The sequence below is a fragment of the Microtus oregoni genome, unplaced genomic scaffold (assembly GCF_018167655.1).
Source record: "Microtus oregoni isolate MIOR12 unplaced genomic scaffold, Mior012 000022F_ref0000154, whole genome shotgun sequence".
NCBI lineage: Eukaryota > Metazoa > Chordata > Mammalia > Rodentia > Cricetidae > Microtus > Microtus oregoni.
This window is the reverse complement of record NW_024543081.1, coordinates 15,718,095-15,862,273: the sequence shown is the minus strand read 5'-3', so window position 1 is coordinate 15,862,273 and position 144,179 is coordinate 15,718,095. Positions and strand designations below refer to the sequence as shown.

The 144,179-nt window shown below is 43.3% G+C and overlaps 3 protein-coding genes and 2 non-coding genes across 6 annotated transcripts; all 5 read right to left on the bottom strand.

The window, feature by feature from the left end:
* Window positions 1-14,190: 14,190 nt before the first annotated feature.
* Window positions 14,191-20,387, bottom strand: LOC121461249 (apolipoprotein L3-like). Of its 2 annotated transcripts, none has more exons than XM_041672229.1 (5): window positions 20,278-20,387; window positions 19,911-19,997; window positions 17,166-17,252; window positions 15,897-16,026; window positions 14,191-15,504 (listed from the first exon to the last, which is right to left on the bottom strand). In XM_041672229.1, exons 3-5 carry the CDS (start codon window positions 17,176-17,178, stop codon window positions 14,649-14,651), a joined length of 999 nt encoding a protein of 332 aa, XP_041528163.1. In that variant the 5' UTR covers window positions 17,179-17,252; window positions 19,911-19,997; window positions 20,278-20,387; the 3' UTR covers window positions 14,191-14,648. The 2 variants fall into 2 exon arrangements, with proteins under 2 accessions (XP_041528163.1, XP_041528162.1); XM_041672228.1 differs by having other exon boundaries at window positions 19,911-20,000; window positions 20,278-20,349.
* Window positions 20,388-45,691: 25,304 nt separating this feature from the next.
* Window positions 45,692-46,972, bottom strand: LOC121461466 (sperm motility kinase Z-like). Its single transcript, XM_041672549.1, has one exon. The coding sequence runs from the start codon at window positions 46,970-46,972 to the stop codon at window positions 45,692-45,694; it is 1,281 nt and encodes a 426-aa protein (XP_041528483.1).
* An 11,966-nt stretch (window positions 46,973-58,938) lies between these two features.
* Window positions 58,939-124,781, bottom strand: LOC121461086 (histone acetyltransferase p300). Its single transcript, XM_041671850.1, has 31 exons — window positions 123,440-124,781; window positions 111,608-112,245; window positions 103,663-103,842; window positions 101,647-101,908; window positions 99,358-99,471; window positions 98,206-98,451; window positions 96,153-96,246; window positions 95,520-95,657; window positions 93,532-93,649; window positions 92,198-92,372; window positions 90,619-90,696; window positions 89,476-89,585; window positions 85,635-85,772; window positions 84,615-85,046; window positions 83,291-83,470; window positions 83,028-83,172; window positions 80,926-81,044; window positions 79,936-80,175; window positions 79,002-79,090; window positions 76,898-76,978; window positions 74,510-74,566; window positions 73,595-73,672; window positions 70,974-71,041; window positions 69,114-69,264; window positions 68,855-69,001; window positions 68,447-68,560; window positions 67,298-67,463; window positions 66,304-66,468; window positions 64,317-64,478; window positions 62,613-62,894; window positions 58,939-62,221 (listed from the first exon to the last, which is right to left on the bottom strand). Exons 1-31 carry the CDS (start codon window positions 123,531-123,533, stop codon window positions 60,026-60,028), a joined length of 7,257 nt encoding a protein of 2,418 aa, XP_041527784.1. The 5' UTR covers window positions 123,534-124,781; the 3' UTR covers window positions 58,939-60,025.
* On the bottom strand, window positions 116,975-117,084 carry LOC121461583. The gene has a single exon (XR_005976198.1). It is a non-coding gene; the product is annotated as a U6 spliceosomal RNA (small nuclear RNA).
* A 3,351-nt stretch (window positions 124,782-128,132) lies between the features above and the next one.
* Window positions 128,133-128,273, bottom strand: LOC121461576. The gene has a single exon (XR_005976190.1). It is a non-coding gene; the product is annotated as a U4 spliceosomal RNA (small nuclear RNA).
* Between the last annotated feature and the right edge of the window lie 15,906 nt (window positions 128,274-144,179).

The window sequence follows — 144,179 nt, the reverse complement described above, 5'->3', positions numbered from 1 at the left end:
GGTTTCCTGGGACCACACTCTAACAACGTATACTCTAACCAAACCTCCTCCCAGCCTCTAAAACTAAAATAAGTTCTAAAAGCGCCACTGAGGGACTGCAGCAAGAGTGACCTTGATCTCCAGAGCATCGGCTTTGAAGGACCGACTTTGTACATCAGAGCCTACCCATCGTGATACCCAGCTTGGGGAGGCAAAAGGAGCAATCTTGGAGATTCAGTTCCAAAGACTAAGAGGCAGGTTCAAGAGTTCCTAGGTGTAGCTAGGTATTGCTGCCTCTGAATATCAGGGTTTGTGGACATAGCAAGGCCTCTATACACCAGCACAAGGGGCAGGGACACTGCGTCCCTAATTTGGACTGAAACTAAACAAAAGGCATTTGAAACTTTAAAAGCAGTTCTGACTTCAGCTCCAACCCTAGCACTTGCAGATGTCTCAAAACTTTTCATCTGTCCACAAAATAAAAGACATTACAAAGGGGGTTCTAACCCAAACTTTGGGGCCATGTAAATGCCCTGTGTCATACCTTTCCAAACGATCAGACCCTGCAGTCACAGGACGGCCCACCTGTCTAAGAGCTGTGGTGGCAACCATTAATGAAAAACAAAACAACAACAACAACAACAAAATACAAGCTAACTCTCGGTCGGGATCTTATACTCACAGCACCCCACACTGTTGAGGCTCTCCTCTGAGGAACACAAGAATGCTGGGATGCCTATGTGAACCAGTACCAGGTCCTACTCCTGGGCCACTTTCGACTCAAGTTGGAGAAGCTCACTGCCTTCAGTTGTGATACCATCTTTCCTGATATCAACTCACCTATGACTGTCATAAGATGAAAGATGAAACCAGGTACATGGAGGTTGGAGTCGTTACTTTCACTGAAATACTTTTAGCCCAAGTCAGGTACCTCAGTCCACACAGCAAAATTAATCTGCCTGACCCAGGTTCAGATGGGGAAGAAAAAAGTTCCTCACCATAACCACAGACTGTGGCTATAGTTTTACTACCTGCATTTCCACAGGATGATGTATAGAGAAAGATGGCCTCTCACCTCTTGGGGAAAGGACGTTAAAAACAAAGAACACCTTGGCTCTCCCAGAGTCTATTTGACTCCTCTCTCCCCCCACAAATACTTGTGGCCATGCTCTCTGGTTTACAGTGATTGTTGACTGTGTTTCTTCTGTCAAGTTTCCTTCCACTGAAATCTGTCCCCGTTTATTAATATGACTTTAGCTAGACAGCAAGATGCAAGACTGTGAGGGTCCATGCAAGCTGCAGGCTAGCAGGGATATGGGCCCTCTGCAGAGTACAGAACACACTGAAATATCTGCAGACTCTTGACAGTCTCTGGGTTGAGCATCAGGATGGAGCTACAGACTCGTGCGGTGGGGGAGTGGAGTAGGGGGTCTCTAACCTTAGGTCCATCCTACCTGGATGTCCTGGAGATCTGCTAAAGAATGGCTCGGTTGACCAGTGACATGCCAAGAAATGGTACTCAGGGTGGCTGTCATTTAAGAGTTGAGGATGATCTAGAGGTCATTTTAGCCCAATGGAATGTGACCCTGATGCAATGGGAAGCATTAGCTGAAGGATCTAGGGGGAGTTGTGTGGACCACAGCATCTCCTAGAGGAGGCGTCAGTGACCAAGATGTCTGATCACCATGGTTACCCTATCACAGTCCATACCCTGGAGAAGGCATGGCCAAGAGTAGTATTCACCTCCTGCTGGTCTCTCTTCTTCTAGCGGCTGGGATCTTCCAAATGAGCCTGTGACCTGGTGGCTTCTGAAATCATCTAATGGCCAGGACAGACAAACCTCCCATGACGGGAAAGCACAGGGATGAGCGTAAGTGTGCTCTGTTGAGAGCCCCGGGTGGCTCCCCGGGAGAGGAAGGACAGCCACTGCCCCACATGATCACAGTCTGGACACTTGGACCCCAAGAACATCTGATTTGTCTTTGTTCATTAGGGAAAAACCAGGCCCCAGATAACAAGTATCAGTTTCAAGAAGGTTCCACGTTTTCGAACCAAGTGCAAATATTGCTTCTCAGCCTCTGGACTATAAGCAATTGTCGAACTGCACATAAAGATGACAGACTCTAGGCCATGAATGTAATATTTTTGTTTGGAGCATGGATAACTTTGGCCCCAGTTGGCCACATGGGTAATTGTCAGGAGCAGCAGGGCCATTTGCTGAGTGAGCAGCTTTGGATTAAACCAGAGTGAGCTGACCCAGAATTGATCCAGAAAAGCTGGAAATCACCTGGAGACTTGCCGCTGATTATTGTGGAAGCTGCCTACAAAGTTCAGCCAGGGAGAGGACCTGGCCTCATGGTCAGTAGATTCCTGAGTGGGAGAGGGGACATGTTACGAAAGTCACATCACCAGGCAGCCGGGTAGCAAATTTTAAAGGTACCATCCGGTCTCCCCTCCTATACTCCGAGTTAGAGGACATCGGAGAGCTGGCAGGTGTCACTGTTACGTCATAGCAAAGTCTTGAAATCCACCGCACCTGGCTTCTGCAACCAGGGTGGAGGGTTGCCCCAGATACACAAATGCCACATTACCTAGCCAATCCCCTTCTGAATAAATGCATAGAAACAACAACAAAAACAGAGACATGGCCAGATGTTTGTTCTCCCACATTCCCAGCAACTTAATTGATAACAGTCAAAGGCACAGCCTGGATGTCCACCGTGAGCTGAACAGACTGAGAGTGTGGAGTGGAATCTCTCAGCGTTTAATGGGCAGGAAATTCTGTCCCACACACAACACGATGAAGCCTGCCATTATTAGCATAGACGAAATAAGCGGGACATGGAAGGACAGATGCTGATGTCTCCTTCATGAGGACAATGGGGGAGGGAGATGTCACAGGGGAGGAGCCAGTGGTGGTTCCAGAGGTTGTGGAGAGCAGTGTCAGCCCACAGATGAAGAGATCTGGATGCTGGAGATGTTGCGCTCTCTCTCTCTCTCTCTCTCTCTCTCTCTCTCTCTCTCCACACACGCACACACACACACACACACACACACACACACACACACACACACACCAGAGTGCTTATGGTGGGCCATATGTATATTTTACCACAGCTTCAAAAATCTATTTTTTCTTTTAAAACTTTATTCTTCTCTCATACAATACATCCTGATCACAGCCTCTCCTCCCTCCCCTTCTGCCAGTTCCTCACCCCAGTTTCCCTCTCCCCCAGATCTACTGCTCCTCCAGTTCCTTTCAGAAAAGCTCAAGCTTCCCAGGGATATTAACCAAACGTGGCATAACAAGATGTGGTAAGACTAGGCAGAAACCCTCATATCAATGCTGGAAACAATCCAGTAGGAAGAAAGAGTCCCAAGCAAGCAAGCAGGCAAAAGAATCAAAGACACCCCCTTCCACTGTTGGGAGCCCACAAAAACACCAAGCTAAACAACCACAACTTGTACGCTGAGGACATAGAGCAGACCCAGGCAGTCTCTGGGAGTCCCTGGGAGCCCTGGTTAGTTGATTCTGTGGACTGTGTTCTCCTGGTGTCCTTGGCCCCTCTGGCTCCTGCAGTCCTTCCTCTCCCTCTTCTGCAGGGTCCCAGGAGCTCTGTCTAATGTTTGGCTGTGGGTCTCTGCATCTGCTCCCATCAGCTGCTGGGGAAAACCTCTCTGATGACAATTGGGCTAGACTGGTCCTGTGAGTATAGAAGACTAGCATTAGACATTTTTTTCTCAGTCATGTTTTTTCTGCCCTAGGTCTGTGTGTCACATAGCCACATAGCTTCCAGTTCCTGACCTCCAGACAGCGTTGGGCACGGGCTCCCTCTTGTGACTTGGGCCCCAAGTTAGACAGGTCATTGGTTGGCCGCACCTCCAAACTCTGAGCCACCATTGCCCCAGTGCTTCTTGTCAGCATGGTCAAATGTTTTGTGGCTGGTTTGGTGTCCCAGTCCCACCACTGGGAGCCTGACTGGTTACAGATGATGGCCAGCTCAGCCTGTCCATTGCTAGGAGTCCTCACTAGAGTCGACCTGATAGCTTCTAGGAAGTTTCCACTGCACTAGGTTTCCCCTCTGCCCCTTAAATGCCCACCTAATCCAGTCATCTCTCTCTGCACACTCTCTCTCCACCCTCATCTGTTCCTCCCTGTCCCCATCCCCACCTGCCCCCAAATCTACCCACAAATCCATTCTATGTCCCCTTCTCAGGGGGATGCATGCACTGCATGCAATAATTGTAGTGGATTATCCTTTACTTAACAAATAGTATCCACTTATAAGTTATAATATCATAACTGAGTATGCTATGCCCAAATCACAGAGTCCCCCCAAAACCAACTAGGAGACTGAGTACTGTACATAAAAGCAAAGAGCCTTTGTTCTTACACAAGTTTGCAAACTTGGACTCTCCGTGTGTCCAATGTATTGGAGTGATCAGAGAGCCCTGAGCTCAGCTGGGGTTGGGTTTTCTCATAGCAGAGGTTGGATGTGAGGGATGGCTAAGGTTCAAGACCCCTGATTAGCTGACATTTGTTTAGGGGTGTCCTGGTGAAAAACGATGGATGTGTGCTGGCTGGTGATCCTATCTACAATGGTTGAAACGTTAGGAATTTCCTCTGGATGGTCTGTTCCTGGGTGGTGCCTGGGTGGTCTCAGTTTGTGGTCTTTCTTGTAACCAGGCATCGTCTCAGGGTAAACTTCTGAGACTCAGGCCTCTATTGAGCTTGTCATGGCTGGGTCCTACCTACAGAGTGCATACCCTATTCCGGGTCTGGGTTGTCTTTCTTAGAATTTTATTTCTAGTTCCATTCATTTGCCAGCAAATTTTATGTCATGTTTTCTAACATCTGAGTTATGCTCCACTGTGTAAATGCACCACATTTTCTTTATCCATTCTTGGGTTATAGACATCTATGTTGTTTCCAGCTTCTGGCTATTATAATAAGGCTAGTATGAACACAGCTGAGCAATTCTAATATTTTTCAAAATCCAAACTTCTCTGGTAAAACTGATAGCCAAAGGGATCTGGAGAGATGGCTCAGAGACGAACAAGGCTGTCATTTACCATTGCTGTTCTTGTCAACGACCAGGGTTCAATTCCCAGCACCCACACGACAGCTTACAACCATCCTTAGCTCCAATTCCAGATGATCCAGCACCCTCTTCTGGCCTCCTCGGACCAGGCATGCATGCAGGGCAGCCACAGACAGGAAGGCTAAACACCAACACACATAAAATATGAATAATAAATTAATTGATCTTTAAAAAATTAAAGGAAAGAAACAATTGCAATGCTTTGACTTAGAAAATTATAGGAGGAGAAAGCAAGGTCCTGCCCAGCGCTGTGACAGACTGAGCAGGACAGGGAGGCTCATACGCATGCCCGGGGCTGTCTGCTCTGGGCTCCTATGAGAAAACACAGGTTTGCCTGGTGTCTTACACCGCTGGGCAGTGGGGCATTATTATGGTGAGTAAATGCTATGGGACAGATATAGATAGATAGATAGATAGATAGATAGATAGATAGATAGATAGATAGATAGAATGATAATGGTTCATCTTCTCACTCCCCACAGACACGTGCACATCTGAAGAGGTGACAGTGGTGAGGAGCAAGCTGAGGTGCTGACTTCATTGCCATCCAGGGCCATGGCGATGTCTGGGCCTGGCCTGCTGCCCCAGGCCCTTGTCTGGGTTCATGGCCCTGTTATAGCCATGGTCTCTGTTGATGATCATGGCTCATGGTACCACTGAGGGCCCAAAGTATAGGGATGTACAGAGTTGGCCTTACCTTCACTGACAGCAACACTAGGGAGAACTGGTCTTGCCCCTCATTGGGTGAAACACTCAGGAGGGAGGGTCCTACACCTCAACTGGGCAACACAATAGAGCTGGCCGTGTCTTGGGGGACATAGGCGAGTGTTCTTTCCCCTGCTCCACCCCATGCCACCTGTGGCAGGTGGGAGAGCTGGCCTGAAGGTCATAAGAGTGGGCGAGCTGTTCCTGCCCCTCACCACTGCAGCACTCCAGAGAGTGGCCTCGGCACCTTACCTGTGCAACAGAGTAGAGCTGGCCCTGGTGGTGTAGGTGTGGGAGAGAGGATCTGAGGGCCCGAGAGCAGGAGAACTGGCCCTGTCCCTTGCTCCTTGCTACATATGGTGCACTAGCTGGGGCAGCACTGGAGAGCTCGCCCTGGCTGTGAGGACTGGGGAGAGCTGGCTGGCTGACCAGCCCTGCACTACCCAGACCCAGAACTGTGTGGTTCTGAGTTCACCCACTACAGCATCCACCCCATCTGTGATCTACTGGAGCACTTGAAAGGGCTGGTCGTGCAGACCCAAAGCTGCAGGATCTTCATGACACAGGGCAGCAACAGGATGTCCAAGAGGAATCCAGTGAGGGCCCAGCATCAGTAGTGTAGCAGAAACCAGAGGCCTTGAACCAGACCAAAGAATGTTTGCAATGACCACTTGTAGTAAAGATACGTGGACAAAAGGGTCACAGTGCATCTTCCATGATGAGATTTTTCTTTTCCTCTTTTTCTTTTTTTTCCCTTAAATTTTATTTTAGTTCATTTTGCGGGGAGGATGCAAGGACAGAGGGTGGATATGAAGGGGTGGGGAGATGACTGGAATTGAGATAAATGAGGTGAAAACATAAAGAATAAATAAAAGGTTAAATAAAGTAGAAAAGGATTGTGAGGTTTGGTCAGCCTGTGGGACTGCTGGCAGTGGGACCAGGATTTGCCCCTACTACTTGATCACATTCTTTTTGGATGGATACCTTGCTCAGCCTAGATATAGTGGGGAGGGCCTTGGTCTTGCCTCTAAGTGACAGACTTTGTTGACTCCCCATGGGAAGCCTTACCCTTTTTGAGTAATGGATGGGGAGAGAGGTGGAGGAAAGGGTGGAGGGGTGGAGAGGAGGGAGCTGGAATGGGGATAACTATGTAAAATGAGAAAAGATTATACTAAGAATTTTTAATAAAATAAAATAATTAGAAAAAGAAAATTATAGTTGTTTCAGAGACAGTCCTGGTCTGCAAACACTTCCTTATACGCTTAAGCGTGGTACTGCTGGGATTATATCCAGGTGTGATTCCTGTTTTCTTTTTTTTTTTTGATCTACAGCTGTCTTATTCTCCAAAAGGAGAGAATGTGGTTATGGGTTCTGAGAATCTGATTTTCATCCCTGCACTTTCCCTGGAGCCTAAGATGAGTCACGACACTTCAAACACCATAAGATCATTTCCCAGTTCCCGCCTGGCCTTGAGGACAGCGGACGTAGTGTAGATGGTCTGGCTGGGTCCCCCATGAGCAACTGCTATTCATGTCAATCATCCGCATGTTTCTGAAGCTCTTTGCTTTGTCTAATGGGGTGGTAAAGTCGCCTGAAATGCTGGCACCATGGGTTATGTGTCAGTTATCCACTCCATGCATGATGATCCAAGAATTGTTTCACCTGATCCTAGCTATCCGTGTTCTGAGAATTCTAAGTTGGCACCTGACTTTTCCTGGGAGTTATGAACAAATATCTATTTACACCAGGCCAAGAAAGGTGCTGGTGACAGACCATAAAAACGACCCTACCTGAGGCTGGCTCAGTAACTCAGTAGGTTCATTTGGGTTACTTACAGGAGATTATTTAAGGGGTTGCTTAGAGGTGTGTGGGTGACGACAGCTGTCTCACAGAGCAGCCACTCCTGCATGGGTGACTGCTCATAAAATCTGTGTTTGGAGACTGCTGCACAAGCTGTGGGCGGGCCAGCTGGAAAGGTCTCTAGCAGTTAAGGCGTACTGCCTTAATAAACTTGGAGTGGAGGTTCCTTGTGAATCTTGTAATTTATGAACTTCTTAAGCCTTGCATGTTTTGTTACCTTCTTGAGCCTTAGGAGCATCTCTTCTCCATTCTGTATGGAAAGCTTCGATTGGGAAATGACAGCTCCACAGCTCTCTACCCCTTCCCTAGCTCTTACATTCTCTGTTCCCTCCACTTCCATGTTCCCTGAGACTTGCAGGGGAAGTAATATAATTGTGTGGTGACTCACTTGTGAAGTAGTAAGGGCGGCGGCGGGGCTGCGTCCCCAACACCCCAGCCGCCTGCCCGGCTAGCTTATGCCCCGAAATAATTACATGGACACTGTATTCTTTTAAACACTGCTTGGCCCAATCTCTTCTAGGCTAATTCTCACATATTAATTTAGCCCATTTCTAATCATCTGTGTGTAGCACCCCAAGGTGTGCTTACCGGGGAGATTCTAGCCTAGTCCATCCTGGGTCGGAGCTTCATCCCGGGAGCTGGGCATGGTTCATCCCGGGAGCTGGGCATGGCGTCTCTGCTGAGGCATCTGCTCCCTAGAGGAGAGCTGTCAAGTCTCTGAGCTCACTTCCTCTTCCTCCCAGTGTTCTGTCCTGTTTTCTCCTCCCACCTATCCTCTAACCAATAAAATGGGCCAGGGCAGTGCCTTTATTAGCCAATGAGCTTCCTCCATCACACTTGTGTTTATGATTGTACACAGCCCCACTTTGCCACAGCAATGGTCACTTATTATAGGGAGCTTGGCTGGGTATCAGCCTCCACTGTACACTGCCCAGTGCATCAGCCTCCAGTGCACACTGCCCAGTGTATCAGCCTCCAGTGTACACTGCCCAGTGCATCAGCCTCCAGTGCACACTGCCCAGTACATCAGCCTCCAGTGCACACTGCCCAGTGTATCAGCCTCCAGTGCACACTGCCCAGTGTATCAGCCTCCAGTGTACACTGCCCAGTGTATCAGCCTCCAGTGCACACTGCCCAGTGTATCAACCTCCAGTGTACAGTGCCCGGTGCATCAGCCTCCAGTGTACACTGCCCAGTGTATCAGCCTCCAGTGCACACTGCCCAGTGTATCAGCCTCCAGTGTACACTGCCCAGTGTATCAGCCTCCAGTGCACACTGCCCAGTGTATCAACCTCCAGTGTACAGTGCCCGGTGCATCAGCCTCCAGTGTACACTGCCCAGTGTATCAGCCTCCAGTGCACACTGCCCAGTGTATCAGCCTCCAGTGTACACTGCCCAGTGTATCAGCCTCCAGTGCACACTGCCCAGTGTATCAACCTCCAGTGTACAGTGCCCGGTGCATCAGCCTCCAGTGTACACTGCCCAGTGTATCAGCCTCCAGTGCACACTGCCCGGTGCATCAGCCTCCAGTGTACACTGCCCAGTGCATGGTTTTACCTTCACGGCTAGAAAAGGCTGGAAAAAGTCATCTACAGGTGTGAACACCAATGCTTAGAAGTCAGCTTGACAGGAACATCTCGTCTGATTATCCGAACGGGAGATGTACCCTCCATGATGCAGTCCCGTGTTGGACCTCTCTCTTTCCCTGGCGAGGACCATCTAAGCATGTTCTCAGAAGACTCTTCAGAAAGTCCTGGTGGCCTTCATCTCCCCTGTGGAAGAAGAAATGGAAAACACGCCCATATTTTGCCCTTTTATCCACCACTCTCCCTAACTCCCCCACCCAGAGTCAGTACTCTGCATATGGCTACACATTTGAGCACTGCTCGATAAAACAGGCATCTATGGGCAGCATGAAATCTTTATTATAAGGGCAATAAAATCCATGGAAGAACAGCAAGCCAGAAGTTAATCAGGGCGACAGTCTGAAGGGCCATTCATGCAGGAATGCCATGAAAATGGCCATCCTTAAAGCTCTCCCAGGGGCTGAAAAGAAAACAAGAAGGCATCTTGGAGAAGAATGATGCTGTCCAGCTGTTTCTCTTGGCCACTTAACGGCTACACCTCATGCACACCTGCACACAGGCCCTGAACCCAGTCAATCCAGAACTTGGCATATGGGCGAGGAACACGCCTGAACTCAGCTCAGCTAGTCAGGAATGAGTTTCACTTGGTTCTCTAGTGGGACTGCAAGTGGTGGAGTCTGGAGTAATTGAGTCTCTGTAGAGTGGGAAAGCCACACAGAAACACAGCAAAGGGCTTGCTTTCCGACTCCTTGGGAGAAAGCTTTGGGATAAAGTCGGGGAGTCAGTGCCCAGGGGAGCCAGCTGGCTAACACAGCAGAGGCTCAGGGAGTCCAGGGATCTAGTGTGATTTGACTGAAGCCGTGTTGAATCACAACTATCAGAAAGGTCGCGAATAACCCTGACCTGCTTTCCCTGCATGGTTCCTGCAATTTCAGTGGCACATGGGGCTTAGCAGCTGAACCCCAGTGCTGTGAATGTTAGAAATATGCCTGGCATCATTGCTGTCAGCTGAGACATGAGCGGGCACAGTTTTTTAATATTTATTTACTTATTATGTATACAATATTCTGTCTGCATGTATGTCTGCAGGCCAGAGGAGGGCACCAGACCTCATTACAGATGGTTGTGAGCCACCATGTGGTTGTCGGGAATTGAACTCAGGACCTTTGGAAGAGCAGGCAATGCTCTTAACCACTGAGCCATCTCTCCAGCCCCGAGCGGACACATTTTGACTCTAATAAACGTCACCATTATCGTCCTTCTGAGCCAAGTGGCAGGGCCACCAGGATTCCCGATGCCCTTGTCCCTGGTGTTGTCTGTGGCTCCCTATTAAAAAGTACAGGGAACCTTTGCATTCTCTCCTCCTCCCTAACGTGGCAGCCTCAGCAAAAGAGGAAGGAGAAGGCAGGGGAGGATGAGGAGGAGAAAGAGAAAGACCATGTCTCTAACAGACTTTCTGGCTGAGGATAGGGGGAGGGGAACTGGTGAAGAAAGCACCTTTGACCCCAAACCAGTCAACGCGACCAATGAAAAAAGTGACCTCACAGTGATGTGCCCATCATTAACATGGTAATGACAAGGATGTGTATCGGCCCCTCTGATTGGTCGTTCGATCATTTTCACTGCTCCGTGCCCTGCTTGGGAACCCAATATCAACTGGAGCAGTTTTTCCAAATGTTACTTTCTACTTCTTCCCCAAGGAATCTGCTCTGTGATGATGGGACAGAAAAGCCCCTAAGGAAATCTCCAGAGGGATAAATACAATTGCAGTACACTTACCTCACAAACCCAGCAATCCAGACAGGTTAATGGTTTTGGATTCACTGACTTAGAGGAACTGGGTTCCCTGCTCAGTGCCCTGAGTCTCGGTGAGGAGTCTCTAGGTAGCAGAAGGCCTGGAGAGGATTTTACTGATCAAGCGTAGGATAAAGACAGGGTGACTGTTCTTTCAATCAAGGTAGAAATCAAGATTCCAACAAAACACAGACTGGATGGCCTGGACCACCATAGGCAGCTTTAATGAACATCCACCTAGGAGAACCTATGATCCCTTTGGAGACAAATATCGAGATGGTTAAGATTAAGGCCAGTACTAGTATGGACGCTGGGTACTAGGATGGAGATCAGGGTACTAGGATGTGCACTGGGGTATAGGATGAAGATCAGAGTACTAGGATGTACACTGGGGTATAGGATGGAGATCAGGGTACTAGGATGGGCATCAGGGTACTAGGATGGAGATCAGGGTACTAGGATGTGCACTGGGGTATAGGATGGCCAGGATAAGGAGACAATGGAACTGAGATTGACATGATTACTGAGGCCGCAGAGGCCATGACTGAGACCATGACTCCATGACAGGCAGAGCAAGAAGAGCATTTGCTGTGGGTACTGTAGGGTGATGGCTACAGGGGAGGTGGGGCCCAATGAAGACCAGCAAAGGAGGCAGGATGATACTATGGAGCCCCAAAGATGATCTCTAGCTCTGAACGATTGTAGATGTCATGACAGAGGACTTCCCCAAGATCCAACCTGAATCGAAAGCCTCAGAGTACTCCAGTGGAAGATGATTCCTCTTTGAGCGCTTCCTCTCTTTGAGCTGAGTGGATTCTGTGGAGGAGCAAAGCCGCTAGAGAAGGAAATACAAGAGCGGAAGCGAGGGCAAGAAAAACTGCAGCCTCAGCTGGACAAGCCAAAACTGACCACAGGTCCAGGGCAAGTGAGAGAGAGAAAGAGAAAGGGGGGGAGGGAGGGAGAGAGGGAGGGAGGGAAGGAGGGAGGGAGAAGGAGAGGTTGGAAATCAAAGACATTTCATCTCAGTCACCAGAAGACCAGAAGGTGTGGGCTCAGGAGTTGCTGCTTTTCTCAAGGGAATCATCTCTTTGTTATCTTTGATTCCTGCTCCTGTCTGCCTTTTCCTGCTGCCTTCGCCCCTGGAGGTCAGGGCATTTCAGCTAATGGGCTGGGGTAGTGAATAGGGGTGTATAAATAGGGAGATCTGAGTTGCAGTCCTTCAACCTTGATTTGGGTGTTTTCAGGTTTCTACTGAAAAAGGCCCCCAGCTCTTAGTAAGCCACCATACCTCAGCACAACTGACTCCATGATGGGAGCACCATTCAGGCTGTAAAACTCAGCATGTAGACAGAACGACAAAACGGAAACAAAGACTTAACCCATCAAAGTCCATGCTTCTGAGAAAGCCCCTAAGTGTACTAACCTTGCTTTTTACTTCTGTTCTGCTCCTGGCTAACTGTTCTTGTTAACTGAAGCGTGTCAGCCTAGGATAAGGATTTTGTGCTTAAAAACTCCCCCTGAGAAAGGCTCAGTGCTATACTGGGATTCTGAACACCCTTGTAGTCACTGGCCAGCTAATAAAGACTTTATTGGCTTAAACCTGTGTCTGAGTTATCTTCTCTGGTGAGTACCCTACCACATACAAGTTTCCTTTACTGGAATCCCAAGCTGGTGCTCGGGTCTATCATGTGACCTACAGTGTGTGGCTTCCTGTTATGAGGGTGGATTCTTGACTTCCTTTGAGAGTAGAGAACAATAGGAAAAACAGCTGAAAGGCTTGGTTTCACTGGCAACACGGCAGCTTGACCTATGTGCTTTGACGTGCACCACTGTGGGCATCAGCTCCAGAGATGGCATGTTTTTCTGTTGGAGGAAGTCAGGGTACCTGCAGGCAAAAGACACCTCTGTCTCTCATGTGAGCACTAAGTTTAGTGTGCTATGCAGTGGGCATAGCAAACACTTATCCAGTGGAGTTGACGGCCAATAACTCTTCTAGAGGGATACCCATGAGGAATGTGGTTGTGGACAATGAAAGACAGTTTGCCCTCTTTGTCCCTTTGCCTTCAGACATTTGCACCCAAGAGAAAGTGGTTCTGACCCACTCTCCTAATTTGTGCCCCTGTTAAAGTAAAGCGGGTTGACTTAGGCTCTGAATACATGTAACATTTGTACAAAGCTATCTTCTGTGAAAACGATTTTTCAGTCTGTAGATATTACTAAGGAGATGCCTTGAGATGTAAAATCCTGTCCTTTGGTTAAGAGATTTTTGGCTTTCTCCAAATAAATTTAATCTTTAAGGATAAAAAATACAGATCACAATTGGGACATGCTGACACTTTCTGCCTGTTTTTTGCAAGTCACCTTCTCTTGTGCTGTTGGTTGTTCATAGTATAGTTTTCCCCATCTATCAGCAATAGTTATTCTGCCATAGTTTATAGATATCATGTGGGCAGAGCCAGTGGACCTAAGACATCATCTTGCCTACCTCCCTTTCCTCAGTCAAGAGGGGCCGAGGCTCACAGACTGAGTCTCCTGATCACAAACTAGCCGATATATCCACCCCACAACTTGTTTGATCTCTTATTCAGACTCTCTCTCTCCAAATAAACTACTGACCCAGCTTGACACATGGAGATTGGTTTTAATTTCACCGGTCCTTCCTGCAACCCTGTCCCCTTTATGGGCTGGCCCCTCGTCAAGAGTTCTATTCCCTGTGCTGTCACCTCCACCATCCTCAGCACCTCTGTCATCATATGGAAGGTGCCCGATGGACAGAGCGGGAGTTGGTTTAGCTGATGCTGGACAGAAAGGGCTGTGGCTCACAACACATTGTTCTGTGGGGAGGGAGGCTTGGAGCCTTCTACTCCCAGCTTTTCTGTTTCCCTGACCTTCCTATTACTCGCCCCTGCACACCCCTCTCTGTTCATACCCACAAACCACTATGTGTCTTTAGACCCATTCCCACAATCTCTAGTCCTCTCTGGTCCCTCAGTTCAGGATGCTGTCATAACTTTCCTTGACCCTCTAGCCGTCCGTATTAACCATACAGTGAGCCACAGAAACACAAACTTCTCAACGCTCAGTTCTATAGACTCACTCCCACACTCTCTGCCTTCCCAACTTTCATTGCTCTTGCTGTGATGAGCACCTGACAGAAAAGCAACTGAGAGGAGAAAGCTTTATTTTGATCTACAGTTCCAGGCTATAGTCCATCACTGAGGAAGTCAAGGCTGGAAGTCAAAGCAGTTAGCCACAATGTGTCCACAGTCCAGTGCAGTGAGAAATGAATTCATGCATGCATGCTTACCGGTGCACAGCCTTCTTTCCCTTATACAGTTCAGAACCCATACCCAGAGAACAGTGCCCCCGCAGTGAAGGAATTTACCCACCTCAATTAGAGTCATGAAGAAAAATCTCTCCCAAGTATGCTTACAGGACAACTTGAAGTAGACAGTCCCTCACAAAGACTCTCTTCTCACAAGATGCTAGGTTGTGTCGAGATGACAGTTAACGCTAGCTACCTCATTCCTCCTCCAACAAAATGCCTCAGTACCTCTAATCTGTCCAGGTCTTCTCCTCTGACTGACCTCTGTGTGGTCGGGGGAGGCTGTCACTAAGGAACCTAGAAAGTCTTATAGAACTTATCAAACTCTTTCAACTTCTCCTCTAGCTCCTGAGCGAGCACCCGCAGTTCTTTGGCTGACTCTGACTTTGCTCCGTCATATAAATGCATAGATTCTCTTACAAGGTAATACACATCGACTGCAAGGAAGACACCTGCAATGGCTGCCCCTCTGATTCGGGCCTTTTTGGTCATTGCCAGAGCAGTGCCTTCAAAGACATTCTTCACCTGACTAGCTTGTTGGGCAGAGATTCTTCTAGCAGTCATGAGGAGCTTGGCATCTGCCACTAAGTGAGGGTTGGCTCTGGCTACCCTAATGGCACGGATGTTTTGTCCCAAGGTTTTCAATTTACTGAAGAGACCATAGGACTTTCCAGAAAGTTTACACACGATCTTTCCCAGGTCAAGAACTTTCTTCATAGTGTCCATGGTGTCTGACAACAGGCGCTTGGCTTCGGCTTCATCTGACCACTTGCTTGTTTCTTCCACAACTACAGTGGCAGCACCAGTCACAGTAGCCACTGCCCCCAGCCCCACCCCAGTGGCTGAGAGCAGCAAACTGCCCCCTGCTGTCACAGGTGCCAGAGCTAGACCCAGGATGCCCAGGACTCCAGAGGTAGCGCTAGTGGTGTTGGTCACCACGTTGGAGATGGTGCAGCCCTTGTGCACCTGGTCGAGATGGTCAGCCAGAGCTCGGAGCTTCCTGATGATTTTCTCCAGCTTCCTTTTCAACTGAGGAAAATGTTCCGCAAACCTCTTCCTGTCCTGCAGTTCTTTTTGAAGCCGTTCTTTGTCCTCCACGACCGGGAGCTCTAGGAGCTGCCTCAGAGCCTTACGCAGTGCAGCTTCCTCATCTCTGTAACAGAAGAGGTCAGAGCATCAGAAAGACGGCTTGTTCGCTGTAAGATGGGTTCCCCAAGATCTATCTCATGCAAATCACAGAATTACGTTGTAGAACCAATGGGAAAGAGTTTTACTATGTGCAGGACTCTGCATTCTACAAGAAACCTCAGACTCTCTACATTCTACAGGGTGACCACAGACACTCAATGGTTCTTAGTCCGTAGGTGTCAGTGTGTGAAGTCATGTTAAGACACACATTAGTGAGAGGCACATGATAAAGACGGCTCCACTCAATGTCTGTGCCATGACTACCAAATATTTGCTCATGGGGAGCTCTGTAGGTGAGCACAGGGATATGGGATCAGAGCAAAACTGGGGACAATCTGGGAGTCCTGTGGAGATGACCTGGACAAGTCAGCCTCTGCTACCAGCACCTTCCAAGCGTCTTCTTTGGCCAACAGGAACTGCAGATCTCTTCTGCTTGCTGAGTCCTGCAGACACTCAGTGACTTCCTGGATGAAGGGTTTCCTCAATACTCGGGAAGAAAAAGAATGAGGTTAGAGGTCAGCAAGGAAGAGCCTAACTGGCAAAGAGCATATGGTACTTGATAGCCAGAGTATTCAGCATCTGCCATTGGGGCATGAATGGAGTCAGCAATGCTAGGGAATGTGTTGTGCCTTCAATTCACATATAAAAAGCTTTCTGGATGCAAACAGTTTTAGAGGTGGGTCTTTAAGAAAGAGAAGAAATGAGGATTAGATGATGTCATAAATACATACATGTCCCTAATCCATGGGAGTGTGGCACTGATAACAAAAAAAATAGACATCATGTGTATAATGTCATGTATGTATGTGTGTATGTGTGTGTGTGTGTGTGTATCCATCTATCTGTCTATCTTAGTGATTCTGAATCTCTCTAATGCTGCAAGCCTTTACTACATGTTCTCTGTGGTGACCCCTAATCATAAAATTACCTTTGTTGCTAATTCATAACTGTAAGTTTGCTACTGTTGTGAACCATAATGTAAATATCTGTGTTTTCTGATGGTCTTAGATGACCTCTGTGAAAGGGTCTTTCATCACCCAAAGTGGCTTAAAGCCACATGTTGAGAACCGCTGACCTATCTTCTTACCTATCATCTTTGATCCCTGTGTCTATGTGTCCCTTCCTCTACTTGGTCCCTTCCGGCCTCTCTGTCACCATGCACAGAGGGAAGACTATGTGCAGACTCTCAGGTAGCAAGCTCCTACTACATGCCAGGAAGAGTGCCCTCACCCACACCAACCCGCTGTTTCTTTGTTGTGGACTTTGATGTTCAGACCTGAGAGAAACAGGGGTCTTTGGTCCAAGCCCTCAGCCTGTGGGATCAAGTGATATCCAGTGTGCTGGAGAGTTTGGAGTTTCCTCAGACTTTGGGAGTTGTCCCTAAACCACGTGATTTCCTCCACTTCACCAGGCTTTCCTAACCCCCGTTAAGAGGCACAGGAGAGAGGAGGGGATCCCTGAGCATGCTCCCTAAGACAGAGTCAAAAAGGAGAACGCCTTATACCCAGGTAGCTGATACTCTGTTAGTTCATTTTGGGGACTCTCTTTCTATCCTCAACTCTACAAGTTCTCGATGCCCACACTCAGATCACACTCAGGAAAGAGCCAGAGAAGAGGAATCTATACCTTTGGAGGCCATGAGGGCTGCAGGGTCCTTGGTGCCAGGAGTGGGGTCTCTCACAGGTTTTCCTCACAACTATCTGGGAGTCTGGGCTAAAAGGGAGAGAAAAAATTTATAGGATGGAGTGGGGACAGCTTCATTGGAGGCTGGTGTCTCTGGGTTAGCAGGGCAACTAAGGTCGAATAGCACCTGGCCCTGGTCCCACCCCTGAAGGACTCAGTCCTAGGCCTCCTCTCACTCTTCCAATACCAAGCCAGAGCAGAGACCTCCTGTCCTGTTAGGTCCACGGAACATGGACGATCAGCTGGAGGTGGCCATGGGAAGGGACTTAGCCTCTTCAGAGAGATGAGGAGAAACATTCTGGTACTTGGGGTGGGAACTGTGTGCAGCAATGGTGACAATCCCTATTACATGAAGGGGTGTGATGCGTGGGTCTGGGCTGCCACGCTAAGGCTCATGGCTCTATGAAGAGAGGAAGAAACCCTGAATCTGCCCACTTGGACTGTCCTGCTGCATGCTGACACCTAATGGTGCATCAAGAAGGTCCTGCCAGAAGCAAAGCTGGTGCCTGGGCTGTCCTCTGAGCCTTCCCAATCTGCCAATGGGTGCTATATAAATATCAATATCTATTTTGGTAAGTCATGTCTGCACAGTTAGCTTCTTATAGTCCCAAATGTTCTGAGTCCCTCTTGCTGGAGAGGAAGATGAGTGTTAGTCTTTGCCAAGTAGGGCTTTACCTCCTGCTCTTCGTCCACAGACAAGGTTTCCACGGATACTCTGGACACAACTGGCCCTCACTTCCTGCAGCACACATCTAGACTCTCCTTCAAGCTTCCCCTGACAAGCCCTGGTCCTGACAGGTTCTCTCTGCCAGCCTGGTGCAGCTGTGGATCTCCGTGGTGAGCTTTAGTCATCACCGAGAATAACCACCACAGGCAGGCTCACTGGATGACGGGAGTGTCCTTAGCCTTCGGGCAGAAGACACTGACTACTCAGACACCTGCTGCTTCTGCCATGTGGGGAGGGAGCAAGGAGGCCAGGCTGTGACAAGGCCTCCCTGCCAGGACAGCTTCCTTTTGCTCCCTTACCCACAGCTGCCCTGGCCATTCCCAGGATAGTCCATATGTAACTGCGGGTCTTCATTTACCTCAGTAGCCAGACATAAGGAGGCTGATGGCAGAGGTTCTTGCTAGAGGCACCTGTATGACAGGAGAGCTCAGGTCCCTACCTCATGTGCCCTGTTTTATAGGCTACAGGACCCCAGAGGCTGTCAGGAAGAAAGACTGGCATTTGGGGTGATCTTATACTCGGGTGAAATGTCTGCCCTCTGAGTTTCCTGTCTCTGGTCACTCTGTGCTGGTGGCCTAGCCCAGTGGTCAAGCCCTTGTCCAGTGCATAGGTCCTGGGACTGGCACCTAGTGCCACAAAAGAAATGAAAGGAAAAGAGAAAGGCCAGCTGTCCTTCATGCTTCCTTTAAGCCCTTCCCCCCACTTAATCAGCTACACACAGAGCCTCTTAGCACTGGCATCCTGTGGATGTGAGTCAGGAGGGAGGATAAGTGACCCCCAGACCTTCCATTCTGATGGCCAGCTGAAGCCCAGGCTGGGAGTGTCATCTCCCTAGTTGTGCAGAAGCTCTTCAGTGGGGCAGATAGAGGCTTTCAGTAAGTCTCGATTCCCAGTGTGTGTGGAGAATCTTCCTAGGGCAAGGAGACAGGGCTCAGGACAGCACGAACCTGGGGATCGTTAATTAGCTCCCAGGTTCACATTCAAGCTGATTTACCCTGGACAGAGGGTCTCCTGCCTACTACAGCCCCGTCCTCTTTCCATCCCTTCTCCTATTTCCTCTTTTCTCCCCCACTGCACCCACAAGCAACTTACAGGGATCCAGGACTCTGATAAGTCTCTTCCCTCACAAGAAATGTCTCCAGTCCCATGAGGTGCCAGAACCAAGCAGGACCGCCTCATTCCATGTGCCCAGCGTGCCACTGTCTGGAGACATTCTTTGGCTATTGAGGCACTAACTTCTGAGGACATAGCCCCATTTGAGGAAAAAGTATGGATTAAAATTTTAATAATAAAATCATCATCGTCATCATCATCTTAAAGCTCTGGTTTTACAGGCACAGAGATAATCTCCTCTACCCCTACCTGTGGTCTGGCCTTTGACCTTGTGATAACAGGACTCAAAGAGCTAAATATGGGGTTGTACAACTTGTCCCTCCATGCCCCACACTGTGCCCTGCCCACCCAAACACACAGGACAGTCTGTCTTCCTTCTCCACCCTTCACAGGCTGGGCAGAGGCTGGGGAGGCCCAGGGGAGGCGGGCCTGTCTCCCACCTGCTCAGCCTGCTTCACTGAATCCTCAACAAGGCACCCCCATTCCCACAGGGCCTTGGCACGGACACATGCTCAGAGACACAGTGTGCGGCACAACTCCTGGGCACCTTGAAGCCCCCAAGTGGAATCTGGTCTTGGCAGCAGTAACTACCCAGGGCCAACCACAGGACACATGAACCAGTGAGCTCTGGATTGTCTGCCTGCTTTTCTCGACACCATTCATTTCCTCCATTTCCAAAGGAGTGAGGAGGCCCCACAACAGCCACCTGCCCTGGGAGCCTGCTGGCCAGGTCTCAGGCAGACTGGCACTTCAGCAGAGCCTTGAGGACCTTGGTGATCTCCCCTGATCATCTATCTCTGCAAGAGCAGCTGGGAGTTGGAGCGGGTAGGTGGGGTTAAGAGGCTTACCGAAAAATCTTCCCGTGGCTGAACTGGAATCTTCCCTGTGTATCAGCTCAGTAGCTGTACTTCAGCGTCCCAGTAAGGAGCAGCTTCCTGCTGGTTAATACCCGAAAAATTGAAAGTGAAAGCCCTAACTTGCTGAGCAAAGTACAGCCCACACAATAGAATGCCCACGTCTAGGGTACCACCCAAAGTCCCACCCTCCTGGCTGACCTACAGAAAGGAAAAAACCTAGCTCCATATCCCAACCCCCCTCAATGCATGACACCTTGGTTGCGAGTTCTCTGTGGAATTCAGGAAGGAAGACCCGACATGACAGATTGTGGGACCTTCCATAGATCACCCCCTAAATGACCCTGCCCTGTCCACTTACTCTCTCCAGCAGAACATTTCTTCCTCCTCTTCCTCCATGTCTGCACAGCTCTCATCCGGGAGTCTGTTTATGCAGACAGCCGTGCTGCTGCGTTCACCAAGTCTGGCACCTGGGTATCTACCTGCATGGGTTTCTCATGCCTCCAGCTCCTGTGATGCAACCTAGAACCATCATTATTGCTTCCTCTCAGAAGCACCAGCATTCCCCACAGCAGACTCCCCTGTTCTCTTCTTGGCTCCCACAGTACTTGGGGTCAAAGTCCACTGCCTGGACAAATCTCTTGTCTCTAAGCTCAATGACTGTTGAATGGTCCTCCTTTTCTCCTAACAGAAGGAACTTCAAGCAAGGCTGGACTCCAGGGGCCAACAGAGATGGGATCCTACATGTATATCCTTGGGACTTGGCCACCCCAGTCCAGCTTTTCAGAGAAAGATAGCAGGTGACACTAGCTCTTCATATGACTGCTGGGAACTCAAAATTTACTATATATTTGGAGTTTTAAAATCATCTCTAAAAAACTAAACATCTCAGTGTCTTATCAATGAACACATCATCGTTGTCGGTAATGGGGGCAGGTGTGATATTTTTACTGGTGGGAACGGGTATGTTCAGAGGTAATGGCTTCCGTACCACAGTTCAGGAACCAATCAGGACTCAAGTCAAGATCCACATTCAGAGAGTTGACACTTGGGAGCACACTTTCCTTTTGAAAGTTATTTTTTTTTTTCTGTAGCCTTTCTTGTTCTCATTCTTCCCTCTTTCATCTGTATGACTTTGCTCAACAGCCAGAGGACACCACAGTGAGATGCAGAACCATGAAAATGTCCACGAAAGCTGTGGGGCAGCCATGATGGAGACCCACTGATCAGGGCCCAGAGAGAACTGGAGCATTAATACACAACGGAACAGAGTCAGGGTGGGGCCACAGAACCCGGCTGCAGGTTCAGCTGAAAGAGACAAAAAGGGTTTCCACCCCCAGCTATATAAGCAGAGGCCATCCTGAAGATTAACTAAAGAACAGTTCAATTGACCAGTAATATGGCAAGAAATGTCACCCAGGGTAGCTGCCACATCAGGGATTGGGATGTTGAAAAGATCTTTGGTTCAGAGGCAATTGCAGCCAATGGAGATATGATTATTATTATTATTTCTTTCTTTTTTCATAGATGTAAACTGTCCACTGTTGTGTGATGTTTTACTTTTGGCTTTTTGGGGGTGCACACCACCCACCTCCCAAATAAATCACGCACAGATGTTTATTCTTAGTTATGACCGCGCGGCCTTAGCTTGACTTATTTCTTGCCCACTTTTCTTAAAAGTGGGGTCATCTGCCTTTGCCTCTGGGCTTTTATCTTTCTCTATATCTGATACCTTTCTTTCCTTCTTACTCTGTAGCTGGCTGGGTGGCTGGGCGCCAGGGTGGCTGAGCCCTGGTGTCCTCCTCTCCTTGTTCTCTCTTCATCCTTGGTCCCTCTTGGTTCTGCTTTTACACATTCTGCCTGCCAGCCCCACCTATCCTTGCTCCTGCCTCGCTATTGGCCTTTCATCTCTCTATGGATAATCAAGTGTTTTCGATAGGCACAGTAACACAGCTTCACTGAGTTAAACAAATGCAACGTAAACAAAAGTCACACACCTGAAAATAATATTCTCCAACAGGCACCCATCTCCATCCATACCCCACCGTCTAGTAGTCACTTAGACTACTAGAATTACTGCACCCGTTTCTTGTACCTTTCTGAGCCTTAATGCCTAGTTATTTCATTCTATTTCTCTTTCACTGCCTGAATTCTATGGCCATAGCACCAGTATCCTATTATCTTGCAGGAATTATACTTATTTTTTTCATATATGCTATTGTTGTGTAGCTTCGTCCTCTTATGGGACTCCTAACAGCTGGAATAGGAGCTGTCTCCAACCCCTTTACTGGATTTTGGGACCCCATTTCTAATACTGGGTCACCTTGTTTTATTGATACTCATAGAAGACCCACCGTTTCCTGGTTGTTGATGGAAGAACAGGGGAAAGGAGAGTGGAAGGGGAATATGGGAAAGAGGGACTGGGAGGGGAGGGTGAAGGGGAGGCTGTGGTCAGAATGTAAAATAAGTAGATGAATAATAACAACTTTAAAAGGGGTTATGTGACTTAACGCAATGGGAAGTAACCCTGCAATGACTTTGGGAGGCAAAAGGTAAACACCAGCACCACCTAGTGGAGCTCAGAAGGGTCACCAGCCAAGGTACAGGACCATTGTGGTCACCACTGCACAGCTCACATTCTGAAAATGACAGACCTCAGACAAGGTGGATATTGCACTGGCTGGCTCAAAACAGAGCCTACCTCTGTGCTGACCTCACTTTCTCTAGGGACCATGGAGGGGACAAGGATTTCCCAACTGAACATGTGTCATGGGACTTCTGGAGTCACACAGGCATCGACACAGACAAACCTGCCACGACCGCAAAGCACAGAGAAGGAAACTGGACCCCACGCTGACGTCCCTGGGTGACTGCCTGGGAGGGGAAGGGTCCTGACACTCAGCCTGGCTTCCACACTCATCCTCAGGACAACAGTGTCTTTGCTCTGAACAATGTGGGAATTGCAACGACAAATTTGAGCCAAGTGTAAGACAACAGAATTGAACCCATGACCGTAGTATTTCCATGTTGGAGTGAAGATAGCTCTGCCCTCTGTGTGATGTACACTGTGCTCACAATGGTCAGGAGCAACAGACACATTGCTGAGTGGACTCAGCAGCCTTGTGATTCCCGTTTAAACAGGGTTAGAAACTTACTCAGAGGCTGGTGTTTAATTGAAGACTCTACCGATTACTGAGGCAGTTGCCAGTGGGCTTTAGACAGAGAGGATGAGACCTCAAGTTCAGGAGAGTCCCACATAGATGGAGAAGAAGGGCAGCAAGGGCCAAGGGCACCACAGTCCTCAGCCACCAGGAAGGGGTAGCTGATGTCACTGACGTGCCACAGAACGGCTTTAAAACCCTTGGCACTTGACTTTGGTAACCAAGGAGAGGACAAAGTACAGAGTTGCCATGTAGCCCAGTCTCCCATTTCTGAGCAAACCCGAAAAGAGCAGTCTGACATTTGACACCCACACTGTATGTGATTCAGATGGACCAACTTGCGTGTCCACTTTTGCAGGAATGGACATGAAAATCCAACAGTACACATACGAATGTTCTTCCCCATTACAGAAGCAGAAGAGTCTGACACACGCTAAAGCCATGGGTGAGGCCCCAGGACATCAGAGCAGGTGGAATGTACTACACAGAGAAAGGCACATCCCATGTGAGGACCTTCAGCAGCGAGGTCCTGCCGAGGACCTGTGGCCAACAAACATACATGACACATAGTCCTCTGTGTCTCTTTATGTGTGGGGTCTCTGACTGCACTTAAAGGACCTGGCAGGACCTGACTTCTAATCCTCATTGGAGGGGGTTAGCTGTAGGCAGGGATCCTTTGGAGGCCCTGATACCTAGATGGGGAGGAAGAATGTTGGCTGTAGGGGAGGATTTACCTAGAAAGATCTGAAACCTTGCCCTGTGTCCTTGGCATTCGCTAAAGAAGAGGGTGTTTCTGGCAAGACCTGATGCCTACCTAGCCATGTATGTGTGCATGTCTTTGGCTATAACAGAGGGATACCTTGCTGAAGTCCTGTATGCACTGATATAATTCTGATCCTTCCGTATCCTCCATCTAAATCCTTATATATGTCTGTAGTAGCAGAATGGTAGATGTCGGGTAAGTCTTGATGCCTAGCATTGTACGGGTGACAGCGTCTGCACAGGAGTGGCACTAGGACCCGATACCTAGAAGCTTGTATACGGTGGTGACATGGTTTCTAGCAGGGCATGAAATATCGCCGTGTTTGTTGACCAGCAGTGTATAAGCAGTGTATGATAAGGTGGTCTGACACCTAGCGTATCGTTCGGGAGGGCAGGCTGGTGTTCAGGTGGACGTGATCCACACCACTCTCTATGCCGTTACAGTGGGGGCACAGCAAGGCACAGTAACTAGTAGTAGGGCCTCATGCACAGCACTGTGTGGTTGGGGGAAGAGTCGGCAGAACTCAATGCCTAGCTCCGTGGGTGTGACAGGCTCAGAGGAAGGGTGTCCAGCAAGGCAAATACTTGGCAGGCAATTTTGGGTGACGGGGAGAAGCTTCCAACACAATCTGATAGCTTGTGGTGTATGTGGGGTAGGAGGTCAAACGAGACCACCTGATACCTAGAAGTAGCTGTGTGGTCACAGGAGTGTAGGGGTGTGTAGGGATAAGTCCCGCCCCTTAAGGGGCGTGTTCGCCTCGGGCTAATGTCTGCCTATAAATTTGGCGAGCAAGCTCCGAGCTCGCTTCTGCTTTCCTGGTCTCTGCGGAACGGTGGTTCTGTAAGTCTATTTCTACATTAAAGCTATATATATATATTTTTACTCTCTGTCTGCATTCGTTTACGCCGCTACATTTTGGCGTCCAACGTCGGGCTATTTTGCCCCCGACTCAAGCGGGTAGCCCGCTACCTAACACAGCACCCTCCCGGGTGCTGTTTTTCAGTTCGTGACTCCGGCCCCAGTGCCGAGTCCGAGACCCACTCGGCGACACAGGCCCATTCTGCCTGCCTTGGCTAAGTTTTGCAGCAGAACCCCACTGCCTGAATTAGCAGAAGCTCAAGTACTTGCGGTTTTGCAACAAAAGCTGCCACAGCGTCAGATTTGGTCTGTTACAAAGTGACTTGGCCGGTTGTGGTGGCGCACGCCGGTAGGATTTGCTGAAGGAGGCAGAGGCAGGAGGATCACAAGTTTGAGGCCGGCCAGGCAGTGGTAGAGCACGCCTTTAATCCCTGCACTTGGGAAGCAGAGGCAGGCGGATCTCTGTGAGTTCAAGGCCAGCCTGGTCTACAAGAGCTAGTTCTAGGACAGGCTCCAAAAACACAGAGACCACCACTGGCAGGAACCGATCATTGCAGGTAAAAAAATTTTCTTTTATAAATAAAATGTCTGAACACATTACTGTTCAAGAATTTAATGATTTTTTTAATTGTACCATGTGGGAGATTTTACAAGAGGTGTCTATCACCCCACATATATGGATCCTTCTGGGATTCGTAGTTTTCATTGGCACCAAATGGTTTGATAATAGAAATATGATAAAGTCTTTACGAGACAAATCCCGGATTCTTAAGGTAGAGATTGAACGCTTAAAAACAATTGAGAATGACAACAATCTTCTCAAGAATCAGTTTGAAGTTCTCCAGGCTGATAACAATCTTCTCAAGAATCAGTTTGAAGTTCTCCAGGCTGATAACAATCTTCTCAAGAATCAGGTTGAAGTTCTCCAGACTGATAACAATCTTTTCGAGAATCAGTTTGAAGTTCTCCAGGCTGATAACAATCTTCTCAAGAATCAGGTTGAAGTTCTTCAGGCTGATGTTAAGGAGAAATTCAATACTATGGAAGAGGGAACAGCTGATCTGGACCATAAGATTCAGTCCCTTTCTGTAGGAAATGAAACATTAACTGAGAGAATCAAAACTGCTGAATGTGACAATCGGATTTTGTCTAAAGCTTATGACAGATTGACGGAAAGATTGTCAATACAAGAAGGCACGGTTTATGCCATAAAAATTATGTCCAAAGATGAGATGTTATCTCTAACGGACAAACTTCATACTTTAGAATCCTCAATGAAGGCTTTGGAACATAATTCTGGACAGGAGATTCAGACATTGCAGAAGGCAATGGTGAATAGAATTGAAAAGATTGAGGAATTTCTAAATTCTGATGAGGAAGAGCAAAGGGTAGAAAGGCAAATTTTAACTACATCTGTGGGTAAGTCTCTCCGGGACAATTTCCACAAAGCTCTACCTACAGCTCTACCTGCCTTTCCAGTAATAACAACAGAGAAGGTGATTGGTTCCAAAAACCCTAGGGTCATCAAGGAGGATACATGGGAGCCTGTGCGTATGAATGATCTCAAGGAAATAAAACAGGCTGTCATGACTTTTGGGATGCAAGCCTCTTTTGTTAAAGAGATGCTAAGATCTTGGGCCACGACAAGCAGAGCAACCCCCTCAGACTGGCTCCAGCTGAGCTCTGCGGTACTCGAGAGTGGACCGCAATTGAAATGGAAATGCTTATTCAGGCAAGAGGCTAGACTCTTAGAACAGCAGGAAAAAGCGAAGGGAATTGACATTTCCCTAGATCAAATTCTAGGTGAAGGGCTCTTTTCCGATCCTCAGGAACAAGCTAATCTGGATGAAAACACACTCTCCATGTGTAATACAGCAGCCTTAAGGGCTTGGGACAGGGTACAAGATCCAGGACAGAGAATGGAATCATTTGTCAGAGTTAAACAGGGTCAGAGAGAACCCTTTAGTGACTTTTTACAAAGATTAACTAAGGCTGTACAAATAGGAATATCTGACCCAGAAGCAAGACGTATAATGATTGAGTCTTTGGCTTATGAAAATGCAAATGTGGAATGCAAAAGGATTTTGGGTCCTTTAAAGCTCAGATCAGCGCCGTTGGAAGAATGGGTCTTGCATACACTCAATGTTGATACATTTGATTATGGCACTGAAGCATGGGTAGAAGAAGCAATTTCCAATGGTAAAAGGAGACACCAGAATACCAAATGTTTTAATTGTGGAAAAATGGGTCATATTAAAAGTAATTGTAGACAACGGATTTTCAGAAATAATAATAATAATGCATCTTTCAGAAATAATAATAATAATGCATCTTCTAGAAATAACAGAAATAGGAGGACTCAGCCTTCAGGTTTATGTAGAAGATGTGGAAAGGGCAGACATTGGACGAATGAATGCAGGTCTACAAGAGATAGACAAGGCAACCTGATACAGCCGGGAAACGTGAGAGGGGGGGCCTCACAGGCCCCCATGGCAAACATGGTTCAGTCATATCCAGTTTCTGCAGAGAACGTGCCTCATCAGGACAATTAGGAAGCCCCATGCCTACTGTTACAAGCAATAATGATCAGAAAGATAAGTTACGTGTGTTTTGGCAAACTTCTATAAATGATCAAAGACCTAAACTGAGAGTGTGTGTAAATGGCATTTTTATTAATGGCCTGCTGGACACAGGTGCTGATGTAAGTATCATTACCCCAGAATCTTGGCATCCGTATTGGCCTCTTCAGAATGTAAATGTTCAGCTCCTGGGAATTGGAACCCTGTCTCGAGTAAGGCAGAGCACGAGATGGGTTGAATGTATAGGGCCAGAGGGACAAATAGGAAAATTAAAGCCATATGTAGCCAATATCGCAATGAATTTATGGGGTCGTGACCTATTACAACAATGGAATACCAAAATTAACATTCCTGCTAAATCTAGAGCCTATATTTCTGAGAATAATATTAAAAGATATTACAAACGGAGAAAACCGGCCATTCGAGCTGTACAAGAACAAGCAATTGATGTCCCTTCAGAGATACCAACAGCCTTGCCTCTAAAATGGTTGACTGAGAAACCAATATGGACAAAGCAATGGCCTTTAGCTGAGGAAAAGTTACAGGCTTTAGAACAGCTGGTACAAGAACAATTAGATGCTGGACATATAGAAGAATCTACCAGCCCTTGGAATTCTCCTGTATTTGTGGTTAAGAAAAAATCAGGTAAATGGAGAATGGTGACAGATCTCAGGGCCATCAACAAGGTTATTCAACCTATGGGCCCTCTGCAATCTGGAATTCCTTTGCCCTCTTTATTACCAAAAGGATGGCCTCTCATAGTTATTGATTTAAAGGATTGTTTTTTCACTATACCTTTACAAAAAGAAGATAGAGAAAAATTTGCCTTCACAGTGCCTACTTATAACAATTCTCAACCTTCGAGGAGGTTCCACTGGACCGTTCTCCCCCAGGGTATGTTAAATAGCCCCTCCCTGTGCCAATATTTTGTGAACCAACCATTGCAAATAATACGCAAGAAATTTCCCAGATCTATAGTATACCATTACATGGACGACATCTTGTTATCCGATTCAAACATGGATACCTTGAACAGACTGTTTGAAGAAATAAAGATACTTTTACCTAAATGGGGATTGCAAATAGCTCCTGAAAAGATTCAGAAGGGAGATTCTGTTAATTATTTAGGTTATAAAATAGGTTTGCAAAAAATTAAGACACAAAAAGCACAAATTAGGAGAGATCGCCTACGGACTCTTAATGACTTTCAAAGACTGTTAGGAGACATTTCCAGTCTACGACCAGCTATTGGAATAACACCTGATCTAATAATTCATTTGAACAAAACCTTGGATGGTGATAAGGATTTAAACAGTCCCAGAGAATTAACAGCTGAAGCAGAAAAGGAACTGACAATGATTGAGGAAAAATTACAACAGGCACATGTGGACAGGGTGAATCCAGAGCTCGATTGTATTCTCGTCATACTACCATCAAAAATTTCTCCTACAGGAATTTTAATGCAGAGAGATGATATTATTTTGGAATGGATCTTTTTACCACATAAACCAAGTAAGAAACTGAAAACTTATGTGGAAAAAGTCTCTGAGTTAATTATAAAAGGCAAGCTGAGACTTCGTCAACTAGCAGGCATAGACCCAGCAGAAATTATAGTGCCTTTCACTGCTGATGAACTAAAGAAATTATGGGAAGATAATGAACCATGGCAAAGAGCTTGTGCTAATTTTTTGGGAGACATTAATAACAACTATCCAAAAAGCAAGCGGCTTAACTTCATAAAGAGAACTTCTTGGATTCTTCCTCGAATCGTCCGTGATGCTCCAATAACTGGAGCCCGTACATTCTATACTGATGCCAATAAATCAGGGAAGGCAGGTTACAAATCAGAAGACTTGGATAAGGTGGAACAAAGTCCGTATACTTCTGTCCAGAAGGTGGAATTATATGCCATTCTTATGGTGCTAAGGGATTTTAAAGAACCTATTAATATAGTTACAGATTCACAATACGCAGAAAGAGTTATTTTACATATTGAAACTGCTGAATTTATACCTGATGATACTGAACTAACCTCATTGTTCCTCCAGGTTCAAGATTTGATCAGGAACAGGCTTTGCCCTATGTACATAACACACATCCGATCCCATACGGGTCTGCCAGGTCCTCTAGCACAAGGTAATGCAGAAATTGATCAATTATTGATTGGTAGTGTGCTACAAGCCTCTGAATTTCATAAAAAACATCATGTTAATAGCAAAGGTTTGAAGAAAGAGTTTTCAATTACATGGCAACAAGCTAAGGAGATTGTAAAGAAATGCCCTACTTGCTCTTTCTATAACCAAACGCCACTGCCTGCAGGGGCTAATCCAAAGGGCACCCAAAGGAATGAAATCTGGCAGATGGATGTGTTCCACTTTGCAGAATTTGGCAAATTAAAATATGTACACCACACCATAGACACGTATTCAGGTTTTCAATGGGCTACTGCCCTGAGCTCAGAAAAGGCTGATTCAGTAATCACACATTTATTGGAAGTTATGGCCATCATGGGTATACCTGCGCAAATAAAGACATATAATGGTCCAGCATATGTATCTAAGAAAATGAAACGCTTTTTTGATTATTATTATAATATAAAACACATTACAGGTATACCAAATAATCCTACAGGTCAGGCAGTTATAGAAAGATCAAATCGTACTATAAAGGATATGCTGAACAAACAGAAAGGGACTGAAAATACCCCCAGAAATAGATTACATAATGCTTTATTAACCTTGAATTTTCTTAACGCTAATGAGAAAGGAACGACAGCAGCAGAAAGACATTGGATAATGGAAAAGTCTGCTGAACTAAATCAACCGATTTATTTCAAAGATGTGCTGACCACTCAGTGGAAGCCAGGAGATGTGCTACGTTGGGGAAGGGGTTTTGCTCTTGTTTCCACAGGAGAAGAAAAATTGTGGATACCATCAAAATTAATAAAGTTTCGATTTGAAGAGGAGAAACCTCTTGGAAAGGAGAAATGACAACTCATCCACAACGATGATATTCATACAGGTGGTAAGAAAAACATATAGAATGGGGGCAGGGTTCTGTTCTTATCTCCACAGGAAAACACTCATCTTTGAGAAATTCAAGGGACCCTGGATGTTTGGATACTGACAGATGGAAAAATACCTGCCCAATAGGAAATATCAAGACAACTGAATGGGTTGTGTAAGTAATATTAAACCATATTTCTAAATTTATAAAGCTGGTTTTGAAGTTGGACTCTGGCTCAGTCCCTCTCCAATTCCAAGCCTGTTAGTAAGAGAAATACCCAGAGTTTCTGGAGTTTCTGTCTCATGTCAAGAGCCATGATATGGGACAGAAAGAAATATGAGTTTAGAAAACATCTTTGCTTTTCTTCATATCTATCATACTTTTCATTGAATATATCTATCACGTCTTTCATTGAATATATATATATATATATGTTTATATGATTAATGTTTAAGTTTTTCATAATGAACAATGAGTTTTTCCTGAAGTGACATTTGAAGTTTCCAGGAAGAAGATGGGGCCCCATAACAACAACTCCACCTGGTTGATATGACGTCATGATACTGATAGCGCTACTACAAGACCTGCTTTGGGTACCAGCTGCACAAGACAGTTCCAACTTGGTTAGCTGAAATGGTGCACATCTTATACAACATTTTGGCCAGACCTGCACGAAAATACTCAGAGACTATTTGCAATTTTAAAAAACATTATCTTGAAATTTAACCATCATTTTACTTTCACAGGATCCCCCAGAAAGAACGTCGCCCCTATGACAGCTGGAAGTAATTCTAGAGAACGACGTCCCCTCTCCCAGTAAAGTTTGCCCTTGGGTTTAGGGACATCATTTAGGGGTTGATTATAATTAGTATATGATTGAGGGTTGGGGGAGGAATTTTATAAGCTCAGGGATCATTTTGAAAAAAAAAAGAGGGATGATGGGATAATAGACAAATATATTGGTATAGATTCTTGTATATTGATACAAAGTTAAATTATATTGACTATTGTACGCATGCATGTTTCTACCTCTGTTTAAAACATCTTTATGTATTGACATATATTGTCTTGATATATATATATATTGTATATATTTACCATATTGCAGTGTACATTTCTACCTCTGATTAAGATACTTATATAATATTTGTGTATTGATATATATTTACCTACTGCAATGTATATTTGTACATTATTTATATTTGGAGGTCATTGTCCTCATTTGTTTCACAGTCGTTTATTGTCTTATTTTTTAAGTTAGATAGATATTGAGAATTATATAGACTAATTGTCATCTAAGTTTGTCATTTATAATTAGACTAATCAGGTTCTTTAGATATATAGAGATTATACTCAGTATAGATAGATAATCTTCAACCTCTTCAAAGAGCTGAAGAAAATGGCCTTTAATCTAACTCAGAGTTTCGTGATAGTGAGACACAATTGCTCCTGGCAACACCGCTCTATTCCCGAGAAAATGTTGAGCACCAAAAACACTCCACCTGGAGCCTTTCTATTTGGCAGAACTGGCCTTTGGGCAAAGAAATGCCCATACCTCAACCACTGACACAGATACAGAGCATGCATCAATGGATAAAACAGGACTGTCATATCCTGCCAAGACAGGGTAAGATAGTTTTGAAAAGTTCCTTGCCTTTAATAATGGTATGTCAGTTATGTTAGGCCTTAGCCAAAATTGGTTGACTCAACGTTGCAAACGAGACTTTGGGTGATTGCCCAGGTAGTCAGTTGTCTCTGTCAATTGTTGCACATTTTGGATATATCTCGTTTGTTGAGTAGTGTTTATTCCCTTCTCAGATCTTTGACTGAGTTGAAGATTATATAATTGTAGTTACTCTTTACATTATTTGGACTTCTTGAGATAGAATGTTTAGCAAAGCTTTTGTTCTCAATATTGTTTGTTGTATTTATTATTTGTTGTTATTGTATGTAGTTGTATTTGGTTTAGTTCTGTCTTATTTAGACAAAAAGGGGAGATGTAGGGATAAGTCCCGCCCCTTAAGGGGCGTGTTCGCCTCAGGCTAATGTCTGCCTATAAATTTGGCGAGCAAGCTCCGAGCTCGCTTCTGCTTTCCTGGTCTCTGCGGGAACGGTGGTTCTGTAAGTCTATTTCTACATTAAAGCTATATATATATTTTTTTACTCTCTGTCTGCATTCGTTTACGCCGCTACAGGGGTGAATACCAGTGGGGAGCAGTAGGAGGGGGTATCCATCAGAGCCCCACACCTGATAAATGCGTGTTAGCTGATGGGGTGAATTAGTGCCTGCGCAGGCCTGTTCAGATGAGAGCAGGATGGCGGTGTTGGTCTGATATCCAGGGGTACCTGACACTTCAGAGTGTGTGGGAAGCATTAGGGAGTGTCACCAGGGCCTGATACCTAGCAATGGATTTGAGATTGCTGCAGGGTGATGTGTGTGTGTGTGTTTAAAGGGTCTTAAGCTGACATAATAGGAGTTATCATGGTTAGAGTGTTTGGATATCAAGAAGGTGTGATACCCTTAAATTATATATGAGTTCAGGTCATGAGGTGTGCCTCAGGGCCTGAGAATTAACACTGGAGAACGTGGCTTGTGTGGTGGGATGCAGAAGAGGGTTTGATATCTTCCACTGTATATGGACCTCCTGCGGTGTGGATGGGATCTTGTGGGGCCCAAATAAAAGCAGTGTGTTTAGGGCAGGGCGGCAATGATGCAGCAGGACCAGATAACAGGCATTTAGTGGGGTTAAGGGAGTCTCATTCAGGGCCCAATGCCTGGGTATTCATATGAGGTGTGGGGATTGGTTTGCACAGCAGGGCCTGGTACCTAGAGCGAATATGTGGTTAGGTGGGGGCTCTTTCATGGCCCAATATTTAGGAATGTATTTGAGGTTTTATGTGTTGTGTGAGGGGATTTGTTCAGCAGGGTCTGACAGCAGGCAGAGCAGGTGAGGTGGGACGGGTGTGGTATCCGGCAGTGAATTATACCTAGTCAGGGGAGGAGTCATATGTGTCAGGACAGGAGGCGTCCACACAGGCCCGAACCTAGCAGTAGGTATGTGTCGTGGACAGGAGGTGAAGTGTCCAACAACGCCAGATACCTGCCATCAGATCTCAGTTGTCACTGCAGTCGGAGGGATTTCTTAGCAGGGCCTGTTACTTAGCATTGTGTTTTGACAGCAGAAGGGGGTGAAAATCTAGGCCTGATCCCTAGAAAAGTATGTGGTGAGTGTGGGTGAGGGGTGTCCTTCATGTCCTTAAACTGACGATGTATGTAAGGTGTTGACAGGGAGGAGCATGCCTAGCACATATAAGGATCTAAGTATCGGGCTCAGCTGCTTCCCCACCTGACTGTGCTCTTATCAGATCCACTGGACAGCCCGTCTCCATCCCACACAATGGGAGAGGTTCAGCCCTCATCACACCACACAGCACACAACACATGTCCACCTCCTCATAACCACACGATGAGCCGGGAGATGGTGGCGTGTAGTAATATAAGCGGCAGGGCTGTGTCCCCAGCACCCCAGCCGCCTGCTAGCTTATGCCCGAAATAACAACACACAAACTGTATTCATTTAAACACTGCTTGGCCCATTCTCTTCTAGGCTAATTCTCACATATTAATTTAGCCCATTTCTAATCATCTGTGTGTAGCACCCCAAGGTGCGCTTACCGGGAAGATTCTAGCCTACGTCCATCCTGGGTCGGAGCTTCATCACGTGTGTCTGCCCAGGAGAGGAGAGGATGGTGTCTCTGAGCTCACTTCCTCTTCCTCCCAGCATTCTGTTCTGTTTACTCCACCCACCTATGTTCTAAGCTATGAGCCCAAGAAGTTTGTTTATTACTTAGCCAATGAAATCAATAGATTGATATATGACACTCCCACATCACTTCCCCTTTTTCTGTTTAAACAAAAAAAGGAAGGCTTTAACCTTAACATAGCAAAATTACATATAACAAAACAGTTGTCAAGTAAAAATTACAATAATCTTTATCATAACTAAGGAAAACTATAACTATAACTAACTATTCTTAACTCCATCAAAGACTCCAGAAAGATACAATATTACCTAAGCAAACAAGAAAAAAGCAACTTTTAAAACTCTAGAAATGACAGAGACATCTCGCTGCCTGTACAGTCACCCAAAGTTCCTCTGTACCGTTGGGGCATCCATCTTCAGCCTACAGGCCCATAGTTTCCAGCAGACATTTCCACAAAGCAGGAAATTTCAAAGGCAGTCACTATCTGCTTGTCCTGAAGAATGTCTTGCAAACTCTTTCATGAATCAGGAACCCCGAAAGATCATCTCACCTTTAGACAAGTTCAGTAGTCCTCTCTCTGCGGGTTCTCTGGTTCCAGTTTATGCAATAGTCCAGGCAAGAGCAGTTTCTTGCCCAAATGGTTATCAAACTCCATAAGGATCCTCTTCGATGCCCATCTTCTTCTTGAAGTAGATTGGTGCTGCCAGGAGCACAGTGTCTCATTGTCATGAAAAGTCCTAAGTTATTAAAACATTAAATGCCATATTCTGCAGTCTTTGAAAGATATGAAGAATGTCTATCTAACTGAAATGTATCTCTTTATATCTAGAAAATCTAACTAACATGACTACAAGCTTGACTATTACTGATGATTATCCATTAACTTATATTTCTTAATTATACATTACATTTTTTAATGAACTACACAATCACAGTATCTTAATCAATAGCAGAAATATGCATATACATATAACAAAATTGACCTTAAATCTCTATCAATAAAGCAAAATCTATACTAATACAAATTATTCATATCTATATCATATCCCCCTTTAAATGTTAAAGAACGTTTATAAACCATATTTGGGAACATGGGCGCAGTTTTTTCTCTCCAAACTGCTTCCTGCTGAATGGGGGCACCATTAATTAGGTCTTTCATGGTATAACCTGTGTGCTAGTTTCATCTCAGTTGGCAGTTGAGCGAAGCAATTATCTGAAGATGTTCATAGCAACCCTTCAGGAGGGCGTGGTCCATCATACCATATCGGAATAGAAGAAATGAACAGTGTCTCATCCTCTGTGAAAATAAAATAAGTAACTCCTTTCCAAAGCATCATGTCCTTAGATCCAAATTTCAAAGTCAAGGCATTTTCAAAATATCAGCAGCATTTATAAACAAATATCTTTTGGCATCTGTTGCTCCTTCCTCAGCATTCAAACAATTAAAAGAGAGCATAGTAGCATACAGTATCAAAATTCTCTGTTTATTTTCCATCTTTGTACAGCTTTGTTTTAACCTCTATTTCGTTTATTTTTACTTTTAACTTTTTGCTTTTTGAGCGTATATCTTTGACCTGGAATAACTCTGTAGACCAGGCTGTCCTTGAACTCTCAGAGATCCGCCTGTCTCTGCCTCCCAGGCATTGGGATTAAAGGTGTACGCTACTACACCTTGAACTCACAGAGATCTGTTTGTCTCTGCCTTCTAGGCACTGGGATTAAAGGTGTGTGCTACCACACCTTGAAGTCACAGAGGTCAATCTCCCTCTGCCTCCCAAGTGTTGGGATTAAAGCTGTGTACTACCACACATAACAACTCTCTTCCTTTTTTTTATTGTATTTTACTTTAAGAACTTCAACTTTAAGCCTGCATATATTTTTAACATGCTGTAAATCATTTAAACATTTTCTTTGTCTTTGATGCTCTCTTTACTGTATCTCTCTCTGTTTTTCTGACCACATGAGTCTTTAATTTACCAAGCAATCTCAGTAGTACTAAAGCCGTGGCTTTGCCGGCTAGATGTAGCCCATTCCTTAGCTTTCCAGCCTCATGGCTGAGGTACTGGCTGTAGCCATGTTTACTGCCACAACTCTATGGTATTTCAAGGTCCCCACCAGCAAGCGAGCTTCAGCAGCCTGTGCTTGTAAACCGCACGAACCGCCTGCATAAAAGAGTCAGAGTTTGCCCTGGCAGGACAGCCCAGAAAGCCGGCATTTTTAAACGGCGCAGCTTTTTTCCTGCTATGGCTGAAAACCGAAAAGCATGCGTTCAGCTTTTCATCGACACTGTTTAAGTGTTTTGTGGCAGGACCTCTTAATGAGCTGCAGGGTTTTGCAGCTAAAGCTGAGTCAGGAAAGCCTCTCTTAGATGAGAGCACTTGCTTGCCTCTAGCAAGCAGAGCAGACCCAAGAAATTGCCACAAGAAACATGCTTTACTCTATTCTTTTCCAAGCTTTCTCAGGCTTTCTGTGGACTCAGTTAGCCACACGTCTGGGCGCCATTTGTAGTAATAAGAGCAGCGGGGCTGCGTCCCCAGCACCCCGGCCGCCTGGCTAGCTTATGCCCTGAAATAATTACACGGACACTGTATTCTTTTTTTTTTTGACACTGTATTCTTTTAAACACTGCTTGGCCCATTTCTATCTAGCCTCTTCTCGGCTAACTCTTGCACCTGGACTAGCCCATTTCTAGTGTAGCCCACGAGGTGGCTTACCAGGGAGATTCTAGCCTATGTCCATCCTGGGTCGGAGCTTCATCACGTGTGCCTCAGAGAGCAGAGCTATCCCTGCATCCGCCCAGGAGCCGGGAGCATGGTGTCTCTGAGCTCACTTCCTCTTCCTCCCAGCATTCTGTTCTGTTTACTCCACCCACCTATGTTCTAAGCTATGAGCCCAAGCAGTTTGTTTATTACTTAGCCAATGAAATCAACAGATTGATATATGACACTCCCACATCAGAGGCACATGTCTCTAATCCCAGCACTCGGGAGGCAGAGGCAGGCGGATCTCTGTGAGTTCGAGACCAGCCTGGCCTACAGAGATAGTTCCAGGACAAGCTCCAAAGCCACAGAGAAACCCTGTCTCGAAAAAAAAAAAAACAAAAACAAAAACAAAAACACACGATGTACACTGACAGGGGTCTGTTGTCTTCTGGGGTGTGTCAGGGGCCAGGCTCCCTCTAGATGACCTAGGGAAGTGTCTGCTCCAGCCATGCTCTAGCTCTGTGTTTCTTGGCTGGAGACTTCAGGGCTTTCATGTCCACAGTTCCATCTTCTCCATTTTATTTCTGCTCTTTCTCCTGTAGGGCAGGAACATACAAATGCCTCTTTGATTATGTTTATGTGAACATTATAGTGTTTTATTTGGGGTCAGCTGAAATGGTGACTGTGTTTAGTTTTCCAGTGGATTCCCTATTCTTTGTTTTTCACACTTCTGCAGGCTTTCATGTACAGACCGTTTTCTCTTCCTTGACTTCCATGGGTGACCAAGACAAAATCAGATGACGAGATGTAGCTGGGCCCTTTGCTGAGCTTTCTGTACCATGTGTCCAGTCTTCATACTTCCCTGTAGCCCTTTCTGGATCTCTGGGGCTTTCTGGGATGTACTAGAACCACAGTGCAGGTTCTGGAGGAATCTCTTCTGCCCTCTTCCATCTCTTCTAGGTTTAGGTACAGTTGGTTGTTCCGTTTGGTGTTTGAGCATCAGACTGGATTTTGCTGAGTCTGTAGATGAAGGGCAAAGGTCTGTCACCTTGGAAAGAGCAACTGGTAGACCCTGAGAGCTATCAATTTGGATTTCTGTGAATTGCGTGTTCTGCGGCCAAGTACTTCAAGAAGTGTTTGTTTGTAAAATGTCTCTATCTAATATCAGTGAGTCTGGCCCAACTTTATGACCTCAAGTCTCCCTATTCATGTTATTGGTACCTTGGGACAGGGGGTCCATGGACACTTCTCGGATGATCCTTCTCAGATGATCCAGTCAGAAAGAGAAGCACATTCATTTCCCAAGGCTCTTTTCTGATAATTTCTTAGCCTGCTCACATAGGGTTTCTGGGTTATCTGTGAACACAAAGAGACACAGGTCACGTTCTGCACTGTCAAAATGCAGAGGGGTCTAGGTTGGGCAGGGATACAACAACATCTACCCACTGGGAGGCTTTCCCAAGGGGGCCCCTGTGGATCCCACAGATCTTGCTGGTAATTTGGGTGGTTGTCTGTAGTTGGAAGGTGGAAGAGCAACCACTTCATTTTCCTCCACAGAGTGTCCTCACGACGCCCTGTGGAGCCTCAGAGCTACTCAAGAGCTCAGACAATGGCATGCTAGTTGTCCATGAGAAGTGGCAGTGAGGGCCGACTCTTCCCTCAATGTCACTAATGCTCAGTGTGCACATCCTCAGGTCAGGAATTTTGGGGTCCATGATTCAGTTTGTGGCCTGGCATCTACAAGAGAAGCCTTATTTTAGATTAATAATGAGGCTGGCAGAGAGATTCACTCACCAGTCCTTCTGCTGTGGCCTTACACAAAATAGCAGGGTTCTTTCTGGTGGGATCCGGGACCTAATGAGGACAGGTCAGTGTCCACTTTCTTGTGTGACCTTTCTGAGGGAGCACTCAGCATGGTCTCCTCAGGAAGCTATGATTGCAGGGATTGGTTTGTCCTGACTTCCCTGCTCCTGTCCTGTGAAAAGGCTCTAGGGTCAGGGAGGAGAAGCACGTTCCCACCAACATGTCTGTATCTGGGCCCTGTGCTTCCTGCACCCCATCTCATTCAACACTTGCCTAGACGACACAGGATGCACATACGGTGACAATGAGCTTTGTCCCAGAGCATGTCCAACAGATCCTGGAGATCTGAGGAGAGAAGGGTGGTCAATGAGAGTTCTGGGGTTGACCTCTGAGACTACAAGGGACCCAGGCTGTACCACAACGGTCATCGTATCTGGGGACAAGGAATTTAAACAGGGATCCAACCAATCACGCTCTGTCCAAAGAGCAAGCCAATGAGCATCTCTGGGACTCAGTTGTCTCCACTGGGAGGTGCATAGTACTGAGCAACATTGGGATAGTGTGTGCAGAGATATGGGTACAAACAGCTGGTGTTGACTACACCTCTTCTTGTTGCCTCTACCACTCAGGCAGTGAGGAAGGAGGCTGTTAAGTGTGTGAGCCTGATCATAAGCTGACTGATCTCAGGTAACAGTCTAAAAGCCACAACAGGCTCCCTCTAGTGGCCAGCGATATAAAAAATATACATTGCACTCATCAGGCCTCTTGGGCATCATGTCTGCATTCTGAGATTCATGTGCTTAGAGATAATCAGATGGGCTTGGAGCCCAGGTTCGACTTGTGCTGTCTCTTCTGAGATTCCATGACCTGGTCACAGTCCCCAAGTCTCCCTTGCCCAGGCTCTGGTGACAGTAAAGTACATCAGAACTGACTTGCCTTAGTGGTCACTCACTGATCAACAGATCAGACAACTGCCGAAGAGCAAGCAGACAATTTCTCTGGGCCCATTTCCTGCTGGGATGTGTGAACCTTCATGCTCCTGGCTGTGGAACCCAACGAAGACTAAGTCACTGGGGAGTAGCAGGGTGAATGCCATCTGTATCGTGTGCTGTGGTTATTATAATCCCCTTGTGTGAGAAGATGTTCACCTTGTTTGTTTCAAACTGTTCCTCCCCAGTGTTTAGAGGATCAGAGGGCAGAGATGTGCTACCTACATCAAGTTTTCTCAACATCCCTCTGAAGCCATGACTTGAGTGTTGTTTCTCATTCTCTTTCTCATCCTTCTGTAGCACAAGCTCAATGACCACTTTCCCTTGGGATTGAGGGAAGCCTGCCTGGCCAGCTTTAAGCTTCCTAATGCATAAGGCAGAGTCAACTTTAGACCAAAAACCAAACACATCTCAACTATCACAGGCTGGTATGTAGTGGTCTCAGTGATGTCTTCAGCCATGTGCTGCCCACAGATGAGCCCTGGCATTCAACCCCATCAGAGTGGCCTTCCTTCACTACACGAAGCAATGATCTGCCTGTCAGGTGCTCCTGACAACACTTTAGACAATTAGCACAGCCAGACAACCAAGCACACAAGTGAGCTGAAAGTCCTAGCTCTATGATCAACAAGACTACCTAGGCCTGACCCCTGTGACCAGTGGGACCTGGGTATAAAGTAGATGTGAGAGTGCTGGCCTCTGTGTCCTAGTCTAGGTAAGCCCTACTCACTTCCAAAGTGGAGCAAAGTCCTGGCATTCCAAAGTGATGCCCATTTTCCTCCTGCCAATGGTCACTTTTCTGTCAGGAGAAAAGTACAGTTCTGATAAAACTCTACAGTGAGGCCCCTTCAGGAACACAGTAAGCAGAGCCGCACACAGTGTGACTGTGTCTTTTCTGATGGGCAGAATCCAGGATAAATGAAGGTGGCAAACACAACCACAGGGAACAGAGGTAACATTCACAAGGACCAGAAACCTGAAGGAATGGACAGATTAATGAGGCATTTCCCTGCAGACTGGTCCACAGGGTATTCATGGGCAGCTTGGACATGGTATTGGCTCAAGACCACCTCTGACGAGGACACTGTGAAAGGCCAGCCCTGGACATTTTCCCTTGAAAACTATTGTTTCCTGGGGGAGAAACCTGTGGTAGACGACTTACCTCCTCTTCTGCTGGACAGAGACCCTTTATGCTGGGTACATGGGCACCCTGCCATCTGGAATTCCTCCGATGCTCCTGCTTCTGAGTCTCAGGCCACACCTGCAATCTCCACCCGTGTCTCTTGATGTACAGAGCTCATCACTTTAAACAGGAAGGACCCGTGAGAGGGGCTCTAAGGGAACTGAAACATGCAGCTCTCAGTCTCCACTCTCTTTACCCACTGAGCTTCCCTCTCCCCATGGCTCCTCCCCTCTGTCTCTTCCATCCCATCCACATTCCTCCCTCTGCAAACTCTTTCCTGCTGCCTCTGCAGCCTCTGTCTCTCATCCTCTGGTTCCATCTCCAGCTCAACTATGTCACTTTACTGAGAAGCAGGGAGAACTGTGGGACTGGAGATTCTGATGTCAGATTTGAAAATTTACACCCATACAGGGAAACAAGTTAATGGGACAATTGCAAAAGACAGATGACAGTTTCAAGTACGAAAAATTGATGAAATAAAAAATTGATGAAATAACTATCTGAAGATATGGGGAAAGAGCACACACTCCGCATCAAGAGTGTAATTTTCCAGAATACATGTGCGTCTTAAGATGCTATGTTACGTGTGGCAAGCAAGTCCCAAAAGCCAAACAGGTTTCTCTTCTCTCATATGGAAAATCTGGAGGTCTGTAGGAGCCGGAACATAAATGACAGAACACTGAGGACATAGGTAGGACAATGGTCCCCCAGGGATCGCACACAATGTCCTGGGGGGGGGATGATCACCTCTACCCTCACAGAGTCCAGTGTGTGCTGCAGAGTCCGAGTTGTTCAGTATCAGGACTCCGGCAGCTCTGGGATCCCCACTAGACAGCAAGGATGAAGAAGGTTCAATGGCCAAAAAACCAATCCAAACCAAGTAAAGAAATCACTGGGGCATCCATGAGTAAGTCTAGCCATGGAAGCCAGCAGCCACGTGGATTCTATGTGTGTTGGATGAGGAGGACTGGAAGCTTCTATCTAGAAATTGTGGCTTCGTGCACTGCCTCTAGACCTGGTGTCCTTAGAGTGAAAGCTCCGACTTCAAAATCCCAAGACAGGAGCCCAGTGTCTCAGTGACAAACCTTGAGTCCTCAGCCTTGTTCTCATGGCCCAAATGGAGAGAACTCAATCAATCACACCAGGAAACCAATTTGGACTCTGCTGATTGGTCAGTTTGAAGTCATATGACTTGTGCCAAGCCTTCAGGTGGAGATTCTGTGAAAACATGGTTAGTGCATAGACTTAATACTCTGTGCCTTGTTCCCAAGGATGTATCAGCAATGGCACGTGTCCCCAGCCTACTGCCTTGTGTCCACAGAAGAACTCCTGATGGCACTTCTTACCACCAGTGTCTGTTCATGCTGGACATAGACTTCTATTCTGAAGGTTATGTTTGGACTTTGCCCCCTGTTCCTAGTCCATCATGGATGAAAGTACCTTCAGTTCAGTCCTGACCCTGTCAAGATGAAAAAGCACAGAACTGGTACAATTCTGCATCAGCTGTTTGGAGGAACTTACCATTGATGCCATACAACTGTTTGGAGGAACTTACCATTGACGCCATACAGCTGTTTGGAGGAATTTACCATGGACGCCATACAGCTGTTGAAGCCAGGCATGGCAGTGTGCATCTGTAGTGCAGCCCTCAGGAGGCAGAGGTACATGGTCGATCTCTACGAGTTTGAGATCTGCGTGCTCTACATAGAGAGTCTCAGGACAGCCAGGGTTATAAGTGAGATCCAGTCTCAAAACATAAAATGTAAAATGTGGATTCAGGAAATTGCCCTATCTCATGCCCAGAATTCAACAGAACCCTCAACCATTTCACAGCCCTGGCTTCACTAATATGCAAAAGAAACAAGACCTGACCCCAGCTGATGCCCATAAATTAAAGTTGCTCTCACCCCCTAAGCCTCTGCTTCTTGTTCTGTGTACGTGGGACTCACCAAATGGTCAGGGTTCTAGAAAGTACCTGACATCACAAGCTGGCTGTTGTCCTGCTGGGATGAAGATCAGGCCAAGCCTTCACTATGCACCAGTGTTAGCTAAAAGGTCAGATGGTCAGGATGGAAGCCCGATGCCAAGTGCAACAGAGAGGTGGTTCCTCCCTTGCCACACCTCCACAGTCTCTCCGCCTCCCATTGCTCTTCAGTCAAGCGAATCAATGGTAAGTTTCCCTCTGTGTTAGGGGTGCTGGCAGAGGCCACCTCATGGGATCCTTTTCTTCATGACATCAGGACCAGGCTTCAGAAACTCATCTTCTACCACAAACAGATACTTACTGTTCTCAGCCTTACCTTCAGGGGATGATGTGCACAGGTAGGGCCCTGGATTACCCGTTGAGTTCAGTTCCCCTTGGCAGCTCAGCGAGCTGCTCCCTACCTGGAAGGTGTCCTGGAAAACAGTTCAGACCCCACACTCACCAGTCTTCACACTGCACCACAGGCTGTCATCAGGAGCTCCATGATGACGAAGGTTTCCTTGTGCACATGACCCCTGTGGCGGGCATTGGTCATAGAGAAGTCCCCTGGCTGCTGGCCTTGTGAAGGCAGAACTCAACATCAGACCTGGCATGACATACTTACGTTCCCACACTGGAGCAGAACAATGGTAATGTGAGGTCTAATGTAGGTTATAAATCCCTCTGTGAGAAGGGAAAATGATGCCGGATTCTTGGATCAGGCAATGGGAGGCAACATGGAAAACCTGGATGAAGGAGCCTGCGAGGACAAAGACACAGATGTCACCAGACCTGACATAGGCCATGTCAGACAAGACCAGGGGAGGACTCCAATTATGATGGAGCACCCTTCTGTCCTGAGAAACCCTTCATCAATAGCCCTGGTCAAGAAGGCCTTTCCAAGACCGCCTCGCACTTTTCTACCATTACACATGCTATAAACCTTCAGAGCAGGGACTTTCCTCCTCATGGCTGGCAAGAAACCAGAGTTCCGCTGGGCGGTGGTGGCGCATGCCTTTAATCCCAGCACTCGGGAGGCAGAGGCAGGCGGATCTCTGTGAGTTTGAGGCCAGCCTGGTCTACAAAAGCTAGTTCCAGGACAGACTCCAAAAGCCACAGAGAAACCCTGTCTCAGGACAGACTTCCTCTCTCTACGGGTCCTCTCATTCCTCTTTATCCTCTCCACCTCCCGTCCCCCTGGTCCGCCCCCATTATTTCTCTTCTCTTACCTCCCTCTGCTTTTACACTTCCTGAAGTTCTTCCTAAAGACAATCAGAAAGCAGTTTGGAGGTGATGGAGAGATCACAGAGGACTGAGCCTGAATCCTGTGTGCAAGCCTGTCCTGTCGACAGAGGCCGGCTATTAGATGCTGGAGAAGCTTGGTCCATGAGACAAGGGAGGGAGGCCTTCAGTGTTGATGCTGCATGTGACTACGCAGAGATGCCCACCAACAGTGCAGGGCAGCAGGGATGCCACCAACAGTGCAGGGCAGCAGGGATGCCACCAACAGTGCAGGGCAGCAGGGATGCCACCAACAGTGCAGGGCAGCAGGGATGCCAACAACAGTGCAGGGCAGCAGGGATGCCAGCAACAGTGCAGGGCAGCAGGGAGGTGGAACTGAGACTCTATAGCAGGAAGATGGACACTGGAACCTGTAGCCCCGACATATCATCACAGGACACAGTATCTGACCTGATCCTTCAGTTACACACCAAGACAGTGTTTCAAATAGGTCATCGCACTCTCCCTCAGTAAAAACCAAGGGAAAGTCCCTCTCTAGTGACTTTGACAGACAGGAGTTACTCAGCACTGAGGAAGATGGGAATCCACTGACCAATAGGCCTCCCTTTTCTCCTGTCACACTCTAGCTCAGTAGGAAAGATCAGACTGAAATTTCCAAGGCAGCATCCTACTTGTGTGCCTTGACAATGCTGGAAGCATCAGAGGAGGCCTCTCATGCTCATTGCTGGCTGTTCCTAGGCCCTCCCTATATGCTCTTCAGGGGAGGTTTCTCCCTGCTCTAGCTTCTCCAGGGCTCCTGTCACAGGTCAGCACACCCATCTCTTTCATGTCATTTGTTGATAGAAGTTCCTCAGGACAGACTGTATTCCTTACTCTACACCACCTCTCATTTCCCTTTTTCCTGTCTCCATCCTGTTTTTCAATTCGTCCCCTTTATCTCCTTTCACCCATCTCCCTCCTCCAGAGACTCACACAGGTCTCGCTGTCCTTTCCAGAACACAGTCACAGAATAAGGTGGAGAGGGTAGTGTTATCGAGATGAGAGCAGCCCAGATTGGTATAAAGGCATGCTGGTGGTAGAGTCAGCTGTTCTACATGCAATGTGAGTGGCCTCACAAGCACAACCAAAGCTAGGGAGGTAGAGGGTCATCGGGAAGCTGTGCCTATGACCAGCTCTTTGTACAGCAGCAGTGCTGGAGCTGGAAGAAGCTGAAGGAGAAGCAAAATCACAGTTGATTCCCAGGAGCTGGAGGATGGATGCAGGAGTCTGGGGCCCTGGGTTGGAGGGACTGGCACTCTGGAGATCTGTCCTGACTTCCTTCATTGGCAGTCACTCCTCACCAGGGCTGGAATTCTATTAGGCCATTTCAATTTCCACACTTCAAAGCAGAAAGAAACATGAAAGCACCCCTGTTAGTAACTGTGACAGAGAAATGTTTGGTGCCATAGTTCCCCTACCAATTTCTCCATTCTGAAGCTTTGTCCTCTTTACCCAAAACCCCCTCCCTTCCTTCCCACCCTGTAGTCCACATGCTATGCTATCTGCTTCAGGCTCAGCATTGCGGGTATTTACATGAACAGGAAGACATCTTAATTTCTGTGTCTTCTATGTGGGTTCAACTTGTCATTTATAAATGATATTGAAACAACACTGTGAAAATACAAGGGAGGAATCCTTCTGGGTGACCAAACTGACTGCACTCCACGTAGGTCTCCACTGTCCACTCTTTTCTGTGAAGCCCCTGACACAAGGATTCAGGACTCACCGTGGTGTGGACAGGCAGCAGCAGCAGCAGCAGCACAGTGCTCTCAGTGCCTGGGAAATTCTCTTCCTCACCAGTTTCCAGCCCCGGAATGGCCTGGATCCAGATGTTGTGGGTGCCACCTGGGACTGGTCACTGGGGATGCCTTGCCCCGTGGATGGTTCCTCTGTGAAGCCCATGTTCACAAACCCCGTGAAAGTTCCATCAAGAGTTGATTCTGGGTTGCAGAGATTGCCAGGCAGACTGTCAACTGAATTCCTGTTGACTGCAGTGTTCTCTTGAGTAGAGTTGATGACATCAGCTATAAAGGCATCTTTTTCTGGGACTGTGTTACCTGAACACGGCATCACCTCCAGGCTGCAGGATCTCTTGAGCATGGTACAGCTTCTGCATCCTTTGCTACTTTCTTCCAACCCCTCTTTCTGAAAGTGACTCTTCCCAGTAGGAAGAGCTGGTTCGCTAGCTCTCCTCCTCAAGGCGACAGGGGGGCTAAGGGGAGCTGCATGGGTCACATGTAACCAAGTCTTATTTTGCATACGGCTATCTCCACAGCTCAGTTTGTATTTGATGATATTCATGGTGGCTGTTAAGTTACTTGGCTGCCTGTGTTTTAGGGATGAAACAATCTCTTCACAGGTGTAGCCGATAGTACACATAGTCTCCACGACCCTGGGAAGGAGTTCCTTAGTGGCAGGTGGTACATGCTCTTGAATGGGGCCCAGCCATGGTCGTTCCACAAGCTGGCATATTGTTATTCTGTACCAGGTGGGGACCATGAGTAATCTCGCAATTATAATATGGCAGGGTTTTGATAAATGGTAAGGAATGGGACACATTGTGGTGGTGATGAGCCTGTGCATAGCTTCCAGGGTGGTTTCTACGTATGGAAAATTCCCTGTGACCAGGGTGTATAAGACAATGCCCAGGCTCCACATGTCACCTGCCAGTCCATCGTACGGTTTCCTTGCCAAGATCTCTGGGGCCCAATAGAGCAAGGAGCCACAGATCTCCTCCAACATCTGCCCCTCTGCGACTTCAATTGCCATACCAAAGTCACAAAGCTTTGCATTTCCTGCTGCATCGACTAGGATGTTTTCTAATTTAATGTCTCGATGTGCGATGCGTCTCTGGTGGAGGAAGTGCACTGCTGATACAACCTGCCGGAAAATCGCTCTAGCCTCCTCCTCCTTTAGACAGCCCAGCGCCCTGAGGCAGCTCTCCAGATCTTCTCCTGCCACATACTCCATGATCAGGTAAGTGGTTGTCAGTGTGTCGATCATGTGGAAAAATCGAACAATGTTCCTGTGTTCTACAGACTGAAGGATGTTCACTTCAGTGCTGATGTCAGCCACACTGTTGGTGTTTTTCTCGAGGACCTTGACAGCCACTCATGTTTGAGTGGGCAGGTGGCAGGCCAGCTTCACCTCCCCGAACGCACCACAACCTAGGGAGAGTAAGATCTTGAAATCCTCTTCAAGAGTGTCCTCTTCCATGTTGCTGGCTATGGTGTTGTGCTCAATTTCAACCACTTTATCTTGTGGGAAATTTCAATGCAGTTTTAGGCGCGAAGTTTATAACTTTCAGTTCTCTGTCATTAAATCTAGAAATCACCAACGACCTGCCGATGCTCTTCAGGAATACAGACACACGAGAGGACCCCAAATCCACAGCACTTGATGAGGAGTCAGGAGAGTTCAGAGTAGGAATCAGCGAAGCGGGCACGCGAGGGAAAACCCTGAGATCCTTGAAGGGAAGAGCGAGTTATTTTCATAGATGTATCACAAGGCAATCTCCTCAGGGGAGAGCAGATACAGATTACATTATAGAAAATTCAATGTTGTAACTGACAGAACTACAGTCCTGATGGTCTTTCAGGGATGTTACAGCTTTATACTCCAGGATATTAGAAAATATAAAAGGAATTCCTAGACATGTGTGAATATTGAATGAAGATAAAATAAAAACACAAACACATGAGTCATAAACAACAAATTTGAACTGGTAACAGAAACAGCTCCAGATAAGGCAGAGCCAAGAGCTCATGGATTCCCTGAATTATTCAAAACTTTGCAGAAGAATAAAGACCAGGGTCATAGAATATACTTCAAGAAAGAGAAAGCAAAGGAAGACATGGAACTCATCCCTGTGCCAGTGTTACACTGATCTTACCACCAAATACGCTCAATGAACAGAGCAAGTGTAGGCTCCTTTCCTTGATGAACATAGATGTGGACTCTTTAATGAGACTCCTCGATACTGCACATCCATCTCAACAACACACTAAAGGGTCAGAATGGCCTCACCCAGGAGCTGAAGTAACATTTGTAACAAACTAATTGATCAACAGCACAGCATAGAAGGAGACTGTGGGGTCCATACTCAGCACAATCACTAGTGAACAGATGGGTTGTAAGGAAAGACCTAACACTAGATAGAGTTTTCCCTGAAACAAAGCTGGTTCACAAACAAAAAAGGATCTCTTTTGTCTCTTCTGGGTCATGAGGAAAGTAGGGACTGAGCTTTTGTAAAGTCATAGTATACATCATAAAGATGTGGTGGGATACTGAAATAGTGCAGGGAAATATGAACAAAGTACAGTAGAGTCATGCATATCACGCACCTGCTTATTTGTGATGTACATACATTATGTTTGTAATGTTTTATATTTGTAATATATATATACTATATTATGTTTAGTATAATGTAATAAATATACTATATAACTGATTATTATAAGTATATAATATAGTATAATAAATTCTTATAATAAACTAGCACAATTACACATTATACTATCATAATTAGCACGTATTATAATATACACAATGTTATAGTATTATAATATATATAGTACACATAATTATTTACTCTTATAAATAAGAAATGTGTTTTATATGAGAAAAAAGAAACCAACGGGAAATATAGACTGAATTTTAAAAAATAAAAATTGGGTAATATACCACTTGAACAAATACAAAAATTTCAGTATATTCTTAGTGTACCTTGTTATGCCGCAATCAGTTGCTATCCCTAGGGAGCCTGCTCTTAAGGGAGACAGAGGAACAGTGAATCAGGTGGAGAGAGGAGGTGGGGGGCAACTGGGAGGAGTGGAGCGAGGGGAAGATGCAGTCAGAAGGCACTATAGGAAAGAAGAATAAATAAAAAGCAGAAGGGAACAGTATGTATATAAATATGAAACAGGCAAACCTAAAGCCCAGGATGTAAATCAACAAACTGGAAATGATCTTCTACAATCTCAACAACAGCAATGATCTGCATGTAGTTCCGTAGTCCAGAAAACCGAGGGAAAATACACTTTCTTTTTTTTTTTTTGCCATAAAACATTTATTGAGGGAGAGAGGGAGAGAGAGAGAGAGAGAAGAGATAAAAAGAGAGAGAGACAGAGAAACACGTGCGCACGCCAAAGAAGCAGAAAGGAAAGAAGCTACACTTCCAAACTCTTTCCATAAAGGAAGTACTACCTTGATTCTCAAACCATATAAGACATTTTAGAAAGATCCCAGTATCAGGCAATATCCTTGACTGACAGACTGGAAAATCCTGAATGAGAGTGATAGAGAGCTCACATCAGTTCAACACCATATTAATAAGACCGTACTTCATGGTCAAGATGTCTCTAACCAGGAACACTAAGGGTTAGTCCACAGGTACAAATTGTCAAAGAGCATAGCACACTAAGTCCTGTCAATGGAATGAAATGCCTCCTTCAGGACAAAGCTTGGAACTAGAGAAAGTTACTGCAAGCGTGCCAGTTCCACAGACACAAGGGTCACAATTTGTTTCCCACAGATCATGTGCAGTCAGGAGGGGAGCCTTTGTATAATGGAAAGTACTTGTCAAATTCAATGGGTAGGGAAGTGAAATACAGCAGATAAACATGATTAAAATAGAGCACAGACAGATATCAAAATCATGACAAAATTCCTCATCCTATACAGTTATGGATACCACTAAATTTATTTAAAAAAAAACCGGAAGAACACAGCAAAAAAAAAAATGACAAAGAAAGGAAGCTGAGAAAAGGAAAATAAGTTCAAAATGAAGAAAAAGGACTTACAGGAAAAAATTAAAACCCAAACCAATAATGTAAATAAATAAATATATGCCAAATGTCAAAAGCCCAAACTGAAAACTTGAGATCCAACAGTTTGGGGAAAAGGCCAAGTATATGAGAAAAAAATGGAACCCAACTGCTCTCCCACCAACCCAGTCTCAGGCAGCGCCTTTTTATTGGCTAGTATCTAACATACCTCACAAGGATTCCATATGATGTCACATGCAATGGACCAATCAAGGCTCAGGAAAAAAAATCAGTGATTTTTTTAAATTTTTTACATTTTTTTGCCCCAAAGGACAAATGCCCTTAGCAGAGAGGGTGGTATCCAGCCCCAACCCACCCGTTACTTTCCCAGGAGTCAAGATAGAGTCATTGCTGTCACAGTCACACATTGACCATATCTCTTCCACCCACCCCTGAATATTATAAATAAGCTCTAAGTAGCCTAAATTCCAGATCCCATCCTATGCTGTGTAGCTTAGGTCTCATATTAACCAAGCCTGCTTCCTGGTACTGCAGAAACCCCCTTTCTCGCCGGCGATGGTGGCGCACGCCTTTAATCCCAGCACTCGGGAGGCAGAGGCAGGCGGATCTCTGTGAGTTTGAGACCAGCCTAGTCTACAGAGCTAGTTCCAGGACAGGCTCCAAAGCCACAGAGAAACCCTGTCTCGAAAAACCAAAAAAAGAAAAAGAAAAACCTTTCTCACAGAAACCTTGAAATTCATGGAGACATACATTATCAGGGTGGGAATAAACTTCAGGCACGCACTGAGTGTCAATCATTACTAACGACCTTTAGTCTCAAGGGAAGATCTATCCTAGCAACTCTTTCCTTCTATAACCTCTGGCCATTCCCTCTCTGCCTACTAAAAAAACAAAAATACATCCAAGAGGGAAGAAAATGATAAATTAAAGAAAATATAAAAGTCTAGGAAATAAAACTAGACAAAACACAATGAAATTATTGAGTATCAAGAAGGACTTTATGGTGACTTAGACAAATAGCCTATGGATTCTATAATCTCAACATCTAATAGCAATGTTCTCCAAATATTTCAGTAGTCTATCAACATGACGGAAGGAATATTTTCAAATTTGTTCGTAAACGATGCATTGCCCTTATTCTCAAAGCAATTAAATAAAACTTAAAAAGAGCCCAGTATCAGACAATGTCCTTGAATAGCACAGATTAGAAAATCCTTGATGAGAGATAATCCTTAATAAGAGGTAGCTCACACCAAATTCAACACCACATTAAGGAGATCGTTCTTTATGTTCAAGATGCCTTCACCAGGAACATTAGGATTCATCCACACACACAAACTGACTCACGGCATAGCCTACATACAACATTGTAGGTAATTCCTATAATCAGACATCAAAGAAATGAAATAAAACTTGAAACTAGAGAAAGTGTTACCTCAAACATTCCAATTCCACAAACACAAGGGTCACATTTTGTTTCCTAGGGGTCATGAAGAAGCAGGGGGAACAACCTTTCTCCATTTGGAAGTTCTTGTCACATTCAAAGGGTGGTTAAGTGAAATAGAGCAGGTAAATATGATCAAAATGCAATACAGGCAGATACAGGAAGTCATGGTCAAATTCCTCATCTTGTACAGTTAATATGTATCACTAAATATGTAAATCGCACAAGAACAAAGGCAAAAATGACAAAAAAAAGTTTATAAAAGGAAAATGGGGTGAAATGAGGAAAAAGAACTTAATGACAAAAATCAAAACCCAAACCAATGAATAAATAGCTACCAAATGAAAAAAGCCCAGACTGAAACCTGGGAAATAAACTCACTCTATCGGGATCCTCCAGGTTTTGAAAAGTCCAAATCTAAGAGAAACAACTGAATCCAACTGCTCGCCCCGCAGCACCCAACTGCTTCTCTGAAGGACAGGGACAAATCCCAGTCCTAGGTGGCGCCCTGCTATTGGCTGATACCTAGCTTACCTCACATGGAATCCATGTGATGTCACATGCAACAGTCCAATCAAGGCTTAGTAAAATCCATAGTGATTTTTGAATTTTTCTCTTACATTCTTGTCTCCAGCCACTATACTAGTAATTTTTCTCACAGCTGTGGTCTAGGAGTTGGGAGAGTTCTACTTACAAGAGGTAGGGTTTATTTAACCTCAGATTTATAGAAACATAAAGTCAACGTAATGGGAGCAACTAATGGCATGGACATCAGCAGGGAAGTACAGTTAGTTCTGTGGCATTGTCATCTCAATGTCCTCCTGACATGTCCCTGCCTCTCCAAGGAGCATCAGTGCAATCTTAAGTGTGTTTCTCTAGTCAGACTGTGTCAACTTACATTTCAGGTACCATGATCGATACAGTCAATCAGTGGTTCCTTCTCTCTGCCAGCCCTCTCTCATTTAACTTGAAAAAGCATGGGATGGGATACATGACTTTAAACTGACCATGTTTAAGACTATCATGTCCTCCTTCAGTGAGCACACACATCTTAAAATGTGAATGCTCCCTGAATCAAATCCCTATAGTTTCTATGTTCCAGGAAGACACTGCCTTCCCCAAAATGCTCATGCTCTTCTTACCTGCTACAGTTAGTAAAATTTCTCCATCTATGTCTCATCTCTGCTTACTTTGGCTCTGAAGTCACCATCATGAGAGCCCTTGGTGTTCCAGCATAGTGTCATCAGTGTTTTGCTCTTGGCCATTCTTACAGGTGTAAGATGGAATCTCAGAGTTCTTTTGATTTGCATTTCTTTGATGACTAAGGATATTGAACATTTCCTTAAGTGTCTTTTAGCCATTTTAGATTCCTCTGTTGAGAGTTCTCTGTTTAGGTCTATATTCCATTTTTTTATTGAATTAGTTTTTCTTTTGGTGACCAATTTCTTGAGTTCTTTGTATATTTTGGAGATCAGACCTCTGTCTGATGTGGAGTTAGTGAAGATATTTTCCTATTATGTGGGCTGTCGTTTTGTCTTATTGACCATGTCCTTTGCTTTACAGAAGCTTTTCGGTTTCAGGAGATTCCATTTATTAATTGTTTCTCTCAGTGTCTGTGCTGCTGGAGTTATATTCAGGAAGTGGTTCCCTGTGTCAATGCGTTCAAGTGTACTTCCCACTTTCTCTTCTATGAGGTTCAGTGTGGCTGGCTTTATGTTGAGGTTTTTGATCCATTTGGACTTGAGTTTTGTGCATGATAGATATAGATCTATTTGTATTTTTCTACATGTTGATATCCAGTTATGCCAGCACCATTAGTTAAATATGCTTTTTTTTCTATTTGATATTTTTTGCTTCTTTGTCAAAAATCAGGTGTTCAAAAGTGTGTGGGTTAATATTCGGGTCTTCGACTCAGTTCCATTGGTCCTCCTGTCTGTTCTTATGCCAATACCAGGCTGTTTTCAGTACTGTAACTCTGTAGCAGAGTTTGAAGTCAGGGACTGTGATGCCTCCAGAAGCTCTTTTATTGTACAGGATTGTTTTGGCTATCCTGGGTTTTTCTTTTCTGTATGAATACCGTTCTTTCGAGGTCTGTGAAGAATTTTGCTGGGATTTTGATGGGCATTGCGCTGAAGGTTGGGAGACTTTTGATGACTGTTTCTATTTCTTCAGCAGTTATAGGTCTGTTTAATTTGCTTATCTGGTCTTGATTTAATTTTGGTAAGTGATATTTATCCAGAAAGTTGTCCATTTCAAGTGTTCCAATTTTGTGGAGTACAGGTTTTCAAAATATGACCTGATGATTCTCTGTATTTCCTCCATGTCTGTTGTTATGTCCCTCTTTTCATTTCTGATTTTGTTAATTTGGATATCCTCTCTCTGCCTTTTGGTTAGTTTGGATAAAGGCTTATCTGTATTGCTGATTTTCTCGAAGAACCAACTCTTTGTTTCATTGATTCTTTGTATTGTTTCTATTTTGTTGATTTCAGCTCTCACTTGATTATTTCCTGCTATCTAGTTCTCTTAGGTGAGTTTGTTTCTTTTTGTTCTAAGGTTTTCAAATGTTCTGTTAATTCACTAGTGTGGGATTTTCCCAGCTTTTTTATGTAGGCATTTAGTGCTATGAACTTTCCTCTTAACACTGCTTTCACTGTGTCCCATAATTTTGGGTATGTTGTGTGGTCATTTTCATTGATTTTTAGGAAGTCTTTAATTTCTCCCTTTATTTCTTCCTTGACCCATTGATGATTCAGGTGAGCATTGTTTAATTTCCATGTGTTTATGGGTTTTCTGGAATTAGTATTGCTGTTGACTTCTAGTTTTATACCATGGTGATCTGATAAGGTGCATTGGGTTATTCAAATTTTTTTTTGTATTTGTTGAGGTTTGTTTTGTTAACGAGTATGTGGTCACTTATTTAGAAGGTTCCATGAGGTGCTGAGAAGAAGGTTTTCTGTTTTCTGTTTAGATGGAATATTCTATAGATGTCTGTTAGGTCCATTTGAATCCTAACATCTGTTAGTTCTCTTATTTCTTATTCATTTTTTGTCTGACTGACCTGTCCAGAGGTGACAGTGGAGTGTTGAAGTCTCCCACTATTAGTGTGTGGGGTTTAATGTATGATTTAAACTTTAGAAGTGTTTCTTTTCCATATGAGGGTGCCCTTGCATTTAGGGCATAGATGTTCAATATTGATATTTCCTCTTGATGGGTTTTTTTCCTGTGACTAATATGAAATGACCTTCTTTGTCTCTTTTGACTTAGGTCCATCTGATTGGTATATTTTTTTTCCAACCATTTACTCTGAGAAGATGACTGTCTTTGAGGTTGAGATGTGTTTCTTGTATGCAGAAGAAGGATGGGTTCTGTTTTCGTATCCAATCTGTTAGCCTGTGCCTTTTTATAGGTGAGTTGAGACCATTTACATTAAGGGATATTAATGACCAGTGATTGCTATATCCTGTTGATTTAGTTTTCCTTGTTGGTGATGTTAATTTGTACGGTTTTCCCTTCTTTGGGATTTGCTGCTATGAGACCATCAATTGTCTTGTGTTTTTGTTGGTGTAGCCAAATTCCTTGGGTTGGAGTTTTCCTTCTAGTATTTTGTGTAGGGCTGTGTTTGTGGCTAGGTATTGGTGAAGTCTAGATTTGTCATGGAATATCTTGTTTTGTCCTTCTATGGGGATTGACAGTTTTGCTGGGTATAGTAGTCTGGGCTAGCATCCAGTCTCTTAATATTTGCATAACTCTTGACCACAACCTTCTTTGTCTCCAAGGAGAAATCAGGTGTAATTCTGATAGGTCTACCTCTATATGTTACTTGGCCTTTATCCTTTGCAGCTCTAAATATTCTTTCTTTACTCTGTATGTCTAGTGTCTTATTATGTGGCGAGAGGACTTTTTATTTGGTTCCAGTCTATTTGGTGTTCTGTAAGCTTGTATCTTCGTAGGCATATCTTTCCTTAGGTTAGGAAAGTTTTCTTCTATGATTTTGTTAAATATATTTTCTGTGCTTTTGAGTTGAACAACTTCTCCTTCTTCTATATCTATTATTCTTAGATTTGGCCTTTTCATGTTGTCCCATATTTCCTGAATATTTTGGGTTAAGTTCTTGTTAGATTTAATGTTTTCTTTAACTGATGGGTTTATTTCCTCTATAGTATCTTCAATGCCTTAGATTTTCTCTTCCACCTCTTGTATTCTGCTGTTCTTGCTTGCTTTTGTGGTTCCGGATAATTTCTCATAATTTTTGTGGTTCTCATAATTTCTGTTTCTATAATTCCTTCGGTTGTGGTTTGTGTTTTCTTTATTATCTCTATTTCAGTTTTCAAGTCTCGAATAGTTTCTTTCATATGTTTGATTTCTTTTTCTTGGTTTTAAGTGATTTGCTGATGTCTTCCAATTTTTTGTCTTTTCCTCCATTTCTTTAAGGGAATTTCTCATTTCCTCTTTTAGGGTTTCAAACATTCTCTTGCAGTTATTTTTTAGATCATTTTCTTCTGCTTCATCCATATTTGGTTGTTCAGGTCTTGCTGTTGTAGGATCGTTAGGTTTTACTGGGGTTGTGTTGCTCTTTGTGATGTTGCATGTGTTCTTACCTTTTCTACTCATCTTTTTTTTCTAATAGGTGTGGTTGGGGCTGTCTGAGATTCTGTTGAATAATCTTCTAGGTACCAATTAATCCAAAGCTCAGATGGTTGTTCCCCATGGTACAGTCAGTGTCACAGTTCTTATTACCCCATTGGTTACTCCGTGTTCCTGGAGATAGCTCAGCAGTTATGTGCTTTGCTGTGCACCCTTGGAGTTTGCTGTCTCAGGCCTACTTTGACCTAGGTTGCTGGCTTTGCCCCGTTTCTGTAAATCCTGGTCTGGAACACCTCCTGCAGAAGTCCCTAGGTTGGATTTGAACCTGGAAAGGTTTCTTGTTCCAGTCTACTGCCTCGGATGTCCCAGGCTCTGGTGCAACCGGACCCGCAGAGGACCTGCTTACTCCCTCAGAGGTCTCAGACTTAACACTCGGACCGCAGAGGTTCCAGGTTCCTGCCTATCCCCTTTGATGTCCCAGACCAATACCTGGACCCACAGAGGTCCTGGCCCAGGCCTACTCCCTCTGAGGTCCCAGACTCAGGCCTGGCCCCGCCCAGATCTCTGGTTCCTGCCTTTTTCCTCATAAGTCCCAGGTTCACTCACGCCCAGACTGGCAGAGGTCCTGGCTCAGGCTAACTCCTGGCAGATCTTAGACTCAGCCCAGACCTACCAGGGCCTGCTTAGGTCTACTCCCTTGAAGGTCCAAGATTCATGTCTGGACCCTCAGCAGTCTCTGGCTCTGGCTCACTCACTCAGCCATTACTCCCCTGTACCTGTTCCGGTAGAGATAGGTGACTCTGAATCTGGTTGCTGGCTCAATTCTGATCAGCCAGTGTCCCAGGACTGGGTTGGCTCCTGGGACTGAATTTGCTCCTGGCTTCTGATCCTGGTGGAACTTGTTCCCTCTCTGTCCTAAGTGGAGATTGCTGATTCTGGATAGGGTTGTTGGCTCGATCCTGGTCCGCCAGTGTCCTGGGACTGGATTTGCTCCTGGCTTCTACTCCCAGTGGAGCTTTTTTCCTCAGGCCCTATCTGTTCTAGGTCGTTGCTTGACTTCTAATCCCAGCCCTTGAGAGGAGGATCTGTATGAGTTTCAGCCTTTCAGCCTGGTTTACACACCAAGTTCCTGACCAGCAAGAGCTACTAAGTGACATACTGCCTCAATAATAATATTAACAATAATAAATAATAAACCTTTATAAGAAAAATTAGAAGGGCTGGAAATATGTCTAAATAGATAAATGCATTTTCAGAACAAGTCAGATGACCTAAGTTTGATCTTTGTAACCCCAAAAGTTGTTCTCTGACCTCCAGATGTACAGTGTGGCATGTATGTGACTGAATGCTATCCACATGCACACATACATATGTACACAATATGTATGTACATACATACATACATACATACAAAACAGTTAATAGCTGAAATGTAGCTCAGTTGGTAGGAGTGCTTACCCAGCCTTGGGTCTGACTATGGTGGCACAAACCTCTGAACTTGACAGGAAGATGCTGGAGGACGAGATGGATCAGGGCTAGCCACAGACAACAAATTCAAGGCCAACCTGGGTTACAAGAGACCCTGTCTAAAAATATCATCATCAACAACAGAAAGAATTGGGCTTAGTTTGAGATGCCTGTGACACGGTAGAGCAAAGACAGGAAGGGAGCTAGGACAGAGAACCCAGTTCTGGACAGGAGAAGTCTTGTAGCTTGGAACATTTTCCCATCAGGTTTGAATGAGTCAGAAAATCCATCATCTTTCTGTTGTTGTTTTGTCTGTGTGTGAAGGGGTGTTGTTTTTTTTTTTTTTAAGACAGGGCTCTGTAGACCAGCCTGGCCTTGAACTCACAAGAGATCTACCTGCCTCTGCCTCCTGAGTGCTGTGATTAAAGGTGTGTGCCCCCATCACTGTACAACCAACCATTCTCTTTTATTATCTTTTGAATCTTAATGCATATCATCCCCCACTGCATGGAACCAGAAGCTCAAGCTTTCCAGATTCATAGTTGGGAAGACAAACTGGGTCCCCCATAACAGACGCCCTTACCCAAGATTAATTAGGAATTCAGTTGAGCCATCTTAATCTGCCCTGAGACATGTAATATGCCCTGCTCAGTAAACCTGTCTCAGGCTGCAGCCAAAGTATGAGTTTGAGCTGGCCCCTTACACAGAGTCTGTTTTTTTCTCTAAGACTTCTCTCTGGACCTTTGACCTGTCATTTTTTCCTGGATCACTTAAAAAGTAACACAAATAATGACTTGTAAGACATAAATCCTTTGAGCTCTGGACAGGATAGTGCATCTGTTAAAGAGGGCCCAGGATTGATTCCCAGCATTGTTGTGTTCCTCAAAGATGAAAACGTTCTATCCTGCAGGGGACATAAGTTGGGAGCGTAGCACCCAGCCCCTTGCATCCATCCCAACCCCCAGGCCTAGGAGTTGTATTGGTCTGGACTCCAAATCCCAGCATGCCAGGCCCTGACCCCTCCCAAGGGGTATTTAAGTGAGCTCCTAGAGGAGAAACTAGTGGTCTCTCAGAGGTTAAGAGCACTCCCCAGTAATCACATGGTGGCTCACTACTTTCTGTAATGAGATCTGGTGCCCTATTCTGGTGTGCAGGTATACATGCAGATAGAACACTGTATACATAATAATTAAATCTTAAAAAAAAAAAAAAAGTTTGCCACAAATGGCTGCTTTTGAAGGGTAACATGGGATGGGGTAAGAAACAGGGACTTTATCTCCTGACCTTTGAAAAAACTTGTCAAAATTTAGCTATTACATATAAGTTTGTAGGCATGCCAATCTTTCCTTTTTCCTCTTGACCCTAATCAGTCTTGCTAATTAGCTAAAAGGTTCAAATAGCTTCAGTTTCTATTGTGCTGAGACCCATGAAACTTTTTAATTCTGATACAGAGCCTCAGATAGCCTAGACTGTCCACCAATTTGTTGCAAAACTAAAAATTACTTTCAGCTTTTGATCTTTCTGTCTCTACCCTCTGAGGACTGGGTTTGCAGGCCCATGAGCACTGGGGTGCTGGCTGGGGACTGATTAGCTCATACTAGGCAATCAGTCTACCAGCTTCATCTCCAGTCCTGACCTGGTGTTCGCTAATACTAAGATGAGCCTTAAAGAAGTGAAACAAGCCAAGGTGTCTGTCTCACACAGTTTATTTAACAATAGGTAATAAGAAATCAAATTTAACAGTCTATACAGTGATCCAAAGTTTATATTTATAAGTAATCAACTTTAATTGCATGATTTACAACAGTTGAGGGTTTTGCTTTCTATTTTCAAGTTTTAGAGAAAATGTATGTGTGGGGGCAGAGTAAGGAAGAAAGCAAGCGAAGAAACCTCGGACATTTCCCTGTTAAAATCACCCCACTGGAGTCATTTCTTACCCTCTTTTTAAATTTTTTCCTTTGTTAGATGTAAAAATAACAAAAAAAAAATCTCTCAAGAAACAGAACCACAATATTATAATACATCAATTTGGCAGCTGCCCCTGTATGTATATTTTGAAAAAAGTCATTTTTCTCTACATGTACAAATTATCTTAATACTTGAAGTTTTACGCTCAGACTTATGGAATAGAAAATCTTCTGGAGCACAAAAGTTGACTTGAGGGGTGGAAGGAGGGTTTTTTTTTTTCTTAAATGTTTTTAAAAGAATGAACATCTTTGCACCCAGAGAAAAAAATTGGTATTTTAATATATTTATATATATTTTATATATATATATATATATAATGTAATTTTAAGTAACATTAACCCCTTTTGTCCTCTGGTTTTAGAAATGTTCTTTTTTTTTAAATTCTTCCATAAAGTGAGGAAAATAGGGAAAAATGTCAACCATCTGCACCAGTAAATAATAACTATTAATATTACATATTTTCATTAATTTAAAAAAAATAATAAAACCTATTGGAGGTGCAAGGCAGGAGCATATGGTTGGCTTCAGGCCTCAGTCGCCTCCCAGTGCACACTTGAACCACACACACAAGGGGAGAAAAACGGCTGGATTGACCAGCCATAACAAAAATATATTCTTTGTAATCTATCATCCCTCAGGCTCATCTGGCATGTTTGCTTAAACCACACACGGCTACTGCACAGTTTTTACATGTTCCAAGGAAAATTGTCTTTTAGGCTAAGAAAGATTCAAAAAAATTGTTTTCAGTACAAAAAGTCTTGTTAAGAGAAAATAATTTTTTTGCTCCCAAAATACTACAAGGTGTCTCTAGTGTATGTCTAGTGTACTCTGTGAGAGGTTTGAATTCAAGTCTGCATTATCGGTGCTCAGTCCCAGGTCCGTGGCGCTTGCACCGTGGAGGTTTGCCATGCCTGGATTGGTAGCGAGCTGTGAAAGCATTGAATTCTGGTCTGGGCTGGCAAAATGCCCTTGTTCCATGGGGTTGGCAGCCTGGGCAGCTACCAGCCCAGGATGTGGGGAACTGGTCTGTGGAGAAACATGGTGTGGAGAGGGCTGAGGCTGCATCCTCGGAGATGGGCTGGAATGGGGGGGCTGAGACTGTGGTCGCGGAGAAGGGACAGGCTGGGGAGAACGCACTTGATTGGAGAGAGAATTAGGGATCTGCTGACCTTGCAGGTGTGGGGACTGTGCCTGATTGGGGAGCATATGCTGCTGTGGACTCATTGGGTTGGGCTGAGCAGGAGATCCCATCTGTTGCTGAAGAAGTCTCTGCTGATACGCCTGCAGACTGGCTCCTGCCTCTGCCCCCAAAGCCTGGGGAAGCTGGCCCATCTGTCCCATATTCCCTTGCTGCATCTGTTGCATGTGATGCTGCATCCGCTGCTGCTGTTGCTGCTGTTGCTGCTGGGGTGGGTAGCCAATTCCTTGAGACTGCTGGAACTGGTTGTGGTTGGCCATTCCAGGGCCAATTCCGGGCCCTGCTCCCTGCTGTTGCATCATCTGACGTCTTAAGATGTCTCGGAACTGTGAAGGCATGGTGTTGTGATTCATGTTCATTTGCTGAGCTTGAGGACTCATTCCTCCCATGGGTGGCTGGAGCTGCTGCTGGGGCTGCTGCTGGGGCAAGCCAGCTCTCTGGACACCTACCTGCATAGGATTCATACTCTGCAAGGCTGGGTTGGAGTGAACACCTTGCTGACCAGGCATGGTAGGTGGTTGCAGTCCTGGCTGTCCCTGAGGCATGCCAGGCTGTCCAGGGAGAGGTTGTGAATTAGAGTTGGCATACTTGGCAGCCCGCTGCTTGATAAATGCAGCCAACAGTTGGGGGCTGGAGTGAAGGATACTAAGCACCTGTTGCTGCTGTAAGGGAGAACTGGGAGACCTGAGAGTCCGCAAAAGGTTTTGTAAGGCTTGTTGAGACACAGTGCCTGGTTTGAGAGGGCTCACACCTACTTGACCCAATCCTGGCTGTTGAGGCATGTTTAACGGCTGACCATGCTGGGCCACTGACATCATTGCAGGCCTCGGCATCCCTGAAGGCATCTGCTGTGGCTGAGAAATTCCTCCTTGGGCCCAAGGTGATTGCTGTTGCATTCCTGTGGGACCCATTCCTGGATCCAAATGCCCACCAGGACCTCTGGCCATAGGAGGCGGGTTCATACCCATAGGAGTCATGGGCGTCATCTGGGGCATCTGGTGCTGGATCGGCCTTTGGAAAATTTGTACATGAGCCATCTGTCGTTGTGTCTCTGCTGCCCTCTGAATCTGCATTGCCATTTCTACTGCTGCAGGTGGAGGTCCTGGAAGTGGGGGTTGGGCAGTCTGAGGTGGGGTTGGTGGGGTCACCTGGCCTGCTGCCTTACCCTGGGACACAGGGCCAGTAGTTTGAGTCCTGGGCAAGTAGGGTGGCATGTTGTTGGGAGGCGTGGGCTGAGGTTGAGAAGTAGGTTGGGGCTGAGGTGTCTGTGGGGTGGCTGGCTGTTGGCCAGTAGGGGTGGTTGGAGTAGCAGGAGTTGGGGACGGCAGACCCTGCTGCTGCCCCGCCACACCAGTCCGCTGCATGCTGGCCATCCTCCTGCGGAGCATCTGAGCCTGCTGGAGCCGGTGCTGCAGCTGTTGCTGCCGGAGCTTTTGCTTGATGTTGAGGCAGAATGGCACCGGACATTTGTTCTCCTGGCAGTGCTTGGCATGGTAGCAGCAGAGGGCAATAAGCTGTTTACAGATGGGGCATCCACCATTAGTTTTCCGCTTGCAGCCTTTGGTGTGCTGCACGACCCTCTTCATCTTCTGGCAGGAAGGCAGAGAACAGTTGGCATTGCGGCACTGGCACGCATGTACCAGAGACTGTATGCAGCGTTGGATGCTCAGGCGGCGAGAATCTCCTGGGCTCTGTGTGGCTGCTGCTTGCTGGTTGTTGCTCTCATCATCCAAGCCAAGACCTAGTTTCTCCATTTTGTGGTCATGATTTTTAGTGTTATAACAGGTGATACACAGGTCATAATCCTGGAAGGGAAAACAAGATGAAGGTCAACTCTGCAAGACTGAAATAATTCGAAATCATTATATATATTTTGCTTGAGCTAGAAAAGCTCCTTTTATAAAAAGATAAAATCACTGGGCGGTGGCAGCACACGCCTTTAATCCCAACACTTGGGAGGCAGTTCTCTTTGAGTTCAAGGCCAGCCTGGTCTACAAGAGCTAGTTCCAGGACAGGCTCCAAAGCTACGGAAGATTCTGTCTCAGAAAACCAAAAAAGGTAAAATCATTCTCTTCAGCTCTGTCACTTCCCACAAGAGCACGTGTTTTGTTTTTTTAAACCACATGTCTATATCACAACTCAAGACAATGGGGACCAATGTGTCCTGTCCTGTCCTTCCCACAAAATAGCACCTACCTCACACACAGTGCAATGCCAGCGAGTCTCCACATGGTGCTTGCACTCGTTGCAGGTGTAGACAAATCGATCTTGACTCTGTGTATGGAGTTCCACCAGCATACACATGGTAGACCACTGGGCTCTTCGCAGTGAAGAGAATTCCAGGTGTTTATCCCTTGCTAGAGTGAGGAATGCATCTCTACCATCCATTAAGTCACAAGGGATGAGAGGGTCAGGATCAACAATGGGAGGCAGAGAGTTGGGTGCAGGACAAGCGATGAGGCGGATTACAAAGAAGACCTGCCAAGAGACAAGCTCATTGTGACTCTGGAACTACAATACCACTGCAGCAAAAAGGCACCAGAGAGGGCCATAACAGAAGAGTGGGTTCAGGGGTTAAATGACAGTCATACTTCCCCTATCCCTGTTCACTGAGACTTGAGTACAATAAAGAACCTAAAACTCAAGCCAGACAGTGAAGGCGCATACCTTTACTCCCAGCACTCAGGAGGCAGAGGCAGGTGGATCTGAGTTTAGAGGTCAGCTTGGTCTACAAAGAGTTACAGGATAGCCTGGACTGTTAAACAGAGAAACCGTATCTCAAAATACAAACAAAAACCAAACCAAAAGAACCCTTAAAGCTAATATTCTGTTACTTCATTTCAGTATTATCTTCAAAATAGGAACAGTCTAGGGCTGGGTGTGGTTGACACAGACAGACCTTTAATCCCAGCACTCTGAAGTCAGAATCAGGTGCTTTCTGTGAGTTTGACACATATCTGGTCTACAAAATTAGAACAAAATTAAAGGCTAGGCTAACAACCAAAAATAACAAAACAAACCAAACAACAGACTAGCTCAAGGACAGCACACATACAGTGAATAGTATACCTTAAGATGGGGTCTGTGGTTTAACCTGAATCTAACTACAGAAAAGCATCAACTCAAATCTTAATGGAGATACGCCCATGGCATGAAAAAAGGCCGAGACCACTGCGAAGACGTGGCAACTCAACACAATTAAAATCAGTTTGGATGTTTTTCTTAGAAGGTACTTGCTAAAGTACAGAGAACAAATAAAAAGAAAATGGCACAGAAAGTCTACAAAGCTTTTTAAGTTACCAATTTAAAATATTTATGTGCATCAGTACTTTGCCTGAATGTATATCGGATGAACCACTGGTGTGCCTTATATCCAGGGTCAGAAGATGAACGGCCATGCCTCAACCTCTACTACAGGCTAGTTCTGGAGAGACTGAAAGTCTGTATAAGTTAGCATAAAGACCTACACTATACTACAACAGGCATTTTTGCTTCTGCTATCCCATTGCAAAGGCCAAGTCATGAACTTGTAATACACACCCATAGCCTGAGATTCTAGCTTCTAAGATTAGATGGTGTAAGTCAAATCAATTACCATTAGTTAGCTTTCTCAGATAGTATTTTACCCTCAAAATTGGTTCAGGCTATTAGTAGTATATTCTGATAGTGGCATCCACTAGAATGCAGTGGCATGGCTGAAGGGATGGATATCACTCAAGCAGTTAAAACATTTTCTGTTTTACAACCAAAGTCTATACACATACTCTTTTCATCCCAGTCACCCCTCAAGACATTTCTGCCCTCCTCATTTTCAGCAACCTAGAGTTCTCATTACAGTGTCAGTTGGGGTGGGCACTCGCCTGCCACACACACACCTTTACCCTGAAGGCTGACTCTCACCTCTTTATGCTTTTCCATGGTGGCATACAGTTTCTGAGACAGGTCATTAGACACATTGGGCATACCAGGTTTCTTCTTATTGCCCCTACTCAGGCTGCTTTTGTTTTTGCTGGTTTTCTTGTTATTCTTCTTCTTAGCATTTTTGCTGTCTCCTTTTGTTACCTGTAAGGCAGCACAAAGAACAAATGAAAATGTGAGGTTGCTAGGATGGATCTGGAAATAAGACTGAAGGTATAACAGACTTTCCTTTCAAACAGGATATTACACTCTTAGCTAATACTTTTATTTCTCTAGAAACTCATCGTCCACTCCTTTTTAATCAGGTTCTTTTTAACTCACAAGCTACTTGATGCTTAAATATTCTTTTATTTATTTAGCTGTATGAGTACTTATGTCACGTGTGTGTGTAGGCACTTTCAGAGGCTCTTTGAATCCAAAACTGGAGTTTAAGACAGTTATGAGCTTCCTGGGTTCGATGCAAGGAACAGAACAGAACTGGGATCCTCTGTAAGAGCAGCAAGTGCTCTTGAATAGAGTCACTTCTCCCAATTACCTCCTTCCTAGTAAAAACCCCAAGCTTCATTAAAGAAATGAAAACTTGTAAACTTTATCTAGAAAACTCCTATTTTGATGGCCAGTATTGACGCATGCCCTTAATCCCAGGACTTGGGAGGCAGAGGCGGGCAGTTCTGAGTTTAGTGAACCATGAAAGCCATGAAGCATGGAAGAGGGAATCAGCAAGCAGGCTTTGGTTTCCCCTTTCACCCACAATCTATCAACGAATTGAACCAAAGGTTAAAGCATTTTGGAGAGTGGGACAGTGGTGTCGTGGTCTTTTAATACTAGCACTTGGGGGGGGGGGGGGGGGGCAAAATCTGGTAGACTGAAAGAAATTAAAAAAGGAAACAGATTTGTGTCACGAAGTTCAGCTCAGTCTTAAACTGACCCTCCTGTCTCTACCTCCCAAATACTGAGATTACTGCCGTGCTTGGCTTAAGAGTCTTTTGTTTTGATTTTTGATGCTAGAGAGTGAACTTTATCTAGGGCCCTTGCATGTATCTGTGTTTATGTGTGGGGACCACAGCACAAAGGTGTGGAGGTAAGAGCAATATATGGGAGCCAGATCTCTGTTTCTGTTTCAACCATGTGGGTCCAAGGAGTGAACTCAGGGCTAAGTGGCTAAAGGCCTTTACTCAGAGCCATCTTACCTGTCCAAGCATTTTTTTGGACATGGTTTTGATACGTAGAACTCAGAAATATCTTTCTGTCTCTGCCTCTTGAATGTGAAAAAGTTGTGTATCACCAGGCCAGTCAGCCCTGACTTAAGTTAAAACCCAGAACACTGTGTAAGTGATCAATAACTGAAGAAGGTACTAAGCCAGGTTCTACAAACAGACAAGTTAAATGAGAATCTTATACTTTAGAAGGTTTCTTTAAAAAAAAAAAAAAAAGCAGGGAAAGGCTGTGTTGATACAATATCTCAGTGACAAAGAACCTGCTTAGTAGCAACATGGTAGCCTGGATGTGATCCTTAGCACTTCTAGAAAAATACAACAGAGAGGATATGCAGTCTACAAAGCTTATACCAGTCATAATTTGGCTAGTAAAAGTATTTTTGCTATATACTTTTTCAGGAGCTTCAGCGCCCAGGATACTACCAGTTAGAATTACAATGACCCTTTGTTCTAAGATAGGGTCAACTATTCAGCCAAGGTAGGCCTTGAACTATGTTGCTGCCAAGGCCGACTGAGAGCTGAGAGTAAGATGTGTGCAGAAAACTAAGTTGAAAGTATAAACCCCTAGACAGGCAGTAGTAGCACAGACCCTAGAGGCAGAGAAGTCTCTTGAGTTCAAGGCCAGCAAGGTCTACAAAGGACAGCCAGGGCTACTTGCTTACAGGGTCTTGAACACAAACAAAAACAGTGTAAACTCCTTTCTGTATTATCAGATTATCAAGGTAGACACTGCAGAGAGAAAAGGCCCTTACATCAGTACTCTCATTGCTGGTGTTCTCTTCCCTTTTTCTCTCTTCCTCTTCCTGTTCAAGTTCTTTAATGCTTTCTTCCAGAACATTGGGCCAGAAATCACCTTCAAAATAGGGTAACTCTTTTGCACTTGTTAATCGATCTTCAGTAGCTTGTTTTAAAATATCCTGTTTAAAACAAAAACAAAAAACCCAAGTAATTACAATCAGGAATTTCTAAGCTTTTTGTTTTTCTTTCTTATAAATTATTCATTACATATATACAGTGTTCTGTTTACACGTATGCTTGTACACTAGAAGAGGAAACCAGACCTCATTTTAGATGGTTGATAGCCACCATGTGGTTGCTGGAAATTGAACTCAGGACCTCTGGAAGAACAGCTTTCATTGTACGACAAAAATGGCAAAGTTCTCTAAGGAACATGCCAGACAAACAATGAGAACGCGTTTTAAATTATACCAATATACTTCCTTCTTTGAGACAGGGTCTCACTATGTACCAGTGGCTGGCCTGGACCCCATTATGTAGAACAGACTGGCCTCAGAACTCACAGAGATCCACCTACTTCAGTCTCTTAAGTGCTAGGATTAAGGGCGTGCATCACCATGCTGAGTTCTTTGCTTTTTTCCCCCAGTTCTTTTAGAGACAAGGTGTCACTACATAGTCCAGGATGGCTGGAATTCCCTACATAGATGAGCCTGGCACATGCCTTTAGTCCCAGCACTCGGGAGGTAGAGAAAGGCAGATCTCTGTGAGTTCGAGCTCAGCCTGGTCTACAAGAGTTGGTTTCATGACAGGCTCCAAAGTTACATAGAAATCCTATCTCAAAGAAAAAAAAAAAGAGGAGATATACACACACACATACACACTTCAATGAAATAAAAATAAATTAATAAATTAGCATAATTATAGCAATCACATGTTATAAGTCAGAACAGAAGACTTGTCAGAGAGGACAGAAAATAGCAAGAATATTATTTCCAAGTTCAAACTGACCTTATAGTCATGGACAATACGTTCTGATACAGCCTTGTCAAGCATCTTTTTGTACCATTCCTGTAGGCGCTTTGGCTTTGGGATCTTCTGATCAGGAGGGTGACAATGGAAGATATAGTCATCCCCTTCACTTGGTGGACATGCCCAAATATGCCCTGTTGTATATCTAAAAACATGAAGATATGGAATATCATGATAAATGATATCAAGAAGATATCATTTGTGCTAGAGAAAGTTATAAGTAGTCGAAGCCATAGGTGCATACCACTGCACACAAGCAGTGATACATTTTAAACCACAGGGTGAAACACAGACAGAAATGCTTATTTTCTCAAGAAGACCAAAGCCCAGATCCAAATTCTTAGGCCAGAAGTAGGTCTAACCTATGCACTAACAGTTCTTGTACTACCTACTTGTTTTGAAAGGCCAAGGAGTGCTGTGAATTTCATTTAAAAAGGCTGACTTAGTTCTTGATCCTAAAATCTGTACTTTAAGATCAAAAGACAACTATATTGCAAAGGAATAGGAACCCATCATAACAGAAATTACATGCAAGGTAAACTGCTAGGAGTAATCTCCTATGAGTAAGATGGTAGTCTCTAGGATATATGTACCTTCAGATCTTAACTTATGAATGAACTTGAACTTCCAAGCTCCAAGCCTCCCTCCCATGTGCTGAAACTGTAAGTGCAAACCATCACATTCAACTTGTTTCCAATCTTTACACCGAAGTACAAAAGGATCAAGGGAAATGTTCATTTTCATAAGTAATGAACAACTTTTTCCCCCACAATTTTATTTATGTACATTGGTGTGAGAGTGTCAGATCTTCTAGAACTGTTTTGAGTTACCACATGGGTGCTGAAAAATGAACCCAAGTCCTCTGGAAGAGCAGCCAATGCTCTTAAACTGTTGAGCCAGCTCTCAAGTCAATATCAATAACTTTTAATACAAACTGTAAACACAATGGTTTAACTCAACAGAATGGAACTAAAGGATTAGTGAAGTAGGAAACAGGTAACATCAGATTCATATCAGAGATCTAACAAGTCATGGCTTCACTATATCACAACAAACATGAGAAAGCCAAATACATACTTACACATTTCCACATTATTTTTAAAAGATAGTAATTATTAATATGCTTACCCCAATTTCTTGACATATTCTAAATATCCAATTAGAATTTCATGATAGACTGCGGTCCTCAAGCATTTAGGACGGAAGAAATGAACACTATCGAGGTAAGATATGTATACTCTCCTATATCAAAAACAGGGAGAGAAAAATCTCTATCACTTATTAAGTTATTATTTACATGGCTAAAAACATCTACTTCCTTTCCTGTGCTTTTATAAATTATCATAGGAAAATTAGAGATTGTGGCTTTGTGGGGACCAGACTTGGCAATGGCTTCCATGTAATTTTTACCTGGTACATGCTATACATATCAAGTTTCATTCAGTGTGCTTTTGTATTAGTTATAGTATGAACCCAATCTCCCTGCCATTCCCTGCCCAACAAAAAGAGAGGTTGGTCACAGTAAGTCAGTCCTACCTTTGGTTGGGTGGGGGGCAGTCAGAGCCATACTCTTGAACATGCATGCCAAAGAAACATAAGTCAACACCATCGATTTCTTCAAAGGCAAAAAGGGCCTTAGTTCGGTATGGAAAAGATTCTGCCATCTCTCCACTATCTACAAACCTACACATATCAGATAAAGAAAACCACAAATTATTCAGATGGAAATTATCAACAGTAACTGAGAATGCACAACTGTAGCTCTTCAAGAGTAGAAATGAAAATTATTAAACACCTTGCTTTCATGCCTGGTTTCACCTCTACAGTTTTGTCAGAAGCATGAACAACCCTAACAGTGACCTCTCCTGATTCAGGATGATTTTGTCGCCTTAGGAAGTCATTCACTCGATTCTCCAGAAAGGTACCAAGTCTGGTAGGCGGCAATCCTAGGAATATAAAAGTTAAAAGTTACCAAGGTGTAGCCCTGGGCTCAATTCCAAGTATTAAAGATTAGAAAGAAAGTTACCATGGTTTAAATTTTTACTGTCAATTTTGAGGTGCATGTACAAACCTGAAGCATTGATTTGTTTTTCTAGACAGGATTCATTTTTGTAGCCCTAACTGCCCTGGACTCACTCTGTAGACCAGGCTGGACTCGAACTCAAGATTATCTGCCTGCCTCTGCCTCAGGAGTGTGGGGTTAAAGGCGTGTACCACCACTACATAGACTGTATTTGATTTTTTTTTAAATATTTATTTATTTTTATTATGTATACAATATTCTGTCTGTGTATATGCCTGAAGGCCAGAAGAGGATGTCAGACCTCTTTACAGATGGTTGTGAGGCACCATGTGGTTGCTGGGAATTGAACTCAGGACCTTTGGAAGAGCAGGCAATGCTCTTAACCACTGAGCCATCTCTCCAGCCCTGTATTTGATTTTTAATACAGTAAGGTAACTCTGATATCCTATCCCTCGGCACACAGGCTTAAATAACAAATTACCTCTACAGTGCCAAAGGGGGGAAACCGAATACTCCTGCGACAATAACTCTAGTCAATCACTTTACACTTGGCCCACATTGTGACATGTGCCAGGACAAGAATAAATACAGGGGAAGGGCGGGGGGTGATTATTAACCAAAGTCCCTTCTAAAGGGTTTTTGTACTTCAAAGACAGGGTTTATCTATGTAACAGCCCAGGGAGTCCTAGAACTCGCTCTATAGACCAGGCTGGCATTGAACTCAAAGAGATCTGCCTGCCTCTGTCTCCCAGTGCTGGGATTAAAGGTGCTGGGCCACCACCGCCTCATTAAAAGGTTCATTTTTATACTTCGTTATGCTATAATGTGATTTTGGCTTAAAAAAAATATTTTTCTTTTTTGAAAGAGGGTCTCACTACTTAGCCAAGATTTGCCTCAAACTCAGAGATCCGCTTGCTTCTAGAATACAGGGATTAATAAGTATGTGCTGTAACACTTGGAACATTTAAAACTAATTCATTTTGACCAGTTCCAATTTCACTAGTATTTAGGCAGCTGGGATTAAAGGCATGAACCACCACCACTTGGCTATATAATTTTTTTAAACCAGGGTTTACCTCAAATAATAATACTTGGGGCTGGAGTTGTAGCAGGAGGGGGCTGTGTCCCACTACCCGGCTAGCTTACTCCAGAAATAACCACACAGAAATTGTATTGATTTAATTACTGCCTGGCCCATGAGATCTAGCCTCTTTTTGGCCTACTCTCACATCCTGATCTAACCCATTTTTGTTAATCTGTCACCACGAGGTGGTGGCTTACTGGAAAAGATTTAGCATATTTGACTTGGCAACTTTATGGTGGCTCTCTGTGTGTCTTTTTTCTCCCAGCATTTACTTTCATTTTCCCAACTATCGAAGTTCTGCACTATCAAAAGGCAAAGGCAGTTTCTTTATTTAACCAGTAAAAATAACACAAATACAAAAGGACCTCCTACACCAGGCTGGAGATATGGCTCAGCAGTTAAGAGCCCTGGCTGCTCTTCCAGAAGAACCGGGTTCAATACCTAGCACCCACACAGCAGCTCTGTCTGTTAACTCCAGTTCCAGGGGATGTGACACCTGCACACCAAAGCACATAAAATAAAATTAAATAATTTAAAATAATACTTACTTTTAGCAGAAAACTTGTTTTCTTTCCTAGCACGTGCGGTTTTCTTTAAACAGCCATCACAGACAAACCTAAAATGTAAAGTAGGAAAATTACTTATATAACATAAAATTCAAGTACCATGCAACAAAAATCTATCAGTAAGCTTAAAACAACAACAACAACAAAAGCAACACCACCAACGTGGCACAAAAAATTCCTATATATAACAGTTAATGTAACCAGTATACAAACTGGGTTTTTTCTAGAAAGCAGGCTTTGCGTTCTAGTGTACAGAAGAGTTTATCTCAACTGGGAACGGGAGACAGGAAGACCAGGAGCAGCTCCTGGCCAGCCTGGGCTACAATGAAACAACCTCAAAAATACCACCACTAACAAAAAAAAAATGTGTGGGTTACTTGGGGACACCAGAAAAAGCCTTTGGATTCCTCGGAACAAAAGTTACTTGTAGTTGTGAGTTGCTGACTTGGGCGCTGAGAACTGAACTATGTTCTTCTCTAAGAGTTATATACTTTAAGCCCCATTAATATATTATCAATGATTGTCTTTTTTTCCCCCGTTAACTTTATGTGCACTGAAACTTTATGATTCGTTAATTTATGAACATTGAAAATGTTCAATCCTCTAGAACTAGAGTTACGATGGTTGTAAGCTGTCATGTGGGTGCTGGGATTTGAACTCAGGTCCTCTGTAAGAGCAGCCAATACTCTTAACCATTAAGGCACCTCTCAGACCCCTCAGTGATTGTCTTTAACAAGTTGGTTGACCTTAAGTTCTAATCGCAATCTTATCAAGAACGTCTCTCTGTCTGTCTCTGTCTCTCTCACACATATTAGTATTTTGTCTGTATATATGTCCGTGTGAGGGTGTCAGATCTTTGGACTTAGGGACAGTAGCTGCCATGAGGGGTGTTGGGAATTGAACCTGGGTCCTCTGGAAGAACAGTCAGTGATCTTAACCACTGAGCCATCTCTCTAGCCTCTCAGGCATGTCTCTTAAACATGAATGTTTAAGGACAAGTGACAGAAAATTGAAAGGTTACCACTGACAATCACTTATTGGCAATTTCAGATAAATTAAATTATCCTTTCCTTTCCGTTCATCCTCTTAGCTGTTATCAACAATTACTCTAATTGTTATATACAGTGAGGAGATCCCATCCCCTACAATACAAACTTGACGCTTGAACTTGTTTTTCATGGGAAATAAACATTAGCTTCTCTCTCACAAAATAAGAGGCATCCTTTCTAAATGTCATTGGACATCCTATGAGTCTATACCATAGTACAGCTATGTAACTTACTGGTCCCCCAATCCTACCAAAAGAGTCAATTAATATACCATTCCAAGTAGATGTTTCAAGAAGGAAGCATTCCTTGGCTTTTTAGCAACACCTGTACCCTTTTAAAATTAGTAGTATTTTAAAAATAATTTTCAAGTCTGGCAAATTTAGTTATAACCAACAGTGGCTTTAGTTTAGCATTCTTTTATGGAGACAGGTTTTTATTGTGTTGTTCAGATTATATATAAAATACACACAAACACACACAAATAAAATGTGTATAGATTATCTGCTACCAAAGGCTGTCTAGCTATTACAGGTGTTTTGGATGTGCTTTATCCAGTCAGGCAGTGTCAGGACAGAACCCAGAGCCCAACTCTGTGGCAGAAATCTGTTATAACAGTAAGTCAGATTCTGATCCCAAAAAAAATACTTAGAAGACTGTAACTTTGTCCAGGTATGGTGAGGCACAGCTTTGATCCTGTAAGACTTTAAGACAATCCTGAAGCCATTTTTGACAATTCTGAATCCTCTCAGCCTCTGTGCCATAGTGCTTCCCCTCCTCCCCTGGGAACCAAGGACCTAACAGCTACACTCACATGTACTCAGTTCCTGAACAATTACCCATATACGTATGTTTTGATTCAGTCCCCTGGGAAACGGGGTCAAAATGACCTCTTACCTCATCTGATCTGGCAACAGCTCTCCAGTCAATTATTGGTAATAGCCCTTTCAAATAAGCCAATCAGAATAGTCAAAGAACAACCCGCTTGCTTCTGTGGCCCCTTTAAAAGTAGACTGCAGGGGCTGGAGAAATGGCTCAACAGTTAAGAGCAATGACTGCTCTTCCTGAGGACCCAGGTTCAATTCCCAGCACCCACCTGGCAGCTCACAACTGTCTGAAAATCCAGTTCCAGGGGATGATACCTTCACACCAATGCACATAAAATAGAGTTAAATAAACCATAAAAATATTTAAAAAAAAAAGTAGACTGTACCAGCTATTAGAGGTCCCTCACCTTCCCGAATGCTGGGGGACCCTGTCATGACAGAATTAATAAAATCCTCATGCTTTTGCATCGGCTGTGGTGTGTGAGATGGTCTCTGAGGGCGACTCCTTCTTGGTGTTTGGACGCTAGAGTCCAACAATCCCAGCACTCAGGCCAGAAAAAAAGACGGGAAAAGCCTGGTCTACATAGCATGTTCCGAGTTACTAAGAGCCACACAGTGAGACCCTAACTAGAACAAAATCAACCAATAATTTTGAACATTAATACAGCCATGGATAAGAATGTTCATGGAAAGTAAACAAAATACTTCTGGCCCATGTCCTAGGACTCACCCAGTTGGCCAGATGATCTCATGGTGAAGGACACAGATCTGATGCATCTTTCTTCCACATTCTGTACACTCAACAAACCTAGAAAAGAAAACAACCAATTCTCAGACTGATCTTGAATCATCTTCACCAAATGAAATCTTCAGTATCTCCCATCAAGTCTAACAATTCAACAGACAACCAACTGTCATGCCAAAGAATTAAAAATTAGTTTAGTGGAGATTTTTGGCTTTAATGTTATAGGTAAAGCAAATTTCAAAATCATTAAAGCAATCTAAATGTGTTAAACAATCTAAACTTCCAATCCAGAAGGAGAGTGAGAGAAGGTAACTGCTGAGAGTGTAGAGTCATCCCACCCCATTATCAGAGAAAATAGAAGGACCTGTGCTTTTTAAATTTTTCTTCCCCTAGATCTGAGGATGGAATATAGGGTCTTGTGTTTGCTAGCAAGCACTCTACCACTGAGCTAAATTCCCAACTCCAGGATCATTCTCTATATGCACTGGAAATTCAGAGAGGTGAAGAATACAGCCCTGGGCAGAAGTAGTTTGATGTTTGAAAGGGAACAATGAGGGGCTGGAGAGATGGCTCAGTGGTTAAGAGCACTGACTGCTCTTCCCGAGGACCCAGGTTCAATTCCCAGCACCCACATGGCAGCTCACAACTGTCTGTAATTCCAGTTCCAGGGGATCTGACACCTTCACACCAATGCACATAAAATGAAGTTAAATAAACCATTAAAAAAGGGGGGCGGAACAATGAGTAACACTCACTGTAAGACTAATTAGCTTTAGCCCCTGAATGTTTCTTAAGTTCTTACTATTAACATTTATGGGATGTAAATATTAGCATAAGAATATAAAGTTATTTTGGAAAAAGGGTGCAGAGTGTACTGACAATTCATGAGAAACTACTTACAGTTCAGGATCCAGTGTGTCATTTTTTCTCTTGGAAAACTGTTCTTTATTTATTGTACTAAGGAGAGAAAATGGACATAATAAGAAAAAATACACACAAAATTACTACTTGAACATATAGCAATCTGAATTATGTTGTATTTATTGGGTTATATAAATTCAGTTGTATATAAGGAACATTCTACAATACTTCATAATACCCCACCCTTGGGAAAACAGGATCCTCCTATGTAGGACTGTCTGGCCTTGAGCTCACAAAGCTCCACAGGCCTCTGTGCCCCTCCTGTTGTCATGTCTTGCTCTTCTCTTTTAAAGTCTGGTTCACTATACTATATACAGGATGCACTTTTTATGAACTGTTGATTCCAGATTGTGAACAAGGTTATAAACTATTTAAGAATAGTTTTAGTCAGGCACAGGGCTGCACATCTTTAATCCCAACACTCAGGAGGCAGAAGCTGATGGATTTGTGAGTTTGAGGCCAGCCTGGTCTATATAGTGAGTTCCAAGACAGCCAAAGGCATGTAGTTGAGAACCTGTCTTAAAAAAACAAAATAAAAACAAGAACAGTTCTATTTGGGAGGCTGAAGATGGAGAACTGCCTGGAGTTTGAGGCTAGTCTAGAATACAGAGTAAGATCATACACTCATCGTCACTGCAAAAAGAACACAGAACTAAACCAGTTGACAGGTACTGTCAACACCAGTGGTATGTACATCTAATCCCATGTTCATGGTTCAGAAGCAAGAGGGTCTCAAATTAGAAACCGACCTGGAATACATAGTGAGATAAAATAGGGGTGGAAGGGGGTAAAAAAGGCACTTCTCACTATTGGAGGTAGGTTTGGTTTTAGGACCCAGATAGTCAAGTCCTGTATTTTTAGGCAATGGTGAAAACAGAGGCTAAGTGCATACTTCAGGTTCCTACAGATATCTCATACTCAATATGAAGGACAAAAATCATTTAATTTCATAGTATTTATTTTCCATGTCTTCCCATATTGCCCTGGACATTTTGATACTATGGTTCTTTTTTCTTACTAACAATATCCATATTTAAGTACATCTTGCTGAAGAAAAAGGCTCAAGATTCATTTGCCTTCCTAATGTCTTTAAGACCTTGATAAAAGACTCTAATACCAACAGCACCCAGAATGACATGGGAACTTTTTTAAAACTTCAATCTCCTAGGCCCACTATAGACGTGAAGAACCAGGAAAGAAATTCAAAACTTTCTAACCTTAGAGCCTTACTGATTTAAAGCCACTCTGGTTCCAGGGGTAAAGTGTGCATTTCCCAGGGAAATCCCACCCTAGTGTAAACTTCTCTGGTTCTGGTAAAAGTCAGAATGTGGTGGCGCACGCCTTTAATCCCAGCACTCGGGAGGCAGAGGCAGGCGCATCTCTGTGAGTTCGAGACCAGCCTGGTCTACAGAGCTAGTTCCAGGACAGGCTCCAAAGCCACAGAGAAACCCTGTCTCGAAAAACCAAAAAAAAAAAAAAAAAAAACAAAAAAAAAAAAACGTCTCTAGGTTCTCAGTATCTGTTCTCTTACATTGGAACCTAGAACCTACTACACTGTGTTTCAATAGTAACTGAAAGGAAAAGTTATTGTACAACATAAACTACAAAATTTAACAAAATTGTCTCAAGAAGCTTTTTCACTAATACATTATCTGTTTTGCCCTGTAAGACACTATTTTTGTAGAATGCTTTCAACAGCTTGTTTATCACAGGTAAATATGAATGCTTGAAAATTTTTAACAATTTTACCTCTTTGAAATATAACATTATGTTACAGACTAACAAATATTAGTTTAGTTGGCCAGTCAAGCCCTGAGTTGAAAATTTTCTTGGCATTTATCAAACACTCAAAGCTCAGAAAACTACAAAGCCTCAGGAAGGTTTAATTTAAAGCTTTAAAGTTTGTATTAACTGGGCATTATGTTATCTGCAAGAGAAGGCATAAAAAAACAGTATGAGTCCAACCTCCTTCAAATTCAATATACTTAATAAAAAAAAAATGCTTTTGCACAAGCCTTTCCATTTTTAGAAGCCATATTTTTACAGAAAAAGTACTTATTATTAAGATGACCATCCAGTGCTCAGATATTTCTAAGCTTAGCAACAGGTAATAGAACTTTGTTATGCCAACAGAATCTAGACTAATAAGCCAAGAATCCAGAAAAAAGTATAGGAACCTCTATGTGAGAATGCAACTGAAAACCAATAATTTAAATTACCTTAAACTTATTTGTATTTAAATAGTTGGCTATGACTAGTGGGATACAATGATGGAGGGACAACAGTCTAAGATCACTTAGAAATGCCCGAGAACAACCACCTGAGAATAGAGAATCAAAAGAGCATTTTTAAAATAATGTTACTTACGTTTGAGGCTGGGAAGGGTCATCCCCCAAAGAAACGCTCTCCCCTTGGATTTCATTGAAACACTTCTCACAGAAATGATACCTGTCGGCAAGAAGGCCATACTGGGGTGAACTGCTCAGTTCACACAACACAGCCCAAGCCAAGCAACGAAGCCACCAATCACAGCAGGCCAAGGAGGGGAACGGGAGCAGAGAGCAGGTCATCAACGGCGACAAGGACATTCAATGATGCGGATTTATGGGCCCCACAGTTTGGGTTTTTGTTTGTTTGTTTTTTTGTTTTTGTTTTTTTGTATTTTTTTTTTTTGCAATCAAAGCCAAGTGCAGACAACGACAAGCATGAGGGAGAAAAAAAAAACAAAACAAACGAAGAAATGAGGGATTGCAAGACAACAAAAAAAACAAAAGCAAGACAGGACAACACAAAGCAGAAAGCCAAGGCAAAGCACATATTAGCAATAAATATCTTAATGGGATCACAAATAGCAATGATTATAAGCAAATAAAAAAATAAACACCTTTCACTTAGACCCATACTGCTTGATTTTACTACCCAGTGCCACTCAATACTTCTTTAAAAAAGCAATTAAACACCAAGATGTCAGCACTCAGGAGGCAGAGGCAGGTGGATTTCAGATAATTCCAGGTCAGCATAAGCTATAAAGTGAGACCTTGTCTAAAAAATGAACATGAGAGAGAGAAAACTAAGAAAAAAACAATTATAACCAGTGAGTGACATGTTTCAAAAGAAGTCTATTAAGGCATTATTTTTTAAACATCTCCTGATATAAGATGAACACTGTAGACTGCTATTAAAAGTCCAAAAGTGAGTACGGTATGGTGGAGCAAGTCTTTAGTACAAGCACTCTGGAGGTGGACATAGGCTGGTCTGAATTCCAAACAAACTAAAAAACATGGAAAAAAATTCCAAAAGTGGTCTGTGTGTCAAGATTTGAACACGGGAAAATTTCTTATCAGCTGTTATCTTGCATCTTTAATAAAAGGTGATTGTATTACAACATTTGACCATCCTTAGGTTTCAAGAAGTAAAAGGAACAAATCTAGATTCTATATCTAGAAAGCACCATTAAATAAAAACTAGGAGAATTGTCAAACCTGGAAATGAATCTGTACCTCACAAGTTCAACCAAACAAGGACACCAGTATCGGCAGCATTAAACAAGCACAGAGCAGTCACTGATCACCCTTGCTGATCTGCTGCTGAGGGCCAGGAACAATCACTAGATGAGCTCTAATGCAGGCCAATTACTACCAACAGACTCATGTTCAAGAGATGATGAATGAATACAACTTAGGCAAGAGAAAAGGCAGAGACGCTTTCTCATAGTTTTTCTCATAGTTCTGTTCTTTTTTCAGACAGGGTCTCATGTAATCTAGGTTCTGTTTATTTTTACTAGTATAGAAAGTCAAGGACAACTCGGAAGTGATCCCCCTAGCCCTGCCTCCTGCGTGCTTAGATTATAGGCATGAACTATTGTACCCTGTTTATGAAGTGCTAGAGTAAAACCAGGGTTTATTGCATGCTATGCAAGTGCTCTACTAATTAGCCACACCTCAATTCTGGGAGATTTCTTTCCTTCTTTTTAAATTTGCCTGATATAAACAAAATAAAGTAAATATTTTGGAATACTTTTTATAAACAATCCAAAAATAAGAAATTAGGTACAAAAAGGTACACATAACTTGCAAAGCTTTTTTTCTTTTTCTTTTTTTAAATTTAGTATGAGTCCTCTACTTGCATATATACCTGCATGCCAGAAGACACCAGATCCCATTATAAATGGTTGTGAACAACCATGCAGTTGCTGGGAATTGAACTCAGGACCTCTGTAACAGCCAGTACTCTATCACTGAGCCATCTCTCCAGCCCTAAAACTTTACTAGAAAATGCTTTAATTCTACAAACAGCAAAGAACAGAATTTGTGCTATACAGATGTTTTCAAGCACATAATATATAAACCACAACGTGTGTGTGTGTGTGTGTGTGTGTGTGCGTGTGCGCGCGCGCACCAGTACATCTGGATTGCATTCACTTCATACACAAGGACACACGGACCATGGTCCACACAATCATTGACCTTACCTGTTCTGGTAACTATAATACGTAGCATCACGTGGGATTGTACACAACTGTTTGCCATAGCAGCACAGAGTCTGTGGAGAGAACTCCAACTGAAAAAAAAAAAAAGTATACGTATATGTATATGTGTATACATATAAAGTACAAGTCAAAATAGTCACAAAGGCCAATCAGAACAAGCCAATGTAAGGCACATCTCTACTCGCAGTTAGGTAAATCACACTTAGCCTCTTTAGCTTATAAAAACCATCACAAATTTTCTACACAATTTTACCAGGCTGATCAGGTGTATCTGCCTAGCACTATTTTCAGATACCTACAAGCAACATGTGGTGTGAAACTGAGAACTTTAACATGCAGAAAACGTATCACATGTGGAACAAAGTGCTCCTATAGGTGAACACAATAAAGCACCAACTCAATAAGCTTAGTCTGATGATTAATAAATATTTTAGATGGGAACCTCTACCACATAATTTTCATCTATGCAAAAAATACCTTCACAAAAAGCACATTCCACATAAGCAGCCATTATTGTGTGTGCAATAAACAAACACGTTAAGAGAAAGAGCCTTGTTGGGATAGTAGGTAAAATGATCCAATAATGTGTTTTAAAATCTCTAGCAACATGAGAAAAAGAAAAGAGGGACAGGGAAATGAGAAGAGATGGAGAGACAGTATCAAAGTCAGAAACAGGATTTTTTTTGTTGTTGTTTCAGAAACAGGGTTTCTTTATGTAGCCCTGGCTGTTCTGGAACTCGCTCAGTAGACCAGGTTGGCGAACTCACAGAGATCTGCCTACCTTTGCCTTCAGAGTGCCAGGATTAAAAGTATGTATCACTATCACCAAGCAATAAACAGGATATTTTTAATCCACGTTACCACTAGATTCTAAGCACTCTAGAAGATAAATACAGGTCTGAAAGCTACTTCTTACCTTTCTGCCACAACAATATCCAAGGCTTTGCATGACTGGGTCGATTTCTTGTTCAAACACCTCAGACAGTTTGGAGCAATATTTGTATACCCTTGAAGTTTTGCGATTATATAACCAGGCATTGTTGAACATAAGCCAAATGTCATCTATATATTGCCAGGGCTCTTGGTACTGTCCAGTATCTAACTTCCTCTTGATGGTAGAAAGATCCATGGGGCTCTTCACAATATCAAAGTAATCCTAGAAGTATAAGCAACACCGCATCACACACTCATAAGCAGAACATTTAGGGAAGTATCTTCCTATTTTCATCATCAATTTTCCACTATGTTGTATGTCTAATTCCGAAAAGTTGACTGAAGTCTGTCACTTCTTTAAAATATTCATCTATACATAAATGAAGAGGCTATGAGAATGTTCTCCAAACATAATTATGTCAGGTCCAGATAGTTTGCCACATACATACAGTAAAACCAAGCATCTTTAAATTTTGAGTACTAAAAGGGGCCTACAAATCTCAGAGAATTAGTGTTCAAAACTGGAAATAACCAAATGCCTGTCAACTATAGACACAGAAAATACAGTAGCAGCAACATAAGTGAATTAAATGATTAAAAGAAGTACTAAATGGCCTAATTCTAAATCTCAACACCATAAAATCCAACCAATGCACCATCCCATAATGTTACATGAAAAGAAGAGTCACAAAGTAGTGTGTTTATACATTTCAACTTAAGGAAATAACCATAATAGAAGAATCCAGAGGAATTAGGTAGTCCTAAAATTAGAAAATTCAGACTGCTGTGACTAGTGATTTTAATGGATGTGGGTTTTGGGTGGGAGGTAATAAAAAAAGAATTAACACTGTTGTGAAAATGCTAACTAAAACTTGTGTACTTTAAGCAGGGTACATTCTGTAGCATGTGAATCATATGTCAAATAAAGTTATTTCTTAATTTGAAAGGAAACACAAAAATGCCAAATACTTACAGGGATTCCTAGATGCTTTGGATCTACAGGCTGACGAAAGGGAAGGGACTCTGGGTCCTGCCGGTAAAGTGCTTCCAATGTTGGCATCAGAGCCTGGCGTAATTCTTCTGGTTTGAAAACTTTAAGAACCATTTGAAATCAGTTATCAATTAAGCAAAGGGATTTTAAAAATATGTGCAAGTTATATTTCTGAAAATACCTTAAAAATCACAAAACACAAAATTGACGCTGTCCTCAGAGAAATTTCACTAAAGGGCTCACTTTCTGATTTTAATTCCTACTCTGCTTTAAAGCAATACTGTCAACAGAGCTGCCATTACCCTCACTACTTATGCTACTTTTCCAGCTGCAGATTTATTTTTTTTAATATTTATTTATTATGTATACAATATTCTGTCTGTGTGTATGCCTGCAGGCCAGAAGAGGGCACCAGACCTCATGGTTGTGAGCCACCATGTGGTTGCTGGGAATTGAACTCAGGACCTTTGGAAGAGCAGGCAATGCTCTTAACCGCTGAGCCATCTCTCCAGCCCCCTCCAGCTGCAGATTTATTGAAAACAAACTTTTCCAAACAGAAATAGAAGCAAAGACTCCTAAAAACACAGAAGAGACTTCTTAAAGTAATAGCCAAAAAAATGTCAATGTAAGAGAAGGAAGGGGCTCTGTCTAGCAGAACTGAAAATGTCCTCTCTCAGAGTGGTTAGCGAGCACATGGCTGCACTGTTAGCACTGGGCAAAGCAGGAAGGTCTTTGAGGTAAGGCATCATGGACAGTTTAAATTACATAGCAAGTCCTTGTTGAGAAGTAAGATTGTAGGCCAGAAGCCGGGCGATGGTGGCGCACGCCTTTAATCCCAGCACTCGGGAGGCAGAGGCAGGTGGATCTCTGTGAGTTCGAGACCAGCCTGGTCTACAGAGCTAGTTCCAGGACAGGAACCAAAAGCTACGGAAAAACCCTGTCTCGAAAATCCAAAAAAAAAAAAAAAAAAAAAAAGATTGTAGGCCAGAATAGAACCATACAATGAAATCTAAATCAATCATGGAAGGGGGGCACACTTTTTATGGCACCAATATTCAATAATTCAGAACTGAGATCGGGTTTCTTACAATCGAAGGCACTGAGAAGTGGGTTTTTTTTTTCCCTTTAAAATGGATGATACTCTATAGAACTGAGGGGAAAGACATGTTATTAGATGATGCACATTTGACTTGAGTCTTTATTTGCATGACCTACAAGGAATCCAAGTCGCAAAGAGGTTAAGAAACAAATGAAGTTCAATTTTTTTTAAATATTTAAAGTTTTATTTATCTTATGTGCATTTGTGTACCTGTGCATATATGCCAAGGAATTTTGTGAAAAACAAGAACAATTTGTAGGAGTCATTATTCTCTTTCCAGTAAGGCTGCTGCACACAAGTGCCCATGAACATGTGTGTGCCTGTGTTTGGAGACCGAGGGTCAAACTTGGGTGGTTCAGAGGTCAATAACCTTGTTTTTGTTTTCATATTTTCTTTTTGATACTTCATCTTATGTGTTATTATGTTTGCCTATGGTTCTGTGAACTATGAGTGTGCATGTGCATGCTGGAGCACTGGCGTTTTTGCTTGCAACTATGTTTGTGTGACGGAGTTGGATCCCTTCAAACTAGAGTTACAGGCAGTTTTGAACTACTGTGTGGTTGCTGGGAATTGAACCCAGGTCCTCTGGAAAAGCAGCCAGTGCTCTTAACCACTGAGCCATCTTTCCAGTCCCAGAACTCTGATCTCTCTCCACTCTCTACCCTCATCTTCTTCTGAAATAGTATGTCCTACTAAGACCTGAACTCACTAGCCAGCAAGCTCCAGGTATTTCCCCACATCAACTTGTCCAGTGATCTGATTAAAAGTGTGTAACAACACTCAGCTATGAGACAAGGTTTCACTGCTGACTCAGTCTTGCCTGGAATTTGCTATGTAGTAAACAAGGCTGTGCTTGAATTCAGAGATTCATGTCCCTTTCCCTCCTAAGCACGGGGATCTACAGAGGTGATAGGGAAAAAGTACAGATCATTGTTTGTGGGGAAATCATTTTACCAAATGAGTGATCTCCCCATCTTTAACTTACTCTTCTTCTTTGACTGTCCAAGAGCTGGGGAGGACTGTGTAGCAGAGGTACCTGGCTGGTCTTCCTCCTCTTTTATTTCAGTTTTTAACTCAGTGCCTCTCTCCTCTGTTTCTGTAGGTTCCATTTTACCATCTTCAGTTTTAGCCTAAAATATAAGGTAGGTTTTCAGGATTTCAAAGACATCTGGTAACAAGACCATTACTCTCCATTATGAACATACATGAATTTCTTTTTATAGCAGAACCTAATTGCTCTAGTCTCACCTCCTGAGTATCTTCAGGTTGAGCATCTACTGGCTCAGGTTGATCCACCTCCATTTTAACCTCCATTTTTACTTCCTGTGAAGGTTGCTTCTCCGGAATAGTCTGAGAATTCACTTCTGTGCTACTAGTAGATGGAGGGTTTGATACCTGGCCTTCAATGCTTACAGCTGGCTGAGAAAGCTGGAGAGGAAAAAAGGAAAAGTATACACACATAAAAAACTTGCCAATGATGCAATCAGAATTTAAATTACACAGAACCTCTCTGAGGAGAGGATGAGAGGTAGAGGGAAGTTAGAGGGATGGAACGAGAGGAAGGGGAAAGTGGGATTGGTGAAGGAAGAATGAATGAATGAATGAGTAGGCAGATAGACAGATGATAGAGATAGACGGACAGATAAAATTACACAAGGCTAACCACTGGATCCATTACTATGCTTCCTCTTACTTGGATCATTTTAAACAGGACTTGCCAATGCTAGCTGGTTGGTTTTACTTGAAACAACTACGTTGTTTTGAGCTTTGTTTTGTCAGTGTTTAGGGGTGGAAGTTCCAAAAATGATTATTTCAGAGAAGCTCACGGTTTTAAAAATGCCATTAGGGCCAGCTGGTGCTGTTACATGCCTTTAACCCCAGTACTCGGTAGGCAGGGGCAAACGGATCTCTGTGGGTTAGAGGCCAGTTTGGTCTACAAGAGCTAGTTCTAAGACAGCTAGGACTATTACACAGAGACATCCTTACGGGGGGGGGGGGGGGGGGGACACGATGGGACACGGATAGAAACAACACATTTTGGACAATGTGATGTGGTGGCTGCGGTGGCAGTGTGTGTTATGTGTGTGAGTGAAGTCAATGGAATTACTCATAGATTTTTAGTTTCATTCATTAGCCGTGTGTGTGTGTGTGTGTGTGTGTGAGAGAGAGAGAGAGAGAGAGAGAGAGAGAGAGAGAGAGAGGTCAATGGAATTACTCATAGGTTTTTAGTTTCATTTATCAGCCCTGCAATTTAAACTTAAGCTGTTTTTTTTCTCCCCTTCTTTTCCTTTTGCAAATTACATGTGTTAAATTAAGCAATGATAAATATCTACCCTCAGAGTCTTCAGGCCTCAGAACATCATATGGAACATAATGATCAGTTCAAAATTAACCAAAATCTTCTAGTTTTCTCTATGCTAAGTACTATCAAATGAAGGAAAAACAGGAAGTAAACACTCAATTCTATCTATGGACAAAACGACAAGGCATGACGTAAAAGAGCAAGAAATGGTTCAGAAACACCACTGGAGCTTAACTTGTTCCACGGACACTCCAAGATACATCTGCTTACCGGAGTTGAAGGCTGAGGAGGCAGCAATGGTGCTGTTGGGGTAGGAACAGATGCTGCTGTGCTCTGCTGGGAGCGAGGCTGTTGCTGGGACTGGTCAGCAGAAGGAGCAGAAGGAAGTGAAGGCTGAACTGGAGGGGGAAGATGTGTTGGTGGTGTAGGTGTCTGTCTAGATGGGGGATGCAGAGCTTGGGGCTGTGGCCCAGGTGGTATAGCAGGAGGTGTAGGAACAGGTGCTGGAATTGCTGTTGCTGGTGGTTGCTGAGGTCCCAGGCTTGGGGGAGTATGATGAGGAGTAGGGGTACGACTAGGAACAGGAGAAGGCGAATTCTGATGAGCTGGTTGAGGCAGAGTTGAACAGTGAACATGGCTCCCTTGAGACCCTGGAGGCATTATAGGAGAGTTCACAGGGCAGGAAGAACTGGACATTTGTGCCTGTTAAATTGAAAAAAATATATTTACAAAGTCAGGGCATATGTTATTTAGGAAACAGTGTTTATTAACAAAGAATAATACCAAACTTCTGAGATGTGGTCTCACTACATAGATCTGGCTAGCCTTGAACTATCCACCTGCCTCAAAAAAAGAGGGAAAAGGGGGCCTTTCAAAACCATACAGGGATAGAAATTAACGGTTTCTAAACCTCAGTGGATGTCACACTTATAAAAACTGGTATCAGCAGTATTTGCTATTTTAACCTGGAAACTTGAAGACCCCATTTAAGAGTAGAAGGAGAGCCAGGTGGTGGTGGCGTATGCATTTATTCCCAGCACTCTGGAGGCAGAGGCAGACAGATCTTTGTGAGTTCGAGGCCAGCCTGGTCTACAAGAGCTAGTTCCAGGATAGGATCCAAAGCTACAGAAAAAAATCTGTCTCGAAACCCTCTCAGCAAAAAAAGAAGAGAGAGGGCCGGGGGGGGGGGGGGGGGGGGGGTAGAAGGAGAGAACAGACTATATGCTGTTAATCCTGTATGTGTGCCCTGCAAACATGCACACCAAAATAAATTAAATAGTAAAAACATACTTGAGACACTGGTGCTTGACCACTGGACGGAGTCAATGACATATTTGTTACATTCATTCCTTGAGATGGAAACTGCGTCTGGGAGAGGAACTGGTTCTGGCTGGAAGCCTGCTGCATTCGAGGTCCATAGCCCATAGGCTGAAGAAAAAAAAAACAAAAATAAAAAAATAAAATAATCCATAGAGTACCAAATGTTTCATTATAATTATCCTACTACTATAATTAGCAATTATTCTTGTTCTGCTATATAGATGTTTGAGTAGAGAAAGGGAAAAGGCAATAGTTTTGGGGAGGAGAAACATGAGAAGTGGAAGAACTAACCACTTAATTAGTCAAGAATAATAGGCTCATAACTACCAACAAATCCCTTAAGAAACAAGAGTAAAGGACCAGACGTTCTCTTGACAAACATATCTTAAACACTGACAAGAAAGAAGTAAAACTTCCTGCTGGAGAGTGAATTATAACAAATTTGTAAGCTCTCTGCTTTTACTACTGGTGCTGTAACAGCAGAAACTTAAGACTACTAAAGGCTAAAAGCAGGCAATAATCATCATCATATCACTGGCGAATGTGGTGCTCATGACCTGTAGAGGTGCTAAAAACTGTTATACGTCCTTTCTATAATTGTTGCACATGAATCCAAACCTTTAGAAGAAATATGGAGAACAAAAGAAAAATGTAATTTAAAACACACATCTATCTATTAAAAAGGATAAAATTCCTGGTAAAATGAGGCAGATTCATGAGCTCTAGCACATGCTAAAAAACTCAAAAAAAGATTTAAGAAACAGATGCATCCATACACTTGTAGGTCAAGAAGAACAGGATAAAGCTGATATTGAAAGCTGGTTGAATGATAAAGAGTTTGCAGTTGGGGGTGGAGGTGCATGCCTTTAATCCAAGAACTTGGGCGGCAGAGGAGGATATATGAGTTCAAGACCAGTCTATTCTACAAAGCAAGTTACAGACAGCCAGAGCAGTTACACAGAGATATCCTGTCTCAAAAAGCCAAAAAGCAAAAGCAAACAAAAGATTACAAAAGGAGCAATAAGAAGACACTAGAAAGCAGCTGTTCCTTGCAAATCAAGTTCTCTGCTTAGAGGAGCAAAGGCCTGCAGCAAAGTGTAAGAGCTACTGCTAAATGCTGGGCAGTGGTGATACACACCTTTAAGAGCAGCACTCACAAGGCAGAAGCAGGCAGATCTCTGTGAGTTCAAGGCCAGCCTGGTCTACAAAGTGAGTTCCAGAACAGTCATGGCTACACAGAGCATCCCTGTCTCGAAAACCAAAAAGCTGTTAAACACTGAAATGCCAAATATGGGATACTACCTGATTCTGTCAACATTTTAGTATTTGTCTTATAAAAAACTCTCATCTCCCCCCCCCTCACACACACACACACACACACACACACACACACACACACACAGGTGTCTCTGTGAATGTATTCCACATATGCACATATGTAGATGCCTTCAGAGAAGAAAAGAACCCCTAACTGGAGTTACATTACAGGCAGATGTGGGCTGCCCAACATGGGTCTAAGCAACTGAACCTAGGTCTTCTGGGAAAACCCCCAGATGTTCTTCTCTAGTACCATCTCAAGCCACATCTAGCTTAGTAACGTAACTTTTAGAAAAATTATGAAACTAATTTTGGGTATAAAACCTTAAGGGTTCAATAGATTATAATGCCATGTCATTCATCAAGAGATTTTCCCCTCCAAGACAGGCTGTCCTGGAACTTACTCTGTAGCCCAGGCTGGCCTCAGAATCACAGAGATCCATCTGCCTCTGCCTCCTGAATGCCATTACTGATTAACAATCTACCTTGCCCCACGTAATTTTTTAAAATTGCATTTATGTATGTATATATTTGTGTGCCAGAATGAACATAAGTGAGAGAACAACTTGCAAAGGTGGTTAGTTCTCTTTTCACCCTGTGGCCCTGGGGTTTGAACTTAGGTAGCATAGAATCAAGAAAATGTATCAACTGGGCTGTTGCATATTTATGTGTAGTCCTGGCTGCCCTGGAAGTCACTCTTTAGACCAAGCTGGCCTTGAATTTAAAATCTGCCAGCCTCTCCCTACTGAGTGCTGGGATTTAACACAAACTCCACCACCAGCTACAGGATTATCTCCACAACTGAAATTTCCATTTTAATGCTATGGGATAATGCTCTTGTATCCTTTAAAGATTTGTAACTCATATTTAATAAAATGCTGACTGTCCAGCAGCCAAGCAGGAATTATAAGTGGGGCAACCAGACGCAGAGGAAACAAGATGAGAATGCTGCACTGACAAATACCAAGCCACGTGGCTAAACATAGACAAGAATTGTGGGTTAAGTGGTAAGAGCTAGTTAATAACAAGCCTCAACTAAAAGGCAAAACTGTTTATAATTAATATAAGCCTCTGTATTTGTTGGGGGGGGGGGCAAACAGCTGTGGGACTGGATGGGCCAGAAACTTCCATGTATACCTTTGCTTTGTTTTTAAAATGAGGTATGTGTAAATCTGCATGTAGATGGATACTGGGTAGGTGCTCTGTTAATATCAGTGAGAAACTTCTCCCATATGCTTGGGCATTTGAACACTTTGGTCTCCAGCTAGTGACGCTATTTGGGGAAGATTATAAAATCTTCAGCACATACAGCATTGCTGAACAAAGTATGTCAATATGTGTGGGCTGAGTTTATAGTCTTATTGGTCCCTTTTCAGTTTGACCACTCTGCTCCTTGTTTGTTGCTGAAACGTGATCTCTCAGATTCCTACTCTTATTACCAATTCTGGCTTGCCATTATGGCTATCTGGGCCCTGGAGTCATAAGCCAAAATAAAGCTATTCCTTAAGCTGCTTTTCCTCATCAAATTCTACCATAAGAACAGGATGGTACCTTCCGTACTTTCTTTCCACATCATTTTTTTTTTTAAAAATCATCATATTAAAAAAATATCATATGGATGTTTTCTCTTCATGTATATATGTGCAACTCAGGCTGCCTAGAAGTCAGAAGATGGTAACATTTCCCTTAGAACTGCAGTTATGGATGGTTATAAACCACCATATACAATGCTGGCACAACTAAACCTGAATGTCATGTAAGAAAAGAAAAAGAAGGCTCTTATTAGCTAAGCAATGTCCCAGGCCCTCCATTTCATTTTAGAGACAGGGTCTCACATTGGATCCAGAGTTCACATTTTGGGCTCAGATAGGTAGTAACTGAGCTAGAGGCAATCTCCAGTTGTAGCACTGAAGTTTTAAGTGTATGCCACCATAGCCTGGCTTTAATGGGCTGCTAGGAATCTGGATGCAGTTTCTTATACTTTCACATCATCTCCCCAGACTTTTCTGTGTGATTTTCAGGCAAAACAGAAAAACAAAAATAAATTGTGTTGTATCCTAATTTCTGCACTTTCAGATTTTGTGCTTAGCCCAGTGTGATAGCGCACATACCTTTAATCCCAGCACCCTGGAAATGGAATGAAACAAGAGGATCTCTGAGTTTGAAGTCAGGCTGGTCTACGAACAGAGATCTAGGACAGTTGGGGCTACACAGTAAAATTCTGTGTCGAAATAAACCTTAAAAAAAAATTATTCACAGATAAAAGTGTTCTGCTTAGACAGATATGAACATTTTGGTTGTTTTTTGTTTTGTTTTTGAGGCGTAGCTTCTATGTGAACAGACCTGGCTGTCCTAGAATTCACTTTGAAGGCCAGGCGGGCCTTGAACTCAGAGATTCACCTGCCTCTGTGTTACACTGATGAACATTAGTGCTTTTGAAGTAGTAACAAACAAAAAGATTATTTTTCCCCAAAGGTGTATAGGTAAAACTAACCGGATTTAATGCCCCAGACTGCGCCAGCTGTCCATGGTGCTGAAGAGGAGAGGGTTGCCGAGGTCCAATAGGGGGCTGTGGCATATTCATCTGACCAAACTGATTCAAACCTGTGAATACATGCAAAATATTAATTTCAGTACTCTTGCTGAATTTATTAACAAGACATAAATTTTAATATGATTCTTCTCATTTGATGAAGAACAACAAAATAATACTGAAACACAACAGTCAAGCAAGGCCATTATTTGCCTGCAAGTATGTCTATAGGAGGATGCAAGGTCCCCTGGAAGTGAAATTACAGTGTGAGGTATCATATGGGTCCTGGGAATTGAACCAGTGTCCTCTGAACCAGCAGTCAGTATCTGAGATAGCCACTGTGCTCTCTCTCTCTAGCCTGGAGGAGAGGTTTTTCTGTTGTTGTTCTTTTTGGTTTGGTTTGTCGTCGTCCCTCCCCCCCCCCCCCCACACACACACACACACACAGTTTCTCTGTAATCTTTTGGAGCCTGTACTGGAACTAGCTCTTATAGACCAGACTGGCCTCAAACTCAGAGATCCACCTGCCTCTGCCTCCCGAATGCTGGGATGCTGGGATTAAAGGCGTATGCCACCACCACCCAGAAAGCAAGGGTATTATTGCTAATAGTTACTGAACTAAATTTTATACCATGTAGTAAATTACTACATTGTTTATCATTTTAAAATTTTGAAATAGTCTCACTCTATAGTGCTGGCTAGCCTGGAACTCAAGCTTGAACTAAATGTTCACATGCAGCCAATAAATTGATGATGAGTGTATTGGGTATTTTTTTGAGACAGGGTTTCAGTATGAAGGTCTACCTACCTTGAAATTCACCATCAAGCCACTTACTCTATAGAGTGCTGGGATTAAAGGTGAAAACTAATGCCTGGCAATGAGTTGGTTTTAAATGGATGCTTGCTTATTTACTATGAACTACTTCCTGGAACTGTCAGCCAATCTGCTCCTCATTTTCCCATCCTTGGTGGATTTCCAATACAAGGGATTTTCAAATTTCCAAAGCAGTTAATTATGAGACTTGCTGATGAATTAAAAGGAAGGTGGAAGTGTCATTCTGTTTTACATCAGGGACTTTTACAATCAACTCTGTATAAATTTACCAGGTTGCGGAGTTATCCGAGGCATCATCTGGTTTGGCACGCTGCCACGGATCATAGCTGGATCAGGTAGAGGACCATCTGGAGGGGAAGGTAGAAAAAGTTAGATATCCCTTTGTTTCTTGAAAACAACAAAATCCCATCAAGTATTAATAATAGCTTAGAGAATCTCTAACCTCAATCTCAAAGATCAATGGTTTTAAATAGACAAATATTTTAATTAGACAAGAATATGAACAAAGAGGCTCCATTAGGCCATTCATTTTGTGCCTCTTAAAATAAAATTTAAAATAAGAATAAAATATATTAATTTTGGTTATTTCCTTAGATTGTCGTCCAAGTTTCAACAAGGTACACAGAGAGAAGAAGAGTGTCACTGGGCAAGTAAGATGGCTTTGTGAACAAAGGTTCTTACTTTTGCACCTGGCAACCTGAGTCTGATAGCCCGGATCTACAAGGTGGAAGTACACACCAATAGTCCCAGCACCTGAGAGGCAGAGGCAAGAAGATCTCTGAGCTCAAGGCCAGGCCAGTCTACATGGTGAAAATCCTCTGTGGTGGTTTGAATGAGAATAGCCCTACAGGCTCATATGTGAATGCTTTGGCATTCAAAGAGTAGAACTATTTGGAAAGGAGTAGGAAGTAGGACCTTGTTGTGATGTGCATGGTCTTGTTGAAGAACATAGGGGTAAACTTTAAGACTTCTCAAAAGTACATACATGCCCCTCTCCCTCTCCCGCTCACTCCAGTACCACAGGTTTGTTTCCCACCATGATGATCATGAACTAACCCTCTAAAACTGGTCATAGTGTACATCACAGCAATACAACACTAAGACAACCTTTACCAACAAACAAACAAAAACCAAAACCCTTAAAATAAAGCAACAACAAAAACCAACTAGCCAGGTGGTGGCGGCGCACGCCTTTAATCCCAGCACTCGGGAGGCAGAGGCAGGCGGATCTCTGTGAGTTCGAGACCAGCCTGGTCTACAAGAGCTAGTTCCAGGACAGGAACCAAAAACTACGGAGAAACCTTGTCTCAAAAATCAAAAAAAAAAAAAAAAAAAAAAAACCCAACTAGAATGTAGGTTTCTATTGAAACATGCATGAATCTACCTGGTCTATCAATGTGTACTGGGTACCTGTCATATGTAAGACAGGTGGATGATGAAGAAAGCCAGTGGGCTGGAGAGATGGCTCAGAGGTTAAGAGCATTGGCTGCTCTTCCTGAGGTCATGAGTTCAATTCCCAGCAACCACATGGTGGCTCACAACCATCTATAATGAGATCTGGTGCCCTCCTCTGGCATGTGGGCATACATGGAGGCAGAATGTTGTATGCATAATAAATAAATAAATAAATAAATAAATAAATAAATAAATAAAAGAAAGCCAGTGAAAACATGCAAGCTGCCATTACGCGAGTGTTACAATTTCAAAGGCTCTCTTGGGCAGTGAAAATAATTGTAGATTATCAAGTTATGTCAATTATCATACCTAGAAACCTAATAGTCCTCCCTCCAAGTTTTAAAAAGCCGATGTATTATTTTCTTTGTATTAAGTATAACAAAAAGTACTTACTAGTAGTCATTCCTGGCTGTTGCTGTCCCATGTTAGTCCCAGTATTCATAGAAACTGAAACCATGCCAGGAGCACTTGGTAGCATGTTTTGTTTCTGTAGCCTAGTCCTCCGTTTCTCTTCTAGTTCTTTCTGAATCTTATAGATCTTCTCAGCTAGGAGATGGTAGTATTCCGCCTAGAAATAAAATTTGAGTAAAGATGAGAAAACAGAAATGGAATTAACAGAAAAACTGAACCATTTAAAGAGCAGACAAGAACTAAATTTGGCTGTAGAGGGAGAGGCTGCCCTACAAAGTGAGTTGCAGGACAATCAGGGATACAGAGAAATCATTCTCAAAAAAAAAAAAAAGACAAGAAATTATGAAGACTATAATGTATAAGTCATTAATAAATGAACTCAACTTGCAATAACATGTGATTAGCAATTTTACTATGAAGTTAAAAATTAAAGTGTAACTTCCATAAATTTTTTATTTACAAAACACAAACTGGCAATTTATAGGGTACAGAAAGAATGACATACATTTACTGCCTTCTTTGGTGGTTTGCCTGCATGTATGTCTGTGTGAGGTTGTCGGAAGCCCAGAAACTGGAGTTACAAACAGGTGTGAGCTGCCATGTGGGTGCTAGAAATTGAACCCGGGTCCTCTGGATGAGCAGCCAGTGCTCTTAACCCCTGCATTAAACATTAAATTTAATGCAGAGAAAACACTACTTGACAAAATACGTTCTATATAACCCAGCCCAGAACTATTAACAATAAGCTCCTTTCCAAATTAATGTATTAGTAAAACACCTTATAAGAAAATGTAGGCCAGGCGGTGGTGGCACACACCTTTAATCCCAGCACAGGCAAAGGCAGAGGGCAATTGGATTTCTGTGAGTTCAAGGCTAGCCTGGTCCAAAAGACCTAGTTCCAGGACAGGCTCCAAAGCTACAGAGGGAAAGAAAAAAGAAATAAAATATAAACTGAGCATGGTAGCACACACCTTTAATGCCAGAACTAAGGAGGCAGAGGCAGTTGGATCTGAGTTTGAAGCCAGACCTACAGTTATTTCCAGGATAGTCAGGAAACTCAAAGAAACTCTGTCATTCTTGTGTGTGTGTGTACATTAATGATTGAGAGACAGAGTCTAGAGGCTAAGATAGATGGAATAATTTAAGAAAAGATGGCTAGAAATTAGACAACCTAAGGCTGGATTTACAAGAAAAAAAGTCTTCAAATGTGGTTTATTGAGGAGCTGAGTGGCAAAGAGCCAAAGAACAAAGAGCAAAAAGCAACCAACTACAATCAACCAGCCCACTTCAGAAAAGGAAGAAAGCTTCATGCTCACTCTATTGTTTGCAGATTCATACATGTCCCCTTCTACTTTACGAGCATATGCAACAAGGTTTTCCATCCGTCGGTCTTTTAAAGCAGCAGGATCCGGAGTGGGGAATATGGCTTGAACACTGGAACATAAAATGGTACCACTATAATGGCATGTCAGCTTTATATACATTCACCACAGAAATACACAATATTGTGAATACTGTGACGTTTTCCCTTATCAATACTGACATGGTTCATTCACAAAATATAAAATTATTTTTTTAAGTTGTTAATTCCATTAAGTCTCAACGCTATTTTATTTAGGGCTTTTTTACCTGTATGTCTGCATGAGTGTGCAGTGCCCACAGAGGCCAGAAAATGGGATCATATACAGTAGGACTGGAGTTACAGACAGCTATGAACTGCCATGTGGGTGAGCTGGTTTGGGTACTTGACATAGCAACCAGTGCTCTTAAGTCACCTCCAGACCCTAAATTACTATATTTTTCAAAATTTACCAACAGAACAATGTGTGCCTAATTTTGATCATGTTTTCCTTTTTTCTTTTCTTTTTTTTCCGGGGGGACAAGGGGGAAACCAGGGTTTCTCTGTATAGCACTGGCTGTCCTGGACCTCTGTAGACTAGGCAAGTCTTGTAATCTCAGAGATCCGCCTGCCTCTTACTCCCAAGTGCTGGAATTAAAAGCCTGTGCCACCATACCTATCAAACAATTTTATTAAAGGAAGACTGGTGTTACAATATAAAACAATATTAACTTTAAAAAATTAAGAATTTTTTAAAAAGATTTATTATGTATATACAGTGTTCTGCCTGCATGTCAGAAGAGGGCACCAGATCTCATTATAGATGGTTATGGGACACCATTTAATTCCTGGGAATTGAACTCAGTAACCCTTGAGGAACAGCCAGTGTTCTTAACCTCTGAGCCATAGCCATCTCTTCAGCCCTAACTTAAAAGAGGTTTGGTAATCACAAAAAGCCACCCCATAAAAATACTTTCTGGAGGGCTAGAGAGCCCACTTAGTGATTAAGAGCAGTTCCTGTTCTCTCATCAGCAGTATTAGGCAGTTCTAGTGGATCTCCCCATGCACTCATAACCACATAGAATAAAACTCACACAAAGACATGCACATGAATAAAACTAAATACTCTCTGGTTTTTGTGATTCTACATAAAAGTTGTACTGTGCCACATACAGAGAAAACCTGACTTCCAATATCATTTGTCTTTAAACATTTCTGTTCTTTTAAATTTACTTATCAAAACAAAACCAACAATTATTCAAAACTTTGTTACAACTTATAGAGAAGCAAGGAGATAGCTATTTTGTCATCATGGTTTCTCGCTCTAAACTTGGATGTGATAGCCACAGCCTTTAATTTCAGTACTCAATAGGCAGAGGTAGGAGGATCTCCAAGTTCAAGACCATCCTAGTTTGTATTGCCAGTTCCAAGACAGCTGGGATTACAAAAAACCCTAACTCAAAATATAAATAAAGAGATTCCCACTGAACTATTTCTCAGTAAGGTATGTGGCAACCTCTAAAAATGTATGTGATACTAGCATAAGCTTGTACATGCATGTGTATAATTTCTGATACCCTTCTGCCACACTATCACACCTACTTCATGTCGTGGTGGTACTCACCCTAATCAAATACTCTGGCAGTAATTTTTTATTCAAATTGTTTAATTTATTGTTTGTGGTTTCAAAACACATCTTCAGGAGTCAGTTTTCCCCTTTCTACCATTTAAGTTCAAGGACGAATTTGAGAGCAAGAGTCTTTAGTCACTGAACCATCTAATGATCTCCAAGTAAACAAAAATTATTTAATATTTCTTAACACTAGGCAGGATAATTTATATGTTAATGATAAGACTTGTGAAATAACATGAAGAAAGATGGAGAGGAAAGCAGAGAAAGATTAGATTTTGGAAACACTATTAACACCACAACACTTAAGACTGACATGCCATCACTTTACTTACAGTTTATGAACAAGGTGGTTTCGAAGATCCTGAGTAATATCTTCATGCCACTGTTTCCTAATTCCAGTACTAGATGGCTGGGCTGCTGTTGGCAAAGGACCCAAGGAGGCCACACTGGCATTTTCACTCATCATTGGGCTTTAAAAATGAGTGGCAAATAGTTTTAGTATTGGAAACAAGCTTCACTTAACTAGAGACAACAGTAATTACTGCCATGAATGGTGACTGAGTATTTAAGAGGCATATGTATGAGACTACATGTTGTTTGTGTGTGTGACTCAGTGTTACATTTCCTTATGAAGGACGAGGAGGAAGGAACTCTTGTATTTGAAAATCCAACTCACGTCACCAGGCTGTTTTGCCATATGGACACACACTATCTCACACCAAGAACCTTGAACACTGGCTTAAAATAACATTAAAAAGAAACATATTCTTTGAAAACTTTATACACTTGCACACATATTCTGATAGTATCCATCACTGAAGAATGGGATGGAGGGGTATATTTTAACTCATTTAAATGCCAAATTAGGGCATTTTCCTTCCTAAAAGTTATTTGTAAAAAAAGGTAATAAAATAAAAAACTCAAGGAATTTTCAAGTATTTGAAGGGACTAAGGCACAAACTTACTTTTGAGAATTTATGGCCGAATGCAACATGGAATCAGAAAGAAGATTCGGCGTCTGAACCCCTACACCTCCATTTACACCCATGGGACTAGCACCTAAAGCAAAACAAAGCAAAGGAGGGAAAGAAAAAAAAAATAGTCACCATACAATGAATGCCTTAAACCAAGTGAAAAAAATGTCAAATTAGAAAAAGAATAGCACATACATTTAGCAATGCAATTAACAACACAGAAAAATTAGCACATGGGGCAACCATACGAACCAGTAAGAAAAGAGGCAGAGGAGCTGGGAAAAAAAAGGCTCAATTGGCAGTGTTGCTACACTAGCATGAGGACCAGAATCCAGATCTCAATTTGCACATACATAAAACACAAATTTGACAGTACTCAAATGTAACCACCCTAGTACCAAAAGGAGTGGTCTCCAGATCTTACTGCTCAGCCAATCTAGTCAATGAGTGAGCTCCAGGCTAATCAAGAAAAGAGTCTCGCCAGGTGGTGGTGGTGGCACGTGCCTTTAATCCCAGGGAAGCAGAGGCAAGCGGATCTCTGTGAGTCTGAATCCAGCTTAGCCTAGTGAGTGAGTTCCCGAACAGTCAAGAGATACAGAGAGAAACCCTATGCTGAAAAACCAAAGACAATAAACTGATACAAAGCAGGGCTAGAGGGCTCAATGTTAAGACCCCTAATGCTAAAAGAGACTCGCCAGTCTGGTTCCTAGCAGCCATGTAAGATAGCTCACAAGAACCTGTAATGTAACTCAAGATTCAACAGTTCTGACCACATTCACATGCACACATGGACGGACACACACATATATACATATAATTAAAAATACTAAAAGAAAAAAAAAAAACAGATTGAAGACTGTAAGAACACCCACATGGAAACTATAATCCAGAATACTGCCACCCCACTTCTGGCCTCTATGTGCATGTGATAAAGTAATATAAAAGCAAACAAAATTTACTCATACATAAAATGTAAGGAAAAGGGTAGGACTGAGAAAAGACTCAGGGGTTAAGAACACTTGCTTGGATGTTAGCATGATGCTATAAGCTTTTAATAATAGCATCACAGGCTGAAGCAGGTAGATCTCTGAATTTAAGGCTGGATTGGTATAGTGAGTTCCACAACAGCCAGGGCTATGTAGATACCCTATCTCAAAGAAACAAAAACCAAACAAACAACAAACAAAAACAACACTTGATCGTACTCTAGGAGACTCAAGTTTAGTTCCCAGCATCCCTGTCAGAAGCCTCAAAACTTCAATTCCAAGGGAGACTCAACACCCCGTCCTGTACTCCCTCCAGTCAGTACAAGTACATGTGCATACAGACACACACCAATACACATAAATTTTTTGTTTTGTTTGCAATGGGGTTTCTTTGTGTAACCTTGGTTGTACTGGATTGCTCTCTGTAGACCAGGATGGCCTCAAACTCAGAGATCCACCTGCCTCTGCCTCAAGTGCTGGGATTAAAGGTGTACAACATTGCCACCAAGGGGAAAAAAATTAACTTTCTAAAAACAAGGTTGGCTAATCCAGGTGTGATGGTGCATGCCTTTAATGCCAGGACTTGGGAAGCAGAGGTAGGAGGATCTCTGAGCTTGAGGCCAGCCTGGTCTATATAACAAACTCCAAGACAGCTAGATCCCTTTCTCAAAAAGCAAACAACAGCAACAAAATCAACCAATGGGAAAAAAAAAAAAACAAGAACATATAGGGTTGATCAATGAGATGGACTCAGTGGGTAAAGGTCCATGAGACGCAAAGGATGTTATTTCTGGAAATTTAATCTCAAGTGTGAAAAGGAGAAACGTAACCAAAGTATCAAGTATTGATTGTAATTTCTTTCAACATATCGATTTTAAAGAAGTCCTTCTGCTATAATTTAAAATTATCTTAATTCCAAAATTCATTTAGTAAAAAAACAAAGGGAGACAACAGAGGTAGGGAGGCAGAGGGGAGAGGGAGTATGCCTATATTAATCTTCATTTATACACAATATTACATACTTAACCACATCACCTCTGACTAGACAAGGAACTTACTCATGTTGTTCATGGGTCGCATGCCTTGGGGAGACTGCCCAGACTGCTGACTTTGTTGATTCTTTGCTTGTACCTGGGGTTGTGGTGGAATCTGGTTTACTTGATAGGGTAGTCCAAGTGCAGCATAGGCACGCTCTATAGAGCTGGGATCAATCTGACTAACAGTGCTTAGGCTAGGGGTAGACTGTTGACCCACTCCTAGAGAGCTAGGGTTTCCAAGCCCAACTGGTGCTCCAGAAAGAATTGCTAGAAAAGACAAAAGACACAGTATCAGAATACTATCATTGGTAAGAAAAAGAGACTAAAATGCTTAATGAATTTTTTTAAAGTTTCAATTACTGAAGGATCTTAGTATCATAGACCATGTCTCCAACTGGTCTTTTGAAAAATTTTCTGGATACATGCTTTATATGTGCTAAATGCTTAGAATGATGTGGTAGCTGTACTTTTTAAATGTAGTATGTTTACTTATTACTTTTCTCTGAGAACGATCTCATTATCTTCATCTCGTAATTTTTTATTTTATAAAATAAAAATTCACACATGCACACAAAGAACATAGCTTTAAAAAGGTCAAGGAGAGGTGGTGCATGCCTTTAATCCCAGCATGTAGGAGGCGGAGGCAAGCAGATCTCTGTGAGTTCCAAGCCAGCCTGGTATACAAGAGCTAGTTCCAGAATAACCAGAGCTATTACACAGAAAATGAAACCTGTCTTAAAAAATAAACAAAAAAGTTCAGCCTTTTTTTTTTATTTAAATTCAAATGATCTACTTGGCCACAAGTATGTAAGAATAGGCTGTTCAATGCCAAAACTATGATAATTCAATTTCGAAGATTTTAAAGTCAAGACTAAGTTGTACATGATGGTACACAATTGTAATCCCAGCACTCAGAAGGCTAAGGCAAAAAGACAGCAAGTTCAAGGCAGCGTAGGCTACCATAGTTAATAAGACTCTCAAAGAGAGGCAAGAAAATACACATTCACCTACTGATGTTTTTAAAGACAAGGCGCACTGAGTTCTGTTTTTACTAATTTATAGAGGACCAGTTTGGTCACTAGTCTCACATATCAAGCAGTATCTTAACTCTATCAAACGGTGCTAGTGTACTTCTCAAGCTTGGTTATAAATCAGCAAGATTCAAACACTTACACTGTTGATTTCGCTTATCCCCAGCATTTTTGAGAGGAAGACACACAGGACAATCATGCCTTGTACAATTCTTCCAGTGTGAAATGATTTGTCGAGAAGATGCACAATGTGCCACTAAAACCAAAAGAGAGAGAGAGAGAGAATTTCACATTTTCTTTACAGGAATAAGTCAACTAATTAAAAGTTGCTCCAGATGTGGTACCTCTCCTAAATAAAGATATTCCAAGCTTTAGGACAAAAAAAACCACATACCCATAAAAGTGCTGCTACACATAAAACTATTGGGTAATGTTACACATAAAACTATTAGGTAAAACTGTATTGTGTTAGGTATTTGCCCACACAGAGCCTTCAACAGTACTACCCGAGCAGTGCTATGCTAGAACAAATCAACTACCAAATATCACAGAATAGAAACTTTTTACGAAAACAAGCTTCACAGGGAACACTTCTGAATTACTGGTGGGAATGCAAGCTGGTAGAACCCCTTTGGATGTCAGTGTGGTGATTTCTCAGAAAATTAGGAAACAACCTTCCTCAAGACCCAGTAACACCACTTTGGGGTATATATCCAAAGGACGCTCAATCGTGCCACAAGGATATGTGTTCATAGCAGTTCATAGCAGCTTTGTTTGTCATAGCCAGAACCCGGAAACAACCTAAATGCCCCTCGATCGAAGAATGGATAAGAAAAATGTGGTACATTTACACAATTAAGTACTACACAGCAGGGGCTGGAGAGATGGCTCAGCGGTTAAGAGCACTGACTGCTCTTCCAGAGGACCCGGGTTCGATTCCCAGCACCCACATGGCAGCTCACAACTGTCTGAAAATGCAGTTCCATGAGATCTGACACCTTCACACCAACAAACATAATAAAGTTAAGTAAATAAATAAAAAAAAAAGTTTAAAAAAAAAAAAGTATCCTCGTTTGTATAGTGGTTAGTATCCCCGCCTGTCACGCGGGAGACCGGGGTTCAATTCCCCGACAAAAAAAAAAAAAAAAGTACTACACAGCAGAAAAAAAACGACAGCTTGAATTTTGCAGGAAAATGGATGGAACTAGAAAACATTATTTTGAGTGAGGTAACCCAGACACAGAAAGACAATTATCACATGTACTCACTCATAGGTGGTTTTTAAACATAAAGCAAAGAAAGCCAGCCTACAAACCACAATCCCAGAGAACTTAGACAACAATGAGGACACTAAGAGAGACTGACATAGATCTAATCTACATGGCAAATAGAAAGTATAAAAAGACAAGATCTCCTGAGTAAATTGGGAGCATGGGGACCTTGGGGGAGGTTTGATTGAGGGAGGGGAGAGGCAGGGAGGGGAGCAGAGAAAAATGTAGAGCTCAATAAATATCAGTAAAAAAAAATTGAGACTACCTAGAAAATAAGGAGAACCATATTTCAAGAGACAGGAAAAAAACCATAAATAATGATATCATTCACATAAAATACTAAAAATAGAACGTGACAAAGTATTCGGTTAGTAAGTTATCCCTAACACTGCTAGTTCTGTCTTTGCCTAAGGACAATTATATCTCTTAAATATTAACCTTAAGAAATATGTCTTGCCTTGGTTTATTGTGTAATTAGAAACAATATCCTTGACGCTGAATTTTAGACATGTTGTGCTACTTTAGAAAAGTCATGTGAGACTTTGTAAATAAACATTTAATTGGAAAAAAAACTTTTACAATTTCCCATCCTATCATATCCTACTCACTTAAAATCTTTTTGTTGTTACACACCAATTATCTTCATCATTTCCACAAGAGAATACAATCAAGATTCTTTCACCAAACTGGGTTAATTGTATTTCATCCAGACAATAGCTTTTTAAAGGTATTATAACAGGCAAATGTTCAAATTGTAAAGTGAGTCAATGGCTTTCTGTGCAAGCATGAAGACCAGAGTTCAGACCTCTAGTGCTCAAATTGTCAATCATATTAACCCTAATGTTTGAGAGCTGATGACAATGAATCCCCAGAACAACCTAGCTGATACCTAGATCAGCCTAATCAGCAACTTCTGGCAAATTCAGGGGTAGAAACATGGCTCAGCAATAGAGTGCTTGTCTAACATGCTTATGGTCCAGGGTTTAATCGCCAGGAAAAGCATAAATAAGCAAATGTACACCAAGAAGCTGTGATTTTATTGGTCTGGGATGCACCTGGAATATGAAGTTGATTTGTTTATGAAGGAAGGGAAGCAAATTCATGTATTTGATGAAAGAATACATGTATGACCATAATGACATCACCCTAAGGCTACTCACCTTGACAAGACTTGCCTGACTGACAGTGTGTCATGTGGTTTAAAACATTTTTCATGGTTCGACAGTGGGGAAGATTGCACTGCCTCACTTCCCCATTGGCCTGCTCCCGGCGCTGGCACTTGTGAGCGTGTAAAAGGAGAACAAGCTGCTGCTGGATGAGCTTGCGCTTCTCTGGATCAGCTGTGTGGGCGCCAGAACCCATCCCAGGGGCAACTGAAGTCACCAGGCCTGGCTGCTGGACCGATGAGGGTGGCTGCTGACCCTAAAAGAAATGACAAAGATTTGTGTGCTATCTTTTAATAAGGACTAGATATTTTCAAATTAAACCCTTCTCAATTATGCCAGGCTTCATTTTTTAATTTGGATGGAAACAATTCAATAAATACATGATAACCCCTATTATCAGAATGCTTGATGCAGTAAAAATAATTACAACAACTCTCAGTAATAGTCAAAGTATGTATAAGAAACAGAGAACTAAATAAATATGAAGAACAGGTAAACTACACATTCTCGGTACTGGAAACCCACAGGGTGAGATCCAGAATTCAAGGCCAGTCTTTGCTATACAGCAAGTTTGAAGCCAGCCTATAACCAGACCCTGTCTCAAAAAACACATAGGGGCTTGAGAGATGCTTTAAAGCTTGCTCTTCCAGAGACCGAATTCAATTCATAGTCACATGTCCAGAACTCACTAACGCCTTTAACTCCAGTTCTAAAAAATCAAGACCCTCTTCTAGATTACTTGGGCACTCCCATGAAAACAGGACACATCCATATACACATTAAAAAAAAAATCCTGAAAAAAAAAAACAAACACAAGAACTGGAATTAAAGATATGTGCCACCATGTCCAGAAAAAATTGTTTTTATACTTCCAATGGAAAGAAGCTTTTCCAAAAAAAAAAAAAGTTATCAAAAGGTAAAAACAAGCCGGGCGGTGGTGGCGCACGCCTTTAATCCCAGCACTCGGGAGGCAGAGGCAGGCGGATCTCTGTGAGTTCGAGACCAGCCTGGTCTACAGAGCTAGTTCCAGGACAGGCTCCAAAACCACAGAGAAACCCTGTCTCGAAAAACCAAAAAAAAAAAAAGGTAAAAACAAATTTCTTTATTAAATTCAAATTCACAACTAGAAATTTTTGGAATCAAATCACAAGAGATTCATCTGTCTGCCTCTGCCTTCAGAGATTAACAGTGTGCTGTACCACACCTTACACGTCCCCTAAGAGACCTTAGCCCTGGCTTGCCTGGAACTTGCTGGGTAGACACAGCTGGCTTAAACTTACAGAAAGCTTCCTTAGTAGATATTTTAAGACAGGTGAAAATTGTCCATTATAATGCTGCTCAATTAATTTAACAGTAGCCAAATGTGCAATGGGTTTCATCCCAACAGAGGATTAATTTGAGAGAAATTACTTTATTATACTAAAGCAAATAAAATTAGTATACTTGATCCTTAAGAGTAGAAGCCTTTGCAAGAGTCTTTCTCCAAGGCAGAATGATTCTAGTTTCCTACCCTTCAGTAATCAGTAAGGCCTGCTGAAGGGATACACACATTTTATCAATACGCACAGGAAATAAAACTCCATGTGGAAATTTTGCAAAGCAAAATTCTATTCTAAGGCATGAGGCGCTCCCTCATATAATTCACCCCATCATGTATCTCAGACTCCAAGTATATATAATACCACTGTGTTAAATGCCACTCTAATGTTCACAAAAGGGCTCCAGGTAATAACCTGATTACAGTTCAAGATGCATGTTAAGAGAAAACCAACTCCTGTAAACTAATTTCTAACATTCGCATGTCCATCATGGCATGTGTGTACATACCCAACCTGCATACAAATAAATGTTAAAAACAAAGAGCCAGGTGGAGATGACACACAAATTTAATCCCAGTACTTGAGAGGCAGGGGCAGGCAATCTCTGTGAGTTCAATGTCAGCCTGGTCTACAAAACAAAAACAAAAAAGAAACAAAGGAAGAAACAGTCTAAAAGAAAATTCGTACTCACCATGTTGGGCATTCCCCCACCAGGAACTGCCTTTTTGTCCATTGCAAATGGAGATGGTAAGTTATTTGGTAGTACAGTCTTTGTCTGAATTGGGAGACCAAGGCCACTCGCTCCAATCTGCTGTCCAGAATTCTGAGCATATGGTGAACCATAAGGACTGGGATTGTTCATCATTCCCATCTACGTAAAATTAAAAACATTCTCCATATTACTAAGACATCGCCATTTCCATACTTCATGTTCTATATTACAAAATCATTTTAAAACAAATCCTCCGATTATATAAAGAAAACACACTGAAGGGCTCAGCAAGATGGCTTAGCAGGTAAAGATGCTTACTGCAAAAGTCTACCAACCTGAATTTGATCCCCTGCGCTTGTAAAAGAGAAAGGAGATCCAAGCACTCGGGAGGCAGACAGATCTCTGAGTTGGAGGCCAACCTGGTCTACAGAGTGAGTTCCAGGACAGGCTCCAAAGCCACACAGAGAAACTATCTTGAAAAACCAAAAAAAAAAAGAACAAAAAAGTAAAAGGAGAAAACTGACTTTACAAATTTAAAAATGAATAAAAAAGTGTATTTTATCAAAGTACATTTCACTGACCTAGGTATAAAAAAAATTAATTAATTAAAAAAAATAAAAACTGAGTACTAGCTAGAGGCTGGAGGATCAGAAACTGCAAGGTCATCCTTAGCACCGAGAGCCCAGGCTCTGAAAATAAGATATCTTCCATGTGTTCAGTTTACCCGGAGCCATCCTACTACTTAACTGAAAATGTTACGTAGTTTTTAAAATTATGTTTACTTATTTGTATATTAACGTTTGCACATGCACACACACTTGCATGCACATAATTACCACAGGGCACGTGTAGAAGTTAGAAACTACCTGAATAGGTAAAGGAAAGTTTCTTTGCCTACTAAGACATCTCAAAGGCAACTTTCTCACTAAACTTGTATCTCGCTGATTAGGCCAAGGAGCCTGGTCATCACCTCTTCATAGTTGAGATTAAAAGCCCATGCCATCATAGTCAGCTTTTTACATGTGTGTTGGTGACTAGTAAGTCCCTATATTTGTGTGGCAAGCATTTTACCAAATAATCTTTCTCAAAGACCTACCCCCAAAACTACATTTTCATAACGGGCTTATTTCTGTGAGGCCTGTAATTCCAGTCCTTAGGAAGAAGCAGAATTACTAGTTCCATGTCAGGCCAACTATCTGATATTAACTTACAAACAACAAAAAAAAAAATCAAAAAGATGCAATTTTTAGCTTTTTTCCTTTAAGTTGTACCACTTACACCCTTTTCAACACATTCTCACTATGCAGACAAGCTGGCCTTAGAAGAGTAATCCTCCTGCTTCAACCTTCCCGCAAGGGCTGAATCATAAACATCATGTACCACCACAGGTGTTTATTTTATGTGTGTGAGTGTTCTGACTGCATATACGTCTTTGCATCACTTGCATGTAGTGTCTCTCAAGGCCAGAAGAGGGCATCAGATCCCTGCAACTAGAGAGATGGTTGGCCAACATATAGATGTTTCGAATGTGTCTGGGTTTTCTGGAAGAGTCATTCCTTCAGTCCTTAGCTTTTAAGTTTTAAAGTACTAATATTTATTCTAAAATAATTTTAATGATGTCCATGCCTATAATGAGATACAATTCATTCACAATTGAGTCCCTAATTAAAATGGATATTCATTGAGACATGGAAAGCTATTTTACCACAGAACTTTAAATGAACAATAAAAAAACAAGAAACAAAATGTTTATAAAAGTCCACCAAAGCCGGGCGGTGGTGGCGCACGCCTTTAATCCCAGCACTCGGGAGGCAGAGGCAGGCAGATCTCTGTGAGTTCGAGACCAGCCTGGTCTATAAGAGCTAGTTCCAGGACAGGCTCCAAAACCAGAGAAACCCTGTCTCGAAAAACCAAAAAAAAATAAATAAATAAAAAATAAAAAATAAAAGTCCACCAAAAAAACACAGAAATCTGTAGCCTACCTTAGTGTCTTTAAGTAATTATAATATGCTTATTCATTATCTCAATACAATCTGGTGGGGTTTTTTTTTTTTTTCAGAATTCTATCTACCTTCCCATCATTATACCTTCTGGCCCTTTGAAGTTTTCTTTCTCCCCCACCAAATAGTATAAGATGGGGCTATATTTGTAACTGCTACACTGCTATCCCATCTTGTCCAATTATTCATTGTTATACAGGTATACCTAACCTGAAAAGACAGAGAAAGGACTAATGTTGTGCTCCCAGACTTAAACATTCTATACTGCAGGGAGGTTCTCAAATAAAAAGCTATAAACTCGAAAATAGCTTCAAGACGTCCCTGAAACTGACCAGATTCACTAGATCCCTATTTGCCAGAGTAAGCTATAAATGGTAAGAGTTCCCGGCCCCCCAACACAAGCTGAGCTGCAAAGACAACTCTCAGGAGAAAAAGCTACAAAGACTAGGATGACAGACCAGCTGCAGAAACCAACCAAGTTGCCTGGAAGTTTAGACCAACTGAGCCAATTGGAAAGAACACTCTCCAACCTGTTGAACTCCCCTCAGGCAGTACAGGTTCACAGCTTTGTGAACTGTTGTTACCCACCCTGGGGTGAGCTTTGATGATGCAGTGGTCTTTGAGTCATTTCTTCTGTAAGCAACCCTTCACCCACATTCCTATAAGCAATCCCAACAAAGCTTACTGGTTCACACCAAATTGGCCTCTGGTGATATCTACACTTTGGTCAGTGATTACCTACCTGGTTAAGCAGACCTCCTGTGGGTTTCATCTCCCCAGGGAAAGTTATGCCATACAACAACCAGGAAGTTACAAGCAAAAGAAACCCCGCCCCACAAAAGCCTCTGGAGCATCATTATTCCTTTGCTAAAAATCAGCCTTACACATATTAAATACCTATTAATACTTAAGTTGCTGCAGAAAGTTAGGAATGTAGTAATATGGATACTCACATATATTACAAAACAAAACAAGAGGGCTGTAAAGATGGCTTAAGCAGTTAAGAGTATTTGTTCTTACAAATGATCCATATCCCAAGAAGAATCTACACAGTAGTTCACAACTTTATATAACTCCAGTTCCAGGGAATATTTTTCTGGTTTCTAATGGCACCAAGCACACATGCACACGAAAACAACAAAAGCACTCTACCAGGCAAGCTCAAGCTTGTAATCTCAGGAGGCTGGAACAAGGGGACTGAATTTGATAAACTCTTGAGTTTGACACTCATCCATCACAGGTGCTGGAAACCAAGTTCAGGTCTTCTGTAAGAACAGTACAAGTTCTTAACTGGTGAGCCATCATCTCTCTACTCTAAAACACTCTCTTAACCTAAAAATCTTAAACATCAAGAACTCTTGGTACTAGAGATATTCATTTGATATAGTTCTTGCTTGCCATGCAAATCCCTGGGTTTGACCACTCTGGACCCCATGTGGGGTACATGCCTGTAATCTCAGCATTCAGGGAAGTGGTGGCAGGAAAATCAGTATTAAACAGGGAGCTGGAGGTCAACCTGCTATATTGAGAGCCTATCTTAAACAGCAAAAACTCTAACATTACATACAAAAAAAAGCTATCCACCAATTGATGCACAGAGTAAACTCCAAAAGTTATATTATCACTCCTGTTTTGGGAAACTGAATTATATCCCTAAAACACACACTCACTTGAATGGTTAAAACTCAGAAGTATTTGTGGGGTGCTGTGATCAATCCCAGGGTCTTGTTCATACTAAGCACACATTCTACACTAAACTCTGAAACTACATCCTAAATTTGGCAAGATTCATCCCACTACAACCCCATATTTTGAGATAGCATCTCACTATGTAGCTCTGACTGTCCTTGAACTCTCTATGGTAGACCAGGCTAGATTTTAATTCAGAGATTGATCCATCTGGTTGTGCCCTGGGATCAAAAGTATGCAACACCATGCTCAGCTTAAGATTTATTTCTTGCCAGGCAATTATGCAAGCCTTTAATCACAGCATTAAAGAGGCAGAGGCATGTGGATCTGTGAGTTTGAGGCCAGCCTGGTCTACAGAGGAGAGTTCCAGGACAGCTAAAGCTACACAGAGATACCTTGTCGGGGGGGGGGGGGGGGGGGGGGCTCCATGAGAGAGCAGTGATTTGTGTTTTGTTCACTGCCATGTATTCAATTCCTGAATCAAGGAGGATATAATCTGTAAATGTAAAGGGGAAACGTCTCAGTATTTAGAGGACCTAAGTTTGGTTCCTATCAGGAGGCTCACAACTGCCTAAAATGCCAGCTGCAAGGGGGAATCCAATGCCTCTGACTTCCAGCCTTCACTAATAAAAAGTATATATATAGCTTAAAATTGGGCAGTGGTGATGCACAACTTTAATCCCAGCACTTGGGAGGTGCGCGGGGGGGGGGGGGATGATGGGTCTGGAGCTCTAGGACAGCCAGAGATACTCAGAGAAATCATGTCTCAAAAAATAATAATAATAAAAATATTCGGCAGTGAGGTGCACACTTTTGATCCCAGCACTTGGGAGGTAGAGGCAGGGGGATCTCTGTGAGTTCAAGGCCAGCCTGGTCTACAGAGGGAGTTCCAGGACAGACTCCAAAGCTACATAGAGAAACCTTGTCTCAAAAAAACCTAAATAAATAGTCAAACAAAATATGTGTGTGTGTAATATCACTTAGGACTAAAGAGAAGGTCCAGTGAGTAAAAACGATTGACATGCAAATCTCATAACCTGTGTTCAGCTCTACAGAACTCCTATAAAAGCCTGATGCAGTGATACAACCGTCTATATTCCCAGCACACCTATGGGAAATGGGAGGCAGAAACAGGAGAATCCACAAAAACTTGAAATCCAAGCAGAATGGGAAAAAAAAATCCCTCTTCTCAAAGAAAGTGACATAGTAAGGGAAACTTGAACACTGTCCTCCACACATAACTGTGCCCAACCTTACACACAAACATGAAAACACATAAAAACATTAAAAATACAGTTGCTAAGTGTGAAGAAGGAAAAGAATGATTTCATTTTTTGGAATCATGGTTTCACAGTACATTCCCAGCTGACTTGGAACTCACAGAAATCCAACTGCCTCTGTCTCTCTCAAGTGATGGGATTAAAGGTGTCTACCACCACTCTGCCAAGAAAAAATTTTAAAACAGAAGTAGTCAGTCTGCCTAAATCAACAATGCTGCTCCCAAAGCCATAGGTTACTAAATGAAAGTCTCAGTGCCAGATAAGAACTATCTCCCCATGAGCTGCTGGTCAAAGATGCTTCAGAAGCCACCAATACAGACTTTTTCCAATGCTTTTGATTGCCCACCTGAACTAGATGGTAGGGCACTACTAGTGAAAATCACATTTTGGTTGCAGAACATGGAGAAATCAAACTGGAAGTTTCCTCCCTGCTGACTAGCTTTCATAGTGCCTGAAGGTTAATGCAGGGAGCTGCTAGTAAGGAAAGTCATCAACGATTTTACCAAGCTATGCACCTTGCAAGTTATAACACAAACCTTCCAGGTAAGACAGTCCCAATGCTACAACAGTATCCTTACTATTTAGGAAGGTAAACCACAGATTTCTGGCTGGATTTCAGGTCTGCTGCAGAGGAGGAAATTCATGCCTCATACTGTAGACACCTATAGCAGCCCATAGCTATTTGCTAACTAAATGAATATGGTATCAAAGAACCTTCTTAGTATTTTTGTTTATACCTATACACTAGTGCTACTGTAAGCCTTGATTTTTGGTCAGAGAAGTTTCTTTCTGCACTGAACAATGGTTAATGCAGAGTCACATTAATCTCAACAGGTCAAGGTGCTTAGAATAAGTCATTGTTGAGTGTTCAGTAGTGACAAATGCGATAATTAATATCACCCCCAGACTCAAGGAACATGAAGGAGGACCACTGCAAAATGCCAGACACAATAGGACTGTTAGAATAAAGAACTCACAGCAAATGTGATTACTTGAATAAGATCTGCACAAGAATCAGTAAAAATGGTTCAGTGTATGCCCGCACTTCTGAGGACCAGAGTTCAATTAGAATCCATTAAAAGTGAAAAGAAGAGGGCTGGAGAGATGGCTCAGAGGTTAAGAGCGTTGCCTGCTCTTCCAAAGGTCCTGAGTTCAATTCCCGGCAACCACATGGTGGCTCACAACCGTCTGTAATGGAGTCTTCTGGCTTGCAGGCATACACACAAAGAGAATATTGTATACATAATAAATAATAAAATATTAAAAAAAAAGTGAAAAGAAGAGAATAAAATTCCACAGTTATTGGGATCTCCATACACTTGCTGTAGCATACAATGCACACCCACATTATTTTTAAAAGAGGTAGGAAGGACCTGTACAAGATAGAGCCCATTAGCATTTCATCATGGATGGGGAGAAATTTATTAATGGTAGTTAATGGTTGCTAGGGAAGGAAAATTCATTTACTACAGTGTTATAAGCATGGGACAGCAGCCCATGCTCCAGTAAGCAATACCATGCTCATGCATGCAATTCTAACTAAACTCAATGGGTCACAAGCAACAATAAAAAGGCACAAAACAGCTGGGTACAGTGACCTATGCTCTTAACCACAGCATTACAGAGGCAGGGAGATCTCAGTTCAATACCTGTCTGGTCTATGTAGTGAATTCTAGGTCAGTCAAAGATGCACTATCTCAAAACAACAAAAAACTCATACAAGACCAACATCTGGTTATTAAACTACCTAGAATGCTAGTTACACTTCCATAGGTTTTCTCCCCCCACCCTTTATTTAAATCCTCAATATCATCAGCTATGAATAATGTTTAAAGTGAAAGATACCTACCCTCACTCACCCTTCCCATCCTCCTAAATGTTAGGCTAAAGTGAATAAAAACTTTAAGATGGGAAACAGGGAAGCTGATTAAATCATAGATGGTGGGTCATAAGAGGCAGAGGCAGGAGAGCCACTGAGGTCAGCCTGGTCTACATTGTGAGTTCCAGCCAACCAAAGTGTATAACAAGACTTCATATTCTACTTTTTTTTTATACCAACAGTAACCAAAAAGAGTTGGATTCCAAAAAAAAAAAAACTGGAGTTACAGGCAGTTGTGAGCCTGCTAGGAACTGTTTTTTTGTTGTTGTTTTTTTTTTGGATTTTCGAGACAGGGTTTCTCTGTGGTTTTGGTGCCCGTCCTGGAACTAGCTCTTGTAGACCAGGCTGGTCTCGAACTCACAGAGATCCGCCTGCCTCTGCCTCCTGAGTGCTGGGATTAAAGGCGTGCGCCACCACCGCCTGGCTGTGTGCTAGGAACTGAACTCCAGAGTTCACACAATAATAGCCCAAGATCTATTCTTAATAAACACATGCAGACATACACAGGCATACATGGGCTTCTAAAAAGTAGAACAAATAATTTTTCTACCTAAACAGTGTTAATATCTACTATCTTAAAATTGTACTTTTATAAGGATAATATGAATCCTAAAATGAGTTGAAAATACTATAATATTTAGGACAAAAAGATATGAAATTATAGGTAATTATTTTGGAATAATCATGAAGATACAGGATACCAATCAAACATAATACAAAGTATTTTCTATAAATTTAGTAAAAGAACTTTTTTTTTTAATATTTATTTATTATGTATACAATATTCTGTTTGCGTGTATGTCTCCAGGCCAGAAGAGGGCACCAGACCTCATTACAGATGGTTGTGAGCCACCATGTGGTTGCTGGGAATTGAACTCAGGACCTTTGGAAGAGCAGGCAATGCTCTTAACCACTGAGCCATCTCTCCAGCCCCGTAAAAGAACTTCTTAAGACTTATACCAACACATTAGATCTTTGGCACATAAACACAAGAATAAATGAATAACTTCAAGCACTTCCTGCATCACTGAAACAGCCAAATGGGTACTTCTTAAATAAACAAAAACAGAACTCACCTTAAGAGGCTGGGGGCCTCTCAATCCTGCTTGTCCTCCCATCTGAGGAGAGCCCTGCTGTAGTGGTTCAGTCAATAAACTGCCAGCATTGCCCATGCCTGGGTTGGGGTATTGCATATTCGGCCGTCCCCGTCCTGCTCCAATTGAACCATTCATGACTTGATTGGGTATTATCCCTTGTCCATTTCCTGCAGCCAACATTCCAGGATTCATGCCAGCATTCATCCCTGTGCTCATTCCCATGGCAGGCTGATTCACCGGACTGTTCATCATACCTGTGGTAGACTGTGTAGGACCCTGATTTGGTCCACTACTGCCCATCCCCATGTTAGGAGAAGTCAAGCCTGTCTGTGCCATCGGACTTTTGACCATGCTATTTATCAAACCTAATCCAGGGCTGTTCTGTTGGGCCTGGCTGGCCATAACTTGGGCTGGCCCACCAACCCCCATATTGAGGTTAGGGGAACTACCAGACCGTAGCAATTCTGACAACTGTTTATGTTTAGAGGCTGCATCTTGTACTATGCCAAGACTTGTCTGGAGCTGACTAATATCACCACCATTGGTGAGTCCCAATTCCGTCGAGTTGATTAATTCATCTGGTAAATCATGTTCCAGGTCAAACAGCGAACCAAAATCTAAAAGCAAATAGAAAAGATAAAGGTTAAGTTTTACACAACCCAAATCAGAAGTACATAAGACAGTCTGATTTTTGCTAAGTATAAATTAATCTTATCGGGGGCTAGAGAGATGGCTCAGAGGTTAAGAGCACTGACTGGTCTTCCAGAGGTCCTGAGTTCAATTCCCAGCAACCATACGGTGGCTCACAGCCATTTATAATGAGATCTGGTGCCCTCTTCTGGCACATAAGCATACATGGAAGGAATGTTGTATACATAATAAATAAATCTTTAAAAAAAATAATCTTATCTACACTCCATAGAAAACTACATGTTTAATTTTTGTACTGTGGTTTTTTAATATACTAATTATGCATTTTCTTAAAAAGAACTAATTTTCGCCGGGCGGTGGTGGCGCACGCCTTTAATCCCAGCACTTGGGAGGCAGAGGCAGGCGGATCTCTGTGAGTTCGAGACCAGCCTGGTCTACAAGAGCTAGTTCCAGGTCAGGCTCCAAAGCCACAGAGAAACCAAAAAAAAAAAAAAAAAAAGAACTAATTTTGGTTAAACAAACAGGTTAAAAAACTTAAGCGCTATGCCAAAAATAAGACCAAGTGAAAGGGGGGTGAATGTTGGTACAATATCTACCAAATGAGTTGCTGAAAAGTTAGCATTAATAATCATTAAAAGGTGTTCTACACCAGATGGACAGCTTATTGAAGAATGGCAATCTAAGCTCATGCCCCAGAACCCACATAAACAGAACTGAGTCCTTTAAGCTGTCCTCTGACCTTCAAACACACACACACACTGCACACCAACACACAAACTAATAAAAATATTTTGTAAAAACTTTATTTTTTTTTAATTTATTTATTTTTTGTTTGTTTTTGTTTTTCGAGACAATGTTTCTCTATAGTTTGAGCCTGTCCTGGAACTAGCTCTAGAAAACAAGACTGGCCTCAAACGCCAGATCTAACATAGCCTCCCGAGTGCCAGGATTAAAGGCGTGCACCACCACCACCAGCCAAAAACTTCATTTTCTAAATTTTACATTATTTATATGTGTTCCCTCAGAGACCAAAAGAGAGCATCAGATTTCCTGGAGATAAAATTACAAGTGGCTGTGCGTTACCTAACTTGGGTGCTAGGAACTGAATGTAGTCCTGTGGAAGGGCAGGAAGGAGGTGCTCTTAACCACTCTTTCTAGTCCTTAAAAAAAAAAAAAAAGCCGGGTGGAGGTTGTGTACACCTTTAATCACAGAAGGCAGAAGGCAGATGCATGTGGATCTCTGTGAGCTCAAGGCCAGCCAGCCTGGTCTACAGAGCTAGTTCTAGGACAGGTTCCAAAGCTACACAGAAAAACCCTGTCTCAAAAAAAAAAAAAAAAAAAAAAAAAAAAAAAAAAAAACCTAAATTCAGTATCATGTCTCAATGCCTATAATCCTAGCACTCAGGAGGCTAAGATAGAACATTACATATGCCAGGCGTGCTTGGTTACATAGTGAATTTCAGGCCGGCCTAGGCTACAGAGTGAAACCTTGTCTCAAAAACCTGAAACTGGTTAAGGCTCCATCACCTCATAGGGCCAGGACAGAATTGGGAGACTTTATGTGAGTCCCAGCCCTGCTGCAGGATCTAACAACAATGGGCCTAACTTTATTCCCAGGTGAAGTGACACTGAGGACAAAAGGATAAAAAGCACATAAGGAACCTAACACCTCCCCATCATACTGAGGAAAGGCTGCTGATGCTACGGTTATCACTGTGGCTATGGGTTCTGCTATATGCTGTTAAGTTATAACATTCTTATATTCATATTCATTCATTCGTATACACATACACACTTCTCTTCCTATATAGTCTTAGTAAATTACCTACCTGCCTTCCCTAACTTAAAATTTGGGAATAATCTTAGATTTCTCCCTCTGGCTACTTATACTGGAAACAAAACCAAGTTATGCCTCAGCCACTGAACTTCCAAACCTTCTCACTTTTTTCCATCTTCTGTAATAAAGACCACCCTTACTAGAGCTAGAATCCTTTAAATCTCACTTCTCTTACTGTTTTCTTCACGAGTTTTTTCATTTTAATATCTTGCACCCATTTAAATGACTATACTGTAAAAATTAAACTTCTATAGGCAATGTTAGTCCCAAATAGTGGGTGGCTAAAGCAAAAGAGAAGAAATACCAGAGTTCACTATCAATCCAGGTAAGGAAGGAGATGGCTCAGTCAGTGAAGTGCTTGCCACTCAAGCATAATTTGGGCCCTTAAGAGCCCTGTAAAAGCCAAGCAGTGACACTGTAATCCCCCAATTCTGAGGGAAGTAGAAAGAGGAGAATCTCTGAGCCTGTTGCTCAGATGTCTACCTTAAACAATGAATGAGCTTCAGATTCAGTGAGAGTCTGTCTCAAAATATAAGGTGGGGAGTAACTACAACAGACACCTCAAATCCACATATACAGGAACATGCAAGCACATACACAATGATAATTTTGCACTGTGACCAAGGTTTCTGGTTTTAGGTATAAACATAGTTCTTAATCCTTAAACTAGGTGTTAATGGCTCAGATCTGTAATCCAAGTACACAGAAAGTTCAGGTAGGACTGTCAGTTTGAAGCCAACTGAGTTATAGTATAAGACTCTCATTCATGTATGTATGTATACCTCAGAACACCAAGCAGGTAGGAGATTCAGAAAAGATTTGAAGGGAACCTGACCTACTGGACTATGAAAGAAAGAAAGAAAGAAAGAAAGAAAGAAAGAAAGAAAGAAAGAAAGAGCAAGTGGGGTTTGCTTTTTGGGACAGGGTTTAGAGAGATAGTGATCAAGTAAGTCCTTGTCTTTGCCCATTTTATCTGGATGTCCATTAAAATAAAAACCTACCACTAGTTGTGAGGTAGTGACACCTGCCTTTGATCCCAGCACTTGAGAGGTAGAAACTGGATAGAGAAAACCTGTGTGTGTTGAGGGGGAAAGACCTACCATTAATTTCCTATAGGAGTTGACACAACTAGTTAACATAATGTGCACATTTGTGCAACATCAAGTGCTGTCTTGTTTAGTTTTATTTTGTCCCAGAGTCATTTTATATAGCCCTAGATAGCCAGAAACTTTATTACTTTGTAGCCTAGGCTAATCTTTTTGTTTTGCTTTGGTTCTTTTAGACAGGTTTTGGAGGCTGTCCTGGAACTAGCTCTTGTAGACCAGGCTGGTCTCGAACTCACAGAGATCGAGATCTGCTGCCTCTGCCTGGGATTAAAGGCGTGTGCCACCACCGCCCGGCCTAGGCTAAACTCTTAACTGGAAATAATTAGTCTCATCCTCCTAGAGTTCTGGGATTATAGGTAAACACCCCACACATACAGCTTTCCTAAAGCATTTTACAGTGAATTCTCACTTATTTCTCACTACAAACTATAATAGTAGGTGCTATGGATAAAAAAAGATGATCCATAAGTCAGGTCATTGGCCCAAGGTTATTTAACAAAACCATGGAATTCTCAACTTCTAGTCTAACTCCATTTAATCAATTCTCCTTTTCCCCCTAAGAGACAGGGTCTCACTATGTAGCTCTGGCTGTCTTGGAACTAGCTCTATACAGCAGGATGGTCTCAAATTCAGAGTCACCTTTCTCTATCTGCCAATGCTAGGACTTTTTGTTCATTATGTTTTTGTTGGTGATGGCTTTTTTCTTTTCTGAGACAGGCTCTCACTACAAAAGCAGCCTTGGGTAGCTTAGAACTAGTTATGTAGACCATGTTAATCTCAGATTTTTCTCAACAAAATTGCAAACTGTTTTTTGAGGCATTTATCTTAAAAAGAATCTAAATTTAAACACAAATTTTATCTGTAGGGCTGGAGAAATGGCTCAATGGTTAAGAGTAATGGCTAAGAGTACTTTTTTTTTTTTGGTTTTTCGAGACAGGGTTTCTCTGTGGTTTTGGAGCCTGTCCTGGAACTAGCTCTTGTAGATCAGGCTGGTCTCGAACTCACAGAGATCCGCCTGCCTCTGCCTCCCAAGTGCTGGGATTAAAGGCGTGCACCACCACCGCCCGGCTTGGCTAAGAGTACTTACTGCTTTACAGAAAACCTGGGTTCAGGTCCCAGTACCCACATGACAGCTCCAATCTCAAGGGATCCACACCCTCTTCTAATCTCTGAAGGCACCAGGCACATACATACATACATGCATTCAAGTTAAATATTCAGACAAAATAAATCTAAAATTAAAAAAATTCCAAATTGCTAAGAGGCTTAATTAATCAATTAATATTTATTCTCTTGGCTCCCATTGTGTGTTTATGTTCATACTTATTATATCATGCATGTGGTGGTCAGAGAACAACTTTATAGAGATGGTTCTCCTTTTTAACCTTTACATGGATTCTGATTGAACGCTGGTCTACAGGATTGCAAAAGCAAGTACTTTTACCCACTCAGCTATCTTGAAAGCCCCATTTTAAACTCTTCAAGAAATGAGCAGCAGTAAATCTGTATCAAAATTTCAAAAGGAAACTACTAACTATAATATGAAAACATATTGATTTGCAATATTTGCAAAAAAAAATCAATATTGTTAATTTTGATTTTTTGGCTTTATTTCTTCAATTCTGTTTTAAAACAGGGCCTTCCTACATCATAGACCAGTCTGGTCTCAAATTCTCAATTGTCCCTGCCATCGCCTCCTCAGCGCTAGAATCATGGATGTGGACAAATGAACACACCCAACTCAAAATTTTCTAAAATATGTAAAACCACAAATTTTCATGCCATCCTTTCTTTGTGGAGGGGCCATGCTGGTCTTTTCTGTATTGTTCCAATTTTAGTATATGTGCTGCCAAAGTGAGCACAAAATTTAATGTTTTAATTTGTCTTAATCTTTAGCATAAGTTATTTCACTTATTCATTAATTTCACTAATGTTTATCACAGTCAAAATTAACTTCAAGTTAGGTATAACGCAGCATACCTGCAGCCCTAGCTACTAAGGAGGATGAACTCCAGAGTCAGGTGAATACTAGAGTTTCCAGACCACCTAGGAAGCACAGCAAGACCCCTTCTCAAGAGAAAAGAATCTGAAAACCACAAAATAATTATTTTCTGTTTTCCATAAATTAATTGTTGGGTATTATAAACTGGCAGAATGACTTTTTTTTTTTTTTTTGGTTTTTCGAAACAGGGTTTCTCTAACAGCTCTAGCTGTCCTCGAACTAACTCTTGTAGACCAGACTGGCCTTGAACTCACAGAGATCCACCTGCCTCTGCCTCCTGAGTGCTGGGATTAAAGGCCGGCACCACCACATCCTGACTCAACTTCTGAACTGTTTTGGAAATTTATACTCCCACTTGTATCAGGCAACATTCTTCCTACACTTCTTCCCTTTCTTTAACCACTTAATGTCTACAAATATCATTATGCATTGATTTTTTCTTTATTTCTTTTTTTTGGGGGGAGGAGGTTCGAGACACGGTTTCACTATGTAGCCCTGGCAGTCCTGGAAGTCACTCTGTAGACCAGCTGACCTAGACTGAGATGTTCTTGCCTGAGTGCTGAGATTAAAAAAGTGTGTCCCAACTGCCATGCTGCATTGATTTTCAAGTGTTTCAAATTACTCTCTTCAATGAATAGACTAAAGAAGGTATAAAATAAAATGTCCAAAAGCATCAAAGGCAGAAATCCTCTTCACCCTCCCTAGTATCAATTCACTGGGCATGCTAATACAGTCTCTACTTAAGCAATAAAACACAAGCTCCTACTGGGAAAAGGTACCCATATTATAACACACAGGACTTACAACTTAAAAAAAAATGTTATTTACTATCTTACTGTCAACCAAACAACCTTCTTGAGGTCTTATCAGTAAATTTACATGGGCTTGAGAAATTTAAGGTACAGGACACAGTATTCTACTATACTGCACCACAATCAGCAATACCTCATTAAACCAAGGAGCTGTTTAACCTATCTGATTCCAAAACAACTCTAATACACACATTTCCTAACTAAAAAACAAAATTAAAATATAATCCTAAGGTCTGAGCTAGGAAAAAAATTTTTATTCCATACAAGTATTCTAAATAGGATGGTAAGTAACTTACACAATGCCACCCTAGAAAAATAAAACAGACATTTAAAAAAAATTGTGACTTGCTTCTGTAATCCCAACACTGGGGAGACAGAGGCAGGAAAACTGTAGCAAAATAATCATCCTTACCAGTTCTCTACATTAACCTAGTGGTCAACATAAGTATACTTTATATCTCCTTGGTGCCTTTGAAGCAACTGGGTTGGGGCATAACCCAAAGTCAATCCAGTTACTCATACAGCAAGCAAGGCTACAGGAGGAATCTTTACCCTACTTAATTGTGCTAGGTCCTAAAACTATCACCCATCTTTACAGAGTGTGTTCTTAATTCAAGTGCTCACCTTTGCGGTTTTTTTTTTGTTGTTGTTGTTGTTGTTTTTGTTTTTTCCAAGAACGGGTTTCTCTGTATAACAGTCCAGGCTGTCCTGGAACTTGCTCTGTAGACTAGGCTGGTCTCGAGCTCACAGCTGGGATTAAAGGAGTGCACCACTGCCTCCTTAAGTGCTCTTAAGTGATTTCCAAGCAGTGACAAAATGTTCAATGAGCAATAAAGGAAAAGGAGGAGAAAAAAAAGTCAACCCTCATCAGGTGAAGTAAAAAGCCAACCTGGCCAGGCTGGTCTACAGAGCAAGTTCCAGGATAGCCAGAGTTACACAGAGAAGCCCTGTCTCAAAAATGAAGGGGGATGGGGGTGGAAATTACCTTCATCATTGCTCGAAAAAAATCAGCAGAAATCAGTTCTTCAATTATTCAAAAATTTACCTATTGCCGGGCAGTGGTGGCTCACGCCTGTAATCCCAGCACTCGGGAGGCAGAGGCAGGCGGATCTCTGTGAGTTCAAGGCCAGCCTGGTCTACAAGAGCTAGTTCCAGGACAGAAACCAAAAGCTACGGAGAAACCCTGTCTCGAAAAATCCAAAAAATAAAAAATTTAAAAAGTAAATAAAAATAATAATAAAAAAATTTACCTATTAAATTCTGTGGCCAATTTGTCTCGAAAAACTAAAAAAAAAAAAAAAGTTTACAAATAGCTTTCATTATCTTTTAGAGGAGAAAGGGTAGAACAAAATGATGTTTCAAATGGCACAAAGCAGAGAAAAGATCTCTTTGAAGCCAGCCTGTTCTACATAGGACTGCCACAGCTACGTAGTGAGATCTCAAAATAATAAAAATAACTAAACATTATATTTCAAAGTTTTGCACAACTTATACCAAACTCAATTGGGGGGGGGGGGGGTAAAGACATGGTTTCTCTGTGTAACAGCCCTGGCTGTCCTGGAATTCACTTTGTAGACCAGGGTGGCCTCAAACTTTCTGACTGCTTCTGCCTCCCAATGCAGGGATTAAAAGAATGGGCCACCTTGAATGGCCTGAATACAATTTTTAATGGATCAAATGCAAATACTGAAATACAAACATAAAAGTATGAAAACAAAAATATAAAAAGGTTTTTATTCCTTCCCATTTCATGACAAAACATAAAACTACACCATGTCACTGGAATGAAGCAACCTGCCAGTTTCACAATGTACCTAGGGGTCCTCTTAATTCTGCATTAGTGCCTAAACTTAGAAATTCCCAGCAATCCCAGCACTCAGAAGGCAGAAGAAGATGAATCTTGTTGAGTTTGAGGTCAACCTAGTCTACACAGACAGTCCCAGAACAGCTTGTGCTATTACACAGAGAACCCTGTCTTGAAAACAAAAACAAAACAAACAAAAAAATTTGGGTTTAAATACTTATCTATTCTATAATACTTCAGTTTACAGTTTACCAATTCACTGGATCTAATTGCCTTTTTTTTTTGTTTTTTTCTAGACAGGGTTTCTCTGTAGCTTTGGGCTTTGGAGTCTGTCCTGGAACTAACTCTTGTAGACCAGGCTAGCCTAGAACTCACAGAGAGCCACCTGCCTCTGCCTCCTGAGTGCTGGGTTCAAAGGTGTGCACCATCACTGCCGGGCCTAACTTGTTTTTTGTCTGTTTGTCTTCCCAGAGACAGTTTCCCTGTGTAGCCCTGGCTGTCCTGGAACTTGCTCTGTAGACCAGGCTAGCAAATTTACTTTTTTTTTTTTTACTTTATTGATATTTTGCATATATGCATGTCTGTGTGAGGGTCAGACCCCCTTGGAGGTAGTTACAGGCAGTTTGTAAGCTGCCATGTGGGTGCTGAGAATTGAACCCAGGTCCTCTGAAAGACCAGCCAGTGCTCTTAACCACTGAAACATCTCTCCAGGCCCATGCTAATTTACTTTTTTAAAGTTTGTGGAATCTAGAATTTCAACCAGCTCTAGATTAAACAAAAATCAGTCACAGTAAACAACTTTTACATTCTTAAAAATCAAAATATAGACACTCCAAGTTTTACTATCATACCTGTTTCTGTATGTAAAGAACTATTAAAAAGCCGGGCGGTGGTGGCGCACGCCTTTAATCCCAGCACTTGGGAGGCAGAGGCAGGCGGATCTCTGGGAGTTCGAGGCCAGCCTGGTCTACAAGAGCTAGTTCCAGGACAGGAACCAAAAGCTACGGAGAAATCCTGTCTCGAAAAATCAAAAAAAAAAAAAAAAAAAAAGAACTATTAAAAATGTAAATGGTACCCTCCATAAGTTCAGAAGGGTACCATTTTCTTTGTACTCACTTCTTTAGTCAGAAACAAAACCAGAAACAGAGGCTTATACAATTTAAATTGTACACTGTCTGTGTTTGGTGGTGTAAACCCTTAATCCCACCAATGAGGAGGCAGATGCAGGCAGCTCTCTAAATTCCAGAAAAGCCAGGGCTAGATAGTGATACCCTGTATCCAATTAAAAAAAAAAAAAAGCGGCTGAAGAGGTGATTTAGTGGTTAAGAGCTCTGGCTGCTCTTCCATAGGACCCAGGTTCAATTCACAGTATCCAATGGCAGCTCACAACCGTCCATAACTCCAATTCCAGGGGACCTGACAGCCATGGCAAAACAAGACTGGCACTGTGGCACAGGCCTTTAATCCCAGCACTCAAGAGGCAGAGGCAAGAAGTTTGAGGCCAGTCTGGTCTACATTGAGAGTTGAAGTATATTCAGAGACGTATATATTCAAAAAGAGCAAAATATTAACTTGTTACAACTTTTAGAAAAAAGTTACTATTTACATAAAATTTTAGTACCAAGAATAAATCAATTTCAGTGTTGAATTTTTATATTTGAGACTCTAGTAATTGGCGACAGGCAGTGGTGGCACACACCTTTAATCCCAGAACTTGGGAGGCAGAGAAAGTTCCAGGACAGCCAGGTCTACACAGAGAAACAAAACAAAACAAGAAATTATGAAAAAAAGAAAAGACTCCAGTAACTGTATCCAAGGATATGCAAAGCAAGTTTCGCTTTTTAACCACAAAAGTTAGTCAAAGCTATACAAGTTAGCTAAATACATAGATTAAACACATAGAGAATACAGTAGTCCACCTGAACAGAAATGTTTGAATAGAACTTCAAGACTAAGCCACAAACTAGGACTTTTCAAAATTCATTTAAAAAGTTTTCCATACAGTATTTTAAGTTACTGGCTAGGTCAAATACGGTAACTTGTGAACAGATTACAGAACTACATTATTGCATGGTGGAGGGGGGGGAACGACAAAGGGGCATAGGAGAATGTCTGTAGACATTCTCTATACCTACAAATGAATAATGTCTATACGGAGAATTCTGATGACATAATATTTTAAAACTTCTGAGACTACACAAACTTCACCGCTGAATACTCCTGTACAACTAAAGTTAGAGCCTTTAAGAACACTGCAAGATTTGCCCTTCGCAATCATTGCAGCTTAACAGACTCATGGTTCAAAGAATACAGCCTCTAGAAGCAAAGGAAAGCACCTGTTCTATCTTATGTTCATACTTTAATAGAGTCTTACTCAGAAACATGGTCAACAGTTCTTTACAAACTTACAGGGTACATTTAACCCCCATTATGCACTCTCACTGGCAGATGGAGGGATGACGTTGAGCCTGTTCTCTGAGTTAAAAAGATGTTTGTAGTAAGGGGGAACATCTTGTGGACTGTCAGACACCAGCCATTATTCTTTTTCATTATCGTGGCCTCTCAAACAACTCAGCAAAAGAGAACCAGGCTGGTGACTATCATAATAACACTACTAAACTAATAATGATAACACTAAACAAAGTAAGCAGAAAAAAGAACAGGATGACAGAGTCTCCCTGCATTTCTCCTAACAAAGGGGCAGAGTGGAGAAAAGAAACTCCTTGATCTTATTAACTGAAACAGCAAAATTCCAAAAACTAAAACATACACAAAATTTACTATATATTTTCAAACTTATACAATCACTTTAGTTGGAAGTCCATGACTGGGGTTCTTTCAATTTCTAATCTCCATTTCTAATTACCTAATTCCAAAAAAGCTTTATCTTTTTCTCTTTCCTCCTAAATAAGTAACAGTAAGGTGCAAAGAAAATGCCTCAGGTCTCCTCACCTGATGACTGAGTCGGAGACATTTTGGTTTCACACCAAACAGATGCAAAATGAACTGTATTCCATCCTGATTCTTTAAGCAAGAATGGGGAATGGGAACCAAAGAATAGTATTTTGCTATACTTCATGTTACACTTCAAATCCTGGATCACACACACACCTAAGATTTTTCTTCCAACCCATTCCTCAACAGAAAGTCTGCTCAGACCAAACAATTTTGAAAGTGGGAAAGCAAAGGAAAAGAATAAAGTGCAATAGGAGAGAAAGATTTGAAATACCTCACTCACCAGTAGCACAAAAAAAAAAAAAAAAACTTAAAGTGCAGGAAAGTGCTTACACACAAGTGTACCGGCATTCCCCAAATTAATTTGCATGTGGCCAACAATAAAGGTCCATGCACCACCAACTCCAAGCACTTAATTCCAGAACACACAACGATGTGGAATGACAGTGTTGCAATGACTGTATCAAAAGGCAAAGAAAATGGTTGGGCTGCTGGACGTCCTCAACCAGCCCATTCAAACACCTTCAAAATTAAACCCTGGCCGAGGCACAGGAAAGATATACACAGAAACACCGAAAAATAAGGGTGCAACGACCAGAAAAAAACGAAGGGAAAGGTGGAAGGTCGGGAGTCCCGAGACTAACCTGTGCCGTCGCTGGCCGACGCCGAGAGGGCCGGAGACGAGAGTTTAGGCCGCTTGGCTGAAGGCGGCCCCGGTTCCACCACATTCTCGGCCATTTTTAATTCTTTCGGAGATACAGCCGAGGAAAAACGAGAATCCTGAGGAAATCTCTTCTTCGGCCCGGGGTCCCCGCCCCGCTCCTAAGGGTGGGCTCGGGAGCTCCGCCGCCACCCAAGGGGGGTGGGGGAAGTTCCTTTTTCTCTTCGCCCGGTTGCGGCGGCCGGAGAAGGATGCGGACTCAACAGAAATGGTAGGGGCAAGTGCGAGAGGCCGGGCCTGAGGAGGGCACAGCAACACTGATCCGACGGGCACGTCCGCTGCAGCGAATTCTCGGGAACTCACAGCTCTACAAACGCAGTCCCCAGCCCGCCACGGCGGGCCCGTACCCAGCCGAGGTCTCTCGGAGCTCCGCCGCCGCCATCAGCCTCTTCCTCCTCGGCGCTGTCCTCCTCCTTCTCATCGCCACAAGGAGGCGGGGGCGAAAAAGGGGGAGAGGAGGAGGCGACCAGAGACACTCACCTCCTCCCGGTGCCCCCTCCCGGGCCTGCGCCCCCCTCCTCCTTCTCCTCCTCCTCCTGCTGCCGCTGCGCTCCGCGCCGCCGCTGCCGCACCGGCCCCTAATGGACGCACTGAGCTCAGCCGAGCCGAGAGCCAGACTGGAGCCGCCGCTGCTGCCGCCGCCTCACATAGCGCAGCGGACGGCGGAGGCGCGGCGACAACGCCGAGAGTGGAGCTCGCCGGCCCGGAGGGCCAGGGGGGCCGGGCCGAGTAGGGCCGCCCGCCCGCAAGCCCGCGCTGACGCCGAGCCCACCGACGCGGCCTCCCCGCGCGCCGCGCTCTCCGCCTCCGCCCGCAAGCCCGCGGCGGAGAAATACTTAGGGGCCGCCTCTCCGGCCCTCACCCCGGCAGCCAGGTGCCGGGAGCTCCCGCCCCCCCCCCCGGGGCTCGGCTCGGGGCCGCCCTGGACGGCGGGCAAAGGCGCCGCGGGGCGCGGGCTTATGTAATGGTCTCCCCCTTAGGCGTCGACACCGGCCCGGGCCGCGGTGGGGGTGTGTGCGGGCAGGAGGGGGCTGGGGGTCGCCTCAGCCTGTGCGCCCCGGGCCCCCTGCCAATGTCTCGACCGAGGCCGCTGCTCTCCGGCCCGGTCCCCTCCGCGCTCCCTGCTCCCGCAGTTCGCACTCAGCCGGGCGTCCCGCTTGTACGCTCGGTCCCTCTCGCTCTCTCTTCCCCCCCAGCCTAGCACACAAACAAGATGGCGGCTGTTGTTTCTTGCCTCTGCCGAATCCTCCTTACAGGATAGCGGTAGCGGCGGCGGCCGGAAATGAGCCAAGATGGGGGGGGGGGGCGGGTGAGGCAAGGAGGGGCGGGGCCGGGCCTCCGGGGGCGGATCGGGGGCGGGGCCTCGGTCTAGGAGCTCACACAATGGGGGAAGCGGCGCCGGGGGCGGTGCCGACTCCAATCACGGGATCCGCCCAAGGGCCCAACGCGGTAGGCGCTTCCGCAAACTCCCCCAGCGTCACTCGGTGGCTCCCTTTAAAGGGGAGGTCTTGAAGGAGGGGGGTCGGGAGGGTGGACTTAGATCGTATTTTCAGTCGGTGGACATTTACGGGAGAAGGTGCCTGGGCTGGGTCTCTGCGTAGAAGGCGGTGGGAGCTCAGGCGCTGCTCCGCGATCGGGCAAAGACACGATCGGAGCGCCCGAGTTTTGCCCTCGCAGGTTGATCGCTAGAACCCCATTAAGTTCACCAGGCACCTGCTATGTTTCGGGTTAGAGACACTTTGCATCCCCTTCATTACCTTTTCGAAAGGAGCGGTTGTATATTTCCCAAAGTCACACTGCGAGTTCTTTCCATTTTGTGTGAAATATCTGATTCCACCGGGGGGGGGGGAGATCTGGACTAGGAAAATATTGATAATTACAAAAACGGGGGGAAACCACAGCAGGGTAAAGCAATCCAGGACTAGATTCCCTGTGATTTTGCCCTTCACGTGTCTACACATCTTTACCAGGTACCACTCTCAAGAAAGACTTGAGAACTATTTTTCTGAATCTGCCTGAAACTTCCAAGATCCTTTGGGGGTATTTCCAACCTTCTCTAACAGATGAGCTTAATAAAAGACCATGTTCTATAGTGCCTTAAATATATAAATATGGAAAAAGGCAAAAAAAAAAGTGCTAAAGATAATGTGACCCTCGTGTAAGTGGAGACTGCTCGCTTGCTCGTTTCCGGCCGCCCAGAAAAGAAGTGAGGAAATGCTCCCGTGGAGTCCAGTGTGCAGGGCAGCCGAATTTCGCAGCTGAAAGCAGGGAGCGTGCTTTTAGGTTCCTCCGATTAGGATTTCTCTGTTGAGCATCCTGAAAGCAAGGGAGCATGCCGAGGTGCTAAAGTGACTCTGAGGGAAACCTTCAAGCGGTTACCAACTGAATGGGTAGTGAGTTTCCCTGCTATTCCTGGGGCCTTAAATTCAATCACAAGTACTACCAGGAAAAAAATTTTTTTTTCCTCCGATTTCTTTTTTTTTTTTTTTTTTTTTTTTTTTTTTTTTTTTCGAGACAGGGTTTCTCCGTAGCTTTTGGTTCCTGTCCTGGAACTAGCTCTTGTAGACCAGGCTGGCCTCGAACTCACAGAGATCCGCCTGCCTCTGCCTCCCGAGTGCTGGGATTAAAGGCGTGCGCCACCACCGCCCGGCCGATTTCTTTTTTTTTTAACTCCATTTATTTGATGTGTCTCTGTAAGTGTGTGAATGTCCATGGCCTACGTTGTGGCAATCAGGACCATCTAGGGAGTTCAGTTCTCTCCTTCTGTAGTGTAGGTTCTGAGGATCCAACCCGGAGCTCAGACTTAGCAGTTTGTTTCCACACATCAGGCCATATTTTCTCATATTTCACATTTTATCCTGTCTTGCCATTTATCTGGGTTTCCTTAGTTTTTGCTGTTTGACTTCTAAGAGAATAAATAGTTTGAGAAACTAGAATTAGCTGGGGGGTGGGGCAGGCATACTTTTAATCCCAAAGGAGGTGGAGGCAGGCAGATGGATCTCTGCATTCCAGACCAGCTTGGTCTACAGAGCAAGTTCCAGGTCAGCCAGGGCTACACAGAAGAACACTTTCTGGAAGAAAAAGAGAGGAGTGAGAGAGAGACTAGAATTAAAGCTGCTGAGGTAGCTCAGCTGTATAGGGTGGCTGCCACCAAGTCCAAAGACCAGATGTCCTTTCCAGGAGCCATGCGGTAGATGAAGAGAAACAACCAACGCTGGAAAATGACCTGCCGATGCTGTGAGGTGACAATGGATTCTGGCTTGTGATCTTCAGACCTCACCTCGTTCAGGCAAACAATGGGGAGACAAACACAAAACCTAGGAACTGAAGCCAGGGCTTGGCTCGACTAGGGGAGTATTCTGCTGCTGAGCTACTTCCCAATCCAGTCAAGTGTTTTTGATTTTCACTTTGAGACAGCTATCTCGTTAGATGCCCAGGCTAGCTTTGAACATGCAGTCCTCCTATTGCAGCCCCCAAGTGCTATAATGATAATGGGTAGGTTACCACAAGTGGCTCCTGAAGTGGTTCCTTCAAACTGTTATGGCGCAGAGGCTTGGGATGTGGCTCAGAGGGCAGAGTGCTCTCCTAGCCTTTGAGACACTCAGTTCGGTTCCCAGCATCACAAAGACTGGACATCATTTCTACACACCTGTCACCCCAGCACTTGGAGAATGGGGGCACAGAGATGGACATGAAGGCAGGACAAGAATAAGACCTTAAGGTTAACCTCTACACATCAAAAGTGGGACAAGTGTGGTGGCTCATGCCTTTAGCTCCAGCACTTGGGAGGAGGAGGCAAGAGGATCTCTGAGTTTGAGGCCAGCCTGCTCCACATAGTGATTTCCAGGATAGCCTGGGCTACATAGAAAGACCTGGTCTCAAGAAAAAAAGAGAAAGTGGGAGAGCTGGAGAGATCACTGAGTGGTTAAGAGCATTGATTGCTCTCCCAGCAGACCCAGGTTTGATTCCCAGCATCCACATGGCAACTTACAACCATCTATATAACTCCAGTTTGAAAGGACACTATGCCCTCTGACCTCTAAGGGCACCAGGCATGCATGTGGTCCACATACACACAAATAGACAAAATACTCATCATGCATCTTTTTAAAAGTGGGATTATATCTAACGTAATCGAGGGAAATTTAATCAATTATGGGGTTTCATGTGTAGATTAAGACTGTGATAGCCAGGCATGATTGATGCCTCATGCCTTTATCCCAGCACTGGGAAGATGGAGGAAGGTATATATCTGGGAGTTAAAGGTTAGCCTCGTCTCTACACAGTTCCAGGAAAGCCAGGCCTACATAGAGGCACCGGAAAGAAAAAAGGTGTGGTCATTGGGTTGGGAATATAACCTTGTGGTAGAGCAGTTGTCGGATAGGTGTGAATCTTGGGATCTACCCCAGCAACAATAAAAGAGAAAAATGTTTATGACAAAGAAGTTGTCTATTGTCAGTTGGGGGACCCAGGATACCACAGCGATTAGCAGATAAAGAGTAGGGACAATGAATTCAGAAAGAATTGGACTGAAAGTCTGGCATTATAATTTAGAAACTATATAACGTAGACAAATTAATCATCTGTAAGGGAGTTCTTTTTTTTTTTTTATTCAGTCTCCGTAGAGACTGTCAAAAATTGCCAATGCCGACTATATTGCAAGTCGTCACGGCGGGGTATTGGGAAAAGTTTTCAATTAGCAATAATCGCGCCTCGGATAAACCTCATTGGCTACGATACTGCCACTGCGCAAAGCTTGTAAGGGAGTTCTGTAATCAGGCCTGCTTTATTCTGCGCCGAAGTGGTAGAGCATGAAGTTAGCCTTGGGCTGTCCCCATCACAGGATGAGGGAATGGTAGGAATATTCGCTGATACGTAGCGACCACTTGATATACCATCACCAGTTCACCATCTATCCATGACCCAGAAGGAATGGAGGCCGGGGAGATCTCAAGCTTCAGATCAACTTGAGTGATAGAGATTCAAAAACTATGATGAACAGGAAAGAATTGTGAATAACTCAAAGGAGTTACTAAAGACCGAGGGAGATGGACCAGTTGGAAAAGTGGTTGACACCACACAAGCATGAGGCCCAAGCTGATTCCAAGTGTCGCCCCCCCCTCAAAAAAAAAAAAACATGGTGGCACACGTGACTCAAACACTGAAGAGTACAAAAATACAAAACCCCTGGAGCTTGCTAGCCAGGTAGTCCTGCCAAACTGGTGAACTCTGAGTTCAATGAGAGACCCTGTCTCAAAAAATAAGGTGGCGAGGTATAAAGAAAGACATCCAACCTTGAACTCTGGCTTCTACGTGCATGGACAAACACATAACCACATACTCATGCATGGATACATGACAGAAGCTGTTAGAAGAATAAAAATAGAATTTCAGCATGAACATATTTAACACTGAAATCCCCTCATGAATTCACGTTCCCAGGTGCCCTGATGATCACCACAGATGGGAACCCTAGACTGTGGATATGAGGACAGGAGGGAATGCATTTATCTTAGTGTATGCCCATCAGTTATATTTTGTGAAGAGCAAGATACCCTCCAAATGATCCAAATGATCCACGGGAATGGGGCACATAGTTCATTTCCGTATCCAGACCCTTTTGGGGTGAAACAGGGTTTCTCTGTGCCGTCTTATAGCCTTGCTTGTCCTGGAACTAAATCTGTAGCCCAGGCTGTAGCCTCGAAACACACAGAGATCCTCCTTCCTCTTCTTCTGCTGAGATTGTGTGTGCCACCACACGGCTTTACTTCCACAGTCTTAATAAGCCTCCTCCAGAAAGAAAAGTTTCATTTCAGAAGAAATTGCGACATAATGGTATCTGGATTGGTATAATTCCTGGAAGCATGAGACAGAACTGTCCTTGCTAGGGCATATAGAAAGGAGTGATGGAGAGTTAGTTCTTGTTGGATATAGAATTTCAGTTTGGGAAAATAAGAGCACTGGCTGCTCTTCTAGAGAACCCAGGTTTTGCCAGGCGGTGATGGCACGCGCCTTTAATCCCATCACTGGGAGGCAGAGGAATGCGGATCTCTGTGAGTTCAAGGCCAACCTGTTCTTCAGAGTTAGTTTTAGGACAGGCTCCAAATAGAGAAACTCTGTCTTGAAAAACCAAAAAAAGAAAAAAAGAAAGAAAGAAAACAAAGAGAACCCAGATTTGATTCCCAGTGCCCACAATGGCCTCTAACTTCTGTCCCAAGGTCTTCAAAGCCTTCTTCTAGCCTCATCTATCACCAGTCATGTATATAGTACACAGACATACATGCAGATAACACACATACACTCACCTATAATTTTTTTTTTCATGGCTTCTTTGCATAGCCCTGGTTATTCTGGAACTAGCTTTGGAAACCAGGTTGGCCTCAACTTCAATGATCCACCTGTCTCAGCCTACAGAATGCTGGTATTAAAGGCATGTGCCACCACCACTACACAGCTATATATATATATATATATATATATATATATATATATATATTTAAGTTTTTAAAAAAGAGATTTAGGCTGTGTGTGGTAGCGCACACCTTTAGTCCCAGCACTTGGGAGGCAGAGACATACAGATTTCTGTGAGTTCAAGGCTAGCCTGGCCCATAAATCGAGTTCCAGAACAGCCAGAGCTGTTCTGTTACACAGAGAAACCCTGTCTAGACAAAGCAAAAAAAAAAAAGAAAAAAAAAGAAAAGAAAAAGAAAGAAAGAAAAGAAATGGGGGGGAGAGAAATAAGAAAAATGAGAAAATATATTAGGTTTATTTGCACTACAATTCAACAATGTCCGCTTTCATTTTGGAGAGGCTGAGAAACAGTAGCTGCTTAGTGCACAAGGTTGGCTGTCTGAGCAATCCCAAGCTGCCAAGACCCAAATGATTCCTGGAGAACCACTGGTCTTCGGTCCATGCTGGAAGACTAAAGAAACTAGGTTCTTGTGTAAGCAAAGAACAGAAGCAGCAGCAGTAACAGGGTAGATGAATTTGCCAGGGAGACATGAAGTCAAAAAGACAAAAATTCTTCCCAGTGATTCCTGGGCAATCATGGAAAGACACCTTTCACATCAGAAGGGTAGCTTTTCCCACTTCAGTTTATCTAAAAACAAAACAAACAAAAAAGTTCCCTTCCAGGTATCCCCAGGGACTAGTCTCTTAGTTGATTCCTGATTCAGTAACATTGACGACCTAAGATTAACCATCACAGGTAACAGATATTTCTTACTTATTTATGTATTTATTTATATTGAAGTACGGTGTCATAATGTAGCCATTTCTGGACTGGAGCCCACAGAAATCTGCCTACCTCTCCTTCCTGACTGCTGAGATTAAAGGAATGCCAGTGTATTTGAGTTTTTACACAGGGTTTCAATGTATTGCTGGCTGGCTTCAAATTTGTAGCAATCCTCTTGCCTCAGCCTCCTGATGGTGGATTTACAGGAATGAGTCACCATGCCCGGTGTCTCAGTTACTTTTCAATTGTTATGACCAAAAAAAAAAAAAAAGATAACCAATGCAATTTATAAAAGAGTTTATTAGGGGCTTCCAGTTTCAGAAGGTGACTGCTTGGCCATCATAGCAGGGAGCATGGCTGCAGGCAGCCAGGCATGTTGATGGCACAGGAGCTCAGAGTTTGCATCCTAATCTACAAGCAGGAAGAAGAGAGAGAACTGACTGAGAAAATGTAGACTTTGGAAACCTCAGAAACACATCCTCCACTTAGGCTACACCTCGCAATCCTTCTCAAATACTGGGGACCAAGTATTTAAGTATATGACCTATGGGGGCCATTTTCATTCAAACCACCTAGCTCAGCTATATACCCCCCTTTTTAAGATTTATTTATTTATGTATATGAGTGTTCTAGCTGCATGTTTGCCTGCATGCCAAAATCAGGCACCAGATTTTATTATAGATGGTTGTGAGCTATCATGTGGTTGCTGGTAATTGAACTCAGGACCTCTAAAGAGCAGCCAGTGCCCTTAACCACTAGGCCATCTCTTCAGCCCCACATATTCCCTTCCCTATAAAGCTCCCTCTATCAAGTACTGAGGCAAAGCCTGTAGTCTTGACACTTGAGAGACTGAGACAGAAGGATGATGAATTGAAGGGGATCCCAAGAACCCTCTGAAAAAAATAAGGTAAACAGAGGATCACATACATTTTTGGATCACTCTCCACCTTACACAGTGAGGCAGGGTCTGTCACTTGAACATAGAGGTGCCTGATCTGGGTAGTCGAGGTAGCCAGCCTGCTTTGGGGAATCATTTGTCTCTGTCTCCTAGCCACTGACAGGCTCTGATGCCTGCTCAGGATTTTACTATTGCTGGGACTCTGGTCCTTAAGCTTATAAAGCAAGAATATTTCCTGTTGGATACAGACCTCCTTTTACTGAACTATTGCACTGTACAGCAAGAGTCCTCTGCTTCCTCAGCACTCACCCAGTATGAAGACTGGCACAGAATCCTACGGCCATAAGCATCTATTGAACGGGATGGAAGGAAGGATGAAACGTGAAAAGGTAGCAAGGGAGGAAAAGAAGGACGGAATGTTTTGTGCACAAACACACGCACATACCTAAAACCTTTTCTGTAAAATTAAAGGGCTAAAGAGATGGCTCAGCAGTTAGAAACACTGGCTAGCCGGGCAGTGGTGGCACACGCCTTTAATCCCAGCACTTAGGAGGCAGAGGCAGGCAGATCTCTGTGAGTTCGAGACCAGCCTGGTCTACAAGAGCTAGACAGGCTCCAAAACCACAGAGAAACCCTGTCTCAAAAAACCAAAAAAAAAAAAAAAAGGCCTGTACCAAAGCTACAGAGAAACCTTGTCTCGAAAATCAAAACAAAACAAACAAACAAAAAACCACTGGCTGGCTGCTCTGCCAGAGGTCCTGGGTTTGACCTCCAGCCCTTACAAGGCCCCTCAAAACCACCTCTAACTCCAGTTCTAAGGAATTTAAAAGTTTAATTTTGAGCCGGGCGATGGTGGCGCACGCCTTTAATCCCAGCACTCGGGAGGCAGAGGCAGGCAGATCTCTGTGAGTTCGAGACCAGCCTGGTCTACAAGAGCTAGTTCCAGGACAGGCTCCAAAGCCACAGAGAAACCCTGTCTCGAAAAACCAAAAAAAAAAAAAAAAAAAAAAAGTTTAATTTTGGCCTCCAGCTTCTGAAGGTATCAGGGACTCATGTGGTGGTGCACAAACTTGCAGGTGACCAAACACCTAAACACACAAATTTAAAAAAAAGGAAGGAAAAATAGCCAAATATCCTGGTGCACGCCTTTAATCCCAGTACCTTGGAGGCAGAAGCAGGCAGACCTCTGTGAGTTCAAGGCCAGCCAACCAGATTTATATCTTGAGAACCTGTTTCACGAAATAAAAGGGTTTAACAACAAACTGGGCGGTGGTGGCACATGCCTTTGATCCCAGAACTCTAGACTAGACTGAGGCACACAGATCTCTGTGTGGGTTCAAGGCCATCCTGGTCTACAGAGCAAGTGCTAGGACTGGCTCCAAAGCTAAAGAGAAACCCTGTCTCAAAAAAAGAAAAAGTTTATTAACAGTGGATCCAGAGGGATGGCTCAGTGGGTGAAATGGATGCTCTGCAAGTATGCTGAGCTGAGCCAGGACCCCTAGTACCTGTATTCCCTGTGCTAGAAGGTAGAGAAGGAGGAATCCGTGGATTCCAGTTCAGCCAATTTGTGAACTCAGTATCGAGTGAGACCATGTTTCTTTTTTTCTTTTTTCTTTTTTTTTTGGTTTTTCGAGACAGGGTTTCTCTGTGGTTTTGTTTTTTTTTTTAATATTTACTTATTTATTTATTTATTATTTATACAATATTCTGTCTGTGTGTGTGTCTGCAGGCCAGAAGAGGGCACCAGACCTCATTACAAATGGTTGTGAGCCACTATGTGGTTGCTGGGAATTGAACTCAGGACCTTTGGAAGAGCAGGCAATGCTCTTAACCGCTGAGCCATCTCTCCAGCCCTCTCTGTGGTTTTGAAGCCTGTCCTGAAACTAGCTCTTGTAGACCAGGCTGGTCTCGAACTCACAGAGATCCGCCTGCCTCTGCCTCCCAAGTGCTGGGATTAAAGGCGTGCGCCACCACCGCCCAGCGAGACCATGTTTCAAAAATAATAGATGGAAAGTGGAGTGGAAGACAATGAACACCAGCTTTGGCGTACACACATACCCCACATACAGGCACTGTCTCAGTCGCAGTTTCTAATGCTATGATAAATATCATGATGAAAAGCCGCTTGGAGAGGGAAGGGTTTATCCAATCTTACAATTTATAGTCTCTCACCCAGAGAAGTCAGGGCAGGACCAAGGCTGTGGAAAAGTGCTGCTTACTGCCTTGATCTTGACTTGCTCCGCCTGCTTTGTTGTTGTTGTTGTTTTTCTGTTTTTTGAGACAGTGTTTCTCTGTGCAACAGTCCTAGTGGTCCTGGAACTAGCTGGGTCCACCAGGCAGGCCTTGAACTCACAGAAATCCGCCCATCTCTGCCCTGGAGTATGCTGGGATTAAAGGCAGCACTGCCACCACCGCCCACTTGGATCTCAGCCTGCTTTCTTTTATCAACCATGAACAGCATCTCACCTGCAAGGAGCTGAACCCTCCCACATGGATCATCAATCAAGAAATGTACAATCGACTTGACTTGCCCACAGGTCAATATAGTGGGGGCATTTTCTCAATTGAGGTTCCCCCTTCCCAAACAAGTCTAGCTTAGGTCAAACTGACATAAAACTAGTCAGTATAGGCATATGCACCCACACTTCCTAATACACACACACACATACATGTTCCACACAACACATATGGGATATGCTTACTGTATTGAAAATACATTCTGATCGATTCAAAATAAGCAAAATGATGACTCTAAATCATTCATTTGCATTCAAAAAGGGAGCTCTAAGGGATGGTAAAAGAAACATAAATAAATAAAATGTCTTTTCAGTGTCTTATAGTCCTTGAGCTCAGGCCATGCATGGTAACTATGGCTGCCACGTGTGGACCTATCAGACTGGATGCTACCTAAAAGATCTCAAAACAGCTCTGCTCTGTTTGCTGTGGCAGGCACGCTTCTGCTCCAATCGGCAGCAGCTCATTCTTAACTATTGTTGCTATGTGACAAACTATTGGCTCCCAGCCTTAATCCCAGCCTCCAGAGAGGAAGGGTGGGCAGAGTGCCTTTGGGAGAGCATCTTTCTAGAATCTAAAGTAGTAGGCACATCCTCTGCAGGAGATACAACCGATGCTTCTAGTGTTAGGCCTCAGGAGGATCCTGTGGGATGCGACCCTGAAGATAAACATGTCAAAAAAAAAAAAAAACAAGCAAACAAAAACCCTAGCTCAATGTGGTGGTGGTGGTGGTGGTGGCGCACGCCTTTAATCCCAGCACTCGGGAGGCAGAAACAGGCAGATCTCTATGAGTTTGAGGCCAGCCTGGTCTACCAAAGTAACCTTGTCTCAAAAAAACAAGCAAATCAAATCAAATCAAATCATATTAGTGGCTAAAGATGTATCTTACAAGTTAACAGTACTTTTTGATCTTGCAGAAACCTAAGTTTAGGTCCCAAAAGCCACAACAGGCAGCTCATGACCACCTTTAACTCTTTAATTCCAGGACTGGGCAGTGGTGGTACACGCCTTTAATCCCAGCACGTGGGAGCAGAGGCAAGTGGATCTCTATGAGTTCAAGGCCAGCCTGGTATACAAGAGCTAGTTGCAGGACAGCCTTCAAAGCTACAAAGAAACCCTGTCTTGCCGGGCGGTGGTGGCGCACGCCTTTAATCCCAGCACTCGGGAGGCAGAGGCAGGCGGATCTCTGTGAGTTCGAGACCAGCCTGGTCTACAAGAGCTAGTTCCAGGACAGGCTCCAAAACCACAGAGAAACCCTGTCTCGAAAAACCAAAAAAAAAAAAAAAAAAAACTCTTTAACTCCAGGGGTATCCTCTGAACCCCACAAGCACCTACAATCATGAGCACACACCCACACCGAGACACACATAAACATGCATGCAATTTAAAATAAGAATAAATAGTTTTGCTGGGTGGTGGTGGCACACGCCTTTAATTCCAGCACTTGGGAGGCAGAGGCAGGCAGATCTCTGTGAGTCCAGCCTGTTCTACAACAGCTAGTTCCAGGACAGGCTCCAAAGCTAGAGAGAAACCCTGTCTCGAAAAACCAAAAGAAAGAAAGAAAGAGAGAGAGAGAGAGAGAGAAAGAGGGAGGAAGGAAGGAAGGAAGAAAAAAAGAAATAGTTTACTGGGTGGTGGAGAAACTGAGCAGGTTGATGGCAAACAATATACTTAGCATGCACAATTTCCCAGTCCAAGGTTCAAAAAAAGTAAACAACATGTTGTCCTTTTTTTGTTGAGACCATATGACTTTGAACACAGTTACTTAAGGATCACGTATGTTAGGGTCAGCTACAGGATATGAACATCTTCCATTTTTCTAGATAATACCAATTTTTCCTAAATCACATCAATTCAAATCACAGACAATGGCCCATGAGTTGGTGTTCTCAAAATTTGGCGGGGGGGGGGGGGGTGGGGGGAGCTGGGCGGTGGTGGCGCACACCTTTAATCCCAGCACTCGGGAGGCAGAGGCAGGAGGATCTCTGTGAGCTCGAGGCCAGCCTGGTCTACAAGAACTAGTTCCAGGACAGGCACCAAAAACTACAGAGAAACCCTGTCTCGAAAATAAAATAAAAATAATTGGCAGGGGGCTTTTTGAGACAGGGTCTCTAGTATGCAGCTCTGGCTATCCTGGAACTCACTATAGACTGGTCTCGAATTCATAAAGAGCCACCTGTTTTATTCTCCAGGGTGCTGGGATTAAAGGCCTGTGCCGTCATGCCTAGCCTGGTGTTGTCAAATTTCTTAATTTTAGAATCTAATTTGATATTTGCCAAGGATGACTTTGAACTTCCTACCCTCCTTCCTGAATCCCCCTAAACCAGGACTGCAGGTGTGACCCCAGTACTAGGCTTAGTGCTTCTCATCTGACCTGGGGCCTTACACTTTACTTCTGAGTCACAGCCGCAGGCCCATACCAGCTTTTTTTTTTTTTTTCTTAAGGCAGGATTTCTCTGAATAGCTCTGGCTATGCTGGAACTCACTCTGTAGACCAAGCTGGTCTTCAGCTCTGACTCCCCAGTACTGTTATTAAAGGTGCCTACCTGGACAAGTGGTGTTGGTGGCACAGGCCTTTAATCGCAGCACTAGAGAGGCAGAAGCAGGTGAATCTCAGCGAGTTCAAGGCCAGCCTGTTCCCTGTTACACAGAGAATCCCTGTCTCAAAAAACCAAAACTAAGAAGAAAAAAAAAGGTGAGTACCTGTTGTGGGATATTTGTATATGATGTGAAGATATATTACTGGGATTGGTTTAATGAAGAGCTGAATGGCCAATAGCTAGGCAGGAGGTATAGGCAGGACTTGTAGGCAGAAAAGAAGGAAGCAGGAAATAAATCTTGGCTCCTCTCAGGTGGTTATGAGACATTGAGGGAGCCAGGCATACAGAATGAAAGAAGGGTAAAAAGCCATGAGCCAAAGGTAGATTAATAGAAATGTGTTAAGATATAAGACCTAGTGGGACAAGCTTAAGCTAAGGCCAAGCTTTCATAATTATTAATTCTCCCTTTTTTGGGATTTTTCAGACATGGTTTACAGAGAAACCTGTATAACAGTCCTGGCTGTCCTGTAACTCACTCTGTAGACAAGGCTGGCCTTGAACGCACTGTGTCTACCTCTGGAGTGCTGGATTTAAAGGCTGTGCCGCCACAGCCAGAAGAGAACTTTTAAAAGTTTGTTTTCCTCACCAGGCAGTGGTGGCACACACCTATAATCCCAGCCTTGGGAAGGAGAGGCAGGTGCATCTCTGAGTTTAAGACCAGCCTGGTCTGCAGAGCTAGTTCCAGAACAGTCTGGACTACACAGAGAACCACAGGGGTCTATGGGGCTTGAACTCAGGTAATCGGGCTTTTTGGCAAGTGCTCTCATTTGCTGAGCCATCTCACGGCCGTTTAAAACAATGTGTTTTGCACCAGGCATGATCGTGGTGATGTACATCTGTAATCTTGGCACTTGTGGGGCTGACGTAGGAGGATCTTGAGTTCAAGACAGGTTATATGGCTTTTGTCAAACAAGGGGCTGGCCGGGCAGTGGTGGCACACGCCTTTAATCCCAGCACTCGGGAGGCAGAGGCAGGCGGATCTCTGGGAGTTTGAGACCAGCCTGGTCTACAGAGCTAGTTCCAGGACCGGCTCCAAAGCCACAGAGAAACCCTGTCTCGAAAATCAAAAAAAAAAAAAAAACCACCCAGCCACATAAAAAAAATCTGCCAGGCAGTGGTGGTATATGCCATTAATCCCAGCACAGGGGAGGCAGAGTTCAATGCCAGCTTGGTCTACAGAGCTATTTCTAAGACACCCAGGGCTACACAATAACCCTGTCTTGAAAAAAAAATTATTTAAAAAAATCCAACAAATTAGTTTTGTTTTGTGTGGGTCTTGCTCAAATTCCTTTCCTTGGGGAGATATAAGTAATGACACAACATGCACCCTTCTCCTAAGGTCCCAATGACAAACTGAGGCACAATCCCACCAAAGTTCATTCTGGAAAACCAATGGGTTTATCAGAATTCCTACAGAGTGTAGGGGAGGGGTTACACGCAGGGGTATGCCTAACCTAATAGGCAAGCACCTGGAAAGCCTTTATCCAGCAGGGATGAGGGCTTCCTCTTAGCTGCATAGATGGAGCCCCCACCCCCGCCAGTAGTCTTTCTGATACAACTTAGCTTTCCCTGTGGTCATGTGCAGTTAAGGCAGTGTTGCCAACAACACATGGTAGGGAGGCTAAACACTCAGGAAAGGGTCTCATAACCATCCTCCCTAAATCAGGGTGCAGAGAGTCAACAATCCTAACTGGAAGGAACTTTCGCAAGGGTAACTCTCCAACATGGTAGTTGCATAGCTTGAAGGACAGTCTCTCACAACAGTGAGCATGTTGTGCGTGTATACAGGTATGCTTGCTTATACTTGTAAATGCGGAAGGCAGAGAGGACAATCAAGTATCTCTCCCTTTACCTTCTTTTGAGAGAGGGTTTCTCACTGATCAGGAACTCACTAATTAGCCAGACTGATTGGCTAGCAAGCTCCAAGGTCCAGCTACCCCCCCCAACTCTCCCCTGGCATTATGGTTACATATAAATTATTTATATAAGAAAAGAAATATCCCTGGTTCACACTTTTACTACAGCACTTGGGAGGCAAAGACAGATGGATCTCAGTGACCATCTTCAAGACCAACCTGGTCAACAGAGCAAGTTCTATGACAGCCAGGACTGTTACACAGAGAAACCCTGCCTCAAAACAAGAAAAAAGGAAGGAAGGAAGGAAGGAAGGAAGAAGGAAGTTCTTTATTATAATAAAGATAGATAGAAGTAGAATACTGGAGGGGGCTGGAGAGATGGCTCAGTGGTTAAGAGCATTGCCTGCTCTTCCAAAGGTCCTGAGTTCAATTCCCAGCAACCACATGGTGGCTCACAACCATCTGTAATGAGGTCTGGTGCCCTCTTCTGGCCTGCAGACATACACACAGACAGAATATTGTATACATAATAAATAAATAAATATTAAAAAAAAAAAAAGAAGTAGAATACTGGAGTTGGGGAAATGGCTCAGCGGCTAAACACACTGGCTGCTCTTGCAGAGTACCCAGGTTCAGTTTCCAGCACCCACACAGCAGCTCGCAATCATTGTTACTTTGGAGGGTGTGTGGTGGGTATGGGGCCTATCAAACACCTTCTTCTGTCCCCCTCAGGCATCAAGTACATGTATGACACACAGTCATACACACAGGCCAAACACTCATATACAGAAAATAAAATAAATGAATCTAAAATAAATGTATTAATCCTAAAGGTGGTGGCACATGCCTTTAATTCCAGCACTTGGAGAGCAGAGGCAGGCAGATCTCTGTGCGTTCAAGTCCATCCTGGGCTACAGATCGAGTTCCAGAACAGCCGAGGCTACAGAGAAAAACCCTGTCTAAAACAAAACAAAATGAATGTATTGAATTCTTATTGTAGGCCAGGTTGATGCTCAGATTTGAAGGTGCAGTGCTGCACAAAACAGAAACCATGTCCATAAGGAGACACCACTGAATCTAGCAAAACGGGCTGGTTAAGACTACACATGCACCCGGGCAGTGGTGGTGCATGCCTTTCATCCCAGCATGAGTGTGATGCCAGCCTGGTATACAAGACCTAGTTCCAGGACAGGCTCCAAAGCTACAGAGAAACCCTGTCTCAAAAAACAAAAAACAAACAAACAAAAAAACAACAACAACAACAACAAAAAAACAGGTAGCAGGGACATCCAGCAGTCTTGGAGGAAGGCAAGAGTACTCAGGTTCAGTTCCCAGCACTCACACAGTGGCTCACAAAGATTTACAAGAGTGGTGTTGGAGGCAGAAAGGAACAGAAGGGAGGACCAGTCAGTGGGAGTGGTTTTAAATGAAGAGAAGCCCCACTGGAAGAAATAACATTTGTGGAAGCAGCAGAGCAAAGTCCATTTGAGGAACTGAAAGAAACTCTGAGCAGCCGGAAGTAGACATGAGCCAAGCTGTAGAAGAAACCCTGCGAGAGGCCAGTTAGAATGTGGAGAAAGGGTTGAAAGGGACCAGACCGGCTGGGCGTGGTGCTGCATGCCTGTAATACCATCCTTGGGAGGCAGACACAGGATTGTCACAAGTCTGGGAGAAGCCTGTGCTATATGGGGAATTCTAGGCCAGCGTGAGCTACAGAGTGAGACCCTGACTCAAGGGGAAAAAAATCATTATGAAGCCTCTGCATAGTGGGTGTGGTGGAACTCTATTTAATCCCAGCACTCTGGAGGCAGAGGCAGGCAGAGCTCTGTAAATTCAAGTTCTGGTCTACAAAGAGTCCCAGGACAGTCGAGGCTACACAGAGAAACCCTGTCTCTCAAAAAACCACCATCAACAACAAAAGAGACAAGAAAGAAAGAAAAAAATACTTCTATCACAAATTTTAAAAAACAAAATAAAAAACCAGTGAGGAACATTCCCAGCAAGCCCAGTCTCCTGATTCAATATCTGAAATGCACGTGGTAGAGAGAATGGACCCCTCACTGTCCTCGGGTTTCTATAGACCCATCCTGGCATGGCTGCTCTCCCCCCAATAAATAAATCAACGTAAAAAGATTTCTAAGTACAAAACCTAGGCCTGGCGTAGTGGCACACAGCTTTAATCCCAGCACTCCAGAGGCAGAGGCAGGCAGATCTCTGTGAGTCTGAGGCTACACTGGTCTACAAAGTGGGTTCTAGGACAGCTAAAGATACACAGAGAAATCCTGTCTCAAAAATCCTTATAAAAAAAAAGAAAGAAAGAAAGAAAGAAACCAAAAGAAAAAAAGGAGGGACTGGTGAAATAGTTCAGTGGGTGAAGGTGCCTGACAATAAGTCTCAGGACCCAGTGGGGTACACAGAGACTTTTACACACACACAGCCAGGCGGTGGTGGCACACGCTACACACACACACACACACACACACTCTCTCTCTCTCTCTCTCTCTCTCTCTCTCTCTCTCTCATATGCTTCCCTTCCCCTGGGCACTTGTACATACACACACATATACAGAATAAATAAAGGCTTTTTACAAGATTATTTTATGCGTATAAATGTTTCACCTACAAGTATGTATTCGCAATACCCGAGAGTCTAAGGCCCTCATGGCCAGAAGAAAGCAACAGATCCTCTAGAACTGGAGTTACAGATAGTTGTGAGTTGCCATATTAGTGCTGGGAACTTCTAGGTCTTCTGTGTAGTGTGATGTTTTACTCTTTTGACTTTTGGGGGGAACCCACAACCCAGCTCCCAAAGAAATCACACATGGAGGCTTATTCTTAGTTATGCATGCCCAGTCTTGGCTTGACTTGTTTCTTTCCAGCTTTTCTTAAACTATCCCATCTACTTTTGCCCTGGGCTTTCTTCTTTTCTTCCTTCTGTGCTGTTTCTTTCTTTCACTCTTACTCAGTGGCCCTAGTTGTCTCCTTGTTCCTCCTTCTCTTCGCTTCTCCTTCTATTTATACTCTGCCTGGCAGCCCCGCCTATCTTTGCTCCTGCCTCACTATTGGCCGTTCAGCTCTTTTTTTAGACCATCAGGTGTTTTAGATTGGCAAAGAACCACAACTTCACAGGGTTAAACAAATGCAACATAAACAAAAGTCACAGGCCTGAAAATAATATTCTTCAACGATTCTGCAAAAGCAGCAAGTGTTGTCCACCTCTGTGGTGGTGTGAATGGGAATCTTTTGAACACATTCATATATTTGAATGCTTGGTCATGACAGAGCTGTGTTGCTAGGACAGGGATTAGGAGCTGTGGCCTTGTTGCAGGAAGTGTGTCACTGGAAGTGGGCTTTGAGGTTTCAGTGCTCAAGCTAGGCCCATATCTTTTCTCTTTCTGCTGCCTGTGGATCAAGCTGTAGAACTCTCAAATTCCTTCTCCAGCACCATGTCTGCCTGCATGCTGCTATGCCTCTGGCCAGGATGGCAATGAACTAAATCTCTGAAATTGTAAGCCAGCCCCAATTAAATGTCTTTTTAGAAGGATTGCCATGGTTATGGAAACTTTTCACAGCAACAGGACATGGATTAAGACAATCTCTGAGTCATCTTTTACCAATTTTTAAAAAATATTTAAAAATTAATACATTGGTCAGGCGGTGGTGGCACTCACTCCCATTCCTTTCAGCAATAGGGAGGAAGCAACAGGCAGATCTCTGAGTTGGAAGCCAACCTGGTCTACAGAGTGAGTTCCAGGAGAGCCAGGGCTATACAGAGAAATCCTGTTTGAAAACCAAACCAAGCCAAGCAGTGATGGCGCACGCCTTTAATCCCAGCACTTGGGAGGCAAAGGCAGGCAGATCTCTGCAAGTTCGAGGCCAGCCTGGTCTACAAGAGCCAGTTCCAGGACAGGCTCCAAGGCAACACAGAAACCCTGTCTCGAAAAAACAAAAAGAAAAAAAAGAATGTACGGAACATAAAAATTTATGTCTTTTAGGAGCCTGAGAGATTGCTCATTGGTTAAAAGCACTGACTGCTCTTTCAGAGGACTTGGGTTCAATTCCCAGCACTTACACGGCAACTCCAGGATCCAACATTCTCATACAGACAAAACATCAATAAAATAGAAATAATTTTTTAAGCCAGGCGGTGGTGGCACATGCCTTTAATCCCAGCACTCAGGAGGCAGAGGCAGGCGGATCTCTGTGAGTTCGAGACCAGCCTGGTCTACAACAGTTAGTTCCAGGACAGGCTCCAAAAGCTACAAAGAAACCCCATCTCAAAATACAAAACAAAACAAAACAAAAAAACAAAACAAAAAAAAAGAGCTAGTTCCAGGACAGGCTCCAAAGCTACAGAGAAACCCTATCTCGAAAAACCTAGAAAGAAAGAAAGAAAGAAAGAAAGAAAGAAAGAAAGAAAGACCAAAACAAAATTTTCCAGGCTTGATTTTACATTTTAACCACAGCACTTGGGGAGGCAGAGGCAGGTGGATTTTTTTGAGTTTAAAGCCAGTCTGTTTCTACATAGTGAGTGCCAGGCTAGCCAGGGCTACATGGTAAGACCCTATCTATAAATAAATAAATAAATAAATAAACAAGCAAACTCTGCATTCAAAAGTGACCACAGAAGCCGGGGGTGGTGGTGCACGCCTTTAATCCCAGCACTTGGGAGGCAGAGGCAGGCGGATCTCTGTGAGTTCGAGGCCAGCCTGGTCTACAAGAGATAGTGCCAGGACAGGTTCCAAAGCTACAGAGAACCCTGTCTCGAAAAACTAAAAAAAAAAAAGTGACCACAGGCTGCCTACTACAGGGAAAGGGTGACGAAGAATGTGTGGCCCATGATTGGAGGGTTCTCCTGACCACTCAGACTCTGGGGTTCCCCCATGTTCCTCCTCTCCTTCTCGGTCTTGTAGCAACGTGGTGCTTTCTGGAAGCAGGTGATGCTCTATGTCACCTGTCTTTACAGCTCGGTGTTGGTTCCAGAAACTGAGGCGTTTCTCTGTGATGTGTGCTACTCAGCCCCATGGTTTTCAAGAAGAGTTTGGAATAGGGTTCTCCTAAGTAGGAAACTGCTGAAGTAACAGTGCACCTTGGTGATTCATGAACCATGCCCTGCCGGCATCACCTGGGAGCTTGTAAGAGATTCTAAGATGTTTGTAGACACCAGAGGGCCGTGGACTGGATGGTGAGGCTACCACATCATTAGAGCTGCTGTCCACTCTGAGCATCATGGTACAGCATTTTACTCTACTCACGACCTGGGGCCCAGGCCTGGGAGACTCCAGCATGCTAAGCTTGATACCAACAACTCAGAGGGCTATGTCAAGGCCCATGTCCATAGAAAGACTTTGCAGTAACGAGAGCTTTGGTCTTGAATTTGCAGCTAACTTTTCTGCCACCTCACCAGCTGCTATGAAATAAACATTATAGACTTAAGAAAATAAATTCATAGCTGGATATAATCCCAGTACTTGGAAGGTGCAGACAGGAGTATCTCTGTGAGTTTGGGGCCAGCCTGTCTACATAGCCGTTACAGGACAGCCAGTACTACATAGAGAGAC

What these genes read in the sequence shown, in the direction of transcription:
- LOC121461249 (XM_041672229.1), bottom strand. An exon ending in GCAGAGGCTGACTTGTCCAG is followed by an intron (nt 15,505 to 15,896) that starts GTCATCTCCACA and finishes CTTCTGTTACAG; the next exon opens with AGATGAGGAAGCTGCACTGC.
- LOC121461466 (XM_041672549.1), bottom strand. Translation starts at nt 46,972, where the DNA reads ATGATCGACACACTGACAACCACTTACCTGATCATGGAGTATGTGGCA.
- LOC121461086 (XM_041671850.1), bottom strand. Translation starts at nt 123,533, where the DNA reads ATGGCCGAGAATGTGGTGGAACCGGGGCCGCCTTCAGCCAAGCGGCCT. An exon ending in GTCGGCCAGCGACGGCACAG is followed by an intron (nt 112,246 to 123,439) that starts GTTAGTCTCGGG and finishes ATTTGCTTTTAG; the next exon opens with ATTTTGGTTCGCTGTTTGAC. An exon ending in CAAAGCATCTAGGAATCCCT is followed by an intron (nt 80,176 to 80,925) that starts GTAAGTATTTGG and finishes TTATACTTCTAG; the next exon opens with GATTACTTTGATATTGTGAA.